The sequence below is a fragment of the Copadichromis virginalis genome, linkage group LG8, assembly GCF_057382275.1.
Source record: "Copadichromis virginalis isolate Kocher_CV1m ecotype Utaka linkage group LG8, C_Virginalis_male_GT1.1, whole genome shotgun sequence".
In the NCBI taxonomy this organism is placed as follows: Eukaryota; Metazoa; Chordata; class Actinopteri; order Cichliformes; family Cichlidae; genus Copadichromis; species Copadichromis virginalis.
The window spans coordinates 3,786,653-3,926,464 of NC_140625.1; the positions used below are offsets into that span (position 1 = coordinate 3,786,653).

The following is a 139,812-nucleotide window of genomic DNA, read 5'->3' on the forward strand; positions in this document are numbered from 1 at the left end:
GGTAAACCACGTGACATTGGAGTCAAACAGGGTGTATATACTACCCAAGTATGGCTACTCTCTACTTGTAGAGAAATCACACAGCAGCTAAGAGTAAGTTGAATATAAATGAAAAAAAAAGTTTTAACAAAAAGAAGAAAATTCTGGCTCATAGTTAATTTTTGCATAATGATCGACATAGGCTGCTTATAGTCATGCTCATTCCTTTTTAAGGTACCCTGGAGACACTGTCGTTTGTGTACTGTTCCATGTTTCCTGATTTTTCCATTGTGTGTGTGTCTGTCTGCCTTCACACGCATGTGAACTTTAGTAAAATGCCATTATTCTGAATTATAGTTATTATACTGTTTTTTGGGAAATTACGTATTTCTCACAAATAACTCTAATCTGCTACAACACTTATACTGACTTATTGGAGTTGTTGTGTTACCCCCTCCTGTCAATGAGGAGGCGTAACACAAGTGGGGGCTCATCCAGGATCTCTTTTCCAGAGCTGTGGACAACTCGTTTGTTTGATACAATGTTGTATAGTGCCTTGTATTTAAGTATTGGTTTTGATTTACAAGATTTCATTCATGCTCCAAGTTATGAGAAAGTGGAGTTGTGTCTTAAGGATGACTTGTTGAGCATTGAAGCCCACTTTCATATTCCGGTGAAGAAAAAAATTATGAGTACTATCTTAGAAAAATTAGTTGAGTTAAATATCCTGACTGATCCTGATGTTTGTGATGATGATGCTCCTTCTGTTGAGCTAGGTGTCTCACATTTAAAGGAGGAAGCGAATTCTTCAATTCAATTCAATTCAATTTTATTTATATAGCGCCAAATCACAACAACAGTCGCCTCAAGGCGCTTTACAGGGAGTGCAGAATTATTAGGCAAATGAGTATTTTGTCCACATCATCCTCTTCATGCATGTTGTCTTACTCCAAGCTGTATAGGCTCGAAAGCCTACTACCAATTAAGCATATTAGGTGATGTGCATCTCTGTAATGAGAAGGGGTGTGGTCTAATGACATCAACACCCTATATCAGGTGTGCATAATTATTAGGCAACGTCCTTTCCTTTGGCAAAATGGGTCAAAAGAAGGACTTGACAGGCTCAGAAAAGTCAAAAATAGTGAGATATCTTGCAGAGGGATGCAGCAGTCTCAAAATTGCAAAGCTTCTGAAGCGTGATTGTGGTGTTTCGACAGAAGAACGGAGATGGCTTGGTTTGTAATGGAATGTATATATTCAGCAGTAGTTCGCCATTTTACATCTCACCATACACTTCACTTCTTCTCTCCTTCCATCATCCTTAGTCACAGAGCCCCCTACTGGTAACTGAGTATATGTTCATATTCAGTCCCCCTTGTAAGCAACCCTTCACCATCTTAGCAGTGTATGTAAACACAACATCTCTCCTCATTCTCACAGAATTCTACTACCTCAGTATTACTTACTTAGCATGGCAACATTACTATTTGCACAGAACATTATCAGTAGTAAACTTTGCAACCAGACAGCATTTTCAATACCTATTTCACTTATAACATTACTGGGTGTTTGAACTATACCCGTGATCTTAACATACAATCTTGTTATGGTGCCTAAATAGTCCTTTATAATGAATACTTGTACCGTTAAGGTTACTGTAGTAACTTAACAACCTTAAGTCACAAAACTCACAAATAAATCACAGTAAATCAATCCTCTATTATACTTGGACCTCAGAACTAGCAGTATGGAACTTAACATTAGCACCCAACAGCTCAAGCGTGTTTTTTTCACTTTTTTTTCTTTTCATTTTTTTTTTTTTAAACTCATTTCATAACATAATCCTTGGTCCAAGCTGGTAACTGTCTCGGTCTGTTAGGAACAGAAGGTCTTTTAGGAGTTTCTCTTGTGTTATTTTCAACCTCGTCACCAGCCTGCAACGGCTCAGCATTCTCTGCGCGGCAGAGTGAGAGACGGGCTGCATTCCATCTCTTTCCATCACTCAAGATGAAGGTGCTCAGTCCAGTCTGTTGCTGCACTGACAGTGGATCAGTGAACTGTCTCTCTCCCTTCCCCACTCGGAAAGGTTTACGTATCCGCACCCTGTCACCGACCACAAGCTGGGGAGGTTTTGCCCCCCTCTTTGCATCAGTGTAGCGTTTACTCTTACGTTGCTGGTGAGAGACTCTGGCCCTGCATTGGTCATACTGTCCTGTGTCTTTGGGAAACGGCAGGACATTTAGCTTTGTTCTCATGGGTCTCCCTCTGAGAAGCTGGAACGGAGCTGCTCCAGTCGTTGCATGAGCTGTAGCACGGTAATTCTGTAGCATCTCTGTCACGGCGGGCTTCCACAGCTTCTGGGACACCTGTGCAGCCTGAACACAGTCCTTCAGCACTCTGTTGAATCTTTCAACACACCCGTTTGCTTGAGGGTGATACACACTTGTTCTGATGTGCTTGATGCCCCTTTCCTTCAGGAAATCAGCAAAGGCAGATGAAGTGAATTGTGGTCCATTATCTGTGGTAAGCTCACAAGGGTTTCCCTCCCGTGCAAAAACTGAAGACAAGAACCTAATCCCAGTGTCTGTAGTAGCTGATGAAGTAAAGGCTACTTCTGGCCATTTGCTGAAGTAATCGACCAGTGTGATGGCAAACCTGCAGTCCTGCGACCCGCGGTCAAAAGGTCCAACAATGTCAACGGCCACATGCTGAAAGGGACCATCTGGAAACTGAACCGGCTGTAAGGGAGTAGGAGCAGTTTTGGCCGTTTTGTCACACAATTGACAGACTGAGCATGATGACAGAATTGCATGGACTTGAGTATCCATGCATGGCCACCAGTAAAGCTCTCTGAGCTGCTGCTTTGTGCGAACTATGCCCTGGTGACCTTCGTGTGCGAGGCATATCACCTTTTCCCGCAGGGACCTTGGGACCACCAGACGTGTCCCCCGGAAAACCAACGGTGATTCCACAGCAAGTTCATGTCGCACCAGGAAATACGGCTGTATCTCAGGTGGGAGAGACCTTTTCACCTTAGGCCAACCTGAGCGGATAACCTGTTGCAGCAGAGAAAGGTCAGGGCAGTCCTCACATTCAGCTTTAAAATCCGTCAACGGTGTCGCTGTCAAGAGAGGAGAAACTTCAGCTATCTCCAAGAGAAGGTCTTTTTCAGCATCAATGTCAGTGCTGGAGTACATCAGGGGAACCCGTGAGAGGCAGTCTGCGATGACATTCTGAACACCAGGACGGTATTGCACATCATACTGAAAACACATCAGCCTTGCAGACCATCGTGCGATTCTCATGCCCGCTCTGTTCATACCTTTGGTGCTGAGAAGGGTAGTAAGAGCTTGGTGGTCAGTACGAAGTGTGAATCTGCGGCCCCATACATATGTACGCCATCTTTCCACCGCCCAGACACAGGCTAACGCCTCCTTTTCTGTGGTGGAGTACTTTCTTTCAGCAGGAGACAGTGTTCGGGAGGCGAACGCCACAACCCGCTCCACTTGATCTGGGTGTAACTGTGTCAACACAGCGCCTAGCCCATAGTCTGATGCGTCTGTGGTGATAAAAGCAGGTAAGTCAGGGTCATAGACGGCAAGTGCGGGACTTTCCAGAAGGAGTTTTTTCAGGTCACTGAAGCTCTCACGCGCTGCCTCGTTCCACTGGAGTTCAACTTTGATGTCTGTTTTCAGCAACTGTCGCAGTGGTTCCACCAGTGTAGCATAATCTGGAATAAATTTACTGAACCAGGATGACAAACCCAGGAACGAGCGCAATGCAGCCATATCCTTTGGAGCAGGAGCCTCGGCAATAGCAGTAAGGTGATGTTGGCTTGGACGTAGGCCTTCCTTTGAGATTACATGGCCCAGGAATGTGATGTGTGACTGTCAGAAGGAACTTTTCCCAGCATTAATCTGCAGGCCGACATCTCTGAGACGTTGGAGAACAGCTTGCAGGCGTGTATCATGCACCTCCTTTGATGTTCCGTAGACGATGATGTCATCCAAGTAGTTGCGAACACCAGGCAGATCTTTCAGGACCGTTTGCATCATTTTCTGGAACGCCGAAGGTGCTGATGCTAGGCCAAATGGGACACGTGTGAACTGGAACAGTCCCTCATGAGTGATGAAAGCAGTCAGCTTGCGGCTCTCCGGATGCAAAGGTAATTGGTGGTATGCTGAGCTGAGGTCAATCTGGCTGTAGTGAGTGGCACCTGCCAAGTCAGAAAACAGATCCTCCATATGAGGAAGAGGATGGCAGTCAGCAATAATGCTCTTATTGGGTTCACGAAGGTCAACACACAGTCTCAACTCCTTTTTTCGCTTTCTGGCCACGACCAAAGGACTCACCCACTCAGCTGCATCGATCCTTTCAATTATGCCAGCTTTGAGTAAGCGAGAGAGTTCTGCTGACACCTCTGTACGTACACTTAATGGCAGGCGTCTCAGCTTTTGGCGTACAGGCCGCACATTGTTGTTTACCTGTACTTTATGGATGAACCCTTTAACACATCCAAGTTGAGCTGGTGGAATAGGATCAACATTGTACACAGCAGACTTCTGGTTAGACGAATCCGGCTCATCTGCAGTTTCATCCTGAATACGGTCCACTTTGCCTCCGACGATGCAGACGTTCAGTGCTCTAATGAGGTCGAGGCCTAATAGCGGGGAACCAGCTTTGACAATGTAGAAGGAAGCAGGAACTTTTTCATTCTGTGCATGCAGTGCAACTGATGCAGGCAGACAACCCATCACAGCCAACTCATCTTTAGCATAAGTAACTAGTTTGACTTTAGGTCGCACCAGTGAACAGTCTGCAAAATACTGTCTGTAGATAGTTTTTGGCAGAATAGACACAGAAGCTCCAGTGTCTACTATCAGCTCTACTGTCTTAGAGCCACCTTGTACAGTTTCAATGTCGACAGTGCAGGTAAGCTTATCTTGAATAGCTGCCATCATTTTAGCATCTTGTACGCACAGTACTGCCAATTCTGGAACCACTACTTCTCTCACTTCACTGACTGACGACTTACATACCTTGGCAAAATGTCCCTTTTTCCCGCAGTTATTGCATTTTGAAGAAGCAGCCGGGCAGTTTTTATCATTAGCTAAGTGCTTGTGAGAACCACACCTGAAGCACTTCCGCTGCTGCTGCTTTGAACCTCCCCGTTTGCGTTGGTCTGGAGTGCAGCCTTTAGCGGGGCGAGGTCCTCTCCTCTGGTGAGAGTGGGAATTTGCCGCGTCGACTGTCTGAACAGGCGCGGTCGGACACGAGCCGGGTGTGGAGAGTAGAGTAGCGTTTTTGACTGCTGCTTCTACCTGGCTCGCAATAGTTAGAGCCTTATCCAGTGTGAGTTCATCCTCCAGTAACAGTTTGTCTTTCACAGCGCTGAGATGAGCATTGGAGATCAACTGATCTCTTATCATTTCACTTTCCATTTGTCCAAAGTTACAAGATGAAGCTAATGCTCTCAGAGCCACCACATACTGAGAAACAGTCTCATCCGCTCGTTGAATACGCTGTCTGAATGTATGACGGCACGCCACGACATTCACTTTCGGCACAAAGTGCTTCTCCAGTGCGCTCATGGCGTCAGCATATGTATCACCTTGCTCCGGTAACGTGTAGAATAACCGCTGTCCCTCCGGGCCCAAGCAGTGTAGCAAAACAGCGCGTTTCCTAGCATCCGGCCATGCGTCTCCCGTGGCATTGATTACTAGCATGTAATTGTCTAATATTTTCCGCCATGTAGTAAATGGAATCGGCGGCTCACCCACATGTGGAAGAAAAGATGGTGGACTCGGAACTGATGCACTCATCCTCGTCGCCAATTTGTGGTGTTTTGACAGAAGAACGGAGACGGCTTGGTTTGTAATGGAACGTATATATTCAGCAGTAGTTCGCCATTTTACATCTCACCATACACTTCACTTCTTCTCTCCTTCCATCATCCTTAGTCACAGAGCCCCCTACTGGTAACTGAGTATATGTTCATATTCAGTCCCCCTTGTAAGCAACCCTTCACCATCTTAGCAGTGTATGTAAACACAACAGTGATCATCGAACAATCAAGCGTTTCATTCAAAATAGTCAACAGGGTCGCAAGAAGCGTGTGGAAAAACCAAGGCGCAAAATAACTGCCCATGAACTGAGAAAAGTCAAGCGTGCAGCTGCCAAGATGCCGCTTGCCACCAGTTTGGCCATATTTCAGAGCTGCAACATCACTGGAGTGCCCAAAAGCACAAGGTGTGCAATACTCAGAGACATGGCCAAGGTAAGAAAGGCTGAAAGACGACCACCACTGAACAAGATACACAAGCTGAAACGTCAAGACTGGGCCAAGAAATATCTCAAGACTGGTTTTTCTAAGGTTTTATGGACTGATGAAATGAGAGTGAGTCTTGATGGGCCAGATGGATGGGCCCGTGGCTGGATTGGTAAAGGGCAGAGAGCTCCAGTCCGACTCAGACGCCAGCAAGGTGGAGGTGGAGTACTGGTTTGGGCTGGTATCATCAAAGATGAGCTTGTGGGGCCTTTTCGGGTTGAGGATGGAGTCAAGCTCAACTCCCAGTCCTACTGCCAGTTTCTGGAAGACACCTTCTTCAAGCAGTGGTACAGGAAGAAGTCTGCATCCTTCAAGAAAAACATGATTTTCATGCAGGACAATGCTCCATCACATGTGTCCAAGTACTCCACAGCGTGGCTGGCAAGAAAGGGTATCAAAGAAGAAAAACTAATGACATGGCCTCCTTGTTCACCTGATCTGAACCCCATTGAGAACCTGTGGTCCATCATCAAATGTGAGATTTACAAGGAGGGAAAACAGTACACCTCTCTGAACAGTGTCTGGGAGGCTGTGGTTGCTGCTGCACGCAATGTTGATGGTGAACAGATCAAAACACTGACAGAATCCATGGATGGCAGGCTTTTGAGTGTCCTTGCAAAGAAAGGTGGCTATATTGGTCGCTTATTTGTTTTTGTTTTGTTTTTGAATGTCAGAAATGTATATTTGTGAATGTGGAGATGTTATATTGGTGTCACTGGTAAAAATAAATAATTGAAATGGGTATATATTTGTTTTTTGTTAAGTTGCCTAATAATTATGCACAGTAATAGTCACCTGCACACACAGATATCCCCCTAAAATAGCTAAAACTAAAAACAAACTAAAAACTACTTCCAAAAACATTCAGCTTTGATATTAATGAGTTTTTTGGGTTCATTGAGAACATTGTTGTTGTTCAATAATAAAATTATTCCTCAAAAATACAACTTGCCTAATAATTCTGCACTCCCTGTATATTGTAAGGTAGACCCTACATCAGGGGTGGGCAACTCCAGGCCTCGAGGGCCGGTGTCCTGCCGGTTTTAGATGCATCCTTGATCCAACACAGCTGATTCAAATGGCTAAATTACCTCCTCAACATGCCTTGTAGTTCTCCAGAAGGCTGGTAATGAACTAATCATTTGATTCAGGTGTGTTGACCCAGGGAAAGCAGCCCTCTTTCCCCAGCTGCTTGGGGTCTGCCGGGGAACAGCTAGCGGGGCCTACGCTATCTTCGGCTGCACCAGCTACAGGGGCCTGGCTAGCTATGGGTGAATGAAGGGTGCGAAGCCGAGTCTCCAATTCAGTAATCCTGGCCTCCAGAGCTGCAAATATGCTACATTTGTTACAGATATCATTACTGCTAAAGGAGGGCGAGGAGTAACTAAACATCTGACACAATGAGCAAGAAAGTGCAGGAGGGACAGGTGAAGTAGCCATGGTGCTAACGAGTCGGCTACGAGCTAAGCTAAGCTAGCGAAACAGTACAGAGACAGTGAGTGAATGCTTTGGCTATAAATTAGGTAGTGAGTACACAGAAAGTGTGCTTCGGATGAAGCACGTGAAGATTATACTATGAAAGAAGAATGTATTTGAAAGTTGTTAATTAAATTGCTAAGCAAATAAGTTACTCAGAAACACCACTGTGTTTGAGCAGGAACAGGAAGTGATACTCTACCGCAGAGTGAGTGAACACCAAATGGTCAAACATATGTTAAGTTTACATCTGAGAAGGGAGATCTTATAGACAAGTGGGCTACTTCAAGAGAAGTGAAGAGAGACTCTCTTCACTTCAAGAATCTCTTCGCCAGTTAATCTTGTTGGAAGATTTTAAGAATCTATCACCAGAGAAACTTGTAGTTTTTTTTTTAAAAAAAAGAAAGAAAATTAACCAAAAAAAGAAAAGAGACCACCGAGTCCACAGATTTCAGGCTCAAAGGGAGAGAGTTCCAGAGTCTGTTACAAAAGCTCTGTCAACTTTCGTTTTCAGCCTTGTATGTTTGAAAACCAGCAAGCCCTGATCACATGATCTCAGTGACCTGCTGGGGATGTATGGCTGTAAAAGATCTCTGATGTATGTTAGTGCTTGTCCATGCAGAGCTCTAAATTTCAAAGTCATTAATTAACGTGGACTCTGAATTTAATGGGGAGCCAGTGCAGCTGGATCAGCAGGGGTGGGACATGAGAGTACTAGGAAGACTTGGCCAGAAGGTTTGCAGCAGCATTCTGAACAACCTGCAGACGTTCCAAGGAGGTTACATAAACAAGTGAACAAAGAATTACAATACTCCAAACAAGATGAAACAAATGCATGTATGACAATTTCCAGTTCTGAGCGTGACACAATGGGAGTCAGCAGTATTTCTCAAGTGATAAAAACAGGAGCAAACCAGAGATTTAGCACGCACGTCCAAAATCAGAGCTGAGTCAAAAGTCACAACGAGGTTCCTCCGAGGTTCACACAAATAAGATGCAAACCAGTCCAAAGCAGACCCTGATAATACCACCCAGTGTCTCAGCCCATCTAGCAGAATGTGATGGTCAACAGTATCAAAGGCAGAGGTCAGGTCCAACATCAGCAAAACAGAGCATTCTCCTGCAACACGTCTAATCAAGATGTCGCTTGAGACTCTAAGAAGTGCAGTTTCAGTAGAATAAGCTCTACGAAAGCCAGATGGGAATTTATCCAGAATGCTTCATCCAGAACAGCTATAAGCTGCTTAGCCACAACCTTTTCTAACATCTTAGCGATGAATGGTAGTTCTGAAATTGGTCCAAAACTGCTAAGCAGAGAAGCGTCAACCTTGGGGGTTTTTTAACAGTGGGTGAATGAGAGCAGGGACCTGACCAGAAACCAATGAGGTAACAACTGTAAGCACACAGGGACGGATAGACTGAAAGACATTTTTAAACAAAGATCCAGGTAAAATATCAAGAGAGCAGGAGGATGCTTTCATCAAATCAACTAATTTGACTAACTCAGTCTAACTAAGGACACAGGTAAAAGTCTTTCTAAAATAACAGGTCTAGCTTGAGTTGGAGCAGAGAACAGAGACACAGAAGGAGAACTATTGCTCCTCACATTACTGATTTTTTTCAACAAAGAAAGAAAATTTCACAATCTTCATTTGAAGGAAATTGGGACAGCAGGTGGAGCATTAGCAACAATATCACTAATGGTGTCAAATAACACCTTGGGGTTACCTCTGCTCTTTCAAACTAGGTCTGAGAAATAGGCAGGCCTCGCATCTCGAACTGAAGTGTAAAAGTGTAAAAAGAAACTAAAAGGTCCTTTAAATGATCGCTCAACTTTATGACAACAACGCTTTAGACAGAGAATGCTGTCATTTATCCAGGGGGACGACTTTGAAACAGGAGCTAGTCTGGTTTTGACAGGACATGTGGAAATGTAAAGACAAGAATTATTTTAAAAAATAAGACTTTAAAGTGTATGACTCTTAAGTTCCCCTCCGCGAATCGCTACCTTATCGTGCTGGATGGGTTTGTGTGTCCCAGGGATCCCAGGGACACACAAGGGCTGAGGGCTTTTGGTAGGATCTCCCATGCCAAATTGGTCCTGGGTGAGGGACCAGACAAAGAGTGATTCAGAAGACCCCTCTGAGAAGAACATCGGGTTACCGGGGCCCTGCCCTGGAGCCAAGCCCGGGGAGGGTGCTCAAGGGCGAGCATCTGGTTTGTCCAGGAGGCACTGTAGGGGTCGGGTGCATTGTGAGCCAGGAAGGGGTGGAGCCGAACCCGAATACGGTATTTGGAAAAGCACAAATAACGTGTTTTTTACAAATAGTTCTTTCGAACAAATACTTTAAAAAATATTTCTATTCGGGAACAAGAAAAACTTTATATCAAAAAGCTGAGTTTCCTTATGAGACCGCAGTGCATGCCCAGATGAGTGAGTGACGTGTGAAAGAGGTGACTGACAAGGGCTGTTCCACACAGCAACAGAGAGGCTCGGCTGAGCGAATAAAGGCTGAACTGCATCACTATTTTTGTTGAATAGATTTTTTTGTACCTTAACTGGGTTCCGGAGGCAGTTTATAACGTTCGCAAAGATCGGGAGATTTTTCCATTGCCCTGCATCACTGACGACTGCAGTCGGGTGCTCGCATGTTCGTTCTGTTACGTAGCTCTGTTGCTCAGTAATTTACAAATAGGCTGTTGACAGAGTAACGTTTACATTCGGTTTAAAAACCTAAAATGATGTTTGTGTAGTTGTGTCGAATTTTATGCACTTGTGGGAGTTATATGGTACGTTTAACTTAGTTTAAGTTCGTTTTGCAGACAGCAAGATGTAGGCTATAGACTAATTAGCATAGCTTCCCGTCACTCATTAACTTAGCTGAAACTCCCCACATGGATTTGGGCAATCAAATAGAAAAGAGTGTTGCTATGTGGAAGCATTTTACAGTCAGTACTGCAGATGAAACCAAGGTGAATATATATATATATCAAACATATATATATCAAACATATATATATCAAACATCTGTCAACATCTGCTATGCATAACCATATGCACTTAAAGCATCCTCTCCTGGTACTGGCCTCACCTCAACGCATGGCTTGGGCTCTGGGGCCAGTCTCCAGAAGAGGGGCTGGACTCTGTCTCAGAACTTAAAAAAAAAGTTATAAAACAGGATATAAAATAGATTTAAACAGTTTTACATCCATTATACATTCAGACTATTCTCCAGCCTGGTGACATGAAGAGTTCGATTTATAAATGATAGAAGTGTAATTTGTCTTTTTCATTTAACAACAGGATGCAGATATTATTATATCACATTACAGCAACATCCATCCTGAGGAAAGACAAGTAAGGGAGAAGCAAGATGTTTGCAGAAACCTCCTCCTTTCATCACATTTGTCCTGTGCCAGATGTTCTGTTGACCAAATGAGACAGACATCATGTCAGAAAAATTTGGAGGACTGAAGTTCAATCTTCTTCAGACCTCCAACATAGACCCGCTCCAGAAAAGCCCACAACTTTATAAAGATAATAAACCTCGTTTTGTGTAATATTAGAAGTACTTCAGATTATCCCTGGACAGGCACGGACGCTCTTGACTTTTACATAATGATGCTATTTCAGTCCTTTAGAAAATTAGACTTAGACTTAGACTTAGTTCCTCCTACGCCGGGCGGTGCATCGGGCAGCTAGTGTTCTCCATCGATGTCGGTCAGCAGCAACTGCTTCAGCTTCGTCCCAGGCAATGTCGACAGTTCTCAGATCGTCCATGAATGTTCGACGCCATGTGGTCTTTGGTCGGCCTTGCTTTCGCTTGCCAGTGCGTGGACGCCATGTCATGGCAATCTTAGCTGGGCGATGAGGGAGTAGGCGTAAAATATGGCCCGCAAAGCGGAAGCGCCTTTCTGCAACAACATCGGCTAATGGGCGGGTGCCTGCTCTTCGTAGGACCTCCTCATTTGTTATTCGGTCCCGGTAGGAAATTCTCAGGATTCGCCGCAGGCCACGTTGTTGAAGCACGTTCAGGTGTTGAATAATTGCACTTGTTGAGCGGCAGGTTTCACTAGCGTAAAGTGCAGTAGGGAAGACGATAGAGTTCAGTAGTCCAAATAGGTTGGAGACGTTGCAGGACACCAACTGCCTTCCCTACTCTGGCGTCGACATCCCGATCAGAGACCCCGTCATTCGAGATGATGCTGCCAAGATATGTAAAATTCTCTACCTCTACAGCACGTTGTTGGTTGATCATGACAGGAATGCGGGCACATGCATAGCCAACTCGGAGTACCTTGGTTTTTTTGGCGCTGATTCTTAATCCAACTTTCGTCGCCTCCCTCTGCAGGGCCGCGGTCAACTTTTGGAGGTCTTCCTGAGTCGAGCCCAGCAGGCCGATGTCATCTGCGAAGTCCAAGTCAGTGAGATTACGCGCTTCGTGCCAGGGCACACCGATGCCAGCTTGGTCAACTGATCGTCGCATGATGAAGATAAGATAAGATGGCGCCGAGTATGGCAGCCTCGTCGCGAGCTCCCCCAAGCAACGGCTTTCTTCTGTGTTTAATTTTACTTTTCCTTTATTTTTTCACGAGCAGCACTTGTCTCCTTGTGTACGACCGACAAACCTTACTGGACATAAAAGACGGTCTTTCTTATAACTTTTCGGAGTTCAAGTTTTGCAACACGGACGCTCCGTTTGCAGACCCCCCATTCATCTCACCTGAGACACCTTTGTTCTCTGGCCCTGGAGGCCGCAAACGCCGACGCAGAGGGAGAAGATCTGGCGTTCTGGTTCGACTGAGACGGCGCACTTACAGACCACCGTTACCCAGTTTATTACTGGCTAATGTGCAGTCTCTGGAGAACAAGCTGTGCGAGCTTCGGGCACGGATCTCATTCCAGCGAGAGATGCGGGACTGCTGCGTGATCTGCCTCACAGAAACCTGGCTATCGGACAAAGTACCGGACTCCGCAATACAACTGCCGGGGTTCTCTGTGCACCGCGCGGACAGGTCACAGGATCTTACTGGGAAAAACAGAGGCGGTGGTGTATGTTTCATGATCAACAACAGCTGGTGTGATTATGCGAACGTGCACCCGGTCAAATCCTTCTGCTCACCGGACCTGGAGTACCTGATGATTAAGTGCCGGCCATTCTGGCTACCGAGGGAATTTACAGCAGTGATTATTACGGCTGTTTACATACCCCCACAAGCCGACACTGACCGTGCACTCAGGGAACTGTACAGCGCGATCAGCAGTGAGGAAACCGCACACCCAGAGGCAGCGTTTATCACAGCCGGAGACTTTAATAAGGGAAACCTGAAGAAAGTCTCACCAAAACTCCATCAACACATCCTTTTTAACACACGTGGAAACCGGCTACTCGACTACTGTTACACCTCTTTCCGGGATGCGTACAAAGCCCTCCCCCGCGCCCCATTCGGCCAATCAGATCACTGCTCCATCCTGCTCCTGCCCGCCTACAGGCAGAAGCTGAAACAGGAAGCTCCAACCCGGAGGGCGGTGCACTGTTGGACGGACCAATCGGAGTCCGCGCTGTGGGACTGTTTTGATCACGCGGACTGGGAAATGTTTCACGTGGCCGCCAGAGACATTGATGAGTACACAGACTCAGTCTGTGGATTTATCAGGAAATGCGTGGAAGATGTCGTCCCATCCAGAACAGTTAAATCCTTCCCAAATCAAAAACCCTGGATTAACGGAGATGTTCGCGCGGCACTGGCGGCACGGAACACCGCCTTTGCCTCCGCGAACACATCGGACTACAAACACGCACATTACCAACTCCGGAAGACGATCAAAGCAGCCAAACGTGAGTACAGGGACAGGGTGGAGCAACAGTTTGACAACCCTCGGAGTATGTGGCAGGGACTAAACACGATCACAGACTTTAGAGGGAAAACCAGCACACCGCAGACCACGGCCTCTCTGTGTGAGGATCTAAACGTATTCTACGCTAGATTCGACGCAGCGAACACCATGAGACCGGACAGTGTGCGCACCGCGGATGACGTCAGTGCGCACACTGTGTCTGAGGAGGATGTGCGGAGGTGCTTCAGGAAGGTGAACGCACGCAAAGCTACTGGTCCGGACGGGATTCCCAGGCCGCGTCCTCAAGTCATGCGCGGCTCAGCTGGCTGGAGTGTTCACGCACATCTTCAACCTTTCCCTCTCTCTGTCTGTAGTCCCAGCCTGCTTCAAAATGGCCACCATCGTCCCTGTACCCAAATCCTCCACCATCTCCTCATTGAACGACTGGCGACCTGTAGCCCTGACCCCCATCGTAAGCAAATGCTTCGAGAAGCTGGTCAGGGACTTCATCTGCTCTGCACTACCTGACTCACTGGACCCTCTACAGTTTGCATACCGCCACAACAGGTCCACTGATGATGCCATAGCCCTGACACTACATACTGCCCTGTCACACCTGGAGAAGAGAGACACGTATGTGAGAATGCTGTTTGTAGATTACAGCTCAGCATTCAATACCATCGTTCCCTCGAAGCTGGACAGGAAACTGCAGGATCTAGGACTGAGCAGCTCCCTCTGCAGCTGGATCCTTAGCTTCCTGTCTGACAGACGCCAGGTGGTCAGACTGGGCAGCATCACCTCATCCCCCATCACACTGAACACTGGTGCTCCACAGGGGTGTGTACTGAGCCCTCTCCTGTACTCACTCTACACCTACGACTGCACAGCCACTAACAGCTCCAACATCATTGTGAAGTTTGCGGACGACACTACAGTGGTGGGTCTTATCACCAACGGTGATGAGACGGCTTACAGGGAGGAGGTCAGCGCCCTGACCCACTGGTGTCAAGACAACCATCTCACCCTCAACGTCGCAAAGACAAAGGAGTTGATAGTGGACTTCCGGAGGTGCAGAGAAGTACACACCCCCATCACCATCAACGGCGCTGCTGTGGAGAGAGTGAGCAGCTTCCGGTTCCTTGGAGTACATCTGGCTGAGGATCTTACGTGGTCAGTACACACCAGAGGTGGGACCAAGTCATTGTTTTGCAAGTCTCAAGTAAGTCTCAAGTCTTTATCCTCAAGTCTCAAGTCAAGTCTCAAGTAATGTCAGGCAAGTCAGAGTCGAGTCTCAAGTCACTGGTGTAAAAGTCCGAGTCAAGTCACAAGTCTGAAACTTTGAATTTCAAGTCCTTTCGAGTCTTTAAAAAAAAAAAAATGAAAAAATAATGTTGCAGTTATGCTAAATGTAAATATTAGACCATGTAATTTTAAAATCTGTGTTTTTCTCAACACATACAAAATAGTGAACTTAGAAAATATACACAAATTGTGAAATTGCACCTCTTTAAAATGCAGCTCAATTAAACTTAGCTCCAAGAATAATTTTCACCAACAGTTCTGAGATAAGCTGCATGTTATTCTTGGATGCGGTTGTAGGACCGGCTTTAAAATCGCATGACAAAAATATCATACATATTAAAAAAAACTGTATCACCAACGTAGCCTGGAAAACATTTGCTAGTTAGATGAAGTCAGCTATCTCATCGTAGCATATTTATATGCATATTTATAATCATACGGTTCTTGGAGTGAGTGCATACACTCATGAAGTTTAGTAACTTCCGGTCACTGCAACAAGTCCAGGTACAGTTTACCGACGGATGGGTGCAGGACCTTGAAACGCACCGTGTAGAACGAAAGACCATCGTACGTATCATAAGTTTACCAGTCTCACAAATCGTCTTCATAAATACACATTCGTTAACCGTTTATTAATAGGACCTTTGAGCTCAACGGTAATTAATTAGTAGTGGAAATAATTTCTGGTAGCATCACAGAAATGTAGCAGTGACAATAATATTGTATGCTGTAATCGTACTGGGCAATTAGTGATACAAAAAACCTGTTTTATCCTGTGAATAAAAGTATGTGTTTTTGTCAGTGTACCATAATAACAGAAGCGAAACGCAATATTGTGTCAGGACAATTCACTATTTATGCACAATAAACAAAGGAGCATAGCGCGACAATTTCTGTTCAGCGCCAGACTTGCTTGTAACCTATATCACCAATTATGTTAAGAAAAATGACTGACCTTTGTGTAAATGCTTGGAGCAGACTAACCTGTGAGCTGGAGTGTTCTGGGACGTTATATTTGATCTTTGAATGGCTGCAATCCAGTCGCCTCTTTGTTACTTCGGAAACATGGCTCGAACAATTTCTCTTCAACGACATAATCCGATAACAACCGATCTCTTTACCCGTCGGCTTCCCGTGGCTGTCATGCGACCGGCTATTGCAGTTAATAATACAACAGCTTCCTGCCATTTTTTGTGTTTCTTTTTATCGCTGTGTGACTGATTTTAATTGAAAGCCTGCGTGCGCTAGTACCGCTTGCCACGAGTTCCCAGAATCCTTTGCGGTTCTACCCGTGAATGACGTCACATTTTCAATCTCTATATAATATGCATGTTAAATTTTATATTTGGGGTGAAATATCAAGTCTTTTCAAGTAAACCGGTTCAAGTCCAATTCAAGTCCCAAGTCATTGGTGTAAAAGTCCAAGTCAAGTCACAAGTCTTAGAACATTTTTTCAAGTCAAGTCTAAAGTCATAAAATTAATGACTCGAGTCTGACTCGAGTCCAAGTCATGTGACTCGAGTCCACACCTCTGGTACACACAAACAAAACAGTGAAGAAGGCGCAGCAGCGCCTCTTCTTTCTCAGGAGACTGAAAAGATTCGGCATGAGCCCCCGCATCCTCAGGACCTTCTATCACTGTGCCATCACCACCTGGTATGGCAACAGCACCGCCTACAACTGCAAAGCTCTCCAGCGAGTAGTGCGGTGCTCTGAACGGATAATTGGAGGTGAGCTTCCCTCCCTCCAAGACATCTACAGGAAGCGGTGCCTGAGGAAAGCGGGGAGGATCATCAAGGACTCCAGTCACCCCAGCCATAAACTGTTCAGACTGCTTCCATCAGGAAGGAGGTTCTGCAGCATCCGGTCCCGTACCAGCAGACTGAGAGACAGCTTCTTCCATCAGGCCATCAGACTGCTGAACACGTCATAGACACCTCAGCTTCACTACTGGAACTTCAACATTGTGCACTCCACACTGTATATAAATGCCACTTGTTTTGCACATATTCAACTCTGTATATTTTATATATCTTATTATTATTATTATTATTATTATTATTTTTTTTTACTATTTAATTTGTAAAAATGTGTATACATACACACACACACACACACACACACACGTAGGAAAATATTTAGTATACACATCCAGAAATGCATACACTATTATATATTGTACATATATTTATTAGTTTCAGGTTGGCCATTCTTGTATTTTGCTCGTTTGTGTTGTTGTGTTTGCACATCTCTGTTGCTTGTGGGGCTCGCACACAAGAATTTCACTCGCATGTGCTGTGCCAGTGTGCCTGCACATGTGATGTGACAATAAAAGTGATTTGATTTGATTTGATTTGAAGTCAATTACCAACAGGAAGAGGAAAGGGGATAGCACGCATCCTTGTCGGACGCCAGTATTGATCTTGAAGAAATCTGTGCAGCCGTCCTCCGTCCGGACGCAGCAACGGGAGTTTGAGTAGAGACAACAAAAGGCATCTACAAACTGCTGAGGGACTTCATAGTGGCGTAGGATAGCCCATAGAGTCGGCCGGTGGACGCTGTCAAAAGCCTTCTCGAAGTCAATGAAATTAATAGAAATCTTCCTTTGGTATTCCAATGTTTGTTCAATGATCATGCGGAGGGTGAAGATTTGCTCGACGCATGACCGGCCACTCCGAAACCCAGCCTGCTCTTCTCGCAATCGTTCGTTCACTGCGTGTTGTAGCCGATTCAGAAGAGCGAGGCAAAACACTTTCCTGGGTACCGACAGCAACGTGATGCCCCGCCAGTTGTTACAGTCACCCAAATCACCTTTTTTTTGAAGTTTGATGATGGTGCCTTTTGTCCAATCATCGGGTACATGTGATGTTGACCAGCAGGCGTTTAGGAGTCTTGTAAGGGCGGCTTCAAGATGGGGTCCGCCATGCTTCAGCATTTCGGCGAGGATTTCGTCCAGGCCTGCTGCCTTTCCACTCTTGAGGAGTCGGATCGCTGTCTTGACTTCAGTGATGCTGATTTGTCCGATATCGACAGGAAGAAGATCCATGGAAGGTGCCAGGTCTTCGGCCTCGAACCGTTGGGGTGGCTCAGGTTGGTTCAGAGTATCGCGGAAGTGTTCGACCCATCATTGGTCTTGTTCAGCTGCAGTAAGGAGGACACGTCCATTTTTGTCTCGGCTTGGAACACCGCGGTCACCACGAGTCCCAGTTAGATTTAGAAAATTTATATATTTAAAATATATACAGTCAGGGAAAAATGATTTGAACCCCTGCTGATTTTGTAAGTTTGCCCACTAACAAAGAAATGATCAGTCTATAATTTTAATGGTAGGTTTGTTGAACAGTGAGAGACAGAACAATATCAAATAAATCTAGCAAAATGTTTTTCAGAAAAGTTATAAATGAATTCTCATTTTCATGAAGGAAATATGTGTTTGATCTGCAATCAATGAGCAAGCTTACTAGCTCCCATGAGTGTTTTTTACAGGTAACGAGCTGATACTGGGAGCCTTCTCAACTCGTTACCTCTTTTTTTCTTTCCCTCTGGTCCACTTGGAAAAATAAATCTGTTGGGCATTTTTTTGGCCTTCAGACAATAATACTGTTTGCTACAGTGCTGGACAGGACAGGCAAAATAAATACATAAATGATAAATTGATCATTTCTTTGTTAGTGGGCAAACTTACTGCCTGTAGTGGCTGTCTTCATCACTATCCATGGGTCATTGTAGGGATCATAAAGGAGTACAAGTACTTGGGGACCATCTGCAACAGCCACCTGAGGTTCTCCCCAACTCTGAGGTCAACCTGAGAAAGTTCCACCAGTCAATGTACCTCCTTAGAAAATTGAACTCCTTCTCTGTCAGTAATAACATCCTACTGACCTTCTACTACACCATTTAAAGTGCCATGTCATTTTCTGTGGTCTGCTGGTTCCATACCATAACCCTGCAGCACAACATTGTCAAGTTGTGCTCTAAGAGTATTTAACTTGCAGCTCCCTGACATCTTCAACGCAGCAACTCCACCCCAAGTCACTACTCCACAGACTCCCCCAAAATGGGACATTTTGCCATCATTTTTATGCCATGGGAGGAAGTAGAACTATGTTGTCCATCTTTTATGCAGTCATTGTTCTAATAATGTGATGGAGCCAAGTAATGATTTCTTATTTTGTTTTCCCCAAGGTGGATGTAGCTTTTGATAGTAATGGAGATTCTAAGTGATGCTATTAAATAAAATGAACAAAGCTTGATTCACTTCTGTGTTACCAGGCTATGAGTTTGTAATGGATGGATGTATTGTTCAAATCTTCAGTTTGTTTTATATCATCCTCAGTTTCATATCAAAAATTCAAAAGAAAAAAATCAATTTGCTAATAATTCTGATATTTACAATAACTGGGCTGCTGATGGCATATCTTTGTCTAAAATAAGGATAGTGACTTACTATTCATAAAAACTGACTATGGCAGTAACACAGCTGTGAAGAATTGTTCACGGTCACATCCTGTGGGTGTGTGGGTGAGAGTTTGACACTGAGTGTATCCCCAGTCACTACTGTCCATACAAAAATGCAAGATTGCAGGGACATTTTGGCTTTGCTTTTGCACAGTAAGTAAGGAGTAATGGGAACAGTGTCCTCCATCTTTTATACAGTAATTGGCTGCAACACGTTCATCCATAAAATTAGCAGTTTTCTGATATTTAATTTTAACAGATTAAAGTCGGCTGCACTGAGAGATAAATGTAAACAATCTTATTGCTAGTTTGATATTTACCTTATTGTTCCTTAAAAGAGACAATGCACCCTTAAAAGTGGTCAACATCCAAATGTTCTGATGCTCATCACTGTCTATCCTCACTCACTGCCCACCTTTCTTTTTCATCAGATGCTAGATATTATTCCAGGATCCTTTTAGTTTATAACCAAATATCAACAAAGTCTTAAATTCTTTTTTAAAGGGCATAACTGATAGAGCTGACCAAATTTAGTCCAATAAAGGACATCTTTGGTGTTCTGTGGGTGGTGTAGGCTCTAACTAAAAGTTATGAGACAGGTGGCTTTCCAACTGAGGGAACACTTTGTGTTTAGATATAAAGCCTATTCTTATAACAGTTCTCACCAGAATGGGTGAGAATTACAATGTTCTAAGATTTAAACTGTTTTTCATATGTAGAATCAAGTACCTACAGATAAATTGCATATTTTATAGGGATATTTACATTATAACTTTTATATGGCCACAGATGGTGTCAGAGCTGTTCCAGAAGGTTCAAGACAGTTATGTTCAGCAGACAGAGTTGGGCTGGAAAAGAAGGGGCCAGCGCCAACAGTCCACTACTGCGGCTTCGCATTTCCTCCAGTCCTTGACTGAACTTACCACCCGCTTGGAGAGGTACCAACAGAGGAAATTGGCTGATACAGAGCATCATTATCAAATCTGTGGATTTGTTTGGAAACCAGCTCAGTATCATCAGAAGGGATACTTTTTCACTGCTTGTGTAGAAAATACAGTTTTAGCAAATGGTTCCATTCATAGTGCTGTCAAATAGTTTTGACAGATTCATTTGATACAAGTTTAGTTATGATTATATAGCAACTTTTTTTGACAAGTAAACAAATGGTAAACACTGATGTCAACACAAAACATAGGATTTATTATTAAAAACATTTGCAGTTCAGGCTTTCTTGATTTTAACTCTGCCTTTAGGAATAACCTGTGACTGTATTTTTCTTTGATATTCTAGATGCAAAACTTCCTTCATTCATTGTCTGAAGCCAAACTATGTCAAGGTAACAAGACCAATTTTACAGTAATACACATATTTCTTTTCCATTAACTTGTGACATATGTGTAATGTGGAACAATTTCTACACTGCCCTAAGTCATGAGGTCTAAATAATCACTGAGGACCCTAACCCTAATTCTAACCCTATTTAGAATAATGAACAAAAAAATTGAATTCGGTTTACTTTTTTCCCTCAAAAAGTACTATTTGCTTGTCTAGTAATGGTTTATGTTAGGGTTAGAGACTTGGGTTGGTATCATTATTACTGACAGCTCAGGGCTCAGAAGTTTAAAGAAGGTCAACAATTTGAAGATGAAACCTGTGGATTGGGTTGCCATGGAATTACACTAGTTGTTCCTAGGTGTGTAATGCTTAGATTGAAATGTTGAGAACTGGGACCATGAAACCAAGATGCCAGTTTTTGTCAGCTACTCTGCTGTTTACCAATATGTAGCAGTAATGCTTGTATGACCATAATAAATAGGTTTTTTGAAGGACATAGTTTACATTTACAGTAAAATTTAAATAGACCTTTTCCGTTTTTCATTCACAAGACATGCCATCACATCACAGATGTCATCACAGTTCATTTTCCAGATTCTATTAATATTTGGTTCCCAGTGGGAGCCAGATAAATTGGGTTCTGAACCTTTTTTGTTTTTCTAGAAGGATTCAGATTTAGGATCACAAATCGGAACAAAACATTGGTACAATGGATAAAAATCTCTTAAAGTAGTATTATGACATCCCTTACTATTCATGAAATTGGAGATTTTTTTTAATTACAAGACAATGTAAAACCATGTGTTACTTCTCACATGTTTCTTATCAGCTTCCTGGTATCTTTGATGTGGACTATGTGTCAGCACAGCTGAGGCATGCGGGGTTGCTGGAGACCATCCACATCCGGAAAGAAGGTTTTCCAATAAGGATTCAGTACTCCTACTTTGTCTCAAGGTGCTGCAAACATACATACAGTGCTGAGCTCATTGCTAAAAGATAGTTTGCTTCTCACTTTCCTCCAAGCAGATGATCATTCATGAACGTTAATGTAGCTCAAACTACATGCAACTATTCACTCTTTTCAGTTTAAATTTATAAACAAAAAACAAAAATTTCAATAAAACAGTGGTGTGAAAAACCAGAGTAAAAAACACAAGTGAATCTAAGATGAATGACTGTATTTTTAAAATAAAAATAAACAAACAAAAGAAAATGTGAAGGGAGAAGTGGGTCCTGAATGTTATTCGGCTTCCAAAATGGGGAATAACAAAAAATTTGAGAAACACTGCCATAAACATATGCAGAAATCTTATTGTTGACAGATTTAATCCATTTGTCAAAGACTAAAACTAAAGACATTGAATTTTTTGTTTAGTGTCTGTTAATCATAAGAACTTTGGCATGCACTTAAGTAGGATTTTTATTATAGGACTGTTACTTCTATCCATCCATTCTCTTCCTCATATCATTACTTGTATTTTATTTTAATTAATGTTGTACTCGTAAATAATCTAAAAATGTCTTCCGCCGCTCCCAATTTTGGTATCACTTTTTAAAAAGCTGTGTCCCTATTTTAAACCTTTTTATTAATCAGTTCTGATCTTTTTGTTTTCATACCACATATTTAGTGATGACATGTGTCAGCTATTCTCTTGTTATGATCTAATATAATATTATAAACTACTAAATTCCATGTGTTAAGTGAATGTAAATTCCATGACTGTAGTTTCCTTAAACACTAATTTCCCTCCAGGTTGCCTCGAACCAAAGGTTCTCCATAAATCTTAGCAAATTTGAAAGTTCCTGCTGTCTCCATGAGAAATAAAATGTAAACATTTTTTAGGTACTGGCATCAAATGATCGATAAGGATTGGTGGCAAATTAAATCTGATATGTTTAAATCACGTTCTGTTCTGGAGGGCTGTGGCTCAGGTGGTAGAGGGGGTTGTCTCCCAATCTGAAGATTGGTGGTTCACTCTCTGGCTCTTTAATCTGCAAGTACCCTTGGGCAAGATACTGACTGCAAGTTGCCCCCTACACTGCAAAAACTCAAAGTCTTAGCAAGTATATTTGTCTTATTTCTAGTCAAAATATCTCATCACACTTAAAATAAGACAAAACCAGCTAAAGAGTAACAACTCAGTAAGATATATGAACTTGTTTTTAAACTGTGGAGCTTGAACTAGAAAATTTTCACTGTTCCATCAACAGATTTTTCCTCTTAGATGTTACTCTTTACCTGATTTTGTCTTATATTAAGTGTGATTAGATTTTTTTTTTGACTAGAAATAAGACAAATCTACTTGTTAAGATTTTGAGTTTTTGCAGTGTAGGCATCCACTGCATTATGAGTGTGTGCACAAATGTTGGACAAGGTGCTTAAAGGTCTTAAAGGTGTCATGTCTTTCTGATCCAGGTATGGGGTTCTGAAGGCCCAGGAGTTAAATGAAATATCAGACAGAGATCAGACAGTGGCTCTGCTGGAAATATTGGGTGCTGAGGAGGGACAGTACCAGTTGGGACTCACCAAGGTGACAAATTGTTCAATCATCTCACCATTTAGTTTGTTTTTAATTAGAAAGGTAAAGCAGATTTTCATTTACTGTATATGCAACTACATTTAGGTGTTCCTTAAGGAGCAACTGTACCAGCAGCTGGAAGAAAAATGGAGCAGCACTCAAACATGGGCTGCCATCACCATCCAGAGAAACATAAGGGGTTTCCTCTGCAGGAAGAACTTTAGATTCTTCAAACAGAAAGCCATTGTCATCCAGAGCCACATTCGAGGACACCAGGCCAGGTCTACTGAGGGAGAGGGGAAATCTATGCAATCTATGACATTCAATGGTGTTTGAGAAAGTGGTGTTTGGCCCCTTCCTGATGTCATACGTTTTTGTATGTTAATATTAGACAAAGGTAACACAATTAAGTAAAAATCAGTTTCCAAATTAAGGTGTCTAATATTAAGGGGGGGAAATCCAAACTTACATGGCCATGTGTGAAAATGTGACCCCCACCCCACTTATAACGCTTGTGGCAATTGTGGTAAAAGACCTTAGAACTGCCGGCATCACTTGCCTCAATTAAGGTCAGTGCTCCTGACTCCACCATAAGAAAGGGACTGGGCAAAAACGGCCTACATGGCAGAGTTCCAAGAACCAAAAACAATGCTAAGCAAAAGGAACATAAAGGCTTGTCTCAGTTTTGCCAGAAAGCGTCTTGATGATCTTCAAGACTTTTGGGAAAATACACTATGAATTGACAAGACAAAAGTTAAACTTTTTGGAGGGTGTGTGTCCCATTATGTTTGGTGTAGAAGTAACAGCATTTCAGAAAAGGAACATCATACCAACAGTAAAATATGGTGGTGGTAGTGTGATTGTCTGGGGCTGTTTGGCTACCATTGATCCAAAACATACCAGCAAGTCCATGGCTCAAGAAAAAACAAAATTTCTCTACAGCACTCTAAAAGACTCATTGCCAGTTATTGCAAGTGCCTGATTGCAATTGTTGCTGCTAAGCAATGGTCCAAGCTGTTATTAGGTTTAGGGGGCTTTCACTTTTTCACACAGGGCCATGTAGGTTTAAATTTTTTCCCCCATTAATCATAATGATATATTTGTCTAATATTTACATTTGTGTGTAAATAAATCAAGTGTGAAAAACAAAAAAAGGAAATCAGGAAGGGGGCAAACAGTTTTTCACACCGCTCTGTGTGTGTGTGTGTGTGTTTATATACTAGCGATCATATATGTGTATATACAGTGGGGCAAAAAAGTATTTAGTCAGCCACCGATTGTGCAAGTTCCCCCACTTAAAATGATGACAGAGGTCAGTAATTTGCACCAGAGGTACACTTCAACTGTGAGAGACAGAATGTGAAAAAAAAATCCATGAATCCACATGGTAGGATTTGTAAAGAATTTATTCGTAAATCAGGGTGGAAAATAAGTATTTGGTCACCTCAAACAAGGAAAATCTCTGGCTCTCACAGACCTGTAACGTCCTCTGTAAGAAGCTTTTCTGTCCCCCACTCGTTACCTGTATGAATGGCACCTGTTTGAACTCATCATCTGTATAAAAGACACCTGTCCACAGCCTCAAACAGTCAGACTCCAAACTCCGCCATGGCCAAGACCAAAGAGCTTTCGAAGGACACCAGGAAAAGTATTGTAGACCTGCACCAGACTGGGAAGAGTGAATCTACAATAGGCAAGCAGCTTGGTGTGAAAAAATCAACTGTGGGAGCAATCATCAGAAAATGGGAGACATACAAGACCACTGATAATCTCCCTCGATCTGGGGCTCAACGCAAGATCTCATCCCGTGGGGTCAAAATGATCATGAGAACGGTGAGCAAAGATCCCAGAACCACACGGGGGGACCTGGTGAATGACCTGCAGAGAGCTGGGACCAAAGTAACAAAGGTCACCATCAGTAACACACTACAACGGCAGGGAATCAAATCCCGCAGTGCCAGACGTGTTCCGCTGCTGAAGCCAGTGCATGTCCAGGCCCGTCTGAAGTTTGCCAGAGAGCACATGGATGATACAGCAGAGGATTGGGAGAATGTCATGTGGTCAGATGAAACCAAAGTAGAACTTTTTGGTTCAAGTGCGCATGCGCCAACCAGCGTGCAGCCTGTTACAGTCGCTCCTGCTTTTCTCTTAGTTTAGCTTTTTTTTTCTACGTATTCTTTTTTTTTTCTGACTTGTATTTTCCTCCGTTTTCTATCTCTTACTCAATCATGTGGATTGAGAGAGTTTTTGTTCTTCTGGTGGCCGTGGAACTGTTACTTTTATCAAGGAACGGGACCGCGGCACATCTCCTACACGCACGGACTGTTTACTCCAGAGATCAGCTGATCGCCCTGATGCCGGCCGGTTCGCTGGCCAGGCCCGCAGAAGTACCAGCTGAAATTTGGAGGAAAACACATCGGGGATGCAGAGATCAAGGACAGAAGAGAAGAAAAAAGGTGACGGTGAGACAGCGGAGGCTCGAAGCGAGGAGGAGGTTTAAACCGTGTCTGCCGTCTATCGTGATGGGTAATGTGCGATCGTTGGCAAGTAAAATCGACAAGCTCTCAGCACTGGTACGGAGTCAGAGGGAATACCGAGAGTGTAGCCTGATGTGTTTCACCGAATCATGGATGCACCAGGACATTCCCGATGAGAATGCTTCCGTGGAAGGCTTCCACACTGTTCGGGCGGACAGGGACAGCATCGCTAGCGGTAAGCGGAAAGGAGGTGGGCTTGCTGTTTTAGTTAACAACCGGTGGTGTAACCCTGCCAACATAACAATCAAAGAAAGGATTTGTTGCCCGGACACTGAACTGTGTGCTGTTGGACTCAGGCCGTATTATTTACCCAGGGAATTCTCTCACGTCATCTTGGTGGCTGTTTATGTACCCCCCTCTGCTAACCCCACAGCTGCATGTGACACTATCCACTCTGCCATAGCTCGGCTACAGACTCAGCACCCGAGTGCCTTTATTGTGATCTCGGGTGACTTCAACCATGTATCACTGGACAATACACTACCAACATTCAAACAATATGTGGACTGTCCCACCAGGGGAGAGAAAACTTTAGACTTACTGTATGCTAACGTCAAGGATGCATACAGCTCCTCCTCCCTCCCCCCACTTGGTAGGTCAGATCATAACCTGATTCACCTCACCCCCCGCTATGTGCCAATTGTGAGGAGGGAACCTGTGACCACCAGGACTGTCAGGAGGTGGTCAGAGGAGGCCTTAGCAGAACTACAGGGCTGTTTCGAGGTGACCGACTGGGAAACACTCTGTGAGCCTCACGCCGAGGACATCAATGGGCTTACTGAGTGTATCACAGACTACATAACTTTCTGCACCGACTCCATTGTTCCAGCTCAGACTGTTCATTGTTACCCAAATAACAAGCCGTGGGTGACTAAGGACATCAAAGCCCTCCTCAACAACAAGAAGAGGGCTTTCAGAGGGGGCAACAAAGAGGAGGTGAGGAAGGTCCAGGTGTTACTAAAGGACAAGATCAGAGAGGCTAAGGACAATTACAGGAGGAAGCTGGAGTGGAAACTCCAGCAGAACAGCATGAGAGAGGTGTGGAGGGGCATGAAGACCATCACTGGATTCAGGCCAACCAACAGCAGGGGAACTGAGGGAGGTGAGAATAGAGCCAATGAGTTGAATCTGTTTTTCAATAGATTCGACACCACAGTGTCTGCTCCTACCCCCACAACCTCACCTGTAGTCAGCCTGGAATCCAGAACCACACCACTGTGCCAGCCTCTCTCTTCACATGGCGCTGTTGCCTCCTGTGAGATTCCTGACACCCCTCCCCCACCCATCACCTTCACTCAATACCAGGTTGAGATGCAAATGAGGAGACTTCACTCAGGCAAGTCTGCTGGACCAGACGGAGTGAGTCCCCTTGTCCTCAAGACCTGTGCCCCCCAGCTGTGTGGAGTCTTTCATAAACTGTTTATGCTGAGTCTGAGTCTGCAGAGGGTCCCGGTGATGTGGAAGACATCATGCCTCGTCCCTGTACCAAAGACGCCACGTCCCAGTGGCCCCCAGGATTACAGGCCCGTGGCATTGACCTCCCACATCATGAAGACCCTTGAAAGGCTCATCCTGGACCAGCTGCGACCCATAGTAAGACCACACCTGGATCCCCTTCAGTTCGCTTATCAGCCTCGTCTCGGAACTGAGGACGCCATCATCTACCTGCTCAATCGTGTCTACACCCATCTGGACCAGCCGGCGAGCACTGTGAGGGTCATGTTTTTTGACTTTTCCAGTGCTTTCAACACCATCAGGCCGACCCTCCTGGGTGATAAGTTAGCAGCGATGCAGGTGGATGCTTCTCTGGTGTCCTGGATTGTTGATTACCTGACAGGAAGACCACAATATGTACGTCTCCCACAGTGTGTGTCTGACAAGGTGATCAGCAACACAGGGGCACCACAGGGGACTGTCCTCTCCCCCTTCCTCTTCACCCTCTACACCACAGACTTCAGCCACTGCACAGAGACATGCCATCTTCAGAAGTTTTCTGATGACTCTGCGGTGGTTGGATGCATCAGCAGGGATGATGAGACAGAGTACCGGGCTGTGGTCGACTCCTTTGTCACGTGGTGTGAGCAGAATCATCTGCAGCTCAACGTGGCAAAGACCAAGGAACTGATCGTGGACTTCAGGAAGACCAGGAAACACTTGACCCCTGTTTCAATTCAGGGGGTCAGTGTTGACATTGTGGAGGACTATAAATACCTTGGAGTACACATTGACAATAAACTGGACTGGGCTAAAAACACCACAGCACTTTAGAGGAAGGGCCAGAGTCGTCTCTATTTTTTGAGGCGACTGAGGTCCTTCAACATCTGCCAGAAAATGCTGAGGATTTTCTATGAGTCTGTTGTGGCCAGTGCGATCCTCTATGCTGTTGCATGCTGGGGGAGCAGGCTGAGGGTCGCAGATGCCAACAGACTTAATAAACTAATCCGTAAGGCCAGCAATGTTGTGGGGATGGAGCTGGACTCCCTCAAGGTGGTGTCGGAGAGGCGGATGCTGTCCAAGATAAAGACAATGTTGGATAACACCTCCCACCCACTCCATGACATGCTGGTCAGTCACAGGAGCTCGTTCAGTGAGAGACTGAGATTACCGAAAAGCACCACTGAACGACACAGGAAATCATTCCTGCCTGTGGCCATCTCCCTGTACAACGCATCCACTTAACACACTGTTTGCTGCTACAACTACACATGTTTCTTTTCCAACTATTTATTTATGAGTGACTTATGTATGTATGTATGTATATATATGTATATATTGTACTATTCTTAGTTAGTGTATTGTCTGTCTTGTCTTAATGTTGGTTTAAAATGGAGCACTGTAACAAAAAATAATTTCCCCCAGGGATCAATAAAGTATTCTGATTCTGATTCTGAAAACTCAACTCGTCGTGTTTGGAGGAAGAAGAATACTGAGTTGCATCCCAAGAACACCATACCTACTGTGAAGCATGGGGGTGGAAACATCATGCTATGGGGCTGTTTTTCTGCCAAGGGGACAGGACGACTGATCCGTGTTAAGGACAGAATGAATGGGGCCATGTATTGTGAGATTTTGAGCCAAAACCTCCTTCCATCAGTGAGAACTTTGAAGATGAAACGAGGCTGGGTCTTCCAACATGACAATGATCCAAAACACACCGCCCGGGCAACAAAGGAGTGGCTCCGTAAGAAGCATTTGAAAGTCCTGGAGTGGCCTAGCCAGTCTCCAGACCTCAACCCCATAGAAAATCTGTGGCGGGAGTTGAAAGTCCGTGTTGCTCGGCGACAGCCCCAAAACATCACTGCTCTCGAGAAGATCTGCATGGAGGAATGGGCCAAAATACCAGCTACTGTGTGTGCAAACCTGGTAAAGACCTATAGTAAACGTTTGACCTCTGTTATTGCCAACAAAGGTTATGTTACAAAGTATTGAGTTGTATTTTTGTTATTGACCAAATACTTATTTTCCACCCTGATTTACGAATAAATTCTTTACAAATCCTACCATGTGGATTCATGGATTTTTTTTTCACATTCTGTCTCTCACAGTTGAAGTGTACCTCTGGTGCAAATTACTGACCTCTGTCATCATTTTAGGTGGGGGAACTTGCACAGTCGGTGGCTGACTAAATACTTTTTTGCCCCACTGTATATGTATGTATACATATATATGTATGTATATATATATATATATGTATGTATATATATGCACACACATATATATATACACATATATGTACTAGTGCTGTCAGCATTAATCTCGTTAAAATGATGTTAATACCATAACCGCATTAACGTGCCAAATCCCTGTTAGCGACAGGGAATGTGCATCTTCTTTTTGTTTTCATATTTTAATTTATATTTAATTGTGTTGTGGTTTGCAGTGTTTTGTGTTGTTTCACTTAAAATTAGTTTAAAAGGAAAAAGCTGAAAATTTAAATAGTTAAAAGTTGAAATGTAAAAAGTTGGTTTTTATATTATATGATATATTTATTACATTTTATGTGGAGTGAATAAATAGAAGTATATTTACAGTGGCCCTAGAGACAAAGCACGTACAAACTCCAAAACACGTACAAACTCCAAAACACGTACAAAACACAAGAGAAGTGCTCCAGGATGCTAGGGCTTTTGTTACCTAGTGGCTACACAAGCCAGGAAGTACCAGCAACCGGATTTGGTGTGTGGTAGTAAGAGGTAAATGAACATTTTTTTTTAATTATTTGAATATATATGAGTGGTTGTGTATAAATACACAAACAGCTTTATTTGCAACATGCAGGTTGCCCTGCAGTGAAATGGGACACCCCCCCCCCCGACCTTACACACACAACACAGACATCACATGGGGATACAAGTCGGAGATCGGTAGCGTTACAGAAAAACACTGAAATATACACTACAATAGGAAAGTACAAGAGGAAAAAAAGAGACCTCTACTCATGCTGTGCTTCCATGGTAGGACAGCATGAGAACAGGAAACAAAAAAATTCCTCTGCACAAAAAGCACATAAATGTCCACAGCACAACATTGTGAAAGACATGACTAGCCACAGGATTGGGTGGGGGGTGAGGAGTAATCCGAAGCGAACACAGCAGCCGCCCTGCACAGCACTACCATTCCAGCGCGGCACATGGACCCGCCGTGTTCCCCCGCAGGAAACAAGCATTGAAGGCGTTTGGAAATGGAGGGGGGATGAGTGTGTGCTTATCAGTGTAAGTGTATGTGTGTGCGTGTCCAGAGTTCAGCTGAGACAGTGTCCTTCGCCCTGCCAGGCTAAGTAAACAGTCTACCAGCCAACCCAGGTGGCCTTGCATGGAATGGGAAGGAACAGACTAAACACAGTCGTTATCAGGGAGTTTTTGTTCAGCTCCAGCCTTGCCGCTGGCGCCAAAGGGGCTATCCGCATGAAGTGATGGTGCTTTTTACTTTAGTGCGAACAGCTCATATGAATTTCAAAGCAGTTCTACAGTCCAACACTGGTCTCTCAGTTGGAGAGCCGCGAACTTCCCCATACTTGCGTTCTGTGATGTTGTCATTTCTTGTGCTCAAGGAGCCGATGTCTGAGAACTCACGGCAGTGTGCCTCCCCGAGATGTCATCCAATTTGCGCCCAGAGATGTTATTCCGAGCGAGCCCAGTCTGTATCCAGTCTGCAGTCAGAGGTCTTATTCTGAATATTCACAGCAGCCTTAGCCTCTCCAAGATCTTATCTGTGCTACACTCAATGAGCCCATTTTGAGAAACTCACGCCTCTTCCCATCGTTTCAATCCCAGCGGGCAGCCTTGTGGGGGTTTGAACAGCTGGTTCCGCTTTCTTAATTCTTCGATAAGTCAGGGCCAAGCCAGCTCCGATCAGCAAGAACCCTGTTACCATGGTTCCAAATAGGTAGATATCTTCAGCACTCAGGCTCACCTAAGCCCAAACTTCTCGTTGAGAAAGGGGTGTCAGTTGCATTTAGGGACCAGTTGATCAAATCCATAATTCCTCTTTTAGGTTTTAGAGAACAGACTGTGAGGGAGTGTTCCAGGGAAGAAAAAAGCACGAGACAAGACAAGGACATAAGAAGCTAAGCAGGGAAGCTAAGGGAGAGGAGAGGAGAAAAGTGCGACCGCCTTCGCTGAGAGCCAAACGAAAGAGAGCCAGGGATAACAATACACATATGCTTTCAATTGTGTAATTTAAGTGATCTAGGTAGCTCTGTTTTGGAAGTTCAGTTAACGCTAGAAATGTGTTTTGGAGTTTGTACATGCTTTGTCTCTAGGGGCCACCGTATATATTTATATATAAACATATATAAATAAAACCACAGGTTTTTTTTACATTAGTAATTCCTTTGGTGCATAATTTTATGTTGTTGTTAATAATAAATTAAAGCAACAAAACAACCTGAAGAGCCGGTTGGGAGCCGACTCTTTTTAGTGAGCCGAGCCGAAAGAGCCGGTTCTCTAAAAAGAGCCGGAAATCCCATCACTACTGCGTGTTAGCGCATTGACACCGTGTGTGAGCTAGAAATAAAGAACCTGTTGTTAAGGCAGAAGAGGAAAAGATTTGGAAACCTGTCCACTAAAAATTTTTATGAAGCAGTGTAAAAATTAAAACTAGTCTAGGTCAACATGCGATCCACTGTTTATATTTTAAGTTGTTAGTGGGTTGATTTTGAAGCTATATCAGTGTGGATGTTTAAATACAGGTCTGGTTAAAGAAACCGAACAGAACCTTTCAACTTCATTTAACTGTAGGAGCTTTGTGTCTCTGAATACATTGACATTCTCACAGGAAGACTGAGTGAAGAGTAGTTCTGAAACTGCACTAACCCACTGTACAGAAAACCAGTAAAGATGCATTTCATAGAGGTAGTGAAAGGGCATAGTCCTTAAAGGGGTTTAGGACATTGCTTTCAGTTATGTACAAATGTAATCCCTTGTGTGCTGCTGCTCTTCTCCTGCTTTTAGGAAGTACTACAAACGTTTGAAGCAGTCCTTCACTCAGTTCTGGGCTTTGATGCTAATAACCAGGAACACCATAAAGAGACATCACTGGAGAAAGGTATACATGAGAGAAAGAAAGTGTGAAAGAGAGAAAGAGAGGTCCTCACTCCGAAGGCCATGCCTGAGTTTGTTGGCAGTCTCATGATTTCTGACTTTCTTATGGAATAATCTGTCGTAATTCTCATGCAAAACCAGCCTCAAAAGAATTAGGCTTGGTGTGGCATCAGTCTGTCTAAAATTCACAAGAATCAGTACTCCTCTACAGTATTGGTCAGGCTTTAAACAAACCATATACATTAATCACCTAATGGGTCCTCACCCTAATCTGGTCTTTAAATCTGATGTCATTAGTCGTTTCCAGTTCCAAACTCCACTTCAGGTCCCAAAGTCAAACGAACACTGTGGCAAACTGTTACAAACTGTCAAAACTCTTTAATATTTAATAAAATGATCAGTGTTGCTGCTCTACCAGGTGTACCAATTAAGTTTAAAATTCAGGTTACCATGAAAACAGAATTTATGAAATTTAGTGAGTTAGAAGTTAGCAGGGAGTTGACTCGCTAGTTTCGACCTAAACGCAATATACCTTGTACTGATTGAGGAATTAAAGAAAATATATAGTAAAACATACAGCTCTGCTATTACTTCTGACCTAAATGAAGACAGAAAACTGAACAGCAGTGAAGTTTGTAGGGTTACTGAAGTTGGACTCCTGAAGAAGGCATATCTTCGCGACTGCAGTTTGGAGTCCTTCTTCATACAAATGCTGAGTCTCCAGGGTGAAATGAAGGACCTTTCTGATGGAACAAATCAACCGCTGATGATTTTTTACATTTTCATTGTAAGTGGGCCAAAGAAGTTAATTAAAAGTAGTCTTCTTTTTTTTTTTTTTTTTTTCTAAATGACATCAGAAACAGCAGTATGCGACATTACGTGATGGCAGAGCTTCAGTTCATCCTTTGTCATTTTTTTTTTTTTTTTTTTTTTTTTTTTTTAATAAATAGGACAGGGGGAATGAATGAGAGAGAGAGGGGGAGAGAAAGAAAGAAAACCAAAGGGGAGAAGAGACGGTGAGAAGGGGGGGGGAAGAGAGACAAAAAAAAAAAAAAACTCCTGGGTCACCTGTATGGAGAAAAAAAACAAACAAACAAACAAACAAAAACAAACAGAGGAGACAGCAAACAACAAAGAGCAACATAATAATAGAGAAAACAAAGCACCATCACAATAAACTAGCTAGTCATAGATATCAGTATTTACTAAGTAATAAACGATATTGTGCAGCACGCAAGATAGACAGCGCACAGTGTGCTTTGAGGCAGCAGCCAAGAAAGCTTTAGTCCGCGTCTGTGAATACCCATGTGTGCATACCTGTGTGGATCAGCATGCTTGCATTCCAAAGGTTTCTCCATGTAATGATCTGCTAGGGAGTGTGGGGGGGCCACAGCCCCGTCCTCCAGGGTGTGAAGCGGGTATGGAGGAGATCAAAACTCCAGACATCCAGAGGCCCCCAGAACACAAGAGACCATGGAAGACCAACAGAGGGGCAGCCGCGCCACTGTCCCAGTAAGAGCTGAGGAGAGTCCCAGATGAGGGCTCGCCCAGCAGCCGCGGAGCAGAAGTCAGGGGGAGTTGCAGTGACGCGCCCGTGAGCTCCGCCGGCCCCCAGCTGTGCCTGAGTGACCGAGCCCTAGGCCGAGAGGCCGGGGGCACCCCACCTCCAAAGGGGCCCGAGCGAGCCCCAGGCCCCAGGCCCCGATAAGCGGCCGCCAAGGAGTGAGCCGGTGTGTACCCGGACGCCCACCCCCAGACACAAAGAACCACCAACACACCGACACCTGAGGGAGTCCGCCACCGGCAGGGGAAGTGGTGGTGGGTGGAGATAGGCCTCCAAACCTTGGAGGGCCTGAGGTGTCCCCAGAGAGGTGGCGTCTGATACCCAACCTGACATATAGACACAGACATACAGGCACACACAGACACAAACATCCATTCCCACCCTCATGCTCTCATATGCACTCACTCCACACTCAACCAACGTGGAGACAGACATAAAGAGACGCTGTACACACAATCACACTCCCCAAGCGTACTCTACAAACCGGGTCTAGGTACCCTTGCCCCTGGAGGGGGGAATTGCACCCAGACCCAGGTGGTGTTACCCTTTTCCCTGCGGTGGGGAGAGGCAGACCACCCCGACTCCGCAGCAGCAGGGAGGCCCCACACCCCAGACCGCAGTCGGACGGCCAACTCCTCCTACTAGCCCTCCCGCTCCAGCAGGCCGCAGAGAATGGGGGTGGGAGAAGACTCCAAACCTCCCTCCACCCGCTCATTGTAGTGTTGATGCATATGTGTTCTAAGGTGCAATTAAAACCCAGGAGGGCATGGAGCTACCTGCCAAGGAGCAGCAGGTAAGCGCATAGTCCCTCCTGCTAACCCTCAATGACTAAGTGTATTTAAAATTGAGAGGTGGGCAACGACGTCAGGGGTGAGGTATACACCCTGATGGTGATTTGGACTCCGTGATTGTGCCCACCCCCAAGATCCTATATGTATGTGTAATGAGAGTGTGAATAATGTGAATGTCTAAGTTGTGGGATAAAATTGAGGCAGAGGCAGCCAGAAGGGGACGGGGGGGGGGTAGCCTCCTCTGCACCCTGGTGACATACCCCTACTCCAAGGCCCTGCATGTGTGGGTGGTTGTGGAGGAGCGGGAAGAGGGAGGCAGCTGGAGATGGGGAGGGAAGGAAGGGAGGGGCAGGTAACCCCTCCCTGGGGCCAGCTCCCCCGCTGACCCCAGTAGGCACTCCCACCCTCCGCGACCCGCCAGGGAAGGGGGGCCCAGGCCCATCAGACCGGGGCCCAGTGCAGTAGCGCCCCCCGGCTCCACAGAGCCCTGGACAGTCCACCCAACCCCACCACAGAGAAAACTGCACCCACCCCACCAACCACACATCTTCCAGACTACATAAGACGGTATACGCCCAGGCTGAGATCTTCCTCCACCTCTCCTGTATCTCCCCCTCCTGCAGAGAGTTCCTGAGAGAAGAAAGCTCCTGCAAGATGTGACCATCCCCCCCACCAGTTGAAGAGCCCCCCAGGCGGCTCGATGCACCGGCGGCACCCTGCTCCAGGGCCGGGCCCCCATGCACCCACCCGCCCACAACCCCGGCAACACACCAACCAGGACCCGAGCCCCCGAGGCCCGGCCCGGGCCCCAGCCCAGAGACGGAGCGCCCCCAGAACCTCACGCCCATCCCGGACCCACCCAGGGGCAGCCAGGTTGCCAGGTCAGTAACCCGCGTCCGTCAGCACAGACCCTCCCCTAGCCCCGCTGCACGCAGCCGCGAGGAAACAGTCACCTGAGAGCCAACAGAGCCCTCAACCGGACGTGACCGCTACCCCGGGTTGAGCCCCCCAAGGAAGATGCCTCCGGGGAACCCCCCGACGAATTAAAAGTAGTCTAACATAAATGTAAATGCTGTAATTTGATTATTTTAATAAACCATGTAACTTGGATGGATTAGATGCTGGCGTGACCACAATGCACACGTCTGATGTCGGTCACAGTGGCCCAAGGGATCGCTCAGGGAGTTTGTGTGTTCGCTCAGACACATTAAAAATTAGAGGGAACATTGCTGTCAGCCTGAAGGGCAGTGTCCACAAAATAGGACTTATTAAACATGTTAAACCTTTAGGGTAATTAACTCAACCAGGTAACAGCAGCATTGGTTGCAGCTCAAAACATAAGTACAAAACAGCAACAATACAGCATTCCCACTCCCCAGTCCTTCCTTCCCTCCCATTACCCCAGTGTCTACAGATCCAGCCTCTTGACTGGCCTGCGTACCCAGCCGCACCTTGTGCGTACCTGATCCGGGACGTCTGCGTGAGTGGCAGTGTTGCCAATTTAGCGACTTTGTCGCTATATTTAGCGAGTTTTCAGACCCCTTAGCGACTTTTTTTCTAAAGAAAGTCGCTAAAAAAAGACGTGAAAGCGCGTATCGCTTTTACTCTCAACAAGCAGCGGGTGCTGTAACGCAGTCAGTTCTTCTTTTACTCTTATGCTGTTTTGTGGATCACAAGGTTTAAAACTACTTATAAACACACACACACAAAGTAACTCCACCAGAGTGCCTATTTCGGGTCACTTGCTGGTCCAAGCCCGGGTAAAGGAGCAGGGTTGGAATTGTGACATTAAAAAAAACAATAATTGCTAAAAGAAATTTAATTTGTAGTTCTAAATAAACTCTAAATGCATTTTTTACTCACTTTATGTCTCTTCCACGATGTTATTTCTCTCTCCAACAACATAGGTTACAATTAGATTAGCATGATCAATCATGCAAATTAGGCGATGACGTCATTTAGCGACTTCTAGCGACTTTTAGGACAACCAATAGCGATTTTCCTTACTGAGGAGTTGGCAACACTGGTGAGTGGGTGCAAGCATTGGGGCCGGACTAGGGGCCAAGGGTGGGGTCTCTGAAGTGGAGACACCAGCGCACTGGGATGGCAGCCCCTCAGTGTCCACAGTGGGTGGTGGAAGGGGTTGTGGCATAGCCCGTGGAGATGGTTCGAGGAGGAGATGGCGGTGGTTCCGTTGCAGCACTGCACCTTGGGGTGTGGCAATGAGATAGGACCTCAGAGTGACGTTCTCCTTGGAGACAATGGCAGGTGTTGCCCAAGCCTTCTCCTTGTCCAGCTTAGTAAGGACAGATGGTAGTGATGGGATCTCCGGCTCTTTTTAGAGAACCGGCTCTTTCGGCTCGGCTCACTTCAGCTCCCAACCGGCTCTTCAGGTTGTTTTGTTGCTTTAATTTATTATTAACAACAATATAAAATTATGCACAAAAGGAATTACTAAAGCATATGTGTATTGTTTGTGTATTTATACACAACCACTCATATATATTCAAATAATTTAAAAAAAAATGTTCATTTACCTCTTACTACCACACACCAAATTGGGTTGTTGGTACTTCCTGGCTTGTGTAGCCACTAGGTAACAAAAGCTCAACACTGCGCCTAGCATCCTGGAGCACTTCTCTTGTGTTTTGTACGTGTTTTGGAGTTTGTACGTGCTTCGGAGTTTGTACGTGTTTTGGAGTTTGTACGTGTTTTGGAGTTTTTACGTGCTTTGGGGTTTGTACGTGCTTCGGAGTTTTTACGTGTTTTGGAGTTTTTACGTGTTTTGGAGTTTGTACGTGCTTCGGGGTTTGTATGTGTTTTGAAGTTGTGGATGGAGTGGCGGTAGGGGCTTAGTACCATGGCGGTGGTCGTAGTAGAACGCCTGCTCGGCCTTCTGACTAGCGTCCCTTCGTTTAACCTCTCTTTTGGTGGGCCATTTAGGTTGAAGATTCTTCTCCAAGGTGGGCAGGGTTGTCCTGATCTTCCTCCCAAGTTCCGCTGGGCTGAAGCCTGTAGTGGCACAGGGAATAGACCTACAGCACATTAGTGCTATTAGTGGGTCATCATGCTGGAGGATTTTCTTTGCGGTCTGTACTGCCCTCTCCGCGTGACCATTTCCCTGTGGGTGGTGGGGATTAGATGTTATGTGGGCGAAATCTATCTCCCTCGCGAAGGCCTGGAACTCAGAGCTGGAGAACTGAGGGCCATTGTCACTCACCACCTCGTCAGGGATCCCAAACCTAGCAAAGGTCGACTTCAGTTTCTGAACAACCTGGCCACTGGTTGTGGATGGTAGATGCAGTATTTCCAGAAAACGTGAGTAGTAGTCTGACACAACAAGGTAATTATTCCGGTCGTGTTCACAGAGATTCAGGGCTATCCTTTGCCATGGACGATCCGGCAAAGGTGTGGAGATGAGCGGCTCCCTTGTCTGTGTTGGCCTCTGCGCCAGACAGGTGTGGCACTGCAGCACTGCATTCTTTAGCTCAGTGGAGAGCCCCGGCCACCACACAGATGAATTAGCCCTATCCCTGCACTTGGTGAGGCCTTGGTGCCCTTCATGTAGTTTTTGTAGAATGGCTGTTCTCTGTGACTTTGGAATGACAATCCTGCAGCCTCGTATGACCAGGCTGTCAGCCTCTGATAGCTCGTTCTTCACTTTCATGTACGCTTTGATGTTCAGTGGCACACTAGCTCCATATGCAGGCCAACCCCTGCGTATGTACATGATGACAGTCTGTAGTTCAACATCAGTTGCAGTAGCTGCTTTAATGCTTTCCATTCGGCTTGGGGATGCTGGAATGCCCTGTAACACGGTGGCTATGTAGCAGTCCACTTCACTGTGAGTGCTAGTGTCATCCTCAGCCCGTGACAACGTATCGGCGATGACAAGCGTTTTGCCAGGAACATAGATGGCCTCTGGCTTGTACCTCATGAGCCGCATCAGGAGGCGTTGACACCTCAATGGAACATTGTCAAGGTCCTGGCTGTTGACCAGGGGCACCAAAGGTCTATGGTCAGTCTCAAGCCTGAAGCGATCTAAGCCACATAAATACTTATCAAACTTCTCGCAGGCCCACACACTCGCAGCACCTTCTCAAGTCGGTTGTCGTGTTGTTCTATGGTGGCCCCATAGACCGGGATGTCAACCATAAAGACCTCCACACCCTCAAGCCCCTCCACACCCTCGAGCCCTTCTAAGGTCAACAACATCTTTTGCTGAAAGATCTCTGGTGCACTTGTTATTCCAAAGGGCAGCCTCTTAAAACAATACCTGCGGCGCGATGAATGTCGTTAGTTTGCAGCTCTCGTGGTGCAACGGGATCTGCCAAAATCCACTGGCAAGATATAGCGCTCTCTTTTGACAGACTTATTCAGCTTTGACAGTGTTCTTCTTCAAGACAGGCACCATTGGGGCACACCATTCGGTAGGTTGGGTCACCCTCTCAATGACACCATGATTCTCCATTCTTTGTAGTTCCTCCTTCACTTTCTGCAGCATGGGGAAAGGCACACGGCATGCTGTATGGACCACCAATGGCACAGCATTGTCCCTTTACTGAATTTTGACTGGCTCATTTTTTAGTGTTCCGTGTTCACCATAAAGTGGTTGGTTCCTGGTAGCAATGAGCATTGCTTCATCAATTCTTCCCACCAGGTTAATCTGCACTGACAAGGAGCGGCTGAGAAGGTTGTTAACTCTGCGTCCACGAACCACATACACCTTGGATAGGTAGTCTTTGCCTTTATAGCTTATTGTGGCCTTGAAGTAGCCGAGACATAACATCTCTCCTCCGGGGCTATCTAGAGGGAGATTAGAAGGCTCTAGTGTTCTCTTATGAGCAAGTGTGTGGAACGTGTCTTCATTTATGATAGTGACATCTGCTCCTGTGTCGATCTTAAATTCTATTGGGGCAGAGTCTAGCCGTAACTGCACAGTCCATGCTTCACTATTTCCTTTTGCATTACACACTGAGCCTAGAAAGTATGAGGCCTGCTTGCTTTTCTCTGTCTCAGTAACCTCATTCACTGATCTGGTGTTACGACACACCCTGGCCCAGTGTCCCATTTTTCGGCAGCCATGGCAAACAGATTTTGCTGCTGGGCACCTTTTGTCCCTGGCATGCTGTGTCTTTCCACACTTACCGCATTTCTTGTCACGCCCCGACCAATTATTTTTCCGTGGGTAGCCTGCCTCGCTGTTGTTGTTGTGATTTCCAGTCCATGATTTTCCGTTTATCCCGTACCTCCTGTACTGAGCCTCCCGCATCTCCCTGCAAGCTGACCTGCGCTGCGACCTCCTCTGACTGTCTGGGTTGTTTGCGCCAACATGAGGTCCTTCATCAGCTGTAGCCTGCGGGAGAGGTCCTTGTCTAGTATCCCGACCACAATACGGTCGCGGATATCTTCCTCTTTACATGCACCAAACTCACAGTGCCCTGAGAGGTCATACAGGGCTCGGATAAAACTCTCCGCCGTTTCGCCTGGCCGCTGGACACGCTGGTGAAAACATGCTCTCTCATGTATAATGTTCCTCTGCGAGAAAAAATACTCGTCGAACTTCCTCATTACACGTCACGACTTTCATCAGCGGCGAAGGTGAGTGACTTGTAAATGTTCTCTGTTTCATTGCCCATCGCGTAGATTAGACAGCTCACCTGTACTTGTCCTTCGTCTTTGTGGAGTTTCGTTGCGATCCTGTAGCGCTCGAAACACTGTTTCCAGTCGGGCCATTCCGTTGGCTTATCGAAGGGGAAGCTTGTCGGGGGATTAAACTTAGCCATTCGTTGTTTCCTCCCTTATGACGTTATTCCGGCGATGGTCCGGGTGAGTTCTGACACCATTGTAGAATGACCACTCGGTAGCTTTCTTATGATGCTGCTTTATTGAACGTATATCCAGCATGGGTTATTACAGCACAACAACGGGTGCGGTAGCTAGGAGTAGAACAGCACATAGACAGCCCTGCCGCAAAGCATGTCAGGGTGGCATAAAGCCGCAATGCCCACCCCCTCAACACAGGCAACCCAGTATATGACAGCCATCAGTGTAAATCTCAATAGGTCAGCATCTTCCTCTGGCACATACATGGTGAAACAACTTTGATGTCAGACATCAAAACAACAGGCTCTTTTCTGAACCTTGTCAGCACGCAAAGTTCTTGGACTAATCAAATGGCATATTTGATTAGTCCAAGAACTTTGAGTCTTCCTTGGATAGCCCAATCTGCTCATCAAGACTGCTCTGAGGGAAGTCCATCTTGAACTGCTGTTTCCATAGCTTGTCCAGTGTAACAGCAAAAACTCTGTTGGCTGTAACTGTTGACAGCCATCCTGGCCAATTCACAGCATTCTTGACTAAGTGGCCCATTCACTGTCCAAACGAGCATGGTCTTAATGGCGGAAGGTCCATCACCTACACTCTGGATGACCTTTAAAGGTTCTATGGCTCTGGGCATATTCATGCCAATCAAAAGGTCCAGAAAGGTATATGTTTCTACAAGCTTGCAGTCTTGTTCACCAGTAAGACCATTAGTCTGGATTGTAACAGGATCTGCCTCATTGTGAAGTTTGACCTCTTTCTTCTCCTTTTGGTGGATATGGAGCATACTTACATGTCTGAAATCACAGATTTTACACAAAATTCATTTTCTGCATTCTTGGGTGGTGTGTCCAATACAACTCCAAATAGATGCTATTCTTTTTAAGAAACGAAATCTTCTCCTTATGAGGTTTCTTATCAGGGAGAGTGTGTGTCCACCTTTGCAGAACAGACAAGCCATCACAGCACTGTGACAATCTTGAGCCCCTTTTTGATTCTTTCTCTCAGAAAAAGTTGTGCCAAAGCTACTTCCTTTAGCCCTTGGATGTGGAGAACGTCTCCCTCCATCACTGCCCTTGGCTCCCTCCATCACTGCCCTTGGCTGTTAGATGTGTTGATGGAGCATCACATAGACAGTGCACCAAACAGGCTAGGACCGCCACTGTGCGGGAGGCTCTGTCGCTGGCGTTTTTGCTGACAAATACTGGCGACTGTCAAACCTTTGAGTCACTGAACAGCTGAATAGGGGACTAATTTTGACACACCCGCTGTTCAAACATAAATCCAAGTTTCAGTTTAAGTCTCTTTTATTTGTTATCAAAATCTTTAAAAATCCACCCGAACATCAGTGATCACAACATTCAAGATTTGAGTGGTCAGCAAAAGTCAACTTCCCCCATCACCCACCCACTCAAAAAAACTCCCTCCATAAGCTCACAGGTGATATAATAATCACTACCAACACCACATGACCCAAAGCTATGCCTATCCACCACAGGCTGGACTAACCTATAAGAACAATGTGGCCGGGTGTGGTCAGCGGTGCCGTAGCAGAGAAGGCGGATGCATCTAGACGGCATCGCAATCACGCCTTGCCAGCTTAAAAGCGGTGTAGGGTGTTGTGTTGTTGTTGTTGTGGCTACGTGTGGATGGCAGCTAGGGAGCTGCAGCTGTAGAAGTGTGTGAGCAGCAACCGGTTAATGAAGTAAAATGTTCCAGTATGCAGAATTGTGGTCGCCTCATGTAGGGCTGGGCCATATACCGTTCACGGTAATACCGGTATAATGTTGGGCAATGATAAGAAAATGAAATATCGCGATAGAATATGGGTTAAACGCACATGCGCAGTGCCTTTGTTTTCATACACACATGGCGGAAAAAGCATGGCGGCGACGGAGAATGAGAAGGGTGAAAGCGGATTGTTGAATGAAACAGATGAACCAGAACTGGTTTGTAAAAATGCTGCAACTTCAGTGGTGTGGAACTGGTTTAGCTTTCGTCCGTCAGATACACAACAAAGCACTATTTTTGGTAGAGCGTGCTAGCGGGCCGTCGTTATTACCGTGTTTTTTTAGAAAATACGGCACACTTAAAATCAATCCTTTGATTTTTCTGAAAATCGACAGAGCCCCTTATAATCCCGTGCGCCTTATGTATGAATTCTGGTTGTGTTTACTGACCTCGAAACGATTTTATGTGCACGGCGCTCGAAAATCTGTCAAATGTTTTAGTACGACTTTGCTAAGCTACGAAGCTGCACCGCTTGATGGATTGTCGGAGCATTACGGCTATCGTAGGCGGAGCCTCGCGGAGTGATACGTACTGTGCTTCAACATAATGTTACCGTATTGTGTGTATAACCTCTTTTTAAGTTTTTTAAGTTTTGTGGATTCAATGTATTTTGTGAAAATACATTGATGGGTTTTTTGTTTTTTTTGCACTAATAAAGTTGTGGAGTTGTAAAGTGTTTTGTCTAGTGTCAATTATATCGTCAGTTATATCGTTATCGCAAATTTTCAAATGTATATCGTGATAAATATTTTTGGTCATATCTCCCTGCTCTAGCCTCATGCTGCCTCCTGGGTTTCAGCACCACTGTGGCAGGAATGAGGCATGACGCAACCACGATTCTGCATACTGGAACAGTTTACTGGCAAAGTCATTTTTCAATCATTTATGGACTATATTATATCCCATGTATGGTCAATGTGTATGTTTGTTTTCCTATATTATGCCATACATGTATTTAATTTTAGATACATTATTATAGGGGATTTCTGAAAAAAGGAAGGTTTATAGTTAACTCTATGGCTTACAATACCTGCCTTTACAAGGTTGTATTGGATTTTCTCATTGGCTTATATATTTCAGCTTATCAATATTTTCCTCATAAAAAGCAGTCTCTTTCCTTCCCTTTAACTAGCTTTCTTATCTTGTGATAGCCTTGTCACGTGTACACAACCACACCTACACTTACAGCCCCTCTCCGTTCTTGGACTTCAAACCCTCTCAGTGAAATTCGAAGCAGCACTGCATCTCTCCTTCCGCCTTTGAAGCGTGTCTCTTAGACTTCATGCTTCGTATCTCTAACAGGTAGGCTGTTTTTCTCTTTAACCATGTAAGTTAGATCAGATGCCAAATGTAACTGGCATTTTTGTTTCCTCAAGGCATAGTTTACACCAGGAAAATTTGGAAATCTGATACAGGCAGTTTACTTGTTATCGTAACAGCTGAGACGCCTCTCTCAGCTGTTGCTTTCTGTGGATCATCTTTTGTTTCTTGCCTGGAATAGCAGTAAGCTGATATTTTTCCTCTTTTTGGTCTTTGTTTCTGTCATATTGCTCTCGTGCTGCTTTGTGTTTTATGAGCTTTGGACTATGAACAGTGGAGCTGTCAGGATTAGGCGATGAGCTCCCAGTAATTCAAGCTTGGTTATTGTCATGATATATGTATATATGTACATATAGATACACTAATCTGAAAACGTTTTTTCACTGTAAGTTATTATTCTTTGTCTTTATTCTTTTACTCTTCTCACTTTTAACATGCTGAGCCATATTGTTAAACGTACACTTCTTTAACTTATATTAAAATATCTCCGTGATTAAATAATGAGTTAAGTTAAGATCAAAGTGGGCGGTATTTGAGTTTGACATCCCTGATGGTAAATGGGTTGGTTCTTATTTAGCACTTTTCAACTCTACCTGAACGCTCAAAGTGCTTTATATGACATGCGTCATTCACCCAATCACATCCAATCATACATGTACTTTTTTTTTATGCTTAAGATCCCTAAGGCCCCTGGTACCATTAAACTGTAGTTTAACATTCTGTGATATAAATCTTTTTATCATATATTTTTCATTCATCAAAGGCTCTCAGTTACCTCGTCAAATAGCTGGATTGTGCTCACTTGTTAAGTCACTGTTCCGATGCTAAATAATGCTAATGCTGTTTTCTGTCAGGTAAAGACAAAAGATCAACATTTTCATTAAAGTAATGCATCAGAAAGATGTGAATTTATATTTATCAGTAGGGTATGAAAAATATACTGTATGTCTAGTCTGAAATTATTGTTAAATCTGAATGAGATTAGAAAGGCACTATATGAGTATTGGTCGTACTGGGTATGACAAGATGCACACTGATACAGCAGTTAAACAACCATCAGTGATCCAGCCCCGATTATAAGATTTAATAAATGTAATAAACAATGTAATAAATTGTTTTATTAGCCTGATTGCAAGTATTTGTTTAATATGTATCATCTTCTTCAACAACAGTTTAAGGTTCGTTAACGGTCGAATGGCACAGTAAACTGTTATACATCATATATATATACATGTATATATATACACATATATACACAAAAAGCATGTTTGCAAGTTGATATATATCCACACCCATGGGCTATTACCGCACCTAATTTTATTAGTAGGCATTCCGTTGTCTCAAGCTAGATGGAGAGCAGGATAAACAGTTGGGATGTGAAATAAAAATGTACAAACATATCTATAAACACTGGAAAAGTCAGAGATATGGGTTGGCTTATGTCATAAACGAACCCTCTCGGACCAATACTGTTACAGTGACTACTAAGCTGTAAACTTCCTGATAAAAGTTGAACTTACTGGACTCTGTGTGGCCTTTGGTACAAGGAGGAGCAACAGCCCTCAGGGTGTGGAGTGAGTATATAACCAGACATGTATCCAAGAATAGGTCTGACAGAACGTGTGCCTGTGGGTGCAATGAAGTGCTATTAAGTTTTGCTTGGATAACTCAGAAACAAGCTTAAGGTGAAGAAAGCTATTGTTTAGTATGACTCTGGGTGTATGTTCTGAAATTATTTTTGTTCATGGTCACATTAACAACTAACTGACATTGTCTCTGTGTGCTGATTTCAGGAATTACATGACAGAAGCCAAGTGAAAGCCGTGACAAGGGCAAAGTCTGTCTCTCAAGAGATGGTGAGAAAATAAAAAGACGACCCACGTACTTTGTAAATTCCATTCTATAATAACTGTTTCTCTGACATTTTGCTTTCCTTGTAGGATGTGAGGATGTTAGAGATCCCTGCTGAGCTGTCCGCCAGACTCCACAGCACAGCAGGTTATAGTCATAAAAAAATCAAACTACAGAATCTATATGAAGAAGTCACAATATGAACATAAACAGTACTAACAATTTTGGTGGATCCATTCATCCAATGAAGCTTGTGAATGCACTTGTGCCTCTTTCTCACAGGGCAGAAGCAGGGATCAGGAGTCACAGAGGTCTCACCTCCACAGGTGAAAGCAGAACATAAGCTCAACCTGCCTCTTGATGTTGACAGCTACCCATTCTCACGCTATGCCAAGTCTGTATTAAAGGTGAGTAAACTATGAGCTCCCTAACATCACATCCGAAAGCATTACATTGACTTACAATAATTTAATCACCTCACCTCAGTCTTAAATCCTCTCATCTGACTTGGGCTCTGGAGGCAACAAGCAATCTATCAGGACCAAGGTATCTAGATATTTAGTTAAAGACATCCTTTCTGTGGCAGTCATTGTTTACAAAAGCAGTTAATTCTTTTAATTAAAACATAGAACACCTTGTGGATATTTAGACAATGGGACCTTTTTTTTTAAAAAAAAGGAATACTCATGTTAAAAGTATTTAAATAATAAAATAAATCAGGACAACTCCAGTTTTATGATGTAATCGCCAAATATTAGAAAAAATTTTTTTGACACACTTCTATAAAAATTTACCATGCAAAGAAGTCCACTCGTGCATGCATGTACTGAAAAAACATTAGCTACATTTATTGTTCGTACTCGTGTCTCCCTCAGGATACATGGTGCCAGCCTCAGGGATATCCCCTTCAGAAACCCCTTACAGCTCAAGAACCTGAAGATGCCAGAACTGCTTTGGAGATTTACAAACTGGTATTTTGAATTCATTAGCGTCTATGTGGCATTAAATACATTAAATATGATCTTTTGTCGTTAACTAAATTTTTTGTTTCATATCGTGTCTTTACAGATTTTGCATTTCACAGGAGATGTAGATATTAGCAGCTGGCAGGAGCAAATTTTAGGCAACTACATAGTGGAGAAAGGCCAAAGCCTGCCAGCCTTGAGGGATGAGATCCTGGTCCAGCTGGTTTACCATACTTGGAGCCTGAAGGAGGAGCAGCAAAGCCTGAGGGGCTGGTTGCTGATGGCCTGCTGCCTAAGTGCTTTCACACCATCACCATCACTGGACAAACATCTACTCAAGTAGGCGATGCAAAAATAAAAAGTAACCGTAACTCGAATATTGTGTTTTGAAAAATTTGGGGGAGTTGACATGCTGATGTCCCTGTCACCCTATCAAATGAAGGGACAGATCTGTTGGTTTGAAGTCACCTCAAGGCGACTGTTGTTGTGATTTGGAGTTAGTACTCACATCATCTTTAGATAATACACATAGGCTCTTGACTTTATGCATAATGATGTCACATTCAGTCCTGTGGAAAGTTGTGTATTTAAAATATACACATTACCCTTAGCCATTACTGGCTACTCTGGCATGAATGACTCTAAATAACTTTATGGTAAATAACACAATATAGGCAAAAAAAATAATGTGAAAGATTCCACATTAAAATGTTTTAGTTCAACATAAATTTGAGGATATTTAACCGTTCGTCAGATTTTATTTAATGATGTCGTATGAAATTATAATGTTCTCTTCATGCAGCTGAAGCTGTGCAGGTCTGAGATCAGCAGCTTTCCTAAAAACCAAACTGAGTTACCGTTTATGCTCTATATAGTGACAAAGTTATATAATGATCATTAATCCCTTTGACGTTATTTCTTTACCTTTATTTAAAAGAAAAAAAACAGCTTTCACAAAAGCTTTCACTGACACTACATCATGTGATACTTCGGCCTTTGTACTTTTGTACTCATCAGTTAACTTTGGAGTTACTATAATGAGTGAACATGCAGGGTAATTTGTCTGTTGTCAGTGGATGGTGCTGAGGTTTGAATCTTGGGGTAGCTGCTATAATCACATAGAGAAAGGTGTTTAGGTGGGGTTTACTTAACTTTATAGTTAAGTGGGAAGCTTTGCGGAGGAAACCTGGTCTTGTTAGGAGATACAACATGCATCCCACTTTGGATGGAGCAGCTCTCATTTCTAGAAATCTGGCCAGATTTATTAAACCCCCAAAACATGACTATCCAGAGTTGGAACCAGGAAGCAGAGTTGCAGTCTTACATGCCTCTCTTCAGCTTCTCCTGTTATCCACCTAAAACCCCATCCCCTTAGAGACTGTGTCAGCTTCCAAACAGACAAAAAACAAACTAAAAACCAGCAAAAAAAGAGACTTAAACATAAAAAAAATTACAAAGAAAGAACAATACAGCATCCTCAACAGCGCCAAAGAGTAAAACAGTACAATGTGGATTATTAAACATTAGGCCTCTCTCTTCCAAGTCTCTGTTAGTACATGAGTTAATAATTGATCAATAAGTTGATTTACTCTGCCTTACAGAAACCTGGTTACAGCAGGATGATTATGTTAGTTTAAATGAATCAACACCCCCGAGTCATTCTAACTAATCAACCAAAGACCAAGACAGATTTTCAACCCTTTCACACATACTGGTCACTACAGTGGACAGCTATTCAAAGGCTGTTTTCTTGTATTTGTGTCAGTGTTGATGGTATTAGTGATGGGTCGGTCGTGAACGAAATGGCTCTTAGAGCCGGGTCTTTGACGTGAACGACGCGAGCCGGCTCCTTATCGCGAGCCGTGGGTTTTTTTTCTCTTTCTCTCTCTCTCTCGCACTTTTTTCCGCTTCACTCCGCACGCGAGCCTTGTGCTTTACGCTGGGCAGAGGGGGGAGGGGCGGTAGTTACACTCAGTAGCACAGGAACAGAGCAGGAGGGGGAGAGAGAGAGAAAGAGAGCCAGGGACAACAACGTCCCATTAGAAAGGTATAGTAATCATCCACAACTATTTTCAGTTGCAGATGATAAAGGATTCAGAAAGTGTATTCATGCAGGCCCATATGACAGAGAATGTGCATCTTCTTTTTGTTTTCATATTGTAATTTATATTTAATTGTGTTGTGGTTTGCAGTGTTTTGTGTTCACTTTAAATTTGTAAAAGGAAAAAGCTGAAAATTTAAATAGTTAAAAGTTGAAATGTGAATAGTTGATTTTTGTATTATATGATTTATTTATTACATGTCATGTGGAGTGAATAAATAAAAGTATATTTATGGTGGCCCCTAGAGACAAAGCACATACGAACTTCAAATCACATACGAACCCTGAAGCACGTACAAACTCCAAAACACGTAAAAACACGTAAAAACTCCAAAGCACGTAAATACACGTACAAACTCCAAAACACGTAAAAACACGTAAAAACTCCAAAGCACGTAAATACACGTACAAACTCCAAAACACGTAAAAACTCAGAAGCACATAAAAACTCAAAACACGTACAAAAGACAACAGAAGTGCTCCAGGATGCTAGGGGGCAGTGTGGAGCTTTTGTTACCTAGTGGCTACACAAGCCAGCAAGTACCAACGACCGGATTTGGTGTGTGGTAGTAAGAGGTAAATGAACTTTTTAAAAAAAATTTGACTATATATGAATGCTTGTGTATAAATACACAAACAATACACATATGCTTTCATGCTTTCAATTGTGTAATTTAAGTGATCTAGGTAGCTCTGTTTTGGAAGTTCAGTTCATGCTAGAAATGTGTTTTGGAGTTTGTACGTGTTTTGTCTCTAGGGGCCACCGCATATATTTATATATAAATATATATAAATAAAACCACTTTCTTTCTACATTAGTAATTCCTTTTGTGCATAAATTTATATTATTGCTAATAATAAATTAATTAAAGCAACAAAACAATCTGAAGAGCCGGTTCGGAGCCGAAAGAGCACATGAACCACTGCATTGGACACTGATGTGACACTTTATACCTGCCACCCAGTCAAAACGTATGTTGTCCACCTAAGTGGACATGTAAAAAATTGTTTGAAAAGTACATATTTTAAAAAAGAAATGAAGTTCAAAAATCTTTTTTCATGCCTAAAGATAAATAAAACTACTTAAGAAAAATATTCCTGAATTAGCTTGTTATAATTCGTGCATGAAAGGGTTAATTCATTTGAAAGCCTGATGCTTGCTTAGCTTTTTCCACCCTAGTTGGAAAACTCAAGAAAACAGTCGGGATTTGTAGCTGTAGAAATGAAATTGAATTGACTCTGTTATTGTCAGTCTGCTCCAGGATAACGATGTCCCACTTCTGCTGATTTTGTCAAATGCTTTTATGAGCCTTGCCTTCAAATGAATATATCTAAGACTAAAGAGTGATTTCAGGAGATTTTATTTTTATTAAAATTCACATTGCAGAATATGTTCAAAGTTATAAATCTCTTGGAAAAAACCTGCACATAAAACTTGCAGTTACTAACATGGACTTACAACAACATCCATCCATCCATCCATTCGCTTCCGCTTATCCTTTTCAGGGTCGCGGGGGGCGCTGGAGCCTATCCCAGCTGTCATAGGGCGAAAGGCGGGGTACACCCTGGACAGGTCGCCAGTCTGTCGCAGGGCTAACACATAGGGACAGACAACCATTCACACTCACATTCACACCTAGTGGCAATTTGGATTATCCAATTAACCTATCCCCACAAGCTGCATGTCTTTGGACGGTGGGAGGAAGCCGGAGTACCCGGAGAGAACCCACGCAAACACGGGGAGAACATGCAAACTCCACACAGAAAGACCCCGGCCTGATGGTGGAATTGAACTCAGGACCTTCTTGCTGTGAGGCAACAGTGCTAACCACCGTGCCACCGTGCTGCCTTGATAAAACTGTGATGATTTAATTTGATCGTTCTTTCCTTTATGATACTTATCTGTAAAGAACAGAAACAATCAAATTGTTAACAGCCTGATTGTCAAACCACAGCTGAACCAAGCATCTCTGTATACCACACAGTTAGTGGTTGGCTGGTTCAATTTTCCTTGACAGTTCACACCCATTGCACAGTAAGTTTCAGTTTCTTCTTTCTGGGTAAAGATTTCATTTGACTTTGAGGCTTCATTCTAATATTGTACAGTCTTTACCTTACAATAAAAAGCACCTAGAGAGAAGCTATATAAATAAAATTAACTAAATTTAAGTCAATCGTTGGTGACTTTGTTAGTGTTATAAAATATGTTCATTTTCACCAGACCTGATGCCTCTGCCAAATTTTTGTAGTTCTTGAGCATATTGTAGCCCTCTAATAAGGGATTCGTTTTTGTAAAAAATTAAATAAAATGGCAATATTAAGAATAATAAGCAATAATAGGGCCCTTGGCAGATCTTAAGGTATACTGCAGTATGGGGTTGGTAGAGTTGAGGCATTTCCTGTAGTCACTGGGATGTCTTGCACCCTGTCTTCTAATGTGGCTGTAGCAAAAACAAGTTACTTCCCACTTACTGTGTCCGCTAGGTAGTGTACAACAACACATAATATTATAAGTCATGCTGTTGCATATGTAAGAAAACATCAATATAGCTTTGTTAGAACAAAACTTGAATAAATTAACTAGCAATATGTCCATGGTGTACCTTGCCTCTTGCTCCAGATGGCTCCAGCCCCTTATATATATATTTAAGCATGCCATAAGCAACTCATTCCATAACTTCATGGAATGGATTTCTATGCTGGAATCTAAGCCTTACATCACAGAGCACAATTCCCAGCATTAGATGCAGTGCTTCAAAGCACACTGCCACTGGACTCTACAGCAGTGGATACATGTTCTCTGAAATGATGAATGACACTGTGTCTGACAATCTGATGAATGAGATGCCAGAAAAACAGTATTTGTCTAAACGCATTGTGCATGGGAACACTTTGGGGATAGACCCTTCCTGTTCCAACATGTCTGTGCACCAGTGTACCATGCAAGGTCCATATAGACAAGGGTGAGTTTGGTGTGGAAGAACTGCACTGGCCTGCACAGAGTCCTGATCTCAACCCTATAGAACACCAAAAGGATGAATTAGAGCAGAGAGTGCAAGCCAGGCCTTCTCATCCAACATCAATGTCTGACCTCACAAATGCACTTTTGGAAGAATGGTCAGAAAATTCTCATTAACACATTTATAAACCTTGTGGAAAGCCTTCCCAGAGCAGTTTAAAGCTGCAAAAGATGTGCCGAGATCATATTAAACTCAATGAATTAAGAATGGGATGTCACTCAATTTCATGTGTGTGTGAATGAATTTGTGAAAAATTTATCCAGGACGCATTTGCAATTTCAGTTGAGCGTGCTGAGTAAAACTCGCTTCACTTTGGACAGTGATTCTGATCATCAAGTACTTTCTTGTTCATGACAGGTTTGAGCTTTGGTTGTTCCTGAACATCCTAACCATTTTTTGTTCATCTGAGGGTGACAGTTTGGATCTTCTTCAGACTTTTGCAAAGTGGTGGCACATCTTATTTACAACTGACGAACATGCTCGGATAAATTATTTGAGCCTGATTGTATAATTTTGACTCTGTGTTGATTTAAGAAAATACCAAATAAAACTGGAACACATTTTTGCACCTGATTTTTATTTTTTTTAAATCAAAGAACAGTTCAAAGAAATCATTAAAAGCCTAAAATTATGATGTCATTCACGTCCATGATGATGAAGGTATTTAAACTTCAGACCATAATCATAACTTCCTCTGTCACATCAGCTTAAACGACTATGAGACTGCAGCACATGACAAATAAACTTGCTTCCCAGTACTTTTTATTAAACTGTCAGATTTTGTTACTCAGTCACTGAATGGTGTTCTAGATTGTTACGACCCACTTTAACCCCTGCAGGTATGTATCTGACTATGGTCCAGGGGAGTACCGTTCACTGTGCCAACATAAACTGCTGACATCTATGAAGCTTCCATCTCCAACCTGCCGGATGTACCCACCCACCGAGCTGGAATGGACATCCAACCAGAGAAAGGGAACCATGTTGGTAGACGTTCACACCTACAATGGTGAGACTAACTGAACATTTCCATTTTTGTACCATGAAACTGGATCAGTGGGCCTAAAGGCAGTGCAAAAATATCAGCTTTAATAAACTCACAACACCATTTGGCGTTTTATTTCAGATGAGAAGTTTGTAACTGAAGTGGAGTCTTGGACCACAGGAGAGCAGCTAGCGTCGTGGATTCTTCATTTCAGGTATAAGTTGTAAACATATGTGATTTCCCCCACTTTGCTAACTAATGTTTGCATTTACATGCATCTTCCTTAAAATTTTGTGTAATGTGTTGTTTTGTGCCATAGAGGTGTTTCGGAAGTGGTACAGGGCTGGTCAGTGTCTCTTTTTTCAATCGATGACGGCTGGTCTGATTTAGCTGGCTCAGATTTTGTCATGGATCTGCTGGCTGGAGCTGAAGCTGAAGTGCTCCCACCAGAAGGGACTCCCACCTCTACTTACTCTGATTACCTGTTCAGCAACCAGGGAGATAGGTAAAATAGTGAACAATTGTTTGGGGGTTTGTTTGTTTCATTTTCTTGGAGGGTCGGGGGCATCTTTTAAAGAATCCAGTGGCACTTATGACAACTGTTTTTCTATAGGATGTTAACAACCGATCAAGATGACTTTATACCACCAGCACCACCCATACAAGCTCCTGGTCTACCTCCTTTTGAAGGAAACCAGTGGAGAAGAGATTATCCACAGGAAGGTAAGTATTATATGGTGAAATTTTAGTACACTAGTTATCTAATTAACACCGTCAGGAAGACCAAACAGAGCCATCTACTAATGTAAATGTTTAGCTATAGTTTGTCTCTTAGGAATTAACCACTTTCAGTTTAATGTTATTTATTTATATAGTACCAAATCACAACAGCTGAATCAAGGTGCTTTATATTGTAAGGTTAATACCCTACAATAAAACAGAGAAAACGGAGGCAATTCCAACAACAGATGACTCCCTATGAGCAAGCACTTTGGCAACAGTGTGAAGGAAAAACTCCCTTTTAACCAGAAGAAACCTCTGTCAGAACCAGGCTCAGGGAGGGGCGGCTATCTGCTACAACCATTTCTGGTTGAAGGGGGTAAGACAGGACAAAGATATCAGTTAGAGAAACATTCTACAAAAAAAGACCTTGTAACGGTGGACCCAAGAAATACCAGCCGGAGCGACTTTGACAATGCAGAACTTTTTATTAAACTCGGGGTTGTACGTGGACACATATACTCCCGCGCTCTCTTTCTCTGCTGTCACACTCCCGTCTCCGTCTGTCACTGCCAACATATAAAGAGACACAATCACTGTCAGATCCCAGCACACCTGTTCACCCCGCCCCTGCGCCGCCCCGGGAGCTCACTGCGTCACGCCTCCTCTGCAGCTGGCCAAGGACCACACCCACGCCACAGACCTATAATTTTAATTTATGTTTTGTTGTGTTTCCCACTATGACTTCACATGTGATTGGCTGCTTCCAGTAATGGCAGCAACATGATAATATCAGATCATGCAAGGAACGGCTGTCTGCAAGTGCACACAGGCACAGTTCATTACTTGTCTCACCAGAAAGATTTTTTATTTTCTAGACCATGCAGTCCATCTAGCTCTAAATGTGTCCACATAGCATTTCAGAAAATGTTTCACTAAACATGATAATGATATATAAAAGAACTGACGACAACAAAAAACTGCCACAAAAAATACAAGTGAGATAGTAAGCTTTATTTTGCAACCATCACTTTAAACCAGCAGATAGGTTGTCCTCCCTCTGTCTCTATCTATATCTATTATGGCTGGGGGATAACAAGTATGTCCACACTAATTATTTAATATTGAATAGACATCACACTGCAAAAAGATCTATACTAGTGCTGGGGCTGCACGGTGCTAACGCGTTAATTAGCTAAACATGCTAACACGTTGACGCCATGCAGCCCCACGCACGGGGTGATCCGCATTAACTCACTAACAGAGATTTGCCACATGCGGTTATGGCATTAACAAGATTAACGCTGACAGCACTAATCTATACACTACAAACCAAAATACATTCAGAAAAGTTAGGTGTGTGAAACAGTGGCTCCCAGTGAAGGGCCGTTTTTATCTGTACAAATGCCGCCTTGCACTGCTTTATCCCCTGGCCCAGATCTGGGGCACCCTTTCACGTGAGGTCAGTCAAGGGTCTGGTCCATTCCCCAAATCCAGGCACGAACCAGCGGTAGTAACCAGCGTGTCAGGCTACATTTCACTGTGTGTTATACTTGTATAACTATGCATGTGACAAATAAAGAACCTTGAACCTTGAGCCAGCCCCAAGATGCAATGGCTACTGTTTTCTCCACCTGTAGGCACACCTGCCCGCCTCCCAAATGGTACGCTAACACTGTGCCTCCCTTGATCCAAACGCAGACTTCTTTGGGTTGGCTATGAGCCCCGCCTACATCAGGGACTCCAGGACCACAGCTACCCAGTACACATGCCGGTTGTTACTATGGATGATAACATCATGGAGAAGGCTGTTTTTTCCTTGGATACTGCAGACAAGGGAATCTGCCAGTAGCCCTCGGTTAAATCCAGTGTTGTGAAAAATTAAGCCGGATCTTTCCAGTTAAGGAGTCCAGCAGCCCCAACCCAGGCCATGAGATAGGCATCAGACCATGACACCTCATTCACCAGCCATACCACCTCATAGTCAACATCGCCAACTCACCGTGTGGCCACAAAGAGTCCTTGCCACTTGGCGAGTGTCTTTACGCTTGAAGAAGGGCATAATACAAGCACTTTGTCTCCCATTGAAAATTGCCTGAGTCTAACCCCTCTGTTATACAGGTGCTGTTGACATTCCTGGGCCTGGAATAAATTCTCCCTTGACAACCTTGACAATGATTGCAGCTTTGCTTTCAGGTCCAGGACATACTAAATCTCATTTTTACCGCAGCAATTTCCTAATGTTGTAAACCTCAACATCTGGCAATAAACCCATTCTGATTCTGATTCTGATTTTAACTGGGCTTGGGGGGAAAGGGGGAAAACACAATGAAGGCCTGGGGAGCCTCCCACACTGCAAACAACAAAGGGTCTATCCAGCAAGCCCAATTCCTTTCATCCTCATGAATGAACTTGAATAACAAAATAAAAACAAAATAAAAATACTATTATGATTATGATTGTGTCAAAAAGTAGTATAAAAAATATTATGTTGATATTTAGTTTTTGGTTGAAAAAATAAAGGAGTAGTCGTACAGGCAACCAGCAAAGACAACACAAAGGTCCTTTTTTTTACTCTAACTAATGAGAAATTCTTTCCATCTTCAGGGCGCAGTCGACAGATGGAGGCCTATGTTGATGACATATTTGAACCCGTACTGGACAATGGACCTCCAGTGAGTTGTGTTGTGTTTCTTTGCAGTCTGGCTTATAATTTTGTCTTCTAGCTGAGGGCACAGTGACTACTAGGCTAGTATTTCCCAGAGAAAAAAATGTTCATGCATGATAACTTTACTTTCTCTGATACGAAAAACAATGTAAGAAAGGAAAGATATAAAGAGAAAAAGAGAGATGCTTTAAGGTAAAGACTGCTCATTTGATAAATTAGAAATTTAATGCTTGTATATAACGATGTAATTTATACTAGACAGTATGTGCAGGCTAAACTGTGTAGTATGCATTTTTAGTGTTTAGTTCAGAGATATGCTTATATATTGTAGAACATTATTATGTTGTTACTGAATTTGTTAAGGCTTATTTCCAGCAACTCCACGTGTAGTTGTGGCTGCCGTGTCACTTATAATGTGATACACAGCTCATTTTTGTGTGTTTGTGTGTGTAGGACATGGAAAGAGTAGCTATTCTGAATCGCAGGATGAGAGGGGGAGGGGGGATTGGACCGATGCACTCTGGCATGTATGGAGCAGGTAGGAAATTCACACGCCACATGTATTTACTTCGTAGTTGAACTACAAAACATTCTTAAACGTGTAGATTGTTCATAATGTTCACACTAAAAGGTAAAATCGATCTGCTTAGGGGTAGGGGCAGCAGCCTACGCAGACAAAGCCAAACCTCCCTCTGCCAAGTCACCTCCAGCTTATCCAGGGTAACCCCAGGCATTCTCAAGCCAGCTAAGAGATGTAATCTTGCTAGTGTATCCTGGGTCTGGCCCAGTGGCTCCTCCAGGTGGGACATATCCAGAGCACCTCACACAGGAGGTGACCAGAAGGCATCTAGTCAGATATCTGAACCATCTCGCTGGCTCCTTTGAATGTAGAGGAGCAGCAGCTCAACTCTTAGCCCCTCTCAAATGACTGAACTCCTCACCCTATCTCTAAAAGAGAGACCAGCTACCCTTAGGATAAAGCTTATTTCTACTGCTTGTATCCGCACCCTCATTCTTTCAGTCACTACGCAAAGCTCGTGACCATAAGTGAGACAGGGGACGTAGCTTGACCAGTAAATTGAGAGCTTTGCTTTTATGCTCAGCTCTCTTCACCATGATGAAGCGGTACATCGTTTGCATCCATCCATCTTTGGTCCCAATCCTTCTATCACTCACTTCCTCCCCTCTCTCCTCACTCGTGAACAAGACCACAAGATACCTAAACTACTCCACTTGGAGCAGCAATTCATTGATGACCCTGCGTGGGCGCTCCAGCCTTTTCTGACTGAGGACCATGGCCTCAGATTTGGAGGTGCTTCACACTAGGTTGCAAACAACTCCAGTGCAAGCTGGAGGCCAACTCTACTTGCAATGAAGCCTGATGAAGCCAGCAGATCCACATCCACCTACACCTAGAAATTATGTCCATAAAATTATAAAAAGAATCATTGACTAGTGGCAGCTGTGGCAGAGTCCAACAACCACTGGAAATGAGTCAAACCTATTGCCAGAAATGTGGACCAAGCTCACATTTCTCCTTTGGCTCACAACAACAGGCTAGAACACCCCATACTCCTGAGTATGCAAAAAAAAAAAAAAAAAAACAGGGCAAAGAGCTGGTTGAGTGTTCTGCATCCAGGACAAAAAAAACTGCATTGACCAGGGTTCAACAAATGGAAGAGCTTTCCTTTCTGCTCCGCCCCCCTGGGGGGCATGAATTACTCATCTTGCCAGGTGGGTAGCAGTGTGATGGGCGACTCTGCTTCCTCTACAGAAGGCATGTCAGTGTGGTTAAAGAGGTCCTCAACGTTTTCCTTTTACCACTTGACCATATCCTCAGTTGAGTTCAGCAGCCCCCCACCCCACCACACACCCTGTGAGTAGAGCAATGCTTTCCCTTAATGAGATCCCGAATGGTGCCAAAATTGATTCAAGACTAACAGAAAGTCATGTTGAATCTGTTGGGCATTTTTCTTGGCCTTCAGACAATAATTCTGATTGCTACACTGCCAGATGGGAAAGGCAAAAAAAGAGAAGAAAAGAACAAAAGGCCAATTCCTCAAGGGCAACTCCAGACTGGAATAGAGTCCAAACCCTCTCCAGGAGATTGGTTATGGAGCCCAAGTAAGTGAGTTGAGATGAGATCTACTATATGTAACCAGTTGAAGGAGCTTGGAAAGAAAGTAACTGGCCTTTTTTAAGTTTCATGAAGACATTTCATCTCTCATCCAAGATGCCTGGTCCCTTGTTTTAGTTCTTTTCATAAGGGTTGATTGAATTACTCTTTGTCTGACCCCTCACCCAGGTACAATTTGGTTTGGGAGACTAGGGGGCAACAGACGCCCCTGGCACCTGGGATTACTAGGACACACGAACTGAAATTGTATTGCTGCTCGTCATATATCTTATACACATTTTTGAAAGACAGGATTTTAGCTTGTTATGTGCCATTTCAACTGCACACTAAAACACCATTTTTACAGGTATGCCTATGACAATGCCAAGCTATCCTTTGGGTAAGTAATTTATTACATTTCTGATATAAAGAATCAAGCCTTCACTTCTTCTTTCATCATTGAGAAAATATTCACTTTTTGTCATGCCATTGATTATGAATGTCTTTAGGCCAGCCAGGTTTGTTCTAAGATCTCCATTTGATATGCAGTTAGGGGGCCCTGTAGAAGGCACACTTCAGTATAGTTAACTAATATAACCGAACACAGTACTGCAAGCCTCATTAGTTTACTGCCTATCCTTCAACATTGAAAAGCGGTGAACCATTATCCCTTCTTGACATACAACATGATATATGTAGTGTTGAATTTGTAGTTTTTTCACATTCTGTTTATAATTTTAGTAATTCTTGATAATTCTTGATCTTTTTAACCTCTTAAAAAGGGGGATATCATTAGCTTACTTTGTAGACATACACTAAACAAGCATAGTTTCACAAACTAGAAAATATCTTTTATAGGTCTAGTGCTGTCTGATTTCAATTTGGAGATATCTAATAGGTGACGATTTTGATCAGGGGTCAGGTTGGGCCTAAACGTACCTGCTGTATATATTAAGCAGTTAAAATAAACATTGTTGTTCTGTTTGTTGTTGTTTTTAAAGCCATTTTAAAGCTGATTTGGTTAATGCTGTTTCTTGGTTTATTCCATGTGGAGTTTCATATCTCATATCTGTGTATGTATAATATATATGTATATCGCTTATACTGGTTATCTTTTAGAATACTCATATGCAGTTTAATTTTTATGTTTTGGATTTTTTTAAGTTATGGATTCAAATAAATTACAGAAAATGTTTCAATTCTCCATATGTTGCTTTCTGTATGTATAGGAGCACCAGTCAACCCCGCAATGCCCAGTTATGGTGCAAATCCCATGATGCCAGCCATGCCAGGTAATTCTCCAACATTTCTTATTCATTTTTTTCAGACCTGGGCTCATATGATGACACAGATTATTGGTAGGTCAACTACCACCTCCTAAGGGACAGCCAACCAGCCTCCTCTGACACTGCCTCCTGGACCCACTGCATCCCCACCCCACCCCCCCTCTAGCACATGACACTCCGCAACGTAACCCCATGTCCTGACTTAGTCTAGGGAGTCTTAGCCTACTCACCCCTTAAAGTCTCATTCAGGCAGTCCACCAACTCATTAGTCTGAGGGTGGTAAACGCTGGTCCAAAAGGTTTAATGCCCAGTAGTTCTTCTTGTGTGCAAGACATGAACAAAGTGCCCTGGTCAGTCAGTATCTCTACCCTGGGATCCCGACTCAGGATATGACTTGAAACAGTGCACTCTTTGCTGAAATGCAGCACTGCTTTGGGATATTGTGTTGCATTAACCTGCATCAGAACGAATACAAAGTGATATCCCCATGCACTCCAGTGAAATCCCCCCCCAAACAACTGGTACCAACAACTGTGTGCATTCTTCCTGCATGGGATTGTCATGACTCACTCTGCATAATCTTTCCATAATCATCACAAAATAATTAAATGCCAACGCTACGTCAGGTCGCACTTTGACCATCAACATTTGTGGTCAAAGTCCAACATTTGTCATCACAAGACTGCTCTGGTGGAGCAAATAACTGGAAGTGCAAAAAAACAAAATTATATATGCATGAAATAGTTTATAAGCACTGTGTTTGCGGAGTTTTATATATGTATTTAAATATGTGTAACAATTTGTCATAATTGATCATACACAGCCATGATGATGCCTCAGGCTCCCATGCCTGCTCCTGCTGCTGACCCCATGCAGATGGCAGCAGCAACGCAACAGGCTCTAATCAACCAGCAAGCCCTTCTCATGGTCAGCACTATGATGATCATTTTGTTCACATCCTTTATCACCCCTTCATCCCTCGTAAGGCCAAAGTTTAAATTTCTCCCCTGTCCTCTCAGGCCCAGCAGATGACCATGCAGGCAATGACTCTGTCCCAGCAGCAGGCACAGGAGCAGCAGAAGAAGGAGCAGGAGAGACTGAAGAGGGAGGAACAAAGGCAGAGGGAACAGGAAAGAAGGCAGGAGGATGAGAGGGAACGGAGGCGTAAATCAGAACGGCGTTCTAAGGACCGTTCAAGTTCACCTCCTCCTCAGTCTCGCTCACCCCCACCTGTCCAGTCCAAAGCATCTGCGCCTAAAATCACCCAAAACTACAGTCAGCCTGAGGCAGAGGTATTTATATTAAATATATATATATATATATATATATATATATATATATATATATATATAGTATAGTTTATAGCATATTGTGTGAGCAACTACTTTTCAAAACACTGTCAGTGTGGTACTTGTATTCAGTTGGTTACTTGCTGTGACATTTTTTAAAAAAATCCTTGCCCCCTTGAATTTCTGAGCATTACTGCCCACTCCCACTTTCCCTCTCTGTCACATCCACCCGCTCCCGCAATATTTGTATCCAGTCCTGCCCACAGACTCATAGTTTTCACATGGCGTCAGAGCTAGGGGGATGCATCCACCTAGAGGGAAAAACAGTACTGCAGTCCTTTGCACTCCTTTGCCATCAATCACAGTTTAACAAACCGCCAGATAGTTGCTGTGCTGTCGAATGCACAAATCTACATTTATTTACAGCTGCCAGAAGAGCGTAAAGTATTGCGCCAACACGCCTCTCCTAACCCCACCTTAGGGAATGACCTAATCACACCAATCCCTGCTTCTCCACATTAACCCCGCCTGCATTTTAAACTGTAGGAATGATTCACTGACATTGTGAAAACTTTACTGTTATGACACAACATTAAAGTGACAAATGAATACTTTTCTGGTCCTACACTGTAAATGTCAAAATGAACAAAACATACTTTTTCCATGTGGTAGTTTATTTGAGCTAGTTATGTACTGCTTTCCTTTGCTTTAACTATGAACTGTTTCTTGTTCTTTACCTCCTACATGGCAGCATTGTTTGCCCGTCCAGACTGAAATTACAGGTAGCTGTCCGTACTTTGAAACTATTGATCCTGGGAGCAGTGTAATGTGAGGGATTCTCTACAACATACGCATAGATGTGACTGAACTGGAGCTCGCAGATTGTTAATCAAAAATCCCCCCAAAATTTTTAGTGTACAATCTTTTATAAATGACTTGCAAATACATACATATTATTCAATTGAAATGATGACTGACTTGTTTCTGAAAACAGCTGGTCAATACACTTACAACGTAGGATACAGACAGTGTTTGCTTTAGTCTTTCAATTTGGATTTTTTACCTCAAACTCTGTGAATGTGAAACAATAGTGTCATGTCATTATGCACTTCCTTCTCCTTATCGTTTAAATGTTACTTTTACAGCCAGAAACAGAAGTAAACTTAGATGCAGATGAGCTATACTCTGTCAAAGATAAGAGGGACTTCTTCCAGAAGATTGGTGAGTTCAATGTTCTTTCTTGCTCAAATGTATCATTCACAAGATATATGTTTGACAGATTATTCAAGTCATGTATAACATTTATAAATTTCTGCAATAACCTTTTCCCTTTCACCACGCTTTTATCTCTAATGTATTGGTCAGATTCATGCCCAAGAATTTTTCTTGATTCCATATTTTCTTGAATGCTTGATTCATGACTTTGTAAAGCCAGGGGTTTAGCCTATTGTTTATTTTTGTTAAGAAGGTCCTCAAGTCAAAATATACAAATTAAATGATTTTAGGCTGCAATCTTTATGGAGTTGATTTTGACTAGTCGGTCCATGTTGTGATGTTTTTATGTTTTACAGGAGGTTTAAATATTGTTTTTCTATTTATAGAATTCAATTTGCATTTTCAGTGATTGCTCCTGTAGTGTTTTTTTTAAGTCATGGTTTTTCTTAATCCCATTTTCTTGTGCTGTCCTACAGCCACTCAGCCCAACCCTAAAGACCCTAAAACCCTAAAGACACGTCAAGCCCCAAGCACAACCAGACAGCAACAGCACTCACCTCCATTAACTTCTCCTTTGCCCCCACGTGTAGCAGCTAAGCCAGAAGGTAAGAGGATTTTAGAAGTTCAAGGGTTCTCTGAACTGATCCTTCCTCTAAAAAGCTCATTTTAATTCAGATCATTTAGGGTAATCTCCAAACTAACTACCAAATAAATGGTAAAATGATAGCAAATAATAATATTTTGTACCAAAAACATTATGGATTCAAGTCTTTTTACACGTGAAAGTCTGAGCCAAGGTTTATAGAATAGAATAGAATAGAATAGCCTTTATTGTCATAGTACAGAGTACAACGAAATTGGAGTGCCACTCCCTTGGTGCAAGATTCAATAATAAATATAAATGTAAAATATAAAAAGTACAAAAAAAAAACAATCGTAAGTACTCAAACAATAGTATGTACAATATATACAGGATAGCAGCATTAATATAATGACAGTATGAATAGCAGCATAATATAATGACAGTGACGGTATGGAATAGGTTCAATTGTTTTTGTGCTTATTTACTACGGTGATAGCTCTGGGAAAGAAGCTATCCCTGAATCTGTTTGTCCTGGTTTTATGTGACCTGTACCGTCGGCCTGACGGTAATAGTTCAAACAGTTGGTTGCTGGGGTGAGAGTGGTCCTTGATGATATTGCCAGCTCTGCTGAGGTACCGAGAGTTTGCAGTGACCTCCAGGCTGGGCAGAGAGCAGCCAGTGATCTTCTGGGCTGTGTTGATGACCCTCTGCAGTACTTTCCTGTCCGCAGCTGAGCACCCTGCATACCATGTTGTTATGCCGTACGTTAGGATGCTCTCTATGGTGGCTCTGTAAAATGTCACCAGCAGCCTCTCCTCCAGGTTGTTCCTCCTGAGCACTCTCAGAAAGTGGAGACGCTGCTGGGCCTTTTTTACCACCGCCGTAGTATTTGCAGTCCAGGAGAGGTCATCAGATATCTGCACGCCCAGAAACCTCATGGAGTGTTCCCCCATCCACACGTTCCCGTGGATGTAGAGTGGGACCGGGTCTGCTCTGCCCTTCCTGAAGTCCAAGATAAGTTCTTTAGCTTTCGTGGTGTTCAGTTGGAGGTTGTTAACTGAACACCACTCAGTCAGTCTGTTGACCTCATCTCTGTAGTCCGACTCATCCCCCCTTGAGATGAGTCCAACCACTGTGGTGTCATCCGCGAACTTTATGATGGTGTTTGAGAGATGGGTAGGGGAGCAGTCGGATGTGTAGAGCGTAAACAGGACGGGACTCAAAACACATCCTTGTGGAGACCCGGTGCTGAGTGTGATGGTGCTGGACCGGTGGGGGCCGAGTCTGACAGACTGTGGTCTATTTGTCAGGAAGTCCTTGATCCAGAGGCAGATGGGGGTGGAGAGTCCCAGGTGAGACAGTTTCTGGACCAGGATCTCCGGGATGATATGATTGAATGCTGAGCTGAAGTCCAGAAAGAGCATTCTCACATAGCTTCCTCGGTGCTCCAGGTGACTCAGCGCAGTGTGGAGCGCTATGGTGATGGCGTCCTCGGTGGATCGATTTGTCCTGTAGGCAAATTGGTGGGGGTCCAGAGTGGGAGGCAGACCGGCCCTGATGTGCTGACAGACCAGTCTCTCAAAGCACTTCATCACTACAGGCGTAAGTGCAACAGGCCTGTAGTCATTTGGGCTGGCCACAGCTGTCTTCTTGGCGATGGGGATGATGGTGGAGATTTTGAGGCAGGGCGGGACGGTGTTTGATGACAAGGAAAGGTTGAAGATTTTAGTGAAGACTTAAGTTGTTTGCATGTTACATTGTTTGTTTTTAATTTTGCTTAAGCATTTTTATCATGCAGCTAAGAACTTGACATAACATACCATTATTCTTACATTATTTACTATTTGGGCTACCTCTCCTTATATGCAACAGTGTTACAATACTGCTGTTTCTTTTTTAATCAGGATTCTTTGCTCTCCTGTACACTTGCATTTGAACTTTTTACAGTATTGTTGCAGCATATTTTAATTACAAACTCTAACTCCTCCTTCACTGATGTGTTACTGTAATTCATTGTTCCTGTCAATAGCTTCAGTGATGACCTTTCATACTTAATGAAAATTGGCCAAAATACTGAACCATCAAAGAAAGTGGGTTCGGTTCAGATAATAGTCCGAGCCAAAAACTTACATGTGAAAAGATCCGTAATACAATCTGCTGCTAATGACTTGGTAACTGATGGCACAGGGCATCTTTACTGCAGAATTCTGACCTCAGCAGGCTGTTTTGGTGCCACTATGGATCAGCAGCATATTAGGAAGGCTTGCTAGTGTTTATATCTTACATTTCCTGCGTTTTGTCTCCCATAGTGAAACATCCACAAAGCCCACCTGCAAGGGAAGTTGACCCCCCAAAAGAAAAACCAACCCCAACTCCCCTCACTAAGCCTCAACCTGAACCCACTTCCAACATTCGGGAAATCATCAAACAGTTCAACAGCCGACCACAACCAGAACCCGAACCCTTTCAGCCCGTCAGGTCTGAGCACTTCATCCTCTGTGTACACATTTCCATTAAAGCCTGAAATTGAAGTTTCCTTTAATCATCTGGATACTGCTTGAGCATTCTTTATATCTTACATGTGATGAAAAACTACCAAAGATGAGTCAGCATAAATGTTGGGGGGAAAATGGAAAGGCATTTTAGATCGTCAGAGGTTTGAGTATCACTTTAAACATAATTGGAGCTTTAACCAAATTTTGGTGAATGTGTCCAGTTTGCAGCCAGTCACATGGCTATCCTGACCAATTCAGTCTGTTGATGTCGCCAGCTCTGATGTTACTCCTCTAACAGACCATAGGAGGTACATTGCACTCTCTAAAACAGACTGAGAGAAAATCCCTGACATTTTGCTGTTCACTTGCATCTCTGCGTCCTAAGGACATAGAGCCAGTTTATTCCCTTTTTGTGTACAGACTCAGGTTGTAAAAGGGTCACCATCCCAGGTCCTTAGAACTTTGGGGATGATGTCATCGGGGACTGCAGCCTTGCTCTCGTGTAGTTTCTCCTGCTGTCACTTAACCTAGCCAAAAATTACAATAGGGAAGGGGTTCATTTTATGGGGAAGTTGAGGAAAAGGGAAAAGTGCTGAAAGTAGTCGAAGTTTATGGAATCCAGGATGTGTGATGGAGGAAGCACCACAATGGTATAAACTAACCTAACCCTGTTAAAGATATTATTTAGCTCTTTTGTTCTCTGCAGATTGCCCACTGGTTGTCCGTCTCCCACCTTACACACAGTGGTTTTCTTCTTCCCACTCTATAGCATTGGTGGTGATGTTAGGCCTCCTGCTCTCTTTGTTTGTACGCCAGTATTAATTATGAGTCAGAGATTTAGGTATCTTTTCCCTGGAATTTAAAAAAAAAATGTAAAACTAATGTTTAAATGTTTAAATGTTTTTTTGTTTCCTTTTATCAGATTTTACATCTTAAGCTAGCTCATTTTACTCATATTCTATCAGTTCATAATAAAACTTGTTGAGAGCGTGCATGTAAATGAAACCTTAATAGAATTGTCTTGTTTTCTACATATCTTTTTTCTCCTCTTTGCAGACACCCTGCAAAATCATTTGTAAAGAAGAGTAACCCCAAAGAGGAAGCTCTGGCTAAGCTTAAAAACAAAGCACCAGTGGCACAACAGAAGGTCAGAATACAAACAAATAACTAGAAATCTTTTTTGTTTGTTTATGCAATTACACTCTTAATTAGGTAATTCTTTAACAGTTTGACATCCTTCCTGTATGTAGAAACAGTGGCTGCCTCCTCCACCCCCTTCTCCAAAGACCCGTTCACCACAGAAATCTCCACCATCAACAAGGGGTCGCAGAGTCATCTCCAACAGCATGAGACAGAAACAGCGCTCCCTGGAGGACCTGTTCAGCTCCCAGCAGCCCCAGCACCCTCCTCCTTCTCCCCCTGACTCCCCACCACCTTCCCCAGGCTTTCAGGACATCCCTGAGCCACCATCAATGGCTGCTCCATCAATAAGTGGGTGTCCCCTGACTTCATGTTTCCCCATACATCAGCATTATTCTGTGACATATTTGGCTGATAAATAGCATCGGCCGACAACAGCTCTATATGCCCTCATATAGCTGAGGGTATGTATCTTTGTCAGTAACTTTAGTTTACTGTGTATTAACTATAGATGATGATATGCCAGAGGACGAAGGCATTCAGTCCAAACTCCACCGCTTCTCTGCTGGGGTTTACTTCTCATACTACAACATGCCAGGAAAACTGTTCCTGCGAAAAGAAGTAAGATTTGCATGCACACAAAAACAATTAGGAGGTTCACTTATATGGATACTGTTTTGGGTCCTTCTTACCATCGTGAAGGACCCATCAAATAGGGATGCAGTGGGTTTTGTGGAAACAAGATTGTTATAAGAGGAGAAACTCCTTTCTTGAAAGACCAAGGTCTTTCATAAAATTCAATTTTGTTTCTGCCAAATCCCAAGCGCCTTCAGGCAGTTGCCTCAAGGTGTTTAAGGTAAAACGCAGTAATACAATAATATGCCCCCTTTAACCAAACACTTCACGACAGTGGAAGGGAAAAGCTTCCTTTAAACAGGAAGAAATCTTCAGCAGAACCGAAATTAAGGTGGGGGTGATGGACGGAAGACAGGACAAAATAATCAATGTGCAAGAGAGTCAGACATTTATGATAACTACTGAAAATATAGAGTGGTGTGTAAGCACAAAAAACACTCAGTGCAGTAGGGTAGCCGCCAGCAGACTAGGCCTATTGCAGTGTAACTATGGGAGGATTTAGGGTCCCCTGATCCAGACCTGCTTTATCAAAAAGGAAAGTTTTAAGCCTAATGTTGAAAGCAGAAGAGTCTGTCTGGCTCCTGAATAGTAGCTGGTTCCACAGAAGATGGGCCTAAAAGCTGAAGGCTCGGCCTCCCATTCTACTTACCATTCTTGTTGTTCTCAGGAACCACAAGTAAGCCAGCAGTCTGACAACTGCTGTCATTACGCTCACTGCACAATTCTGGAGCAATTGAACGCATTTGCGTTTTTTAAGAAAGCCAGAAAATAATTGTTATAGCAGTCCAGCCTAAAAGTAAAAAATGTGTTAATATTTAAGCGGACAATGTGTTACGGCCGAGAGGGCCAGGCTGTGGGTGTGGACTCAAATGCAGACACAGAGGGAGGCAAAACGGGCTTTATTTACAGTGCCTAGTTAACTTACAAAGCAGGAAACTATGAATGCTATGAACTGAGAACCATGAGGTCAAACTATGAACATGAAACTGAGTGCTATGACTAGGTGCTAGATTTCATGGATGGATCCTGGGAATGGAAAAAGGGGCAGCGGCTTGGATGGAGGTACGCAGTCACTATAATGAGAGGAGACAAGTAGTCAGTGGCAGTCTAGTGAATCACAGCTGAAGGATTAGACTATGGTGGTTAGGGCTTACGCGTTGCAGGTTCAAGTGTCATGCGAGGAGGGGGTGTCCAAGGGGTTCTGGGTGAGGAGTGTCCAGAATATACTTGGAGTGAGGGACTTGGCAGGGAGGCAGGCAGGTGTAGTCCAATGATGGAAAGGAAGCAACCAGATGACAGAACCAGCATCCAGGCAGAGATGTGAGTAGTTTAGTTTGGGAAGTGTGACTGCCAGGTGGGTCGTGAGTTAGCAGAAGATCTGGTCTGTTGTGAATGCTGGTCTTATATGCTGGTGACTTGATTGGAACCAGGTGTGGAAGCTGGTGGAGCCCAGCGGAGTGGAAAAACCCCGTACTCACCCGAACCATGACACAATGCAATTAAAAACGGCATTTCACTACACTTGGAATTTGAAGTACTGCTGTTATAAGTGTGTTAGCCCTGCGACAGACTGGTGACCTGTCCAGGGTGTACCCCGCCTCTTGCCCTATGACAGCTGGGATAGGATCCAGCACCCCCGCGACCCTGAAAAAGATAAGCGGAAGCGAATGGATGGATGGATGGATGTTGTTGTAAGTCCATGTTAGTAACTGCAAGTTTTATGTGCAGGTTTTTTACCCCAGAGAGATGTTTAACCAGCCCTATATTCTTAATCTGTTGTGTGAACAGGTCTGTATATTTCTTTTGTTCATCTATATATCTGATAGACATGGTAGACACACAGAGTTTGGAATTCTGTAATACTCTATTTTTACTTTTTTTTTTTTTTTTTTAGATAATCAAGGACACTTACTCTGACAGCTGCGAGAAGATCAGCAAAGAGGAGAGAAGGAAGATGAAAGATCTGCTGGGTAAGATTTTGACAGTTTATCATAAACCTTAATGCGACAATGCTGCTTTTCCAATCATTATCCGCCAGTGGCTTGAAAGAATATGACTCAGTTACACCATTTTTGCCACCCACAATAGCAAATTTCAACATAGGAACAACTATAAACACCATCCAGGACAACAACATGAAGAAGAGGATTGTCATTGCAGCTCGAGACAACTGGGAAAACTACTTTACTCGTCTGTTCCCTGTGAAGGTGAGCAGACCAAAAAATCAAAGTAAAAAACATCCAAACTGTACTGTCCGTTCTGTGATCAGTCGAGTTCGGTTGCTGCTTCTCTGAGCTTCACTGCTCTTTGTGTGTTTAGCCAGCTGTATTCTACAATATACACTCTTCCACACCTTTATTTAGTATAACTATTCAAAAACAGGTACAGATTCAGGTTATTCTATCTAAGCAACCAATCAAATAGCAGCAACTCAATGCATTCAGGCATGTAGAGGTCCAAGAGGACCAAGAGGTCCTGCAGATATTTCAACATATATTTATATATGTTTTAATATTTCAGTAGCTGCAAATCTACCAGGATTTTCCCACACAGCCTTTGTCAATCACACACAGTTTTGTATGTGATTAAGATAAGATCTTATTCTAGCAGTCAGCCTCATTGATCATATGAATAGGGCATCTAACTAGCCAGAAATTTAAGGTCATCCAGGTCGTCATGTGTTCAAGAAATTCCTGCATTCTGGATAGATAAAGCTGGGTATCGTCTGCAAAGCAATGAAAACTTATGCTGTGCCTTCCAGTTATACTCCATGTAATTAGCTACATTAAAAACGTAATTAGTCCTAGCACTAAACCCTTGGATTTCCATAATTAACATTTAACATTAACATTATGTGTGAAGAGGACTTCCCTGTTACATGAACAAATTGGAGTTTGTTTGATACATATGATTCAAACGGATGCAGCACAGACAGATTATGTATCAAACTGCACAGAAAAGTTGTCCGTTTGGTGAAAGAGCTTCCCCTGCAGCCTTTTATTCTGTGACACAGTTTACACAAACACCCATAGTAATTGAACTAAGATTTACAAATTTAAGTAACACAATTACAACATTTAACAATTTCAACCTAACAGATTGGATGGGGAAAAATGTGTGTAGAGTATGCAGGGTTCACCATGAGGTTATATTACTCTGATTGGTTGAGTATCTCCATGGTATCAGCTGGAAGATTGCACCATATGAAAAATAAGATTGTCAATTGATAAATTCAGATTCAACATTACTCTGGATTGTTTCTGCCCATTTTGATGTTTTTATTATAATAACATATACAGTATGTTCAGGGGTATATGATTGAGATATTGGGTCTTGATTGAGACACTAAAGTCATGAGCTGTGTAGTTTAAAGTGCAATGCAGTAGAATCTATTGCACTTTACACTTCTTACAGATATTTATTTGCAAGCATCTCCTGTTTGTACGCAGCCAGACAGTGGGGATGCCCAGGTGTTGGGTGTCTCTCATCGCGGGATTCGTCTCCTTAAGATGGTGAGGGCATTGGGGATAAACCCCAAACATCTCCGGCTACTCAGAGGTTACAGGTAAGCATTTGCATGCACAAATTCACAGAGTAAGGGTATTTATTTGAAATACTTTCTCACTGTGTATGTACATTCTACATACTATCCATTTTTAATATTAAAATAAAAAATCTCATCTGGATCCATAATATACATGCTAAATAAATGATATAAAACGTAATTATCTCTACGTAAAGTTCATTATTTATTATCCTAAAACAGTCATTCTCAAACTGCAGGCTCCCTCTAGTGGTACACAGGAAGTCTCTGAAAAATATTTAAGATTAAATAATTATACCATGTTCTGACTGAGGGATTTCTGAAAAATTAAAATGCACAGCTCGGCCACATACGCTTTTTTTTCCACTCGATAAAAGTTAACGTAAGGATTCCCGATGGTTAGGGACAAATGCAATCACATGGCAGGGTGCTGTAAACAGACCAAACTTCAGTCAGGAGAACAACTGAGATAATCCATCCACAATATGAGGTTAGTCATTAATATACTGCTGCATGGGCTGGGCTGTAGTTAGATCGTAAGGGTTTAAAAACTGGGCTTTAAAATGAATAGTGGTAATAAAATCTGAGAGAGGCCGACAGTGATCACTGCCTTTTTTTAGGGGCTTGTTCAGATTAAATAGAACAAGATACAAAGCATTAAAACATGTTAAAAACACAACAGCCTTAATAAACACAGTAGTTTGGACCCGGAAGCAGGGTTATACGTCATCACTTAAAGACCAGACATCCCACCTACAGTTGTTATTATTATCATTTGTCACATCCTGTTTATGACAATTAAAATGAATAACATTCATATAAGAAATAAAATTGTCTCATGTAAACTGGATATGGGTTTAAATAGGCCTATACTACTGTACTTTTATGTCGATCATAAGTTCCATAACTTTAAAAGCGATATATTTTATGAGGTGGTACTTGTTGTGAAAAGTTTGAGAATCACTGTCCTAAAATATTATTTATTTATTTATCATCCTCATTAGCAAAATATGCCAGCCTGACCTGGAACTGCCCCCTAAATTGGCCAACACCACCTCTCCCCCTGCAGCTCAGCGAAAAACACACCTCATGGCCACGAAAACAAACATTGTTAACTTTGCCTGTCAGTTGTTTTCATAATGTGGCTTTCAAGTACAGTCCAAAGTTCACGCTCCCAAGATATCAGCAGCTATATTGTTCCACTGTTTTCATCAGCTAGATTAAGTTGCTATGGTAATAACTATCACAGGTCTCGTGTGCTATTCCTTATGGACGTTTTTGCTACATCTTTGATATTTTAATTCATTGTTGCTGTTGGTTATTGCATTAAATGTTAACGTGGGTCTTCATGAATAAAGTTTTGCAGAGGTGCTGTCAGCTGAACTTCAGGGTGAAGACACAGTGGCACTGAAGCTGAAGAGTGAAAAACTGGTGTTGCAGTCACGCAGGGCTCCTCAGATCATTGCTATGATTCAGTCATTCATCCAGGAACTCATCAAGGTACTCTTTTTATAATCATAGTTCATTCCATGGTCTATAATTTTAAAGGTTTTCAGCTTATATTCACAGTCTCCTTGTCTTTAGAGCCTCTTTAATTTTAGTTCATCTCTCACTCCTCCCTTTAGGACTCAAACCATGTAGTTGCCCTGAAGAGTTTTGTAACAGATGACAAGAGTCTACTCAGCTTCAATAAGGGTGATATAATCAAACTGCTGCCAATGGAAGGGCTAGAGCCAGGTAAAGTCATGACTTGAATTGTAGTCATATGTTTATGTTAGTTACTAAGACAAATATTATTTTCATTGTTTCCAGTCTAATTAGATTTGTCTGTTTCACCAGGCTGGCGTTTTGGCAACAAGGGAGGACGTTCTGGTCTTTTTCCAGAAGACCTCACCAAGCCATCTGCAGCCCCAGACTACCACTGTCTCAATCTAAACCACAGAGATGAGAAGAGGAAAAGCATGAGGAAGACTCTCATCAACAAACACATGGGCAGCAGTAATTCAAAGCAGCCTGGAAGAGAGGCTTCACCCCACGGTTTGGTGCATGGATCTCTCCAGAGATCACAACAGAGCTCAATGCAGGGCTCAGTCCTCAACTTAGAGGTGAACTCACCGATGGCTGACTTTGCCATGAAGTACTTCAGGTAGGATAAAAGTATGCTAAGTATTATTGTGAACTATGCTGAAGTGGTTTGGGGTCATATAACATGGAAAGTATAACTTTGTTCCACCCTTCTTTGTTTATCGAAGACTGGGGACAACAGGTCTGCCAGCCAACGGAAGGAATTTTTCACAAGTGATTGAATACACAGAGGTAAGTGTTGCAGTCCCTCTGATGTCATATGACCACATGTTTTAGTGCGAAATTAGTTAGATCTAATGCTATAACCAATAGTTAATGCACACCTATAATAGATGCCTTCCTGCAGTAAAATATGCCTCTGAAAATAGAATAGAATAACTTTATTATCCACATCAATGGAAAATTGTCTTTCATTCACCAAGCCATGAACAAATTAGTCAAATCACTTTATATCATCGCACATTCATACATACACATACAAATACAACAGAACAAACACATCACAGCATGCCTGATTGGTCTTGGGACAAGGGCTGTACTGGGACAAAAAATCGGCCCGGGCATTTTGACTAGAGACGGGCCCACCAGGTATTATAGGAAAAACCATGAAGCCTTTGAATGAAAACAAACGCTGTTGTCACAGTGATGTACACTGTCTTGTTGGTATATATGTATCAGTCTAATAAACCTAAACCTACACCATCCTCCCTATTCTGGTATTCAAAACAGTACCCGAAAGTAGACTGCTTGGTCGAGTTAACCTCCTAAACCATCTAGAACACATGGTGAAAACCTGAAATTAAGACAGAGAAGACTAGAGGTGAGACATGATCATTACTGATGACAGATTTAGATATATTTTCATAAACCATTCATTTTCCACATCAATAAACAGCATGGCAGGGCAAAATATTTTTTCTAACATGGCAACCTTTAAAAAGTGAAAGGAGACAGAAAGACAGGTGAGAAAGAATAAAACTTAATTGACTTTTTGATGGCATTTTACACACAGTACTGGTGCAGTATCTAGAAAATGTGGGAAAATACTGGAATCATATACAGTACTTAGCTACTTCTGAAGAAATTATGATGGGACCCTAAAAAAAATTACTATGTACAATAATGGATTTCTATACATTTTACATCAGATGAAAACGTTTGTAGTAAGATTCAGATAATTATTTGTTAAAAGTGAGACATTTTAAATGAGAATAAGGAAGAAAAGTATTTCCTTGTGCCCCCCTTTCCCTGTTAATGCCCTACTTGGCCCCCTGGCAACACTTTGCTAGACCCGCCCCTGCACAGTTACCAGCTGGTAGCTACTTAAAAAAAGGATCCTGGTGTTATTTGTCTCTCAGAAACAGTTCATAACTTTCCTTCAACTGATTCATGTCACCTAAAAGGTAAACCTGTTTCTCCATCACCTGTTCAGCTCTGATGATTCAGTAAGGACATCTCCTGGTTTCATCTTCATGTTTCCCTCTCACCACATATCCAAACCGACATCATGACCAGCAGCTTTACAGCTGTGGCTCCAGCAAACATCAGCTGATACTAGAAAGTAATATTAAATAAATTCTAGCTGATCAAGCTTAAACGTGCTGCTGTTGTTTAGCGCGACATCCACTGGTTTCCTCTTTCTGGTGGACGATAAACAAACACGAGAGAAAAGCCAATCAGCTGATCACTGATTTAGTTTCATGATTGAAGTAGAAACAGGAGAGAGAGAGGAGAAGAGGCAGCTGTGCAGCAAAGACACAGAATAACTCCAGCTTTGTGTCTTTTTCATTGTAGCTGAAGTCCGGGACAAACCGTGTTCCTTTTCAGCTCAATACCAAACGCGCAATATTTTCTCTGAATACCAGACGATTCCGTTTTTACAGGACGGTTGGAAACTCTAATAACTAACCTTATAAATAAAATAAGATAAAACAAGTTCAACATCAATAATATCATAGCACCCGCCCAGCAGTATATAAAATCCGTCATGCTAGCTAGTACGCAGCACGAGTTATTGTAACTGACTGTAAAAAGTCAGCACAACGAAAATAAAATAAACTTGGTTCATATCTGACCCAGATAGACTGCAGGTCATAACTTCTTACCTGAAGTTCAGTTCACCGCCTCCGGTCTCTGCTCCTTCTGCCTTTCGGTCATCCACCTGCCAGCGTGTTGCGCCTGCTGGCCTCCACCACTTGCTAATGTTACTGAATCTGTAGAAGCTCCGCAATAGCCACCACCAAACAACTGAGTTATTTTTTCACATCTCCCTTCATCTGGCCAATCCACCACCTTTCAGTGTTTATACCGTTACGGGAAAAAATGGGAAAAAAACCCATCAGCCCATAAAAACGGAAAATCACCATCGGGCCCGATGGCCAGTCCAGCTATGCTTGGGACAAATGATTCCTTATAGGCTACATCTTTTTGCTAGCTAAAGGTGTCCTACAATGTCCAGATAAAGAGGGTGTTCACTAGGGCTGGGCCATATCATACCGTTCACGGTAATACCGGTATAATGTTGGGTAACGATAAGAAAATGAAATATGGCGATAGAATATGGGTAAAACGTGCATGCACAGTGCCTTTGTTTTCATACGCACATGGCGGAAAAAGCATGGTGGCAACGGAGAATGAGAAGGGTGAAAGCGGAGCGTTGAGTGAAACAGATGAACCAGAACTGGTTTGTAAAAATGCTGCAGCTTCACTGATGTGGAACTGGTTTAGCTTTCGTCCGTCAGATACACAACAAAGCACTTTTTTTGGTAGAGCATGCTAGCGGGCCGTCGTTATTACCGTGTTTTTTGGAAAATACGGCACACTTAAAATCAATCCTTTGATTTTCCTGAAAGTCGACAGCGCCCCTTATAATCCCGTGTGCCTTATGTATGAACTCTGGTTGTGTTTACTGACCTCGAAACGATTTTATGTACACGGCGCTCGAAAATCTGTCAAATGTTTTAGTACGACTTTGCTAAGCTACGAACCCGCAGCTTCGACAATCCGCGGAGTGATACGTACTCTGCTCTGTGTGTGTATAACTGTTTTTAAGTTTTGTGGATATTCTACATGGTTATGCTGAGGATATGTCGGCCAGTTTCCACTGGAAATGCCTTTTGGTTAAACTGTCAGCAAGGAATTTGCATTTGCACTGTTAAAGTTTTATATAACTTTAATGCACATAAAAAACAGCTGCTTGTTTAAGTGAAAATACATTTATGGTTTTTTGTTTTGTTTTTTTGCACAAATAAAGTTGTGGAGTTGTAAAGTGTTTGTCTAGTGTCAATTATATCGTCAGTTATATCGTTATCGCAAATTTTCAGATGTATATCGTGATAAATATTTTTGGTCATATCGCCCTGCTCTAGTGTTCACAGTCAGCAATGATAGATCAGACTTTCCTCAAAACGGCCCAATGATAAAGCTATACAACAGTTCTGATAATCGCTTTGTTTTTGATGGCCACAGTCAGGTTGCTATACCAGACTGAAACTGAACATAAGGATCAAGTTTATCAGTCAAGGTTACATAGCCACAACGTTTTGGAAAGACTTTATCTCCAAAGCCTCTTAACATCCTAATAACAATCTCTGATTAACTTTCTCGCAAATAGAGTCAATATTAACCATGAAACTAAATGATGTATGTTCTCAAATATTTAAAGTTATTAATGATTTTCTTTCATTTAGAAATGCAATCTTTCTCTTACTGAGACAAACCTTGAGCTCTTTTGTCAGCCACAGCTTATTATTTGTGAACATAGTAAATTTTCTAGTTTGAATCACAGATTTCTCATGAAATTGTATATATGATGTAATGCATCAGTTAATTCATGTGGATCGTTAATTGTGTCAAAGAAGTTTGTTACTTCAAAACAGTGTCTTAATCTTCTGAAGGGAGGAGAAGTAATTGACACATAATTTTAACAAATAAAATAGATATGATCTAGAATCATCACACCTAGTTCTATCCAGAATCAACAAATTCTTTGGCGTTGTCCACTCCAAAGCCATCGATGGCTCTAACACTGAGGGATATTATAGAGACTTTGTGTGGATCAAATGAGTAACTCCCATGCTTTGGCAAAAATAACTGTTGAACATGATGAATTCAGACTGTATGGCATTTCCAAGATGTTTATTATACATATTTGAATCTAGTCAGTGTTAATGAAGCTTTGTGAAATAATAAAACTAAAAGCTAACTGTGATGTGTGTCTTTTTCACACAGACTCCCATCCAGGAATCTCTCATTCTCTATAATGACCCTGAAATCAAGGAGTTATCTATTCAGTGTTTCACAAGTGAGTGTACCCACAATAACACATGGTATTATACATTGAAACTTTTTTTCTGTTCTTTCTTCATCCACGCATTTGTCTGTCCTTTCAGACATGATGGAGTACATGGGAGACATGCCAATGAGGAAGAACAGCAGCCAGCCAGAGTGTCTGAGGCAGATTCTTCTGGTGAGTGCATGTTCAAACAGTTTCTGTAAGTTGGGTGGACTTTTGTTTTAATAGTAATGACTCTCTCACTTCTGTTCAGCTAGGGAAGGAAAAGGAACTGCTGAGGGATGAAATATTCTGCCAGGTTATCAAGCAAACTACCAACAACCCAAAAAAGTAAGCCTATCAAAAGTAAAGAGTCTATTTAAAAGCCGTAAACTGCGATTGAACAGATTTGGGTTCTTAAAGAGATTTTTAATTTTTCAAATTTAACTTTTGTTTACAAATTGCACATTGACTGAGCTTGCATGAAGTTATGTGCTGTACTGTACTGTGCTCATTCATACCTGTTCAGGCAGATTGTCCAGCACTGCCCTTTCTGCCACTTTCTGTTTTACTTAAGTAACATTGAATGGTAGGTGATTAAAGACTTACCATGATTTTCAGTAATCACGTCTTATGCTTTACCTACACTTATAACTGATGAGCTTTGATAATAGCTTAAATAACTGTGTTACATTATGATACATTTATTAATAAGTTTATTCAATGCATGCAATTTACTGATGTTACTTGAAGTTACTTTAACTTCTAATGTTTCTTTTCAACTACCATAACACTAGCCAGTTATCATGTGCTGTATAACCCAGAAATCATCTTTTTAAGGTATTATTCTCAGGTATAAATAATATTATACATACTGAGTGTCACGGCGGTGGAACGGACTCAGGCGCAGACTGAGAAAGCACGGTTCAACAACTCTTTATTAATCACACTGGTGCACATGAAGGGGGGGTGGGGGGAAACACCAGGGTCCCGGGGATCAACAGGCTGGGGAGACACACTTCTTCGCACTCGCTCTGCTCCTCGTCCAAACAGTCTCCACACAAGCAGCTCACTCTCACTCACGGGGTCCAGGGGTCACAAAAGGGCTGATCCAGGTAAACGTATTTACACAGACGAGGGTAAGTCGAAGGCAAGCACGGGAACAGCAGAATCGCAAAGAAGCCAGGCGATACTAACAAGAGTTACTCAATATTCCAGTGACGAGTAGCTCAGAGCCCCTGCCTTAAGAAGAGCCAGAGATCAACTGCAAATCACCCGTGATCAGCTGCAGGTGCGTGGGCCAAGGGCGGGAGCCCAATCTGAGCTCCGCCCAGGCAGACAGGTAGGAGAGAGAGAGAGAGAGAGAGAGAGAGCACAAGGCGAGGAGAGCAGAGAGAGAGTGAAACAACAAACACTTGTGGCCACACTGGGCTGGCCGGGGAGGCACAGGGACCATGACACTGAGCTTACATTATATTGCATCTTCTACTATTTCCTAAAACCGTGTTTTAAGATGGTAAATAATATATTTTTAAACTATTGATTGTGAATTATAGGATTGCAGTGCTAACTGTAGAATGGAATCAGATTTTGACAAAGATTAACCAGAAGTGTAGAACTTTAACAAGTTATCCAAAGCTTCAACTTCAACATTAGCACATTATTAGCAAAATAAAAGTCAACTTGAAGAACAACTGGATGCTTTCATTATGAGTCAGTTAGAAATCCAAAATATGAATTATTAGTCTTATTAGTCTCTTATTAGTCTTCCTCCAAGACAGCAACAAGATAGCACTTTGGGACTTGTTATTGGAGCCGACTAGAAAGACGGCTCTGATAAATACCACCGAAACACCAAGTTCATCAAAAAGGTTTAGACAAAAACATACGGAAAAATACAAAACAACGACACATCTTAAACAAGCTGTCTTGCTGTTAAGCAATATCACAGAAAACTATCCCCATTAAATAAAGATCAAAATGCACCTGCTGTTTCTTTTCCTGGAACAAATAACAAATATGGAAAGGCAAAAAAAAGTATTAGTAAGATAAGAGATTCTTTGTGAAATGTTGGATCTGAGAAAAGCTTAAACACTATAATTGTTGAAAACCATGCAGTGTTTAATTTTTTTATATAAATGTAAGTTCTGTTTATCTGCAATTGAATATTTAAAAAGAATATTGTTTCAGTCGAGAGGTGGTGTTTATTGTTTATTTGCTTTTCATTCTCAACTTATTAATTTGATGACAGCTTTGTATTTTCTTACATTAATGTCATGCTTAGATGTATTTTTATGCTTTGTGGGACAATTTGTCATTTTTCTTTCATAAGTAATATAAATAATAAAAGTAATTCAAATAGTAAAGCAGGAATACAAACAAAGTAAGAGACTTCGGTAATATTGCTGTTTTGAGGATTATATTATGATAAAATTCCTTATTAATTAATGATTTCTGCAGGCATAAAAGGAAAAATAACTTGCAATCCACATTCATAGAGAGATAAAGGAGGTTTTGTCTTTATCTTTTAGATGAAAATAAAGAAAGGTAAAGGCTTTAGGCAGTCTCTTGTACTTGTACTTGGGGCATGTACAGTTTCACACTACAGTTACATTACACCTCAATCTAAAGTGGGAAAAAAGTGCAGTGTCTCAGGCTCATCCCAACACAGCACTGACCTCACAAAGGTGAATGCCATGGCAGTTCACCTTATAGATACAGTAAGCCGAGGGAAATAATAAGTGCACATGCCTCCATCTTTTACATCTTCTACTTTTACATGTTTTGCAAGATTGTAATATATAAGAGCTAAAAAGAGAATAGTGCCTTTTTATTATTTTTATTTATTTATTATTTCTTTTAATTGGCTCTTTAGCATCATCTTTAGTGTTTAAAAATCCCTTACAGATTCAGGATCATTCATGCTTCTCACTTCCACTAACCGCTACATATCTGCAATAATTACAGTGCACTATTTACAAAAAAATTCAACGTTGATTTTTCTTTCTTTGATGTATTCTTTGCAATTATTATCTGATCTTGAATCTGCAGATCCAGCTGTTCCTTAGGTTGGCAACTACTCAGTGTGGTGGCTGGCTTTTTCCCTTGCTCTGCTACACTGCAGCCTTATATCACACGCTACCTCGATGACATCTCTCAGGATTATGTGCACCCATACCATGGTAGAGGAAGTTGTTTTGATGAGGAAAAAACTTATATGTCAATTTAATGTTTCAATAGCTTCTTCACTAATATGATGTCCTCCTCAGAACTGGCATCTTTGAGTCATGATAACCTCCAGCGCTCTCTTCGCTTTGGTGGTCGCCGCAATATCCCCTCATATCCTGAGATAGAAGCAATACTGGCAAGTTGACTTACTCACTCAAACAATACAAAGTTCTGATTGATCTGGCCTCATCATATAATAATGAATATTTCAGACTTTGCTCTCAGACTATAGACTTATTTGTGATTCTGACACTTTGTAAAAGTAGAATAAGATGCAGAGCTTTCAGCTATCAGGGCCAGCTCGGGCTTTTGGGAGACAGATGCCTTCTTTTCTTTTCTTTTAAGATTAAGCTTTCATTATATGAAAACTGTTATTTAGACTTTGATTAGGTGAATCATCCATTATTTAGGCTACTATTCATTTAGAGTGCTGGGGGAGTGCTTTTTTTGGACACTCCCTTTTTTCACTCCCCATGTGTTTATGCTCCAATATTGCATGTCATTAACTTTTGCTTAGTCTCTCTATGTGTTTATATGTTTTGTTCCATTTGTCGTTCTTGTTCTCTCTATGTTCTTTTTTTGTTTTTGTTTTTCTTCTCTTTCCGTTGACACCCAATCCAGCCACAGTAGATGACTGTGCCTCCTTGATACTGGCTCTGCCAGAGGTCTCTCCCTGTTCTTGGTTGTAGGGTCCTGACCCAGCTAAAAAAGAAAAGCCTTAAATGAACTGAATGTAATTAATTCAGCAGATCTCATTTTGAGTTTGTTTTCATTTTCTTCAGGCTGGCAAAACTTCTATCTATATTCCTATCCACCTGCCAGGAGGAGTGGAATTTCCCATACAAATAAAAAACTTCAGTGTAAGATTTATTTATACATATTTATTTATCCATCAGTAAAACCATCTTTATATTATTAATTATTAATATTCTATGCTGTAATTTTTATTGCTTCACATAGGTCACTGAAGATGTGGTAATGGAGTTGTGTAAAGAAATGGGCATCACCCAACTCAAAGAAATCAAAGAGTTCTCCATCCTTGTCATTAGACAACAAGGTAAACCAGAATAATGACATCTCTGTCTGACACAGAAAAAAAAGTTCAACTCAAATTAAAGTACTGTGTCTTTAAAGCTATTATGTGCAAATATATCAAAACATCTGCAATCCTATTTCTAAAAGGTAATTTGTAAATCTTTGAAAAACTATACATAGCATATCACCTTCATGTATAAATATTTGTGCATGTATGTATAATATTAATAATATTAAAATTTGAAGAATTTTATTAAAATTAAAAGAAGGGTAGAACAGGCTCACATTTACTACTGTTGCTTACTTTTTTTCATTATTAAAATAATGTTTCATAATGCTTGTTTGTTTTCACTATATTAGTACCCACATGGTGCTTTTACTGTAAAGTCATGGTTGCCTGAAATGAGAAATATTTTTCCTAAAAAAGGCATTGTCTTAACACCAAGGTATATAAAAAAAAAAACAATACAGTGCAGAACAACTGAACCCAACCATTTCCCAACAAAACAGCACAAGCACGGGATTCCTCACTACAGGGTTCAAGCATTCAAGTTTTTCTTTTATGTTGTCCCTTCAGTGTAGATGTTTGTGGATACTTAAGAAAAAGATGAACAGATTTTTGCCCCCTTCCTTACTCCTCTGCTCCCCACTTCTTAGATGGGATGGTGCGTCCCCTTCATTTTGAGGAGTACCTGTTTGACTTTCTGGTGGAGGACAACTCAAGCTCCTTGTTGCTGAGAAGAGTGATGTGGAGAATGCCTCTTTCTTTTATCAATGACCTTTATGTGGATTTCCACTACCAACAGGTAACATAATGACTTGAATGTAGCTTGAATAATCTTATTCTAATCTAACCATTACTGCTTGTGTGTGTTTGTGTGTAGCTTCTTGCAGACTATCTGAGCGGACAACTGATGCTTCCTCCTGTCACAGGAGGGTCATCAACAATCCAGCAGATAGCAATGCTGTCAGCCCTGCAGCATCTGGCTCTGGGCCTGCAGGACCAGCCCTCACTGTGAGTTACACAGTCACAATAATCAGTTTAAGAGTGGACTGTTTATAAAAGACTACCTTTAATCACCTGTTGTTGCCTCAAAGAGCTCCATCTTGTGTGTGTTTCTGCTTTCTTTAAAAATCTGACTAATTAACATATTTTTGTTTGGTTAAATTCAAAATATAAAAATACAAATAAAAAGTTGTTTTTCCTTTACAGAGGTGTGATACTTGATGATACTTAATTTATTTATTATTATTTTTTAGAACAGCCATCTGATAACACATAATTGGGTAAAAAAAAAGTTTTATATTTTACATTTTTCAGTGATTTGAACTATTGCAAATATCTCAAGAAATATCATGCAGTCATCACTTAAAATGGTCAAGACAGAAGGTGGGGTGCTACGTTAGCAATTGAGGCTAGCAAGTTATATTCATAACTTTATCGTGGCAAATTACAGACACAGAAGTAATATAGTCCGGGGGCAATGACACATATTTAGAGCCTCAAGTAGACAGTAGAGGAACTGCACTGTTTTCGTTTCCAAGTTCAATGCTGGCCACTTGATTTTGCCAGGGTTGTGCTGGTATCCATCAAAGGGTTTTATCCAGTTTTGATGACTAAATGAGTAGGTGTGTCCTGATTTGTATTGTAAGCACTGAATACAGTGTTCCCGGACAATAAAGAGAAACACTTTTGAAAAACTTTCTGGCAAATTTTATTCTTTGAAACATGTCACTAACATCATGTATGTAATGTTAGTAAATGTACAGTATGTATATACTGATTTGTGCATTTCTCTTTAAGGTCAGAAATAAAGGGGTACCTGCCTTCACAGACTGGGCTCCGTAACAAAGTGGAGGAGATCCTCACTTTCTGTCAGGGTCAGATTGCTGCCATGCAGTCCCTTAGCCCTCAACATGCCAAAGTACAATTCATTGGTAGGTAGTATCTCTTCTCTAGCTCATCTTTTCTCTTCCTCCTCTGTTGATAATATTTGTCTAAATTCTGTATTTTTCAGAGGTTCTGAGTTCTCTGCCCCTGTTTGGATCCAACACTTTCCTGGCTGAGAAGGTAAGCCAGCGTGGTTGTCCTTCTCCGTGTGTGGTCTGCATCAACCAGGAAGGAGTGCTGTTCCTACACTCCAAAACACAGGTGCTGGTCTTTTAAAGAGTGTCTCTTGCCTTCTGTTCTTCTTTTCTGAACTTGATGATTTTTTCATAGAGTTTAGTGTTTTTTTTTTCATTAAATAAGTCTAAGATCCAGTCTGAAGCATAATTTGTCCTGTGTCAAGCCACAAATCTCTCTGCTAATGCTAACCAAAAGGTGTATGATACATCATATCAGCTGTTTTGTTGTTGTCTCTGTTTGATGCAGGAGCAAGTGTTTCGGATTCCTCTGACTGATGTTCAGTTCATGCGCACCATTCACCCCAATAAAAAAGGCAAGGTGCCAGCCGTGGACATTGACTATGGCAATCCAGCTGCTCCCAAAAAAATCACCATTCGTCTCAAACAGGTAATGACTTTTTGATCTGTTTTTATTTCACTGTGTGTGTTCTGTATTTTTCTGGAACAAAAAGGCATTTTCCTCGTTTGGCATCTTGGTGTGTTCCACAGTCGTATTAGAGGATAAAAATGTCCTGATACTTCTGCTGGTTTTTCATACTATTTGTTTTCCATAATTTGGCATTTCCAATTAATCTTTTATTCAATCAGTTGTTTTAACATTTGACCAAAGCATCCCTTAATACATTAAAAAAAACATCCATTCACTTTCTCCAGTGTTATAAATCCTCTCCTTTAAAGACTTTTTCAATAAATGATTACTCACATGTCAAAATGCTTGTCAATGATTTTGTGCAGTGGGTTAACTTCTAATTTGGTGTCAGGGACACACATCACCAAAGAAGTTGTCAAAAGATTTTTGCATTCAAGTCTAATTTAATTTTTAAATATCTGTTTCAGGCTAAACAGTTGTGCCACACCCTTGCTCTATTAATGGAAGAGCTGATTCGACCAGCAATTTCCAGTTCCATTTCAAAGTAGATTCAGTAGATACAGAGAGAAAAGACAGGTTTTGTTCTTTTTATTGTTATTGTTGTTTTATTGTTGCTATTGTTGAAACAAACTGAGTAGAAACATGCAGAAATGATCCTGATATGTGTGCTGTGTTATATGAATGGAAACCTGCAACACGTAACACTCATTAAGGAGCATACTAAGTTAGAGACAGTAAAGTATTAGAATAAACGTAAGCCTTAAATTTGATCATAATCTGAACTATAAACTGTTGTTGGAATGCAAAGTTGATTAATTATTGGAATGAATGCTGATGTCATTTAAGTAAATTAGCATCATTAAAGATTTACATTACCTGCTTAATAAATCGTATGTGCATTTTTTTCCCTATCTTCTTTCACTAGTAGACTTCCATAAATGAAGTATAATGATCACAGATGCAACCTGAAAGCTGTAATTCTGATCAAATTTACAACTCTGCAGTTAATCAAAGCAATAAATATTTTACTTTATGACAATTCACAAATGAGTACTCCATGACTGCACACCTACTGAGCTTTACTTAAGTATACATCAAGACAAGCTTTCTCAGTTATTCTTATTTCAATGTGATACGTATTTAGGAAGACATAATGTGGCTGGGCTCTCGCTTAGAGATGGGGTGAGGAGCTTTGTCATTCGGGAGGGACTCTGAGCAGAGGCGCTGCTCCTCCACATCAAAAGGAGCTAGATGAGGTGATCCAGGCATCTCCAAGTCAGACCAAGACCAACCCCAATTCCAGAAAAAAAGTAAAATATAAATAAAAACCGAATATTTTATTTGCAAATCTCATAAACTCATAATTCACAATAGAAAATAGAAAACATATAAAATGTTTAACATTTTACTACTGCATAAAAAATATTCATTGAATTTAGATTTTTTTTAATTTTGATAATTTCAGTAAAATTCACAAATAATACATCTAACACTCTTAAGAGCTTGAAAAAAGAGGGCTGCTGGACTTCAAGTTTCTGAAGACATTTTACTTCTCATCCAAGAGCCTTCTTCAATCTATAACTATCAAGGAGCAAGCAGCCAAGAACATACAGGTACAGGTTTAATCTTCAAGAAATGGGTTTTATTATACTGCAAAACAAAGTTACTACAAAAATAATTCAAAATGACAGAAACCGTCGAATAGCTCATCTCTCTTGGGAACATCTTGCGGCTAACGAAAGCCACTCGGTGTCATTCATCCAGTGGTCCCTGTAGAAAAACAGCCCCCGGACCCTTATCCGAAGCATCAGTTTGAAGATTAAAACAAAATTTGGGCTATACAAGTCTGTACTCTTATTCAGTGACTGGAGCATTGCCTCTGTCTCGTCCGTCCACCAAATCTAGTTAGGACACCTAGAGCCTATTACATTGGTGAGGGGGAGACGCCCTGGCAGAGAGGGATAAATAGGGATACATCGGTGGTAGAACCCTGCCATGCCAAGAAAAGATGTAAGTTTTCTTGTCTGTGGCAAAGGGCAGGACTCAATAGCACCAATTTTGCTTACTTGCGGTTTTATCACCCCATTTCCTATGACAAATCCCAGATATTCAGTTTCATCTTCGACAAAGATACATTTTGATGGATTAACAGTTAGCACAGTTGCTTGGAGATGCCCTCATACCTTTGCTAGATGTTTGAGGGGTTCGTCTCAGGTATAGCTATATGTCATAATATCATCAAGATACGCTGCAGTGAAACACACAGTACCTCATCCATCAGCCTCTGAAATGTTGCAGGGGCTCTACGTAATCCAAAAGGCAGGACTGTGAATTGGAATAGCCTTCATGGTGTCCAGCAGGTGGTCAGCTCCCCTGAGCGTTGAGTGAGTGGTACCTATGTTAGGTATAATAATGAACAATAGCTTGTGAATTTAGACATGCAGACAGTGTCCCTTCACCTTTAAACCTCTACACTTTCTGTCTAAATACAGATGATAAGGTGGGTCATTGGGACTACTTGAGACAAAACAATATCTGGAGTCTCAGTCAGGGTTGCTTTTACGGTCACTAGGACAGCATGTTATTGGGTGAAAGATGAGAGAATAGGGAAAAGCATTTAGTACTCATGTAGCAGACTTCCCTTTTTAGGTGCTGTTACGCCGCTAGTCTAGGCGTGTAGAGACGCACATAAGATTCTGAGGAGAGAGAAGCAAGTACCCTCCCTGGTTCCCAAGCCAAACAACGAACCCGGTTATGAGTAAAAAAACAAAGGTGGCTCTCAGGTGACTGTTTCCTCGCGGCTACGTGCAGTGGGGCTAGGGGAGGGTCTGTGCTGACGGACGTGGGTTACTGACCTGGTAGCCTGGCTGGCCCTGGGTGGGTCCGGGATGGGCGTGAGGTTCTGGGGGCGCTCCGTCTCTGGGCTGGGGCCCGGGCCGGGCCTCGGGGGCTTGGGTCCTGGTTGGTGTGTTGCCGGGGTTGTGGGCGGGTGGGTGCATGGGGGCCCAGCCCTGGAGCAGGGTGCCGCCGGTGCATCGAGCCACCTGGGGGGCTCTTCAACTGGTGGGGGAGATTGTCACATCTTGCAGGAGCTTTCCTCTCCTCGGGAGCTCTCTCTGCAGGAGGGGGAGATACAGGAGAGGTGGAGGAAGATCTCAGCCTGGGTGTTTACTGTCTTATGTAGTCTGGAAGATGAGTGGATGGTGGGGTGGGTGCAGTTTTCTCTGTGGTGGGGTTGGGTGGACTGTCCTGGGCTCTGTGGGGCCGGGAGGCGCTGCTGCACTGGTCCCTGGTCTGGATGGGCCTGGGCCCCCTTTCCCTGGCGGGTCGCGGAGTATGGGAGTGCCTACTGGGGTCAGCGGGGGAGCTGGCCCCAGGGAGGGGTCACTTGCCCCTCCCTTCCTTCCCTCCCCATCTCCAGCTGCCTCCCTCTTCCCGCTCCACCACAACCACCCACACATGCAGGACCTTGGAGTAGGGGTATGTCACCAGGGTGCAGAGGAGGCTACCCCCCCCCCCCCCCCCCTCTGTCCCCTTCTGGCTGCCTCTGCCTCAATTTTATCCCACAACTTAGACATTCACATTACTCACACTCTCATTACACATACATATAGGATCTTGGGGGTGGGCACGATACACGGAATCCAAAGTACCATCAGGGTGTACACCTCACCCCTGGCGTCGTTGCCCACCTCTCAAGGTTAAATACACGTAGACATTGAGGGCTAGCAGGAGGGACCATGCGCTTACCTGCTGCTCTCTGGCAGGTAGCTCCATGCCCCCCTGGGTTTTAATTGCACCTTAGAACACACATGCATCAACACTACAATGAGCGGGTGGAGGGAGGTTTGGAGTCTTCTCTCACCCCCATTCTCTGCGACCTGCTGGAGCGGGGTGGCTAGGAGGAGGAGTTGGCCGTCCGACTGCGGTCTGGAGTGTGGGGCCTCCCTGCTGCTGCGGAGTCGGGGCGGTCTGCCTCCCCCCACCGCAGGGAAAAGGGTAACACCACCTGGGTCTGGGTGCAGTTCCCCCTCCAGGGGCAAGGGTACCTAGACCCGGTTTGTAGAGTACGCTTGGGGAGTGTGATTGTGTGCACAGCGTCTCTTTATGTCTGTCTCCACGTTGGTTGAGTGTGGAGTAAGTGCATATGAGAGCATGAGGGTGGGAATGGATGTTTGTATCTGTGTGTGCCTGTATTTCTGTGTCTATATGTCAGGTTGGGTATCAGACGCCACCTCTCTGGGGACATCTTAGGCCCTCCAAGGTTTGGAGGCCTATCTCCCCCTACCACCACTTCCCCTGCCAGTGGCGGACTCCCTCAGACATCGGTGCGTTGGTGGTTCTTTGTGTCCGGGAATGGGCATCCGGGTACACACCGGCTCACTCCTTGGCGGCCGCTTATCGGGGCCTGGAGCCTGGGGCTGGCTCGGGCCACTTCGGAGGTGGGGTGCCCCCGGCCTCTCGGCCTGGGGCTCGGTCACTCAGGCACGGCTGGCTGCCGGCGGAGCTCACGGGCGCGTCACTGCAACCCCCCCTGGCTTCTGCTCCACGGCTGCTGGGTGAGCCCTCATCTGGGACTCTCCTCAGCTCTTTCTGGGACAGTGGCGCGGCTGCCCCTCTGTTGGTCTTCCTTGGTCTCTTGTGTTCTGGGGGCCTCTGGATGTCTGGAGTCTTGATCTCCTCCATACCTGCTTCATGCCCTGGAGGACGGGGCTGTGGCTCCCCCACACCCTCTAGCAGATCATTACATGAAGGAACCTTTTAAAAAAAACAAGCGCGTCCATGCTCACAGGTGTACACACGGGTGATCACACACACAAACTACACCCTTTTTGGCTCCTACCTCAAAGCACACTGTGTTCTGTTGATCTTACGTGCTGCACAATAATGTTTAATATTTAGTATTTACTGTCATATTCCCATATATCATTGTGATGTTGTTTATTCTATTACTCTCGTTTTCTTCTGCTTGTTTTCTTTTTTCTTTCTCAGCAGGTGATCCAGGTGATTGATATATGCATTTTTTTATTTCTTTTTTTTTTCTTTTCTGCTCATTCTGTTGGTTTTTGTCTTTTGCCCTTCTCCCCCGTCCCTCTTCTCAGCTGTTTCTCTTTCCCTCTTTCTTTCTCCCCTTCTTTCCCCCAGTCAAGTCTGCCCCGTATTCAGTAAATGAAAATAAAATAAACAATAAAAGGTGAATCAAATGGACCATTACGGCAAGGCTGGGATGGTCAATTTGGTAAAGTAAATCTGTTGGGCATCTTTCTTTGCCTTTAGACAACAATTCTGATGGCAAAAGAGCCAAACGGGACAGGGAAAAAAAAAACAAAAAAACAAAAAACAAAGGTGATTTTATTAAGTGACAAGAAGCACAACTCCAAGGTGAGCCCAGGCCAAAATAATAAACAAAACCAACTAAGTCCCACCAGAGAAAACTAACTAAACCCTAAGAAAGAAACAAAACAAACAAATGACAGTAACTATCCCTCGCTTCCTGGACCAGAAACAGAAGAAAACAGTTCAAAACAAAAAGGCGACACACCCCTTCGGCTTCAGCCTATGCACACATAAGCACTGGACTCATACAGGGAGTGCAGAATTATTAGGCAAGTTGTATTTTTGAGGAATAATTTTATTATTGAACAACAACCATGTTCTCAATGAACCCAAAAAACTCATTAATATCAAAGCTGAATGTTTTTGGAAGTAGTTTTTAGTTTGTTTTTAGTTTTAGCTATTTTAGGGGGATATCTGTGTGTGCAGGTGACTATTACTGTGCAGAATTATTAGGCAACTTAACAAAAAACAAATATATACCCATTTCAATTATTTATTTTTACCAGTGAAACCAATATAACATCTCCACATTCACAAATATACATTTCTGACATTCAAAAACAAACAAACAAAAAAAATCAGCGACCAATATAGCCACCTTTCTTTGCAAGAACACTCAAAAGCCTGCCATCCATGGATTCTGTCAGTGTTTTGATCTGTTCACCATCAACATTGCGTGCAGCAGCAACCACAGCCTCCCAGACACTGTTCAGAGAGGTGTACTGTTTTCCCTCCTTGTAAATCTCACATTTGATGATGGACCACAGGTTCTCAATGGGGTTCAGATCAGGTGAACAAGGAGGCCATGTCATTAGTTTTTCTTCTTTTATACCCTTTCTTGCCAGCCACGCTGTGGAGTACTTGGACACGTGTGATGGAGCATTGTCCTGCATGAACATCATGTTTTTCTTGAAGGATGCAGACTTCTTCCTGTACCACTGCTTGAAGAAGGTGTCTTCCAGAAACTGGCAGTAGGACTGGGAGTTGAGCTTGACTCCATCCTCAACCCGAAAAGGCCCCACAAGCTCATCTTTGATGATACCAGCCCAAACCAGTACTCCACCTCCACCTTGCTGGCGTCTGAGTGGGACTGGAGCTCTCTGCCCTTTACCAATCCAGCCACGGGCCCATCCATCTGGCCCATCAAGACTCACTCTCATTTCATCAGTCCATAAAACCTTAGAAAAACCAGTCTTGAGATATTTCTTGGCCCAGTCTTGACGTTTCAGCTTGTGTGTCTTGTTCAGTGGTGGTCGTCTTTCAGCCTTTCTTACCTTGGCCATGTCTCTGAGTATTGCACACCTTGTGCTTTTGGGCACTCCAGTGATGTTGCAGCTCTGAAATATGGCCAAACTGGTGGCAAGTGGCATCTTGGCAGCTGCACGCTTGACTTTTCTCAGTTCATGGGCAGTTATTTTGCGCCTTGGTTTTTCCACACACTTCTTGCGACCCTGTTGACTATTTTGAATGAAACGCTTGATTGTTCGATGATCACGCTTCAGAAGCTTTGCAATTTTGAGACTGCTGCATCCCTCTGCAAGATATCTCACTATTTTTGACTTTTCTGAGCCTGTCAAGTCCTTCTTTTGACCCATTTTGCCAAAGGAAAGGACGTTGCCTAATAATTATGCACACCTGATATAGGGTGTTGATGTCATTAGACCACACCCCTTCTCATTACAGCGATGCACATCACCTAACATGCTTAATTGGTAGTAGGCTTTCGAGCCTATACAGCTTGGAGTAAGACAACATGCATGAAGAGGATGATGTGGACAAAATACTCATTTGCCTAATAATTCTGCACTCCCTGTATACTCACATTTGGCGGCTCTCAAGGAGCTCACTTACACATATACAAAATTACACAAAGGGCCAGGTCTGAGTCTGCTGTCAAATCGGTTCACTCTCGCTCGCTTCTCTCTCTCTCTTCCGGCAGCTGGCAGAACAGCTTTTTTTTAACCCAGTCCAATGATCCATGGTCCAATCAGCAGCCTACTGCTCTTTATTAGAGGAAAGACCTGCAGAGATTCTTAAAACACAGTAAAGAAACACAACACAGCAGCTAACACAGATTTCCTATGGCCACGGGCCGTAACAGGTGCTGCTCCCCTGAATTGGACAAGGCTGAGTGCTGAGAGGCTGGGACCAGCTTGGGGCACCAACGAAGGAAGAATTAAGTGTAAATTATGATTTCTCCCTATCAGTTTTAACCAATCACATAGACGCACATTCTCATATAAAACTTTGTATACTGTTAATTTGAGGTACTCTTTTGGGAAGATGGACCGCAGCAAACTGTTCTACAGCCTGTGGTTATTGAGCAAAAGAGATCCATGGGCATGATAATTTTTTTTACTATGCTTTAGTAAATAATAATTGAAGGAAGAAGTGTTGTACTGGTGATTTCTCAAGGTAGATAAAGGAACACATTATCACCTGCCAATAGCCCTTGCAGAGAACTAGAGTTGTGAGATATCAGGCTTTCCAAGGCGCTCAATCATATCATTAATTCTAGGTGTCGGGTATGAATGTTGCCATCGTATACCTGCTAGCTCCAAGTTTCTACTGGATCTGAAAAGGTCCTTGCCATTTAGCTAGCAGTTTGCTATCGTTACTTGGAAGGAGTACAAGTACCTTTTGTCCAAGATTAAATTACGTCTCCCGGGCTGACCAATCATATCACACTTTCTGATGTTGGTGGGCATCTGCCATACAAGCTTGGAGCTAGCTCAGTCATCTTCTCCAAGTCACTCTTTCATCATAAGAGATAAAATCAGTAGCCTCTGCCGCTCTCTGGTCACCGTCCCGTGTCTCTTTTAGTAAAGAGAGAGAGCCCCTTAATTTATGACCACATATCAGTTGTCATGTAACAATTTGCGTAACATTTGCTTCAGGGTCTGTTTGAAGGGCTTAGTCAGGCAATCTGTTTGAGGGTGGTAAGGAGTGGTTTTAAGGCTTTTGATACCAACAAGCTGGTAGACCTGCTCTAATAAAGATGGCATAAAATTAGTTCCACAGTTTATCAGGATCTCATGAGGGAATCCCAACCTTGAAAAAAACTGCACTGGACAAAAAGCCACAGATTTTGCTTTTATACACTTCAGAGGAAAGACTTCAAGATACTTGAAATTTAATCTGCAAGCAAAGCAGGCAACCATTATATGACCAGCAAATAACGGTTGCCTGATTTGCTTTTCTCAACAGGTCTGACGATGTCCGTTCCCAGCCATTCAAATGGGGTGCTAATAATTGGTAAAGGCTCTGGAGGGGATTATTGATGTTAGGCCACATCTGCACACAGGCCTGGCCAGTGCAAATGCATCCTAATGTGTGTGCAATGGTTTTATGCTTCCCCAAATGACCCTCATGGCACAGAGTGCCCCAAATTTATACCACATCCTCTTTCCTCTTCTAGGAAACCTGCCGGCGATAAAGAATGCTGTCTTTCAGGAAGAAACCCACATTGCTGTTGACATCTGGTTTAATTGTTCCTGCTTCTTGGCTTACCAGGGTTTTTAAAATCCAAAGGCCTCTCAGGCTAAAAGACAAAAGGTGGTTTCAAAAATTTCTTTCACCTTTTCTGCCTGTGGGACTTCTGCAACTTCCTGGGTGCTGTCCAGGAGATGAGGGAAAGTAACAAAGGTGTCCGGGTAAAAAAAAAAAAAGGAGACAGGGAGGCAAAATGGTTAAATGGTTTTATTAATGTTCCTATTACCAGCTAAACCAAAAGAGACGTACAAGCCGCTATCACCTCTTGAAGAAAGAAGAGAACAAAATCCAGGTGTTGGTCAATAAACGGAAAAGTTAATTAAAAAAATGTTTAGTCACTAAAACACACTCTCCACAGAGCAGGAACAATCAGGCACCATATACACACAGCTCACTAGCTGCAAAAACCAACAAGGCTCTCTGGCACTAAAGCTCACCTTTCTCTGGCCCTAAGTACTCTTAATTGCTGATGGGAGTCAGCTGTACAAAAAAGCTGGCACTTAAGGTAGGGGGGATAGCAGGACACACCCACACAAGGTCAGTTTCCGCTGGCTTCATAGCTTGAGCCCTAGTCACTACAAAATGTGTGACAGCAGTCCAATAGGTCAAACACCTCTCTCCACTTGTTTCCGCAATTCTTCTGGAAACCACAAAGGCAGCCATTACTACAATCCACACGAGCGAATAACACAAACACTTTCACAATGCTAGCTAGGGACTGACGGAGTTTCTCACAACAATCCAGCGTGAAGCTCAGAATGGAGCAAAACTCCTTCCAAACCCGCGATGTGAAATGCAGACCCCGATCGGACACAGTGTTTTTGTCATGGTCTCCGCTCCTCGACAGCTGACAGCTGTCAGGTGCTTTGTTTTTGTTTCCCTTTCTCTCTCGCCCTCTTCCATTCTCTCTTTCTCCTGCCGGGGCGGAGCTCAGTATGGGCTCCTGCCCCTGGCCTACACACCTGGAGGTGAGCAGCACATCTGTTGCTGATCATAAGAGATTGGAACCCTTCTTAAGAGGGCGAGTCTGCTCTACTCGTCGCTGGATCGTTGAGCCTTCAGCGTCAGTCGTCCTGTATTTTGTAAAGTCAGTTTGTGAGCCTGTCTGAAACTAATGGTTTTTTTCTGCCTGTGTATAGATCGCCTCTGGACCTGTTCTTTCCCTGTGCATGGCGACTGAACGGAAGCAAGAGAGATAAAGGAAAGGAGAGGAGATGTGCGAGGGCTGAATGAAAACCTTCCCTTCCTGGACTCCTGCCTCTTTCACTCCTGGACCCTGGAACCCCGGCCCCTTTTCCCCTTGACATCACTATATGTATATATGAATTCCACTGTAGAGGAACACTGTAAATAAATGCACCTTTTGAAGACACTAGTGGTCTGCCCGTGAGTCCGATCTACAAAACCTGACAGTTTTGACTAATTGTGTCCGATTGATCATGTGTTCCGCCATGTAGGTGGAACACATGATCAGTCAACAGCTTCGCTGTCTCCAAGGCGGTGGGAAACTTGGGCAGAGCAATGAAATGGGTAGCTTTAAAACAAAAAGGATCCACAATAGTGAGTATGGTGGTATTACCTGAGGATGGTGGTGGTCTAGCTATGAAATTCAGGGCGATGTGTGACCAGGGTGAGTGTTTCTGATTATACCCTCGATCTCCCATCTGAGGGCCACGATGATGCAGGCTGCAGGCAGGATCGTCTCATCATATTCGGAGGCCTCGTCCAGTGAGGAAATTTGCAGAGAGAGCACATCCAGCTTCACATTACGAGAGTTGGGTCTGTACGTGATGGTTAGATTGAACTGAGTAAAGAACCTGGCTTGAAGGGAGTTGAGGCACTTTGCCATTTACAGGTACGGATGTTTTTATGGTCCGTCCAGATGAAGAGTGGCTGCGCCATCCCTTCTAGACAGTGCCTCTATTCCTCCAAGGTGAGCTTTATTGCCAGCAATTCCCAATGTCCCACGTCGCAGTTCCTGCTTAGCCTGTGAGAGATGACAAGAGAAATATGCACATGGGTGAAGCTTACCCCCGGAGTCCTGGGATAACACAAAGCATCCACTTCTAAGACGAATGGCTGAGAGAAGTCTAGTTGCACCAAGATGGGCGCAGAGGCAAACTTCTGTTTGACTTGGGAGAATGCTTGCTGTGCCACCTGGTGAACATGCCTCTCGTGTTCAGCTATGGACATCTTGAAAAATCAAAATATTGTCAAGGTACACAAAAACACAGTGGTTAATGAAATCTTTCAAGAAGTCATTCACCAAGGACAATTGATAGGCATTCCTTAAATCCACTTTTATGAAAATGGTGGCCCCCGTAACCGTTCAAAAGCGGAAGATAGTGGTGGCAGGAGATACTTGTTCTTTAGGGTTATTTTGTTCAGCCCCTGAAAGTAAATGCATAGATGGAGGGACTTGTCCTTTTTCTCCACAAAGAAGAACCCTGCTTGAACTTGGAAGAGCGGATTATTCCAGCTGTCAGAGAATCAGTGATGTAGGGTTCCATGGCTTACAAAGACTGTACAGGCGACTGGTGGGGAGTGGTGCCCCCAAGAGCAGATCAATTCCACAGTCATATGGTCTCTGCGGAGGAAGTGAGAGAGCCAAGTCCTTGCTAAACACTTCAGCTAGGTCATGGTAAACTGTAGGAACAGAGGACAAATCAAAAATTACATGACTGCCTCAAAGGGAGAGCTGAATGGCCTTAGTGCGATGGGTGATTTGTGTGAGCTTAGTGCTGTTTTAAGGCAGAAACCTGTAGAGGTTCAGTAAGAGGTGTCAATGGGAGTTTGAATTTCCTATTGAGTGTTTGATCAATGAAAATAATTTCATTGATTAAACACTTGATTGATCAAACACTCGAATCAATGAGAGCATTACACTGGTGAGTATGGGTGCTGAGTATGAGTTTTGCAGAACACTGATGACCAAGTAGGGAGGCGTCTGTAATTGTGCCCACCAGCACCCCTACGTTTACCGGCATCTCCATTCTTTGAGATTTCAGTACTGGGAAAATGTGCTCAAATTTCCCAGTTTTGGTTCAAATGCCAGCAGCTGCATTTTGTATCATTTGTAAACCTCTAAAACTTTTTGTTGGTAACCCAGAAAGAAGAGTGTTACAATAATAAATGTGCAAAGACACAAATGCATGGACAAGAACCTCTGCAGTGTCAAGTGATAAAACTTGTTTGATATTGATGTTCCTAAGGTGATGAAAGGTAGTCCTTGTTGTCTCTTTTACATGAGACTTGAAGGAGAGCTCCGAGTCAAACCACACATCCAAGTCCCTGCAATTTATGACAATGTCATCAATTTTTGTGATCGATTGACCATCAAATCTGTCTTATCAGTATTAAGAAGCAGGAAATTATCAGATAACAAGTCCTTAATTGCAAATGGACAAATTTCTAATTTAGACAAATCAGCATAGTTTCCAATGTTTAAGGAACATAAAGCTGCAGGTGATCAGCGTAACAATGAAAGGTTACTTTTAAAAAACGTAGAAGAAGACAAAGAGGCAGCAGATACAAAGAAAACAGCAATGGGCCAAGTACAGACCCTTCAGGGAACCCATGCCTCACAGCACAGGTCTCAGAGAGATCAAATTTAAAAACTAACAGTCTGAGATCTCCCACACAGGTAGAATCTCAACCATGATAATACATTTGTACTAACACACATGGAGATTAAGGCATCTAATGACTTCAGCGGACAATTCACGCTTCAAATCCTCATTGAGGCTGTTGAGAAAAGCCTTCAGAGGGCATTTTCCTCCCCACTCTGGATCGTTCTGTCAGGAATGCAAAGGCAGGACTTCCTATCTACCTATGTACCTTCCTATGCTCCTATGACTAACACAACACTTTCACAGTGTTAACTAGGCACTGACAGAGTTTCTCACAATGATCCAGCATCGACTGAAGCTCAGCTCCTCTGTTAAGTCTCTGCTCTTACGAGGCTGATCAGCTGCAGGTGACCCCATGGCGGGAATAACTCGCCAGGCCTGGTGTCACAGGAAAACCCGGACACACACGCCAACAAGTAAAGGTAGAAATGAGTGACCGGGAGAGAACAACAACAAAACACAACATAGACATGGCAGATCAACTGGCACGGACTGCGGACCATGACAGTCACATCATCTGCATTCAGTCCAATAGACAATGGTTGTGTTGCAAAAGTGCGTCCTAGCGTCTGTTCATAATCTTTTAGCCTTGACCTCACTGAAGTTTTCATTGAGTCCAAGGAAAGGTAGGTAGTGAAGTGAGGTACATTTTTTTTTAAAATGTTACACTATTAACCATTCGTAAGGTATTAGTAAGTGCTTAATTCATCATTTATAAAGCATTACTCCTCCTTGGTATTTTTTTTAAATACAGATGTTTATTCTTGATTGATAAACTCTTGGTATAATTTAGAAAGTCTAAATAGGTGATTAGTAAAGTATTCAGATGCACATTTATAGATGTAATGAGTAAAATATAAGATCATTGTGATTGTATTAATAGAGATTTTAGAAATACTTATTTCATAGTGTAATTCACAGTTAATTCAGGCAGTTGTAAGTTAAATATTTTGTGTGATCATCTAAAATGAGGACTATTTGTGCCTTTATAAATGAAAATGAAAGTACTCAAAATTCAAACAAGTATGGGCTATCTTTACAATAGAAAACTGACATGGACAAAGCACAAAGAGATAGAGAACATACAAATAATTATTGCCAGATGCAAACATAACCCACCTGAAGTTTGCAGAATACTGACATTAAGGTAGTTAAAATATGAATAAGGTAATCACAATTCAATAAATCATTACATATCTGGTAATCCAGGAAATTGTCTCTGGTATGTTTAAGTTTGTAATTTTCTTTAATTCATTCCTGAGGTTCAATTCTTCCCTTGTTTGTAAGTCAGTTGGCTAGCTTTACTCAGACAAGTGAGCGTCCAGTCAGGTACAGTTAATTTAGCTCCAAACTGTAGAATGAAATCGTAATCTGGGTATCTGGTGCTGTGCTTTCAGAGATGATTTCAGCTGAAATAAAAGAAGTACTGGATGGTCTCCTTCTTCTCATTCAGTGAAAACTCAGAGGAGCTCCTCAGTGTAAGGAGGTGATCAGAAAGGGATGGTTCTACATCATCATCAAGTATAATCAAAAATTAATGGGCATTTCTGTTAAAAACCCCCAGCCTGTAAAAGCCTGCATTAAATCAGTAAATCTCAATGTTATTGACCATAATAAAAAATAAAATCTAAATGTTCAAAATATATTTTTGGTACAGGAATTCTTGCACAGTATTCTACCTTTTTTAAATCCACACCGACTTCTCTTTTCTGTTTCTTTTTTATATATTATATTTTAAATGCAGAGTGAAGGTGCTGACCAAAATGAGGCCAAGACTATAATAATAATGGATTGGATTTATATAGCGCTTTTCAAGGCACCCAAAGCGCTTTACAATGCCACTATTCATTCACACACTGGTGGAAGCAGCTACGGTTGTAGCCACAGCTGCCCTGGGGCAGACTGACAGAAGCGAGGCTGCCATATCGCGCCATCGGCCAACACCAGTAGGCAGTAGGGTAAAGTGTCTTGCCCAAGGACACAACGACCAGGACAGAGAGCCTGGAGATCGAACCGGCGACCTTCCGGTTACAGATACGCTTCCCAACCCCCTGAGCCACGGTCACCCCTACAATACAATAACGTTTAAAATTTGAATAACACGGCAAAAGGCTTTTAGTATAAATCCATTATATACAACACCAAGCATGTATTACTTATACAACTTCATAGTTAGTGATGACACGTAGCAAACTTTAACTTTCCAGAACTTAATTTGGGTAATAAAACCGAAGCCTTATGTTCTCATTCATTTACCCTGTTGAAACCTACACAAGCTTTTTGTCGTTCTCTCTCTCTCGCTCTCTCTCTCTCTCTCTCACACACACACACACACACACACACACACACACACACACACACACACACACACACACTTTCTCTCTCTGTCAGCATCATGGCAAAACAACAGAGGATTAAATGGGGCCAGGGATTTTCAAGAATTACCCTCTTCTTATAATAGTCTGGTCTTTGGAAGAAGTGTAAAAGTTTAAAAGTAGCTGAATTAGATTCATTTAAATAAATAGTTGCTGTAATTTATGAGTTAGTTATTACCAATGACTGCAGAAAACATGGACTACCTAATAGATCCCCGAAAATGAAGCCAAAACATCTCTATCGCCCCCTGGTGTCTGGCTTCAGTATAGGTCTAAAACCTCGCCTTCTCTAGGTTAGCGGAGGGCACTGGGGTCAGACTAAAATAAAAATAAAAGAAAAAAGTTCCCAAAGATTTTGTTTTGCATTATCAGTAGTTTTCATCACGCTGATTTGTGTTCAAGGGGTGTCCTTTCTCATAAGTTTGATTCTAATTACTACCATAATGCTGTTAAATTGGGGTCCAACGTCAACATAACTGACAGCTGCAGTCACGGAGAAACCTGCCTATCTAATGGCAGATAGAGCGGGGATGCTGAGAGGTCAAGTGTTTACTTTCCAAAACCACGACCGACTGTTTCAAAATTATAGCTGAGGTGTTTTTCGGTAAACTGGACAAACCCACCGAAGGACCCGAGCATCCCGCCGTACTTTTTCGGTAAATTACTCTAATCCGTAACTAATTCACCCTGATTACAGGAATCAAGAGAAAGTCACCGGGATGCTCAGTCACTAACTAACGTTACTGTATAAGGATTACAGTAATACATGAGTATTATACTGTAAGACCTGGACTCTCCTAATGTGCAGAGCTGATTATTAAGGAAATAAAAGTGACGTAGCAGTATAGCCCAAGAGATGGCAATAGTGCAACATTGTTGGATGCAAGCTGCCTTTAAAAACAAAAGAAGAAGAAGAACACGCACGCACGCGCGCACGTACACATTATTTCCTTCCTCCTAGCGGAACGCTTTCCAACATGGCTGCTGCTGCACAGTGAAGCATCTGAAGTGTGTTTATATGGAGAGAAAAAGGTGTTTTTTCAGGATGTGCAGAGAGACTCGAAAATGAGGAAAGGTGAGTGCTTATATATTAATAATGTACACCCACTCAGTGTGATATGATGAATATTGCAGCGGTGAAGTGTAGTTTAAACAACGCCTGTGTTGCGGTAGCATCTGCCTCTGAGATGGAGGTAAGGAGATATGTGGCCTGACAACAGCTTTGCTTTTAAAGAAGATAGATCGATTAAAAGCTCAAATCGAGACTAGTCTTGTGATAGCTGCTGTTTACAGCAGAACATTTCATTTATAGCTAATGTGACTCACGACATGTCGCTTTGTTGACCTTTGAGAGGTGCTTGTGAAAACACCGACTATTGTCGTTCTCCGCGATAAGATTTTCATTGGTGCGAAGTATTGTGATTTGACAAATTGACATGCTTTTACAGCTTTCATGCTGGAGCTGTAGGCTGGGTTAGTGTTAGGGGTTATGCTTTAAGTACAGCTCTCAAGGTGTACGTGAGCTTATTCATACCCATTCTGTAAAGTTGCTAGAGCCCGTAAAGCCATACGACAAATAAGAGTTTTCACTTGTTTTGCGACGATTTTACTTTAAGTCAAATTCAGAATTCTGACTTTTGTATTTTTCCGTCTTTCTCTTTTGGTCATATTTGTGTCAACGCGATCGTTATGTGTGGATAAAATCTACCAAAAGTCTTTGAAACCGCCAGCTACGGTTTACGATTTACTTCACAAATAGGCAAGGCAAGGCAAGTTTATTTGTATAGCACAATTCAACAACAAGGTGATTCAAAGTGCTTTACAGAGACATTAGAAACAAGAACAAATAAAAAGCATGATTTAAAATTGATTAAAACAAGCAAATAAACTAACTAACTAATTAACAAACAAACAAACAACAGTATATAAAATCAAAACAGATAAAATCAGAACAGTAGATAAAATCAGTAGTTAAATGTAAGTTTTGAAATTTAAGCTTAAAGTGTGGATTTGGTGCTTTATTCAAATGCAGCTGAGAACAGGTGAGTCTTCAACCTGGATTTAAATAAACTGAGTGTTTCAGCTGATCTGAGGCTTTCTGGGAGTTTGTTCCAGATATAAGGAGCATAAAAGCTGAATGCAGCTTCTCCGTGTCTGGTTCTGACTCTGGGAACTGATAAAAGACCGGATCCAGATGACCTGAGGGATCTGGATGGTTCATACTGGGTCAGGAGGTCACTGATGTATTTTGGTCCTAAACCATTCAGAGCTTTATAGGCCAGCATCAGAACTTTAAAGTCTATCCTCTGACGGACAGGCAGCCAGTGTAAAGACCTCAGAGCTGGACTGATGTGGTCCACTTTTTTGGTCTTAGTGAGGACTCGAGCAGCAGAGTTCTGAATGAGCTGTAGTTGTCTGACTGATTTTTTAGGTAGACCTGTAAAGATGCTGTTACAGTAATCAAGCCTACTAAAGATGAATGCATAGGGGGAAAATGTTGGCAGAATTCTGTTTAGCAATGCCTCATTGCCACGGCTTGTGGAGTAAAGTCGACTGGAGCCTATCCCAGTTGACTTTGGGTATGTAGCAAGGTACACCCAGGACAAGTAGCCAGTCTATCACCCAGGCAGAACTGAAGATGTTAACATTTTCAGTGCAAGTATTGACAGCATTAGAAATGAGTATATTAGAGGGACGACTCAGATTGAGCAGTTTTGGGACAAAGTTAAGAGAGGCAAGGTTGAGATGGTTTGAAGATGTACAGATGAGGGATTATTAATATACTGGACAAGGGATGTTGAATTTGGATTTGCTAGGTAAGAGAGTTCATGGATGTAGTGGAGGAAGACACGAAAAGGGCTCTGGTGACGGTAGAGAATGCAAAGAGGCAGATAATTACTGTGGTGACCCCTTAAATGGTCGCTGCTGAAAGTGGTTGTTTAGGTAAAGGCCGAGGGGGCGACCATTTCAGCAGTAGTATGCAGAGATTATGCATTGCTGTGGATGTGGACATACAGATGAACAGTCTTTCCATTGTTTATCCATAACATCTATGGAGACAAGTTTGCACAATCATAGATATTTGGCATGCGTGCAGAGATGAGTGTTCACTTTTGTCATTTGTTTACATGTTAAGTTTCACATCAAGCCTAAGAATAAAAATAAACTATACCAAAAAGTATGATGATGTCAGTATCAAGGAGATGCAGTATAAGTAGCAGGAGTTATTTCACAGCTACTTGGCAAGGCAGAAATGTTTAAAAGAGGTTCTCTGATAAACACGTAGATGCCTTCACTAGCATGTAGGGGTGGGCGATATATCAAATTTTTTCCACGTACAATGGTTAAGTTGGCTTTATCGTAACCATCGAGGATAAATTGCCATTGCCACTGTGAAATTTTTTTTCTCTCTCACACGCTGGGAATGCATCATTAATTCCCCCGTCCCAATTGGAAAGTTTTCTACCTGGCACACTGTGCTGAGCATGCCTGTTTATATACTACCAGATTGGGAAAAATTTGGCGTCAGTGGGAGCGTCAGACGAGCGGGGGACTGACACTTGCTGTCATTTGGATTTCACGGGGATGATGCAGAACAAAATGCAATAATTTGCAAAACATGCCGTAAAACTATTTATTATTTATAAAAAGAGAGCAATATCACGAAATTATTCTACCAGCTGAAAAGTCATCCAAATGAAGAATGTTTTAAACTCTGCATGTCACCATCTCCCGTAAACCAAAGAAAACGTTAAACAAACCAGCTGTGATACCCTGGACTATTCTTGTTCAGTCGTTTTAATAGTTACTATAGTTACTGTAAATTGAGGTCATCGCGTGTTTTATTTTACAATTTTTATATGTTACAAGCACAAAAGAGCATCCGTTTATTTTCAGTTGTTTTATTCAATTATTGCTTGATGTCCTTTTTTGTTGCTATGATCTTTAGTTTGTTAAAGGTCTGGTGTTGACCACAGAAAGAGACTTACTGTGACAGTATTGTCATTTGTGAAAAACTGATGGTTAAAAAATGGTTAGGATAAAACATTTAAATTGATTCAAATGTTTTGTATCCAAAGTAGAAGAAAACCTTGGATGGTCGATTTGAATGAGTGTAATTTTAGGCACTATATTGTTGAAAATAATATTTATTTTTGAAGTTTATTTAAACATATTGCTATATGTGTCGTGGTGTAGCCAAAAAAATATCGTGATATTAGATTTTTCTCATATCACCCAGCCCTACTAGCATGTTTCTTCTCTTCCCATTAGTTTCCAGAGATACAATGTTCTCACATTTATACACTGCTTTTCTACTCATACTGACCACTCAAAGAGGTTTAGACTACAGGGCTTTATTATGTACACTTAAAGCACTTTATTCACCTTACAACCAATCAACCAACACACTCAACAAACTAATCCACGAGGCCAGTAATGTGGCTGTGGAGCTAGACTCTCTGATGGCGGTGTCAGAAAGACTGTTGCTGTCCAAGTCCAGGGAATATATTGGGCATTCCTCCCTCCACCCTTCAGTCTGTCTGCCTGTTCGATTGGCTCACCACTCTCAACTCTTTGCCAAGGAGATTGCTGACTCTGGGGTTTTGTGTCAGTTGAAACTGCTTGTGTTCAAGGTGAGTAGATTCTATGGTGCAGTCTGATTGTCAGTACTGCTGTTATGCTAACACTGGGTGATGTTTCCTGGACTTTATACACCAAATGACACCAAGGTGTTATTCATGTCATCTATGTTGATGACATTCCAGTTAGATATACATTTTTGTTCATGTGCTTTGCATTTTATTCACAGGGCTCTGCATCAACGTTATGACGCGATTCCTGTGCAGCACCTGAGGAAGTAAACAAAACCAGATATCCCAGAGAGAGTTCTCCACTTTTCTTCTGTCACACTGGCAAAGGACGCAGTGCAGGAGGTCTTAACAGGCAGAGAACTGCTTTCTCTGTGCGCATCTTAGCCACTTGATCTACAGCTGCTGGAATCAAAGATGTGTAGCATCTAGAGCTGGACTTTGTGTGGCAGAACTGACAGAATTTGCCACATCTTTGCCTAACAAGGAGCAGAGCATGTAGAGTGGTTGTGGTTGCCATGGAGCCAAGGGATAAGAGACAGGTGAGTCTGGTTGCTTAGATTAGCAAATGCCTTTGGAACGTAAATGTTTCCTGTGTGGATGCTGTTTTAATAGACAGCTACCTTGGTGTTTAGAGTGACCTCAGGAGATTAACTGCCTTGCTGTAACATCATCTACCATGGGGTCTTGTTTTTCCAAGGTTTTTTGCTTCTTCAGAGAGAGCAATTTTTCTGCAGACCTATAAACAGAAACCACTGTGATACCAGAAGTGTGTTGGATACAACACAGAGATGTATATGTGTAACAGGCTAATAAAATATTAGAATTTTGCTAACTCGGAGTAAGTGATAACATTTTTGCATTAAAGTGAAAACAAAACACAAATTGAATAAAGGCACAATATAGCCCTGCTTTCAGAAACAGACATAGATGTAACACTGTCTGTAGCTGGATATAAGAAATAAGTGCTTGAAGTCAACTTTTTAAAAACATGTTTAGTGCCATCTTCTGTTAGCATGGAACGTCATGTCACCGGATTGGGTGGTTGTTGATGTCAAGACTCACATTAGTTTATTTTAGCTAGCTAGTAACAGAACCAATAACTCAGGGGAAATTAAAGACAAAAAAAAATCAGTCTAAAGGGATCACTTTTGTGCTGCCCCTGGCTTCAAAAATGAGTGCAAAATCTGTTCAGCACTATTTTATGCAGTAAAATAGTCTCTCTACCAGTGCATCACACCACAAGAATGTTTCTTGCAGAAACACGTTCGAACATGCTGTCTCCAGGAAAACAAACAAACAAAATCTCCACATCGATCCTTCTATCCTTCACTTCCATTTCGCTTTTCCTCATTTCTAAAATGAAGCAATCCAGTCAGTGAGATGACACGAGAGGAAAAAAGCTGTAATTTTCCCAGCACACGTGCTTATGGGATTCCTGACCGTGCTTTGGTAAGAAAGATAGTCATGTTTATGGTGTGATGTGCATGTATTAAAGCTGTTTTGTTGTCAACTAGATTGATGTGCGTAGGAAAAGAGAGACTATTTTATTGCATAAAATAGAACTGATTGCATCAGCTGATTGGTACAATCGACTAGATGAGGAAAAATAATTTTCTTAATCAGGGTTGTCGGTCCGGTGAACCACCTGTCACCTGACTCAAACAGGCTCTTCTCCACACAGTCCTCATTTATAAGGTGCATTACAAGCCCGAACATTATGGTTAACAGGTGGATTTCCCTGTTTCAGTGCAGAGTATGTCCTTGGTTTTAACATAAAACTGATTGTTGCAGCAAGAGACAACACAAAAGTGTCTATTGACTGCAACCAACCCACCTGGTGTCATAACGTTCCGTACTGACAGAAAATGGGGCTAAACATGTTTTTGAGAGTTTGAAACTTTCAAATAAAGAAGAGCTAATTTTCAATCAATAGTGGAATAATTGTGTTTATTCTGTCCTGTCTGGCAGAATTGTTGTCTGAAGACCAAAAAATGGCCAACAGATTTACTTTCCCTAGTGGACCATCATGACATTTACTTTAATGGTCCACTTGATGGTGATATTTTGTTAGGATCTTTTTTATTTAGTGTTATTGTAATCACAATCTGCTTCAACAACTGCTGGAAAAAATAACACAGCAGAGAAACAACAGCAAGAACCGACATATGCATAAATAACAATAAATAATAAATGTTACTGAACAGCACACAGTACTAATAATGCAAAATATATTTAGAGGCAGCAGCCAAATAATATGGTGTGTCTGTGAATACCTGTTTGTACACCTCATAGGCCCTCACCCCCAGGGCGCCTGAGATATTCTAAGATATGTTGTAAGAGAGGTGGAGTGTAAGACCTGACACGGACAAACAGGCACACAAGAATGCATTCACTCCCTCATGCACACATATACAAATGCTCACACACTCATCCAACATGTAGAGACACAGAAATGAACACCGTACACACACTCACGCTCCCCAGACACCCTCTATACTCCCATGTCCAGTGGTTATAATTGTGCTAATAATTGTGGTTTTTGAAATTCTCAATTTTTTTCTTTATTCTATAAGCTCTGGCATTTTGCAGCATATTTACCCTCATACTTTCTGCTGTCGGCCGTCAGCCTGGAAGCTGTATAATTTAAACATGGTGTCAGACTTGGTTAATCTGCATATTTTAATACAACTGGTTTACTGCTGTGTAAAACAAACAGCAGTGTATGAAGCAGCAAAAAATTTTGTTTTTTTTCCCAAGTCGGACTTTGTTGATCAGGTGATTTGATGAAGGGTTCCCGCTAGCTGTTTCAAATTAAAGGTTTTAAAGTTGGCTACAGGAACAGCGCTGCTGTTTTGGACGCTAGAAACATGCTTTCTTCCATCTACCTGAGCTCACCATCTCAGTAAGGGTGCTGCCTCTTTGCGCCTCATGCTGTGTAAACAGACTCCAGCTCCATATTCAACTATGCCAATGTTATTATCACTGCCGCTGTTGTTTTATCATGCTTTTTACTGAACAATTGCGGGCTGCATAGGTTTAATGTTGTAAACTCTTTATTCACACACTGCTCCTAACCCTTCCCTCTGCCCACTCCCCAACTCCCCCAAGGCTAATCAAGCCTACCTGTGGGACTTCTAGAATTTTTGATACCCAGCATCAAGACTAATGGTGAAACAAAGGATTTTTTTTTTCTTTTTTAAAATCGACCAGTAAAATGACTGGATTGTTTTATTTTGTTGTTGTTCTTCCAGGAGGAGGATGCTGTGACTCTGGGCCTTTCAACTGGCCAGGCTCTTGAGAAGCTCCGGGACCAGTTAAGCAGCTTACTGGAACAGCATCAGAGAGTTGCATGCAGACGAACATCTGTGCTGGTACGCACACACTTGTGTCTACACTTTTAAACCAGTGGTCCTTACTTTAGAACCTTATTTCCCCGTTTTGGATTTTCCATATATGTGGCTATATCTGTAAATTATGCTACATATGTATGCACTATTCCTTGGATGGCGGTACCTGGTGAGGTTAACAACTTCACTGCTGTTTTCTGTTCGTGCCAAAAAGGAGCTGTCACGGTGACTCGGTGTCACGGTTCGATATTTTTTCGATACAAAAAAATGTTCATGCTTTTTTAATTTGTCATTTATTAAAATTATAAATATATATTTTAACTCAAAAGTACAGTTTTTAAATTTAATGTTGCTGAAACAACAAAGGGATAAAAAATAAATCTATCTGATGGAGGAATCCCTCATCTTTGGAAAAGAGTTTATTACAGAGAAATGGCTCTTTCCAAAATAAAAGCTATACTATACGCTTCTTCTGGGCTATATTCTCAGCAGCATATTAAACATATCAGGTCCCCATGAAGAGAATCCTGTGCTAACGGCTGTCTAAATGACTCGGGTAAAGTTTGTAGCATGCGTGCTTGTTGTTTTTGTCTGCTTCCACTTGTCTTTGCACTAGGATGATGTCGGCGTAGATGTGCAGTCATATTCGTTGTGTTCCCACTAGTGCTGTCAGCGTTAATCTCGTTAAAATGACATTAACGCCACAACACGGCAAATCTCCGTTAACGAGCTACCGCGGATCGCCCCGTGCGTGGGGCTGGACGGCCAACACGTTAACGAGCTAATTGCGCTAACACACTAGCTCCCACCCATGTAATTGAGCATTGCGTGGCACATCCAACATACTGTTTTACTTTAGTCCATGACGCGCTTACCTTCAGGGTCATACTTAACTTGAAGACCAAAATAGTTCCAAAGGCCAGATCTGAATGAGGGTGGGGGAGGTTCAATTTCGGGTAGCGTTGAGGCAGTTGCCATGTTGCAACGAGCTTAGCTTCCGTCTTGCTAGCATGTGCTGCACTCAGTGGATCTGCACTGGACAGTGCAGCCTAGGCGGAGTAGTCGAACGCAGATCCACTTACAGCATTGTCAGAAGGAAAGTTGATAAAATAAATTTAAAATGTTGTATTGTTCGATACATATGCGTACCGAACCGAAAGCACTGTATCGAACGGTTCAATATCGATACGAGTATCGTTGCGCCCCTAATAAATAAATATTTATTTATTTATTTATAAGCCTTACATACTTGTGAGGCTCTGTGTACATACACATGTGCTCTGTGTAGGCACACTACTTTGTAATGTAACATGTTGTATATTGTTGTGCTTACTTGCTTTTGTTTTGGGGACATTTCCATAGGAACAGTGGCAAAATAGCTTCCTTTACCATGGTAATCGTCACTCTTGTGTCCATTGGCCGGGTGCTGCTCTCACTCTGCTGGTGGTGGTGGGACTCGTCTGTTGCCATGGTAGCCAGCCGAAGGGGAGGTATGTAACCTCTTTTTGGGATGTCTTATTCTTCACCTCCACACGGTGGTAAGTCCACATAGCTGTCAGTGCTTTGAGAGCTTTCTTCTCGGCACATGAGGGATTCTCTACAAGATAGCATCCTTTCCAAAAAAAAAGCACTGGTTGAAATTCTAGTTAGTTTGCATTAAAAATGTTTAGCACAGCCAGGTAATTGAGAAATGCATCTCCCTCGTCCACCATGATGAGAGATATTTCATCACTGTATTCTTTGATCTTTCATTCATAGCTGTGGTCTTCTGTCTTCACCTCCACAGTGCTGGTATAGAGCTCCTGAATGCCGCTGCTCTCCTTCTCCTCTTGGTGCTGAACCTGTGTCTGGGTGGACGCCAGGAGAGACTGAAGCGAAATGAGATGATATGGCGCCTAAAGGCCATCATCACACAGCTCAGTGGTGAGTAAGGCTCATGACTGCATTACTGCAAACACAGAAGAATTGAGGAACTTGTATTCTCTGTAAAAGTCGCATTTGTTTGTTTAGTTTTGTTTGTTGTTGTTGTAATTGTTTTTTGTTTTACCTTCTTCAAATCCTATTTCATTAACAAGAGTTAGTCTGTCATGTTAGTTCTTCTTTTGTTCTCTAAATGAGTCCTCAATTTTGTAATTCATTATCCTAGATTACTTGTCAGCCTGTGTTGGTGAAGTGAAATGGCCTTCATCTCTCTACCCTGACCTTTACACACCCTCATCCCCATCGTGGTCCCTTCACTGGACCTATCGTGACTCTCAGCTGGTTAACCTGCCTGTTAGTCTACTGGTGGAAGGCGATATCATTGCTTTGAGACCTGGTCAAGAGGCCTTTGCATCACTTAGAGGCATTAAGGTTAGTCTGCATTTACTGTAAGCTGTAGTATACTTTTGTAAGATAGTATCTATTTTTTTGAGTAAATAACAATTTTCAAAAGCTTTAAAAAGCAACACGTATCACAATTTGTATCGGCAGCTTAAGCCTGTATTTAGGTATTAGACACAATCTCACCCGGTATTTCCTCTGCTGGTAGGAATAACAAATACATCAACTGGAAGTTTATCAGCCACATTTAGACAAAACTAATGCATTGTTGTATGATATGTGGTAAAAAGGATGGACAGGATATTTTTGTTATTAGTTTGTGTAAAAAATTCTATTTAATACATTGTTTTTTACACTGTTTATGAAAATGGAGGCAAAAAAATAAATAGTTTTACAGGTGGAGACCTCTGACCTTTTTTCCCCTCATCATCATTTTCTGACTGGATGCTTTGCTGAGTTTTCATCTTTTCTACTGGAAGCACGAGACGATACCTGCACCATACACATGTTTCACAGGAGGTCCAACTCCTCTAGGATGCCACATCAGTACTTTCTTTTGCTAAAAGGTTTGCTGTGTCTCGCAGCATAGTCTTGAGACTATGATTGACAGTGCAGCAGACAGGTGGTTAAATCTAGGAGAGCTGACAGGGCCATAGAAGGTCCTTAACCTGTCAGTAAGACCGGTATCTGGTATCTCAGAAATTATAATTGTTCTTTTTTTTTTTTTCTTTTCATTTTTCCTCCTCAGGATGATGAGCACATTGTGCTTGAACCAGGAGATTTATTCCCACCATTCTCCCCTCCTCCTTCACCACGGGCCAATGAGAAAAGAGGACCCCAGAGCCCCCAGCAACACCGCCTCTTCAGAGTGGTCTGTACTCCAGTCCTGGACACGATAAGGTAGGGAACATAGCCATGTTTATTTTTTTGTTTTTTGTTTTTTAAACCAAATATTGGAATTACTTCTAATATCCTCAAATATTAAAAATGAATGTTAAAAGTATTATACAGTCTTTCATGTACATATGCATTTTTTTGGTGGGATGGAAGCAAAACATACATACATGACATTCACCTTAGGTTAACATTAGGTTATGCACATTAATGCACCAGTGTGCTGTTTAAAAGGTCAAAAGGGCAAATCTTCATCTGCCCACCATAACAGAAAAATAAACAGCAAAGTTACTGTTCTCCAAAAGGAGCAATGCTTCCCATTTGCAGTTTGCTAGATAACCCAGAAGACTGATGATAAATTTGTTTGTGCCTGAATGAGACCACAATACAGCTGTTTAGTATAAATGGACATTATTTCATCTGTGAAATTATAGTGGAGGTAAGTATAACTTTGATCCTGTTATCCTGGATCTGCATCAAACTTGAGTTAATTTTCTTCTGACCATTTTATTATCAAAACGTTGCTTCAGGAAACAGTACTGCAACTCAGTCTGTGGCTTTTGGAAAGTAAATATTAAGAAATCACACTTTTTCTCAATTGTGACATTTTATTTGAACATTAGCTTGCGCTCGTACCCATATTGACAAAAGTTAATTGGCTATACTGCTGTCATGTGACTATGATGTAATGAAAAGAAACCATAACATCTCACAGATGAAGAATGATGATGAACATAAGAAGAGTATCAATGGGAATGAATGGTAATGGAAAAAAGTTGTTAAACTTTGGTAAAATCATTTGTATTTCTGTCTGTCTTTTATCCAACAGGAACAATTTGGAGTTGGCCCTGTCTCGCCCAGTCACTGTGCTCGATAATGAGAGATTTACAGTACAGTCGGTTATCACCAAGCTAGTCTGTCCTGTTGTACTGGTGAGTAGTTGGTGTGTTCTTCCTAATGTATTCTGCATTGTATTTGAACATGAACATGTAAATATGTGCAGTCTTATGTGTGTTTTGCTCCCCTCTTCTAGGTGGCATTCCTGCTTGTTAACACTGTTCGCTTTCTTCTTACTGCCCCCAGCCTCACTCCTAGATGCTACAATTTTGTTCAGCTTCAGGTAAAATAATTCAAAGCAGTAAATGTGCAGACAGCAAAGACTGTAATGTATTAGTGATGTAGGGACACAGCCAACCAGTGTGTATGTAAAGGTGTTTTTTGTGATTACTATTGATAATAAACTTTCCTAACAGTTTGTTCTGTGTTGGCACCAAACATAATGATTGTACTAAGAATATTCTTGAAAGCGAAAAAGACTGGACAGAAATGTGTGTATGACTTGTTTTTTCAGCTAATGGGTGTTCTGCCCATTTTGCCCCTGCTCTTTCCTATTATGTGGGTGCTGGTGAATGCTTACGGAGAGGCCAGGGTCCTCGCCGAGTTCAGCCGTGTGTCACCAGCTGGCCTGGTAAGGGACATGCACACAGGGACACGGTCAAACACACACACAAATGTGACATGCAATGACAGGAGAAAAGGCTTCAGTTATTATCAGTGATTATTTTTTTTATTTTTTTTTACTTTTAGTAACAGGTCTAAAAGAACACATCAAATCAAAATGTATTTATATAGCACATATTAAAAACAACAAAGCTGACCATAGTGCTTCACAGTCAGTAAAAGCATGAGACAATTAAAATAAACAATAAGAAAACAGGGCAGGAAACAATAGGTGACAACACAACAAGCCAGATAACAACCAACTAGTTAGAATCAAAAGCCAAAGTAAAAAGATGGTACGAATATGAACAGGGAGGTTATTCCAGAGTCTAGGTGCTATGGTTGCAAAGGCCCGGTCGCCTCTCAACGTCAGTCGAGACCTAGGTTGTGCTAGGAGCATCTGATTGGACGATCTTAGTGCTCTATTGGGATTGTACAAGTGGAGGAGTTCGGAAAGATAGCTGGGTGCTAAATTATTTAGAATTTTAAAAGTGAACAAAAGAATTTTAAAATCTATACGATATTTAACAGAGAGCCAATGTAAGCTGGCTAAAATTGGAGTGATGTGTTCATAGATTCTCGTACCTGTTAAGAGGCGCGCAGCTGCATTCTGAACTAACTGAAGCATGTTGGAGGCTGTAGAGGGAGTTACAGTAGTCCAGTCTGGATGTGATAAATGCGTGGATAAGCTTTTCAAGGTCCTTTAGAGGTAGGAACAGCTTTGCTTTGGATATCTGACGCAACTGGTGAAAGCTGTTGTTTACCACAGTGGAGACCTGTTTCTCAAGTTTAAAAGCGCCATCCAGGAACACTCGGAGGTTTCTTACAGTGAGCGAGAAATGGCTAGCAAGAGGACCTAGGCCATCAGCTAACTGGTCTGGCGGAGTGTGACTATCAAAAACAATGATTTCGGTCTTATTCTCATTCAGTGTAAGAAAATTATGTGATAACCAAATTTTAACCTCATGCAGACAGTTGAACAGAGGTTGCAAAGAAGCAGACACATCGGATTTCAAAGGTGAATAAATCTATAACTATTATTTCTAGAACTCTTCAAACCCTGATAATAACACCAATGCTTTTTTCTCAACAAGTCCTTCAGGGACACAGACACAGACACACTGAGTAGAACTACAGTGTAAAACTGTTGGAGTAATGCTTTTAGATAGCGATAAATGACTAAATGAAATTCAGTCATGTGTGTCAAGAATAACTTTAATGCACCTTCGGATTCCTTCTCCAAATTCTACTGAAGGAATGGACTTCATTCTTCCAAAATCAATTTCATCAATAGCTTTTGTGATGGAGAACGCTGTCTTTAGCAGTTTCAGTAATGGCTGACAACAGTAGTTTGCTCAATGACCCCACTGTTGATACATGTGTTTGTGCACGGATGAGACCCCAATACAGCTGTTTAGTATAAATGAACATTATTTCATCTGTGAAGTTATAGTGGACGTAGTATAACTTCTTATTGTCTGCATTAAACTTGAGCATGAGTTAATTTTCTGTTAATGGATGATTTTCTCACCTTTTTATTGTCAAAATGTTGCTTCTACCAGCAGCACTGCAACTCAGTCGGTGGTTTTGAGGGTAAATACTAAGAAATAGGAATATATAAACAGTCTTGTGGTGACATAATGGCTGACAAATTCTATCACAGTAAATAGTCAATGAGATCACACTTTTTCTTACACTCTTACCTGTATTGACAAAAGTTTATCCGTCACAGTAAGGGTAATATCTAATGGCTGACAACAACTCTGGGTGGCCAGTCATAGCCTTTAAAAACATACCCTTTAAGTGTAAATTTGTTTGAAAAGGTGAAAAATCATCTTTTGAGGCTTTGAAGCTAATTTCAACCATTCACCAAATTTTCTTCTGACAAAGGTTCTAAAATAGATCTAAATGGTACACAGATTAAATCTTTCTAAAGTCAATATTTGGTAGATGTCTAGGTCATATATAGTTTATTTTTTCCTTTCAAAATGCGATATCAGGCTTTTTTGTGGTGAAATGTTTGTGATTAAACAGCAATAACAATACCAGGCTTTGGTCATAAAGATGGAAGTAATGTGCCTTTGAAGGTTTCAGTAGTTGAACCTGTCAAAGGAATGTTGGCTGAGTGTTGGTACATCAGATGTCAGAATTTGGACTTCAAGTTGGACTTCTAACTCACAAAGCCAGAGCAGCCCCACCAGCCCCATATTCTGAATCTAATTAGGAGCAATGCATGTAAGTGTTGGTAAAAATGTAAAAATTCGAATTTAGTCTGCTGCAAATTGCACGATAAAGGTGAAGGCATCACTTTAGGGCCCAGACCAGTGTTCATGGCGTCTCATCAAATATAGGTTATCCAGTGTTTTTGTGTCTGCTGTTTGCTAACTTCTGATCGTCTGCACTGCACACTGTTTCAGATGTTTTTCTTCTTCAGTTCAGTAATAACAGTGCACATGCACACACAAACACACACACACCATATCCCACACAGAGGAGGCACAGTGAGAGCCTCCTTCTGTGTTTTAACTAGACTCTTCTCTTGCCCTAGCTTGCTAAGTTCTCTGAGGACACTCTAAGCAGCTACACCGAGATGGTTTCCTCCCAGGTATAACCTCATGCTGTTTGACACCCCATTCTCTCCCCCCGCCTAAACTTGCTTGGCTCCCAAATCCACCTGAACGAACCCACTCACTGTCTTTACCCGTTTGTTTGCAACCCTTCTGTGGAACCATTGTACATAGCTCTTGCTACTTTTCCACCTTCCCCTCTCACCCTCAGTCCCACTTACATCTGAATGTCTTACATAGACATTAGATTCGGTGTCCTTTTTGTTTGCTTTTTGCTTTCATCCAAATACTTGACTTTGCTTTCTGTTTGTAAATGCTGTACATGTGATTTCCCTCTCTTTGAATGGTTTTGTTTGGACATTATTAGTCAACACAATTTGACCAAGCAACTCTTCATGTGATTTTACACTCAGATGCCTCCCGTTATAAGATAAGATAACCTTTATTAGTCCCACACGTGGGAAATTTGTTTTGTCATCGAATAGTTACCTTCAATAATCTATCCTGTGTGTTTAAGATTATGTGTTCATGTCCATGGTTACTACTTCTGTTCCCACCACCTTACACAGCTTCTAACCAAACTCAGTCATTGTCTTCTGTTATAACTGGACAGTAACAACTGCCACCAGTCTGTCTTTTTGCAAACATTTAGTATTTGGCGTTTGAATCAGAGAAAATGATAGAAAGTGTTGAGGATAAGAGAGGCACTGACTCTTTGTTGGACCTTTCACCTCTGCTTTTTTGCTTATACTGCATGACTGGAAATTAGGTTTCCTCTCCTTGTGTCCTCTCCTTATCAACAGTGAACCATGAAAATATTTTCCACCTAATTTCATGAAATAAAGTTTGACTTTGTGTTTGGAAGACATGCTGGTCAGTGAGCTGCAGGGGAGTTCAATGAAAGACTTTGAACTCCTCTGTGGCTGTCAATCCTGCACATTAGCAGCTCAATCTGTTATTTAAACTTGTAGGGAACATGTCTATAGAAAAGGGAAGTGTAGTGGACAAATTTGCATTCACGAAAGAGAACTGGGGTGGCTACTTCTGCTGACAATCTAATTACGGTATCTGACAGCTTAGTAGAAGAGGAAGATTCATCAAGAGGAAGGTTTCTCTGTTAAACATGCTCCTGATCTGAACCTAATGACACTTCAGATCTCTGCAATACACTTCAGTTCTCTGACATGCAGTGATCAGGCATAAAGTTTATGACCACTGACAATAATAATAAAGTGATTATCTCTTCATATTGGCATCTGGGTTAGTGGGTGGGATACGGGGGGGGGTGGGGGTATTTATACATAGAGAAAAGGCAGGTCTGTTATGTATTTCTTACTGGATACAGGCACCCTAGTCAGGAGTGGAGCACCCGACCTGAGGTCCAAAGGCGATTGGTGTTCCTACATGTATATTGCCCCTCCTCATAAGACTCATACATTTTAGTCATGTATTTAAGCATTTAGGTTTTTGATATCTAGTAGTAAGTAGTTCTCTTGATAACTGTGTGTCTGTGTGTGTGTTTTCACTTAAGCAGGAGATGCTCCGATGTGTATGGAGACACCTGGTTGCTGTCCTGAAGGGAAAATCTCAGACACTCTGCTGTACTTCCAGCCTTTTACATACACTGGGATCTGTCACAGTGAGTATTGTAGGCCATTAGACAAATACATCTAGGTAAAAAAATGCTACCCAAAATGCATTTCATGTTGCGTCTAGATCAAATTAAAAATAGAATAAAATTATATGCAGCTCTGTTCTGTAAGCTTTTGATATATGATCATAGAACAGAACACCTAATCTGTGCTGGCTAACCTCATATCAAATTTCTATGTAAACTTAGGGTATTTTCATACCTGCAGTATTAAGTCCATTTACGTCGACTATCAAAATCGTCGACGACTGATTTAATAGTCGACGCGTCGTTTGAAGCTTTGTAAGATCACAAAAGACGCAGGAATAAGTGGCAGGATTTAAGAGTGTAATAACGGACTGAAACAGTCTGAGCACTCGGTCAGTTGGGGCCATCTTCCCAATGTATTCTTGGATGTTCGTTGTCTCATCCTGGACTGTGGTGCTGACACTCACCAGTCCCCGGCCCCCTTCCTTCCGCTTAGCGTACAGCCTCAGGGTGCTGGATTTGGGGTGAAACCCTCCATGCATGGTAAGGAGCTTTCTTGTCTTTATGTCAGTGGCTTCTATCTCCTCCTTTGGCCAGCCTATTACCCCAGCAGGGTACCTGATCACGGGCAGGGCGTACGTGTTGATGGCCCGGATCTTGTTCTTACCATTCAGCTGACTCCTCAGGACTTGCCTGACCCTCTGCAGGTACTTGGTGGTTGCAGCTTTTCTAGCGGCCTCTTCATGGTTCCCATTCGCCTGTGGATCCCCAAGTACTTGTAACTGTCCTCTATGTCTGCAATGTTGCCTTCTGGTAGTTTGATCCCCTCAGTTCTGACTACCTTCCCTCTCTTTGTTACCATCCGACTACACTTCTCCAGTCCGAACGACATTCCAATGTCATTGCTGTATAGCCTGGTAGTGTGGATCAGTGAATCGATGTCTAGTTCACTCTTGGCATACAGCTTGATGTCATCCATGTACAGGAGGTGGCTGACAACTACTCCGTTCCGTAGTCGGTATCCGTAGCCAGTCTTGTTAATGATCTCACTGAGGGGGTTCAGGCCTATGCAGAACAGCAGTGGGGACAGAGCATCTCCTTGGTAGATCCCGCACTTGATGGTGACTTGTGCTATGGGCTTGGAGTTGGCCTTTAGTGTTGTACGCCACATCCCCATTGAGTTCCTGATGAAGGCTCTTAGGGTCCCATTGATCTTGTACAATTCTAGGCATTCCAGTATCCAGCTGTGGGGCATTGAGTCAAAGGCCTTCTTGTAATCAATCCAGGCAGTGCACAGGTTGGTCAGTCTGGTCTTGCAGTCTCGGCTGATTGTTCTGTATACCAGTAGCTGGTGTTTTGCGCCTCTGGTATTCTTGCCAATCCCTTTCTGTGTCCCGCTCATGTATTGACCCATGTGCCTGTTCATCTTAGCCGATATGATGCCTGACAGGAGCTTCCATGTAGTACTGAGGCAGGTTATTGGTTGGTAGTTGGAGGGGACCGGTCCCTTCTTGGGGTCCTTGGGGATCAGGACCGTCCGGCCTTCAGTTAGCCATTCCGGGTGTCTCTCGTTAACTAGCAGCTGGTTCATTTGTGCTGCCAGACGCTCGTGGAGTGCAGTCAGCTTCTTCAGCCAGTAGGCGTGAACCATGTCGGGCCCTGGTGCTGTCCAACTCTTCATACTGGAGACCCTTTCTTGGATATCTGCCACTGTGATGGTTACTGGACCCTGTTCAGGGAGGTCGCTGTGGTCTGCCCTCAGATCCTCTAGCCACTGAGCATTGCCGTTATGGGTTGCATCCTTCTCCCATATGCTCTTCCAGTATTGCTCCATCTCCAGCCTTGGTGGTGCTGTTCTCTTATTGTTCCCTTGCCACTGAGAGTACACCTTTGCTGGTTCTGTGGAGAACAGCTGGTTTATTCTCCTGCCTTCTATCTCTCTGGTGTACCTCCTCAAGCGGCTGGCCAAGGCTGTGAGTCTTTGCTTGGCAGTTTCCAAGGCCTCAGGTATGGACAGCTTGCTGTATTTCTTAGGCACCTTATTTGTCGCACCTTTCTGCAACTCCGTTAGTTGGCTAACCTCCCTCTGTGCTACTTTGATCTTGCCCTCTAGCCTCCTTCTCCATGGAGGTTACTGCCCCTTGTCGCTGTTCAACTTGTAGCCAAGCATCTCACTGATCACTGCTGCCGTATTGTAGATCAGCTTGTTAGTGTCGGTAATCGTGGTTGTAGGTATTGCCCGTAGTGCTGCATTAACATCATCTAGCAGACCTTCTGAGGGTACTTCACGTAATCTTGGTAACCGGCTACGGGGGATCCAGGTTTCAAGCTTGGTCATGATCCTATTTTTCAGGTCAGTTCCTCTCGCACTCAACGATCCTTCTCCTATCGCACTTGGGGCTATGTACCCAATCTCGGGTGGGGGTGATGATATCTCCCCCCTGACCTGGCGTCCTGACTCCTCCTTGCCGTAGCATTTGTGTTGTACCTCGTCAATCTCTAGCTGTGAGAGACTGTGACAAAAAAAAAAATTTCCCCCAGGGATCAATAAAGTATTCTGATTCTGATTAAACATGTATGAAGTAAAGCTCAGAGTTGATAGAAGAGAGCCTTCAGGATTTGAAGAACGTTTGTATGGAAGAATGGGTCAAAACACAGCCGAGCAACCTTGATCCATACGGGGGTGTCATCACCAACAAAGGCTTCTGTATAAAATGTTAAATGCATTTCAGTAAGTCTGTTCAATACTTTTCCCTGTGTCATTTCTCATTCTTACACATAATTTAAGGAAACCTATGTTTTGATTTCTGTCCATGTTTGGATTCGATGGGTTGTTACTGACATCTGGTGAGAATTTTATGTCAATAGCACCTTTAGAAATATATTAGAACATATACTTTGCAAATTGGTGACGGTATCAGATTGATACCAAAATTTGAAGCACCACTCCGAGCTGCCATAAAGGTGGAAATAGAGTACACTGACATAATAGACATGCACAATAATTATAGATTCACCCTGAACATCCACCTTTCTCGATTGGGAAGAAATTGTCTTTCAAACTTTTTCTTCTTTTTCAGTCCTTGTACCATTTTCAGAGGAATATTTTTGTTTGTTTGTTTTTTGCCAATTAACACTGACCTATGAATCATTCAAGCATAAAAAACCACCTAATGCAAGGGATGAACCAGTGTTGTCTCTCTACATAATGAACAGATTCTAAATAATATCTTTTGGATACAATAATTATAGTTATTGCTTCCAAGGATGGCACAACCAGTTATTATTAAGTTAAGACCAATTACTAGGTAGGTTTGGATAGCTTTTTTCCCTTAATAACTTAGGTTATCTTTGCCCAATACATTTAAACTTGGTTGATGATCTGAAACATGTAAGTGTGATGAAATTGCAAAAACCAATACAAAATCATGAATGGGTGAAATACTTTCTCACAGCACTGTTAAAATATTTTCGAGGACGTGGACCTTATGCAATTTCAAATTGTACGTATTTAGGCACATGGGTCCTATACTACAGTGTGTGTGTGTGTGTGTGTAACTCTTCTGTGTGGATATTTGGAACTGTTTTGGAATTCCTAAAGTAGTGACCAAACAATGCTTCCCTGAGCCAGCGCTTTATAGAGGTTAAAAAGCCTAGAACTCTTCTTATCACTGAAAGCTATTTTCTCAGGAAGCTTTTTGTTCTGTAAGTGTGTGTTTATATAATCTGTACTTTTGTTTTGCGTGCAGGTTCTATGTTGTGTGGACAAGCAGGGTATTCTTTCGTGGCCAAATCCCAGTCCGGAGACTGTGCTGTTCTTTAGTGGACGAGTGGAACCATCACACAACAGTCAAGATGACCTCAGAGACAACATGTCTGTTAACTCATACTGCCAAATGGAGATGGATGATGACAGGGAAGAGGTTTGTTTGTTCTCTTAGGCAAAGCTTTTAGCCCCCCAAAATTAATTTTAGAGTTTAATAAAAAAACAACAAAAAACAAGAAAACCTTTTATTGTCTGGTAGGGCCAGGAGGCAGAGGCTCTGCTTTGTCTGCAGAAAGAGCCCCCCCCTCAGCCGGGAGTGGGGCCAGATCCCAGCGAGATGTCGCACGAAACAGCACTCTCATCTGACACTCTCCAGATTCAGCAGCACTGCCAGCCTGTACCCACTTGCACTAAACACCACTCTGGATCGAATGTGAGCTTCAGCCATGACACTGAGGGAGGCGAGGATGCCCAGACACCGGTACAAACTGCAACTGAAATTTCTAGTAGAGCTCTTTTAAAAAAAAAAAAAAAAAAAAAAATTAATACATAAAATTTTAAAAACAGATGGTGAAAACGTTAGTAAGTCCCATTAATACTGAAATTTTGGGTTATCTGAGATGTAAATGTTGTATTAAAATTTTTTTTGTCAGTTTGAATTTTCACTGCTGCTGCTATGGCCTACATATTTAAGCTAACCAATAAGAAATAACTTAAAATGACAGGGAACTAACCAGCACAGTACAAATAAAGTGTAGGAACTCAGGAAGTTGGTATGTGGCTTCAGGTTTTTTTCTCTTATCTCAAGGATTTTTCACTGGGCTGTCCTGAAGTGGAGGCTGATGACTTTGTGTGTGACTACCACCTGGAGATGCTGAGCCTGTCACAAGACCAGCAGAACCCTGCCAGCATCCAGTTTGATGACCAATCCTGGCAGTGCCACCTGCCCTCCCTAAAGCCACTGGGCCTGAATATCATGCTAAACCTCTGCAATGCCAGTGTCACCAAGCAGCTCTGTCGCTTCTCTGACCATCTATCAAACCTGGCTCTGCAGGAGAGCCACGGCACGGTGCTGCCAGTATATGTTCCATGGGGGCTCTGTGAGCTTTCCAGACTTATAGGTGAGCATGTCAGAACTGATTCTTATATAAACTAAACAAGTAATGACTTCCCTGAATCTTTTGGTTATATCCAACAGCCTGTGGGTCGCTATTTAACACAATGTATAAGTTACAGGTTACATGCTGATATAAACCTATTTAACAATGGTTATCCTGTGGCACAGAGGATTTTACAGATCCTCTACGCCCAGCCTACTCAAGCAATGGCCTACAGGCCACATGTGGCCAGAAGCAACCTCTGAGTGGCCCTGTCAATGATCCTGCCAGAAATGCAGAGTAAGACGGGAGGAAAAAAATTTCAAACTGAAATTTCTACAGCATAATGTAGATGGTTAAACGCAACACTCCTAATAGCCTAGTAATATTCAGACCGCAGTGCATTGTTGTAAACATATCTCTACAAATGAAACAAGTAGTCTATGATGCGACAGCAACATGCCTTTATCAACCCAACAGGAAAAATGAAAACCACTGATTTAACCCTGCTGTGTCTGACAAGCCAGGGTTTATTTTTTATTTTACCACTAAATCCAAATGTCGAATCTGTGTGTTTAATTTGTAACGAGTGTGTGGTATGATTATGTAGGCTAAATTATTATGTAGGTAAAGTGCAAAGTGCTCCCAGCAGTAATAGAAGCATTAAAAGCACATATTACACGACAGGGGTTAAAAGAGAGATTTTATACAAATAATATATTCTATTATTATATATTCTTTGTTCATTACTCGTAATGAACAAAGAATATATGTTTTACTTTACTTTACCAAATTAAATTACAAAAAATTAGCTTTCTCAAGACGTTATGTTCTCATTCACTGGTATATAATTTTAAATAAATCACTGCATCCGAATCGATTGAGTGCGATATTAAAATCTATCAGAGAACAATTCAGAAGCATTGTTTTCTTCTTTTTGTCTGTTTGTCAGGGTTCACCCCTGGTGCGAGAGAGTTGTTTAAACAGGAGAACCACTTGACCCTCTACCAGCTGCCATCTGGAGAGAAGACCAAGGAGTTCACATCCCACCGCCTTCATTACTTCACCAAACGCCAGCCTCCCATCTCCCATCTCATCTCTCTGTTCGTACGAGACTCTTCATCCAGTGAGTCAGCACACTATTATTGTTTTGGGTTTTATGATGCAGTTTTAATAAAATGTTCAGCACCATCTCTTTATTCCCTGCACATAATCCATGTTCCTGTATATGTTTCTCTCCAATCCTCCCTTTGGCCAAACAGTACCATAATGTTTTGTTGTTTTCTTTCTTGATAATGCTTTTATGCACTGTTAGATAATGTCCAGATGCTGTCACATGGTTCAGCTGACCTTATCCTGGAGGCCTGCACTGACTTCTGGGATGGAACTGATATCTACCCCCTCTCAGGCTCAGACAGGTCTGTCTTTGGCTTTTTGTTTGTGCTTGAAGTCAACATAGTTACACTTTCCAAATGCGCACAGTGAATTTGGAAAGTTTTCATTTCATCCTTTGGTTCCTGTGTCACAGAAAGAAGGTCCTGGACTTCTACCAACGTGCCTGTCTATCAGGTTACTGCTCAGCTTTTGCGTATAAACCCATGCAAGTATCTCTGTCTAGCCAGCTGAATGGGAAATGTATGGAACTGGCTCCTGGTCCCTGTCTGTTTTCTGGACTAGAGTTGCCCTCCACGACTCCCATCAAACACAACTCCTGCAGGAACAGCTGGAGCTCAGATGGTATGGACTGTGACACTGATGAAATGGGTGGTTTTGCATTTGAGCAAGACAAAACTGTACAAGAATTAAAGGAAATATGTTGTCACTGCAAAGCTCAATTGCTGTTATCCAAGGTTCAGTAGTTTGACTTGTTTATCAAAGACCATGACTTGGACAGATGCTTTTTACTTACTTGGCAATCACTGCATACAAGTGAGTTAGTAAGTTTTGATTCTACATGTCTTGGAAGTGACTGTAAATTGCAAAATTGTATGGATAAAGAGATTTCTCTGACTTTAGACAGATGTTACATTGTTTAGTTACCCTCTCTTTCCTCTTTCCCGTCGTGCTCACAGAAGGTATAGGTGAGGGTGTGGAGCGTGACGACTGTGTTCAGGCCCTAAGCGGGCAGATCTTTATGGGAATGGTGTCATCCCAGTTCCAGGCAAGGCTAGACACGGTCCGTCTCATTGATGCCCTCGTCACTGCTTGCATCCGCTTTGTTTACTTTTCCATGGAGGATGAGCTCCGCAGCAAGGTGAGTACAGTCAAGCTCTTAATCATTGCAACTAAAAGCTTACTTATTTAGTTTTAACTTATTTATTTAGTATTTCTATTATCTATAAGTATCTATAAGTTTTTGCTCATTTACAGACAAATAGGACAAAGGTGGTAACTTATTTAATTACTGCTAATTACTGTTCTCCGTCATCTAAAAAGATTTGATGAGGGTCTAACAGCAAATGACATTGCGTGTTTCACTTTAGACAGGTGTGCTCTCACACAAGGTCACAGTTTATGACCTGAAGAAAATTTTCAGATTTGTTTGGAAAAACCTACTAAAATACTGGATACTACTATATAGTAGTGTCTATATATAGTCTAGTATACTGCTATAATCTACTATAAATTTGAGACGGCTCCTTTGGATTTGTGCAGGTGTTTGCAGAGAAGATGGGTTTAGAGACAGGCTGGAACTGTCATATCTCTCTGACACCAAACGGAGACGGTCCCTGTGATGGAGCTCCATCAAGCCCCAGTCATGGCTCCCTGCATGAGGATTTGAACCAAGGTACCCGTGTTTCTGACAAGTTTGAGTTAATATTCGTGTTATTAGTAATGGGAACAATTTTAAAGGCTGATTATATATTTAGTCATTAATAGTGTAGCAGCTATCAATTATTTTAGTAATCAAGTAAACTGTTGATTATTCCAACAAGTAATCGAATAGGAAGTATTTCTGTCTTATTTACAATAAATATTCAAAAGGGAAAAAAACATGGCTCTTTCAAAAGTTGGAATAATTGGAAATCTCCAAATATCCACCAAATATTTTGATTTAATTAACTCATTTAAAATCTGTTCTGGAAAATGATTGGGAGTGGGTAGGCTGTCAAGAATGGGCTCAAGATAACAGTTGACTCTACTTCCAAATGCAATGTTGGAATTAGATGAAGGAATAATATCAAAACTCAAAAAAAAAAGAGCATCAACATCAGGAGCATAAATAATTAGAAAAGCATTTGGTAGAGTAACCAAAAGTATCTATGATATGGATCAGACTTTGTGGCCTCCACTCTAAAGAGAATATTTGTACAACTGAGGATTGGCACACCTCTAGATTTATAAGTAAATGGAGCCTGAAAAACCTGAGAAACCTAATTTGCTCTCAACCTGTGCTGTTCAGCTGCACTAGCATGCGTTTCTTTGAGGAAGATAATTTCTTCTTCCAAAAATTTAAGGTGTGAAAGGACATGACCCTTCTTAACCACGTGTCCAAGACCTTTTACGTTCCAATTAACCAATGTGAGGTCTCTCATGTCGCTAGAAACAGAATTATTAGGTACTGTCGTAACAGGATACAACAACATAATATCCACCCAGAACGAGGTAATGCAAAAAGCAACTAATATCTAAATGTACAACCACATCTGAAAGAACACAATTACCCAAACTGTCAAACACTTCATGAAGGTAGATCAAGAGCTGTGCACTTCCACTCTGCTCTCTCTTCACCGTGATGCACCAGTAGTGTCTGCATCACTGCAGCTAAAGCACTAGTCTGTCTGTTAATCTCTGCTCCCCTCTTTCCTCACTCGTGAACAAGACCCTGAGATAATTAAACTTCTCTACCTGGGTCAGCAACTCATCCCTGACCCAGAGTGGGTCCTCCACCCTTTTCTGGCTGAGAACCATGAGGTGCTACTTTTAGTTCTCAGTGCTTCACACTCTGCCACATACACACTAAATGTCCCCTCCCTAACTCAGTGGGAGGGAAAAATAGCTGGCAATGCGTGTTTTCCTATGAGGTAAAGCAATTTATGGCAGCCCAGCCGTATCTCTGTTATATCTATAAAACCACTTACAGTCTCCTTTCTCGAAGTATTGGGTTCCTTCTCAGCAAAAAATCAGTTTAGTACTGTATATCAGCGGTCCTCAACCCCCGGGTCTCGGACCGGTACCGGTCCGTGAGTCGTTTGGTACCGGGCCGCGAGAGTTGAGGCTCAGGTGTGAAATGTATAGTTTTCAGGGTTTTTATCGGTTTTCAGCGTTAGTTTGTTATCGTTTTTATCGTTTTTATCGTTAACTCCGTTTTCCTGGGTCTTTTCACGTGTGTTATGAATAAATCTTCTTTTTTTCGGTACCGGTACTAGTTTTATTTTGTTGTATTTATCCGCGACACCTTAAAGGCCGGTCCGTGAAAATATTGTCGGGCATAAACCGGTCCGTGGCGCAAAAAAGGTTGGGGACCGCTGCTGTATACAACATACTGTATGCAATATACTGTGTATCTTAAGAGTGTATGAGTAAATGTACTTCGGTCGTTGCTGTGCTTTTTTTTTTTTTGGAAGTCGAATTTCCCAGAGGAACCCACCCGAGGGATTAATAAAGTTCTATCTTATCTTATCTTATCTTATCTTTTGGTGTTTTTCGTTGTTTTTTTTGTTTTTTTTCAGTAATGCTTCTTAATAAGTGTAGAGGAAGCCACACTATATTTTTTCTGTAACACAGATTCTCGGGATGAAGCAGAAGGTCCCCTGCTACCAGAAGAGGAAGCTCACTCTGACCTGGCCAGTTTCCAGCCCACAGATAGCGATGTCCCCAGCTTCCTGGAGGACTGTAACAGGGTAATTTGCTCTTAACCAGTGAAACTACTGTTCTAGCCCACAGAGGCAAAAGCAAAGTCTGCTCAGTCTTGTGTTTTATGTATTGCTTCCATATATTTTGTAAAGGCCAAGTTACCTCGTGGGATCCACCAGGTTCGTCCTCATTTGAAGAACATTGATAATGTGCCTCTTTTGGTGCCACTCTTCACAGACTGTACGCCTGAAAGTAAGTCTTATCTTACATATGGGTACCATATTGTGTACAAGATGTCCAGTACATTACTACTTAGTATTCTGAGTAAAGTTTAACAAAAGTGAACCAACGATCCACATGCCTGTATCACTTCCTTTCAGCCATGTGTGAGATGATCACGATCATGCAGGAAAACAGGGAGGTTACGTGCTGTCTGGGGAGCGCTGGCAATTTCCGCAATAGCCGCCTGTTCCTTCAGAGTGACCTAAGGTATGCTAATAATAAAATATATGAATATGCGCAATCATAACATAGAATCAACTGCCTCTGCAGTAGGTTGTCACAACTCTGTCACTGACTGCAGTTAGCTACAGTAATTCTTTTTCTAATATGGGGCTAACTGAGGCTGCAAAGCAGAACAAGGACTACCAAAGAGATAATAAATCATTTGGAATATTTGCAGATTAATTCAAAAACACTTTCATGCCACAGTGTATCCTGTATACTGCACCTGGCCAAACTAGAATAAAACAGGTCTCCTTTAAGCAAGTGACTTATAGTTTTAGAAATCCAATGCAAAGTTGGAAGAATGAATGGACAAGTCTCTTAATCAGACTCCAGCTGCAGTGTGCTGGAGATGATGGTTTACTCATCAGCAAAAAAATGAGCTTGTAATTGCTTCAGTACTCTGTTTCTTTGAATTGTCCGGTCAAAGCTGAGACTTAATCGCGCCACCTGACCTCTGTTTTACAGCATTGCTTTGGACCCTTTGTATCCATCTCAGTGTTTGTGGGAGACGTTTGGCTATGCCACTGGGGGAGGATTTAATGGAGAGGTCGAAGGACTGTCTCCATTGAGGCTGTCTGGACAGCTCAACAGCATGGGCTGTTCTGTTACCTTCCACCAAGGAGAGAGTGTGAGCATGGTCAAACTCATAGAACAGGTTAGATGCACACAGGCCCTTGTGTACCCGATCAGTCTAAGAGTAATGTTACATTTATAAATGTATCTGCCTTTGGCTGAATGTGTTGCAGGCACGACACACAACCTACGGCATTCGCAAGTGCTTCCTCTTTCTGCTGCAGTGTCAACTCAGTCTGGTTATCATCCAGGTGAGAAGGGAAGATTCATAAATTCTGAAGATGTGCCTGTTTACACTGCATTAAACATCTTCCTATTTCTGTGTAATTTACTGCATGATGTGCTTCTGGTGTTACAGTTCTTAGCCTGCTTAGCTCAACTTCCTCCTCCCATGAACACCACTGACATCCTCTGGGTGTCATGCTTCAGCTGCCCTCTGCTAAGGTACATACATACTGTAAATATCTAGAAACTAATAATTCATTGTTATTTTGTTGTTTCGTGAAGAAACTGGTTCTAATTTGTTCTCTGTTGGCAGTGTGTCACTTTTGGGAAAGCCACCTGATAGTACAGTTATGACAGTTGCCACAGGGAAGAACCTGGACGCAATCCCAAAGAAGGTAGTATCAAGTATGAGAAATAGAGTATACTCATGTGATATTATTCAGGTTTTTATTGTTCACACAGTGTATCTATTTCCTGTATCCACTCAAATGAATGCTTAATAAAATCTACTTAAAGAAACTCTGCTCAACCTCAGAGAAAGAATTAATTATAGACACGACCATAGCAGTTACAACTGGCAAATTACAAGACATGCACAAAAATGTCCTGCACTGTAATGGTGGACTATTTCGTCTACTGTTTTCCTCAGCATCAGTCATATGACAACAAAGTTGCAGCTACTATTGCAAAATACATGTTGCATAGCTTGGTTTTTATTTTTTATTTTACTAGTCCTTTATTTATCCAGGTAAAAAAATCTCATTGAGATTAAAAATCTCATTTCCAAGAGAAACCTGGCATCATGGCAACTAAAGTCAAAATACATGTACATAACATTTAAAACAAATACAATATCCCATACGAACATGTGAAAAATATACAATAACAGATCAATTAAGAGTAACATTAAAAAACAATCACACTGAATAAAAGAGTTACAACAGCTAGTAATAACTAGCCATTCTATATTTTGCGGTACTACTGAAGAAAGTGGTTATAAATCTTTGTTTTGTTCAGTCATTTGACTTTAGAATTTATGGGTAAGTTCATATGAAGGATCACATTAACTATTGAAGTCATTTGGCAGGCTAGGCTAGTATTTGCTGTCTTACTAGCAATAACCTTGGCAAGCAAGATACAATTAGCCATACATGAATCTGATGGCTATTTTGTAACATTAGCTGATAAAGTGATTTGAAAAGGAACAGCTACATTACCAGATCAGCTACTGAAATCTTGGATGAATTTGTGTATGTCTGTTTGCCAACCTCTTTAACCAGACTCAGAACTACTTCCTTGGCTGTTTCCTGTTGAAGTTTGGCCTGACTATGTGTGCCTACCTGTTGGCCTTTGGGTTTAGCCTACAAGCGGTCTGCCTGAGCAGTTTGTCACACTGCAACCTGAACTCCTCAGACAACACCACTGCCTCCTGTAATATATTTGCAAAGAGGTAGGAGTAACAATAACCTGCAACAGTCCATAGCTGTTCCACTCATAGACTTAATGCTAAAATTAATTACAATGCAGTTAGATTAGCAATAATGAAGAACAAGTAAGCAACATGTTAAAAACAAATATATTTCCATATATCTGCAGCGTTTCACCTAGTGCACCTCAGTGGTTCTTTGAACTGTCTAACGGTCTGCTGATGACGCAGAAGATCATGGCAGGGTTTCTTGTCTTGCACACAGGTAAGAGCGCCTTCATAGATATGTACAAGTGTCCTTTAGATTTTTATGATGTCTTAAAGCAGTTTGTGAGCTCTATGACAACGGCAGTCAGGATCTTAGAGTATTCCACTGGAGCGCGTCTTTAGTAAATGAAAACCCCTTTCCTCCCTCTGGTCAATTTGCGGGACCATAAAACAATTTTTATTCTGTTCTCGGAGCTTAGGTTTGCCCAAATCACCTGAAACTGCTTTTTTTTTTTTTTTTTTTTTTTTTTTTTTAACCCACACTGTGCTCTGCTAGGGATAGGGCTTCCCTCCGTCTTCTTGGGGGGGGGGGGTGCCTTCAACATTTCAAATGCTAATAACTAAAGACAGGTTGGTGTAGACTCACAGCTTAGGAATGAACAAAATGGATACAGCATACATACATTAAGCGGCTGTGTTTTATGCAGTGTTGGGGATTAACGGATTACATGTACCACCGTTACGTATTTAAAATACAAAATATGAGTAACTGTATTACATTTACTGTTTAAAAGGGTGGTACTCAGAATACAACCATTAAGAGGCTCTAATGCCTGTGTCTCAATCTCACGGCCCATGTCACCTCTACTTACGGAATTTAAAAAAAAAAAAAATTTTATTATTCAAAAAAGTATTTAAAATGAAGGCAATAGGCAGAGTGTTACAGGCATAGCCTTAAAGAATGTAGCCTCATGGGTAGTGTAGTCCGTGCTGCAGCGAGAATGGACTGTCATATCCGTTATGTGTCTGTGAGCATGTAAATATAATAATAACCACTGCAGCCAAGAAGAGTGCCTGACGAGCCCAGTTGTAAGTAAGCTGTTAAGACTCGACTGTACACCGTGTTCGTGTTTTCCTCCGAAACAATAAGTTCCGTTGAAGCAGTCTTTCAACGCCTCTCTCTGTCTTTCGCTTGCAAAGTTGACCCACACAACAAAGTAAAGCTAGTTTTCAGCTACAAGCCCGTATTAGCCAGAGGTCCCTTTACTACGGTTCAAAGCCGCGGACCTGTTTTATATACACGCGGAATAGTTTTCTATACGAGATCGCTGCAAAAAGTGCAGCCTTACCTAATGTCCACCTACTGTTACTCATTTATATTAAGATTTAAATATCTAGTTGGTATTGGTATGGCGAGTAACCTTCAGTGATAGTAATAAATCACAGCAATAGTACATTCATGTAGTTCTAAAGCATGATAATATATTAAGTAATCCAAAGTATTCTGAATATGTTACTCTCATTGAGTAACGTAACGGAATATGTTACAAAATACATTTTGGGGCATGTAATCTGTAATCTGTAGTGGAATACATTTTAAAATGTAACCTTCCCAACACTGGTTGAATGTATAAGCCATGTGCGAAGTTCACTCTGACGCCTCTGCCTTTCTAAACGGAGGGACAGTAAGTGTGTGTGTATATGTAAGTGTGTAAAAACTGCACATAGATTAACACCAATAGTATTTTGTCTATATCCGCAATTGTAGAAATTAATCTCATGTAAACAATAACGTCACGTCAAAAGAGGCTCACACCTCTGACGTTGCATGACTAAATCTCAGTTTTCCTCGTCCACACAAACGCAAAAACTGAGTTTTTGAAAACCTCCACCCTGGCAGGAGTTTTTTAGAAATCTTAGTTTTCAGTGATCAAAAACACCGTACACATGTGGACGAAAGGTGCAAACACATAGAAAATCCTGCGTTTTCAAAAATACCCATGTACATGTGGACGTGGCCCATTTTCAGAGAGGTAGTTTGAAAGAAAAAAAAAGAACATTTTGAACTCACCCATACTTGGTGTGTGTTCAAAATGTATGGGGTGTCTGGCCCATTGCTACGGGCCATTCGATCCCAATACAACCGTTGCAAGAGCTTGGTTCGCATTGCCGGCAATAAGTCGGACTCGTTCCCGGTGGGTGATGGGCTCCGCCAGGGCTGCCCTTTGTCTCCGGTTCTGTTCATAATTTTTATGGACAGGATTTCTAGGCGCAGCCAAGTGGCGGAGGGCTTTCGCTTTGGTGGCCTCAGAATCTCATCTCTGATTTTTGCAGATGATGTGGTTCTGTTGGCTTCATCGGGTGAGGGCCTCCAGCTCGCACTGGAACGGTTCGCAGCCGAGTGTGAAGCAGCGGGAATGAGGATCAGCACCTCCAAATCTGAGGCCGTGGTTCTCAGCCGGAAAAGGGTGGAGTGCCCACTCCGGGTCGGGGATGAGTTCCTGCCCCAAGTGGAGGAGTTCAAGTATCTCGGGGTCTTGTTTGTGAGCGATGGGAGAAGGAAACCGGAGATCGACAGACGGATTGGGGCTGCAGCTGCAGTAATGCGGACGCTGCACCGGTCCGTCGTGGTGAAGAGGGAGCTGAGTGTAAAAGCGAAGCTCTCAATTTACCGGTCGATCTACGTCCCTACCCTCACCTATGGCCACGAGCTGTGGGTAGTGACCGAAAGAACGAGATCGCGGATACAAGCGGCAGAAATGAGCTTCCTCCGAAGGGTGGCTGGCCTGTCCCTTAGAGATAGGGTGAGAAGTTCGGCCGTCCGGGAGGGGCTCAGAGTAGAGCTGCTGCTGCTCCACATCGAAAGGAGCCAGCTGAGGTGGTTCGGGCATCTGACAAGGATGGGTGAGGTGTTCCAGGCATGTCCCACCGGGAGGAGGCCCCGGGGCAGACCCAGGACACGCTGGAGAGATTATATCTCTCAGCTGGCCTGGGAACGCCTTGGTGTTCCTCCGGATAAGCTGGAGGAGGTGGCTGGGAGAGGGAGGTCTGGGCTTCTTTGCTTAGGCTGCTGCCCCCGCGACCCGGCCCCGGATAAAGCGGATGAAGATGGATGGATGGATGGATTTTGAACACAGATTGTTTTGATAATCACGAGATGATCAGTAAAACTCCCATGTTAAAGATGAGTGATTGTGTTTTCTTTTTTAAAATCGAACTTTTCTTATTGTTGTTCTGTCATTTACCAGTGGTAATCTCCCTGAGCTATGTCCATCGCTCGCAGCCTTTATGGAAAAAGAGCCCATTCAGCAATACCTGGTGGTGTGTCACTGTACCTGTGGTGTAAGTAATTATGTTCTTTAGATAATGTTAAAGCCCAGTGTTTATCAACATCTTTGCAAACATCAAGGACTAAGATTAACGCTGGTTTTATAATAGATTTCAGCAGTCCTGTTTTGAGTGATCAGTAAGACTAGAAAATTGCAGTGTATAAACACCAGTACATTTAGCTTTAGATACTGTACTTACAACAGGGTTAAAATGAACAGATTGGTGCTGGAGTTCATGTGTTTGTCTATTAAAGATGTTAAGCAATGTTTAGAGACATATTTACTAATGAGACTGCAAGACAACTTTCAAAGTGAATGCAATGTTGTGTTGACATACTGCACTCACAAAGCTAGAATCAAACTTTGAACATTGTGGTTATGTTGCTGCAACGTTACCACCTGAGAGAAAACTCAGTACCGTGCAAAAGTCTTGATCCATGCTTCATTTAGATTTTTTGCTATGAAAGTATATGTGCAGCAAATAGTTTAGACATTTTCTATCTTGGTACGTGTAGAAACCTTGTTATTTTTACAGCATCGGTGTCATATTTGTGACCATTGTCATGCTAAAAAATGAAGCCATTGCCAATCAGTTGCTTTCCAGGTGGTAGTGGATGGTGGATAAAAATCTAATTGTACATTTCCATGTTCATAACTCCACTGAAGAGCCATGCAGACCTAAACCATTACAGTCTTCACCGTGTTTTATAGATTGCTTTTGTTCTTATTCTGCGTACAGATAAGAACAAAATGATTACTCCCACTACGAAATTTCAAGTTGATGTCAAAATTTCCCAAGTACTTTTTTTTTTTTTTTTTTAACAGAAGAGATTTTCAAACGAGCATTTCTAAATACATTAGGTTTCTTTAGAAAGCACAAAATATTTTTATTTGCACATATTGAAAGAATAATTTCAGAAAAAAACCCAAAAATGCCTGGGGTCAGTATTATTATCCCTCTGAAAAATTGACCTTTTCCATTGAGCCGTAGCCCAAACCACTGCTATGCAATGATGTGCTTTGACTTTAAAATGACCAAAGCTTCGAGTTAAAACTGGGATTTATCTTATTTATACAGTAGAAAAAAGTGTCTGAGCTGTCACTTGAGAAAGCATCAGGCCAGAAAGAAATAAAATCAATTTAGACTTTAGAAAAAGACTTATTGATGCCCACAAAGCAGTTGAATATAAAAAGTTGTAACATTTCCAAGTTTGAGGAACATGAGGAAGTGAGCCACCCAGTACAGAGCAAACCTGGCTATGAGAACATACATGCACTTCAAGAAATAGGTTTTACTATACCCTCCAAAAAAGACAAAATTATTACAAAAATTAAATGACAGAAACAAGCCATATTAATAATTAAGTGGGCCCATAAAAGAGGTTAACTAAACAAAATTATACTCAAAAAAAGTACAAAATATCATAATTCAACAAACAGACTTCCCCAAATGAGAGACAGCTCCGCTTATATAGTGACTGAATGAACTATTGTATAAATAAAAGGTGAAAACCACAAAGCAATAGCTAAACATAATACAAGAAGAAACTCCATTCCCCCCTGAATCGTCACAACAGATGGTTAAGTCCATTCTGTTGCCTCTGCACTTAAACCAGCTCCAGGTAACAGAGTATTTCAGTTGTGTGGCTGCATGCAGCCATCATACTGGCAGAGGTAGGAAATGTGTCCTTTGGTCAAATGAGACAAAATTCTAGCTCTTTGGCCAAAGACATTGGTTATGTTTGTAGAAAGAAGGGAGATGTGTGCAACCCAAAGCATACTGTCCTCACACCAAACTATGGGGATGCTGCAGCAAGTGTGGAAGTGGGAAAACTCATCATGGTCGATGAAATCATGAAGAAAGAGGGAAATGTGAAGATTTTAACAGAAAAACTCATGCAGTCCATAGTAAAAGTGGTTCTGGGTTGTTGCTTTGTCTTCCAACCTGACAAGGAGCCAAATCATATATAACTCGTGGTGAAGAACTACCTCCAGAAGACCAAAGTGATGGTACTGGGGGGAAAAAATTCAAGTATTTTCCAAGTACTGTTAAAACGTGTGCTTAAAAATTATATTTACATAGCGGGCTAACAATTCTGTCCAGCTGTATATAAGTCCTGATACCCCTGATTTTCAGTCCCGTTCTTGTGCAATTTGGCTTACCTCAAGCTCTTCTTCTTGTTTCCCTTTCTTAAGAATGGCTTCTTGATAGCCACACTCCATGAAAGTCATTACTGAGTCGTGGTCAAACAGTAAATGACTGAAAGATCAGATGCATTTCAAAGGAGGACTTTTAGGTCTTCGCTGGATTTTTCCTTCTTATTTCTAAAATTGTGTTTTGTCAGTTTTTATAACATTGTTATCATTATCCTTCATTGGTTGAGTTGGGTGCCTTTTTATGCCTGCACGAGTCATTGGCCAGTGTTAAAACATTCTTCTGAAAATGATTAGGTACAAGGACTGGACTGAAAACTGGAAAAAAAAGCACCTAATGTCCAAAGAAAAACTTTGAAAGAGCTTAATAATGTCTGTAAAACTATTGCCTATAGATATTTAAAAATACAAATTCTGAATTCTTCGAAACAAAATATAAAACAGGTGGGTGGCTCAAGACTTCTGCACAGAACTGTAGTTCTGCTGTTTACCTCAGAGTTGGCAGAATGTAAAAGGTAGTCATGACCATAATAAGATCTTGTCTTATGATACTTTATACGTTACAGTAAAATCAGTTGGGATTGCCTTTGTTTTTGAGTCTTTGTTAGCAATTTTTTTTATTAGTACCTACTTGGATCGGCTCGTTACAATCAATATACCACGAACGTGCGTGAAGTCTTAATAGTAACGCAGCAGAGTCTCCGGTTACATCATTTGCATGCGACACATGACACCACAACACAAGGAGAGCCCCAAGGAGTTGATTGTGTTCATCTGTGGACGTTGTGTTTAAACACTAGTTTGCTAGTTTGAGTGGGGAGTCAAGGAGGCCATTTATGTGAAAAGGGAAAGAGCTCCTCTGAATCGAGGAGGGGACATCTTTCACCATCATACAATGCTGTGATTGCAACCATTCCCCAACTCTATGAATAGTACTCATGGGCATTGATCAGTGGTCTTTGATCTGTGGTTGTTGATCAGTGTGGTCTGACCTCACAGCACATTGGGCTTGTCATTGTGCAAAGGTACTGTTTATAAGGTTGCAGAGACCTGCAGTCATCTGTGACTGAAGAAAATCACTTGAAAACTAAAAACGTCCAGATGAACAGAATTAACTCTTTGGGATTTACTTAGCAGGATGATTGAGCATGCATCAAGACAGTAGAGGAGGATATCAGACCGATGCTATTCCCATTCCTCAGTCGGTGGCGTTTTGTCAGACTTGAAGACCACAGTATTATTTGTTGTGTACCCATTTACCTCGTTGTCGTGTTTCAAAAATGGCGGTTATGATTTTCGATAAGGATACGCTCTCGTGAATCATCAAGTGACGCCACCGATTAGCCAATCGGTGGCATGCGGTTTGATGTCACATTTTAGTACCTGGTTGGACCGCTTGAGACTGTGGCCAAGCAGGTACTAAAAAGGTACCTGCTACCAGTCACTACTATCGTCCCATGGCGAACCCTAAAAACCCTTGTTAAGCCATACCAAGCCGACACGAGTAGGTACTAATGGAAAAGGGTATGTATATGTATGAAATCCTCTTGTCTGTACTTTTCACCAGACTGGTCAGCCAAATTGTTCAAGCCACAGTGGATTACCAGTTGTGGTGTGACAAGACTACTGTCCTGTGCTTTAAACTGGCTGACATACCGCTGGAGGCCTGGCTGCTAGTGTCTGTCTCCCTGCTGCTGGTGGTTGTAGTCAATGAAGTGGTGAAGCTACATGAGATACGGTACGAAATAGAAGAAGCTGTTAGAAATACATCAGTAGTGTTGGGGGGGGAGAAGGGATAGTATAAAATAGTTGGAAAACGATTAGAAGCAATATGATTCTGATTCACGTTGCACGGGCACCACGGTGGTTAGCACTTTTGCTGCACAGTAAGAAGGTCCTGAGTTCAATTCCACCATCAGGCCGGGGTCTTTCTGTGTGGAGTTTGCATGTTCTCCCCAGGTACTCCGGCTTCCTCCCACAGTCCAAAGACATGCAGTTAGTGGGGATAGGTTAATTGATCAATCTAAATTGCCCATAGGTGTGAATGTGAGTGCGACTGGTTGTCTGTGTCTCTGTGTTAGCCTTGCGACAGACTGGCGACCTGTCCAGGGTGTACCCCGCCTCTCGCCCTATGACAGCTGGGATAGGCTCCAGCGCCCCCCGCGACCCTGGAAAGGAGAAGCGGAAGCGAATGGATGGATGGACAATATGTTCTGTACAAATGTTAGAAACAGAAAGAGGGTAGCATGAACATGTGGTGGTGGAATAATAATAATGATAATAATGATGATGATGATAATAATGATATTAATAATAATAATGATATTAGCCATTGATTAATTAAATAATAATAATAATAATATTAATATGATGATGATGATGATTATTAATTTTTTAGATTTCAGGTCAGTCTTTGTTTTTCTCTTACACTCCTCAGAGCACTGAATTGCTGCTAAATTGTTTTTTTTGTGCGTTTGTTGATTATAAGCTCTGGTTTGTCCTCTGTGTCCTTTCAAAGGGTGCGAGTTCGGTACCAGAAGAGACAGAAGTTGCAGTTTGAAACGAAGCTTGGAATGAACTCTCCGTTCTGAAGTCGGTTGGTGGGGCAATACCAGGAGCCAGCTTGGTGCACATGCTGTAGCAGACAATTTAAGCCTAACTGCACTGCGGCCAGGCGAAGCAAAAGTCGAACAACCATGAGGGCAGTTTGACACATTTGTTCGAGCTTCTGGGACCGTTTTTTAACAGTTGATTCATGACAAAAAAGGCAGGGAAAAGAAAGACTCCAAAGAATCCAATTTAATTACAAACATTTAAATGATGTCAGAAGAGTTTGTTGTCTGAACTCTTGAAAGACATGAAGAATAATTTCTGAAGAAGCTCCTGCTTCATCTTCTTCACATCTGTTCTACATCTGAGAAACGTTTTACATGGGGTCCACTCCAGAAACGTTCCGCTAAATGCTACTTCACTTTCAGAGGATCTTAATGTGACATCCACTGAGACATGTTGAATTGTTGCATATCATCTGACTAGCTTTGATGATTTTTTTTTTTTTTTTTTAACAAGTCAAGTGGGAACACTGGGAAAAAAAAAAAGGTACCCGTGGAGCCCCAAAGTTTGTAATAATTATAAATATAGGCATGAGTACTTTTGAAGAACTTAGTTCTATTTCACTGAATACATAAACAAACAGTCGAATAAACGTTGTTTGTGAAAACATTTGAGGAGGTAAGATGCACACTTGAATGTGTTTTTATTAAAAATGGCTAATTTATTTTGTAAAGGAGGTTTTCCCATTTAGAGTTAAAAAGGAAACTAAAGCATGAAGTGCCACTCAGGTTCTCTCATATTTGCTGATGTGTTTGGGTTTATTTACTGCACTGTGTAGTTTGTTAGTTGACAGGAACAGGAACTATTTAGGTTGTTGAGCTTGTAACAGAGAATAAGTATAGAGTCATGAAGAGAGACATTATGCAATACAACCTGACAATGAGTCATTTTTTTACCCCTGAGACATAAAAGGTTGATGGGGTATTGTCGTCAAGGGGATCAATGTGGACACCCAAGTTTGGGAATGTAATAGCTAGAGAATGTAGCGACACAGGATTTTATTTTATTTTTTTAATTGATACGTGGGTGTATCTACTAAAAATATCGAATGAGTTTGAATCTCAGTGGCCTTAACCTTAAGGTCACAGGTCAAGTTCTCTGAAAATCTTCAGAATACTATTAGTTGAGAACACGTTCCTCAACAGCCTCAAAATAAATTTTTCCAGGGGCATGTTAACCCTGTGAGTGATCGAGAATTAAAATTGTTTTTCAGAAAATGTAAAAATCCCCCCAAAACCTTTGTTTTGAGTTGGAATTGTGTATATATAATATTGTTTTGTTTTTTTTTGGTTTTTTTTATATGTATGGGAATAAAGTTGAATTCACATATGGCATGTGCAGGTTGCAAAGTTTGCAATATTCATTGGCTGTCACAGTAGTTGTGATTAAAAACCTCACTTTATTCCATGTGTGTCCTAGGTTTTTGGAATTTTGTAAATATTTGTCATTGTAATAAGTAATATTGACAGATTGTTTCATCCATTTTTTTCCCATATTCGTCCATTTTGTCAGAGTACCGCAAAATGTAAGGATTATATTCTCTTGCAGACAATCACATGAATAAAGAAGACATGCAGTTAGACTATTGTCCAGTGAAGGGCACAGATCACACACACACACACACACACACCACCCTGTGGGCGGTATTTATCCTTCAACCTGTGATCATCTCCCCGTCTGCCCATTGTTCTCCTGTTACCACAGGTATCACTGTTGCCTTCACCCTCCTAATCTTATCAATATGTTACTACAGCCTTCTTCCTCTACTTGTCTACCACTACAATTTGTGGTTGGTTAGCTATCACCAGTTTGTTTATCCCACAGGAAAAATCCCACAGGATTTTTGCTCAATCGCAGCATTACTTAAATGAAGAGAGAGAATGATTAGGGAATTAGTTTCAGCTGACCAGCCAGCCTCCTTAGCATTGCTCCCTGAACCTGCTGCCCCACCCATCCTCTCTAAATACCCCACTGCCCGACTTAGGCAAGCGGAGCCATCTGGCCAGTTCTACCTCCCACCCATTTTCCCACAAGCTGGAGAAAGCAGCCACGATTATCTGTGCCCCTGGCTTATGGGCCACCTTTAACTTAAAAGGCTGGAGAGCTAATCCCAGGTGATCCAGGCAATGGCGTCCTTCATACACTGGAGCCAGTGGGACGTGATCCAAACAAAGTGAATGGGCATTTCAGGAAGCCACTGTATTGCCAAGAACTCTTTTTCAACAGTACCACCTTTCCCGTTCTAACAGGAAAAAGTTAGGGGTGTGCAGCACAGGTTCCCCACAGAGAGCCTTTTTAACCTGCACAAATGCCACCTGGCACTCCTCCATCCACTGTAGCAGATCTTGGACACCTTTTCAGAGAGGTCCGTTAGGGGCTGGTCAGCTCTACAAAGTTCAGAATGAACCAGTGGTAATATCCAGTCAGCCCCAAAACCACCTCATCTCTTTTTTGTTTTGTTTTTTTGTTTGGTCTTGGACATGTGCAGGCTGTGATGGTTGTCATTTTCTCCATCTGTGGCTGCACCTTCCCGCCTTCCACTGCAATAACACTGTGTGTACACAGTCTGTGTTGCAGGGAACTGATTATTTTACAGTATGATTACACCAACAAACCTGTGCTCTGCTCCAGACAGCTTTACAGCCATCGGGTCTCCTGCTCATCTATCCTTTCCCTCCAGGTCCTGTTGTTACTGAAGTAGGAAGAGCATGATTAAGGAATTATCCCAGCTCCCCTCCAGCCTTCCCTGGCTTTTATTCCATTCTAAAAGAGGCTGGGGTCATTGAGTCCAAGTGAGAATGTTCCACAACTTCCTTGCCTAAGCTACTGCAAGGAATTGCAGCTGGAAGGTTGTTGGTGCCTGTAGTGGTGGTAATCCCAGAACCAGGTGGTGGACACCCAACCTAAAGAGAGCTGTCAGACTGAAGGAGTCTTATCAGGCTTGGCTAGCATGTAGGATAACAAAGGCAGCTGAAAGGTACTGGCATACCAAGCAGAGTGCAGTTCAAGCAGTGGCTGATGCAAAAACTGTGTTATGGGAGGATTTCAGTGAGACTATGGAACAATACCTTCAGTCAGCCTCAAAACGATTCTGGCAAACCGTCAGATGACTCAGGAAGTGGTGCTGTACTTAAATTATATACAGCGGTATATGGTAAATTGACTGGTTTTGATATAGCACTTTTTTTCTACTCTCTGAGCAATCAAAGCTCTTTATACAACATGCCTCATTCACTAATTCATACAAGCCCTTTTTCACTGTAAGTGAAATATTTACACACATCCATACTCTTGGGGTTAATATCTTGCCCAAGGCTATTTAGCATGGAGACTGGAGAAGCCAGGGATTGAACCATCTTCTGATTAGAAGATGAGAAGGATTTTAAAATTTTTATTCTGAATTTAACAAGGAACTAATGAAGAGAGGCCAGTATGAGCAAAATATGCTCTCTCTTTCTGGTCCCTGTCAGGACTCTTGCTTCAGCATTTTGGATTAACTGAAGGTTTTTCAGGGAGTTTTTAGGACATCCTGATAATAAAGAATTACAGTAGTCCAGCCTAGAGATAATAAATGCATAAAGTAAATTTTCCAGCATCACTCTGAAACAGGATATTTCTCATTTTAAAGATGAAAATGCAAATTTTTAAAAAGGTAGTCCTATATATTTGTGTATTATATGCACAGAGGGACATGTCTTGGTCAAAAAACTAAGATTTCTCATTGTTACTGGAGGCCAAGGTAATGCCATCCAGAGTAAGCATCTGTCTAAATACCATATTTCGAAGCTTTTTAGGGCAGAGTACAACAACATCAGTTTGATCTGAATTTTTTAAAGCAGCTAATTAGAGGTCATCCAGGTCTTTATGTCTTCTAAGATGTTCTTGTATCTGGCTTCAGAATGAACTGCTCTTTGGTTTCCATTTTAGATATTGCAATGTTTTAAAGCTTAAATGCATATCACATGTGCCCCCCCCCCCCCCCCCAAAAAAAAAATTCTTTGTATGTACGTGCAATTTTCTTTTCCCATTTCCTCTCTCTCTTATTTTATAAAGTATGTCCATGTCAAAATTGTGTTTTCATCTGGCAAGTTAACAGATGTTTAATAAACTTTTGATACATTTTGTTGTTATTTTTGTTAACTGCCGTGGTTGATTTACTAATTGAATCCAGATTTGGGAGAGACTGAAAAGTGCCCTCCTGCAAGGTGACAGGTGATTATCATCAACTGTTGTTTTCCACATTTGATGATAGGGCAGGACAAATTCAGCAGTGTGAGGATAAGGTGGACCAAGAGGAACCAGCCAAGCACCAGCTGAGAGGTTGAGAG

The 139,812-nt window shown here is 42.2% G+C and overlaps 2 protein-coding genes across 11 annotated transcripts; both read left to right on the forward strand.

Moving 5' to 3' along the window:
- Positions 1-23,159: 23,159 nt before the first annotated feature.
- On the forward strand, positions 23,160-84,346 carry LOC146702529 (unconventional myosin-XVB-like). Of its 3 annotated transcripts, XM_085465430.1 has the most exons (45): positions 23,160-23,248; positions 23,342-23,517; positions 32,226-32,319; positions 45,398-45,460; positions 45,545-45,602; positions 45,738-45,862; positions 46,331-46,426; positions 46,524-46,759; positions 52,381-52,550; positions 52,668-52,740; positions 52,846-53,031; positions 53,140-53,249; positions 55,854-55,921; positions 56,368-56,452; positions 58,398-58,430; positions 59,260-59,322; positions 60,140-60,243; positions 60,336-60,608; positions 61,751-61,826; positions 62,297-62,425; positions 64,713-64,881; positions 65,955-66,045; positions 66,149-66,389; positions 66,550-66,659; positions 68,403-68,462; positions 68,569-68,644; positions 68,763-68,881; positions 70,124-70,239; positions 71,577-71,718; positions 71,844-71,955; positions 72,058-72,364; positions 72,471-72,534; positions 76,534-76,606; positions 76,695-76,771; positions 76,851-76,927; positions 79,628-79,758; positions 79,846-79,940; positions 80,587-80,664; positions 80,765-80,861; positions 81,497-81,645; positions 81,724-81,854; positions 82,644-82,777; positions 82,858-82,991; positions 83,214-83,354; positions 83,804-84,346. In XM_085465430.1, exons 3-45 carry the CDS (start codon positions 32,275-32,277, stop codon positions 83,882-83,884), a joined length of 4,998 nt encoding a protein of 1,665 aa, XP_085321556.1. In that variant the 5' UTR covers positions 23,160-23,248; positions 23,342-23,517; positions 32,226-32,274; the 3' UTR covers positions 83,885-84,346. The 3 variants fall into 3 exon arrangements, with proteins under 3 accessions (XP_085321556.1, XP_085321557.1, XP_085321558.1); XM_085465431.1 differs by lacking the exons at positions 23,160-23,248; positions 23,342-23,517; positions 32,226-32,319 and adding an exon at positions 43,363-43,586; XM_085465432.1 differs by lacking the exons at positions 23,160-23,248; positions 23,342-23,517; positions 32,226-32,319; ... (3 more) ...; positions 46,331-46,426; positions 46,524-46,759 and adding an exon at positions 46,782-48,467 and having other exon boundaries at positions 83,804-84,344.
- Positions 84,347-99,106: 14,760 nt separating this feature from the next.
- On the forward strand, positions 99,107-137,064 carry tmem94 (transmembrane protein 94). 8 transcript variants are annotated; one of them, XM_085465437.1, is made up of 32 exons: positions 99,107-99,244; positions 102,980-103,300; positions 106,013-106,132; positions 107,471-107,598; positions 107,895-108,031; positions 108,255-108,460; positions 109,179-109,330; positions 110,154-110,256; positions 110,358-110,444; positions 110,676-110,792; positions 113,373-113,429; positions 114,923-115,030; positions 118,759-118,932; positions 119,035-119,256; positions 119,584-119,896; positions 120,825-120,998; positions 121,188-121,290; positions 121,401-121,609; positions 121,945-122,126; positions 122,528-122,660; positions 124,601-124,716; positions 124,822-124,921; positions 125,050-125,158; positions 125,642-125,831; positions 125,923-126,000; positions 126,108-126,193; positions 126,288-126,369; positions 127,255-127,424; positions 127,571-127,665; positions 130,637-130,730; positions 134,439-134,609; positions 135,390-137,064. In XM_085465437.1, exons 2-32 carry the CDS (start codon positions 103,277-103,279, stop codon positions 135,460-135,462), a joined length of 4,113 nt encoding a protein of 1,370 aa, XP_085321563.1. In that variant the 5' UTR covers positions 99,107-99,244; positions 102,980-103,276; the 3' UTR covers positions 135,463-137,064. The 8 variants fall into 8 exon arrangements, with proteins under 8 accessions (XP_085321563.1, XP_085321564.1, XP_085321566.1 ...); XM_085465438.1 differs by having other exon boundaries at positions 114,926-115,030; XM_085465440.1 differs by lacking the exon at positions 134,439-134,609.
- The last annotated feature ends 2,748 nt before the right edge of the window (positions 137,065-139,812 follow it).

Excerpts from the sequence above, each read along its gene's own strand:
- LOC146702529 (XM_085465430.1), top strand. The coding sequence starts at position 32,275 with ATGCTAATAACCAGGAACACCATAAAGAGACATCACTGGAGAAAG. Across the intron at positions 72,535-76,533 it reads AAGTGATTGAATACACAGAG|ACTCCCATCCAGGAATCTCT; the intron begins GTAAGTGTTGCA and ends TTTTTCACACAG. Across the intron at positions 76,772-76,850 it reads GTCTGAGGCAGATTCTTCTG|CTAGGGAAGGAAAAGGAACT; the intron begins GTGAGTGCATGT and ends ACTTCTGTTCAG.
- tmem94 (XM_085465433.1), top strand. The coding sequence starts at position 103,277 with ATGGAGCCAAGGGATAAGAGACAG. Across the intron at positions 124,717-124,821 it reads TCCTGGAGGACTGTAACAGG|GCCAAGTTACCTCGTGGGAT; the intron begins GTAATTTGCTCT and ends TATTTTGTAAAG. Across the intron at positions 127,425-127,570 it reads TGTAATATATTTGCAAAGAG|CGTTTCACCTAGTGCACCTC; the intron begins GTAGGAGTAACA and ends ATATATCTGCAG.